The sequence below is a fragment of the Zea mays genome, chromosome 2 (assembly GCF_902167145.1).
Source record: "Zea mays cultivar B73 chromosome 2, Zm-B73-REFERENCE-NAM-5.0, whole genome shotgun sequence".
Classification (NCBI taxonomy): Eukaryota; Viridiplantae; Streptophyta; class Magnoliopsida; order Poales; family Poaceae; genus Zea; species Zea mays.
The window spans coordinates 224360109-224502169 of NC_050097.1; the positions used below are offsets into that span (position 1 = coordinate 224360109).

The 142061-nt window shown below is 45.8% G+C and overlaps 7 protein-coding genes and 2 pseudogenes across 21 annotated transcripts; 5 read left to right on the top strand and 4 right to left on the bottom strand.

Annotated features, from left to right (window-relative positions):
• The first annotated feature begins 38908 nt into the window (after window positions 1–38908).
• LOC100193477 (putative TCP-1/cpn60 chaperonin family protein) lies at window positions 38909–43490 on the top strand. The gene is made up of 15 exons (NM_001254862.2): window positions 38909–39171; window positions 39670–39733; window positions 39816–39951; window positions 40701–40852; window positions 40933–40980; window positions 41068–41160; window positions 41306–41412; window positions 41597–41711; window positions 41801–41887; window positions 42045–42249; window positions 42331–42425; window positions 42728–42796; window positions 42866–42973; window positions 43058–43176; window positions 43288–43490. Exons 1-15 carry the CDS (start codon window positions 39038–39040, stop codon window positions 43361–43363), a joined length of 1608 nt encoding a protein of 535 aa, NP_001241791.2. The 5' UTR covers window positions 38909–39037; the 3' UTR covers window positions 43364–43490.
• Window positions 43491–44266: 776 nt separating this feature from the next.
• On the top strand, window positions 44267–51791 carry LOC100280564 (uncharacterized). Of its 5 annotated transcripts, none has more exons than NM_001153483.1 (6): window positions 44267–44495; window positions 50135–50250; window positions 50718–50803; window positions 50980–51041; window positions 51172–51257; window positions 51435–51775. In NM_001153483.1, the coding sequence occupies exons 2-6, from the start codon at window positions 50170–50172 to the stop codon at window positions 51525–51527; spliced, it is 408 nt and encodes a 135-aa protein (NP_001146955.1). In that variant the 5' UTR covers window positions 44267–44495; window positions 50135–50169; the 3' UTR covers window positions 51528–51775. The 5 variants fall into 5 exon arrangements, with proteins under 5 accessions (NP_001146955.1, XP_020403281.1, XP_035820667.1 ...); XM_020547692.1 differs by having other exon boundaries at window positions 44268–44495; window positions 50158–50250; window positions 51435–51791; NM_001401312.1 differs by lacking the exon at window positions 44267–44495 and adding an exon at window positions 48127–49299 and having other exon boundaries at window positions 50158–50250.
• A 3724-nt stretch (window positions 51792–55515) lies between these two features.
• Window positions 55516–57213, top strand: LOC100217114 (uncharacterized). Its single transcript, NM_001143482.2, has 2 exons — window positions 55516–55669; window positions 56537–57213. The coding sequence occupies exons 1-2, from the start codon at window positions 55594–55596 to the stop codon at window positions 56908–56910; spliced, it is 450 nt and encodes a 149-aa protein (NP_001136954.1). The 5' UTR covers window positions 55516–55593; the 3' UTR covers window positions 56911–57213.
• Window positions 57214–57311: 98 nt separating this feature from the next.
• LOC103647948 (Calcineurin B-Like (CBL)-interacting protein kinase pseudogene) lies at window positions 57312–58174 on the bottom strand (annotated as a pseudogene). Its single transcript, XR_563140.4, has 3 exons — window positions 58074–58174; window positions 57909–57946; window positions 57312–57830 (listed from the first exon to the last, which is right to left on the bottom strand). The product of XR_563140.4 is annotated as a Calcineurin B-Like (CBL)-interacting protein kinase pseudogene (transcript).
• Window positions 58175–60609: 2435 nt separating this feature from the next.
• Window positions 60610–67542, bottom strand: LOC100193089 (uncharacterized). 2 transcript variants are annotated; one of them, NM_001358632.1, is made up of 17 exons: window positions 67388–67542; window positions 66577–66631; window positions 66251–66462; window positions 64542–64663; window positions 64303–64456; window positions 64039–64108; window positions 63792–63937; window positions 63664–63709; window positions 63534–63586; window positions 62614–62758; window positions 62114–62232; window positions 61961–62032; window positions 61778–61881; window positions 61629–61685; window positions 61256–61454; window positions 60995–61138; window positions 60610–60902 (listed from the first exon to the last, which is right to left on the bottom strand). In NM_001358632.1, the coding sequence occupies exons 3-17, from the start codon at window positions 66332–66334 to the stop codon at window positions 60783–60785; spliced, it is 1635 nt and encodes a 544-aa protein (NP_001345561.1). In that variant the 5' UTR covers window positions 66335–66462; window positions 66577–66631; window positions 67388–67542; the 3' UTR covers window positions 60610–60782. The 2 variants fall into 2 exon arrangements, with proteins under 2 accessions (NP_001345561.1, NP_001345560.1); NM_001358631.1 differs by lacking the exon at window positions 67388–67542 and adding an exon at window positions 66801–66982.
• Window positions 67543–68503: 961 nt separating this feature from the next.
• Window positions 68504–72125, bottom strand: LOC103647949 (RINT1-like protein MAG2L). Of its 4 annotated transcripts, XM_020548648.3 has the most exons (5): window positions 71795–72125; window positions 71555–71662; window positions 70911–71020; window positions 69958–70801; window positions 68504–69870 (listed from the first exon to the last, which is right to left on the bottom strand). In XM_020548648.3, the coding sequence occupies exons 1-5, from the start codon at window positions 72018–72020 to the stop codon at window positions 68840–68842; spliced, it is 2319 nt and encodes a 772-aa protein (XP_020404237.1). In that variant the 5' UTR covers window positions 72021–72125; the 3' UTR covers window positions 68504–68839. The 4 variants fall into 4 exon arrangements, 3 of the variants coding, with proteins under 3 accessions (XP_020404237.1, XP_035821418.1, XP_008670671.1); XR_004856494.1 differs by having other exon boundaries at window positions 68504–70801; window positions 70911–71006; window positions 71497–71662; window positions 71795–72091; XM_035965525.1 differs by having other exon boundaries at window positions 68504–70801.
• A 23477-nt stretch (window positions 72126–95602) lies between these two features.
• LOC100283271 (VQ motif family protein pseudogene) lies at window positions 95603–96565 on the bottom strand (annotated as a pseudogene). Its single transcript, NR_159709.1, has one exon. The product of NR_159709.1 is annotated as a VQ motif family protein pseudogene (transcript).
• A 1423-nt stretch (window positions 96566–97988) lies between these two features.
• LOC103647950 (WEB family protein At3g02930, chloroplastic) lies at window positions 97989–104108 on the top strand. Of its 5 annotated transcripts, XR_004856495.1 has the most exons (8): window positions 97989–98187; window positions 98697–99080; window positions 99814–100391; window positions 100486–101747; window positions 102028–102234; window positions 103043–103377; window positions 103501–103632; window positions 103802–104108. XR_004856495.1 is itself a non-coding variant. In XM_008672452.3 (7 exons), the coding sequence occupies exons 2-6, from the start codon at window positions 98758–98760 to the stop codon at window positions 103355–103357; spliced, it is 2685 nt and encodes an 894-aa protein (XP_008670674.1). In that variant the 5' UTR covers window positions 97989–98187; window positions 98697–98757; the 3' UTR covers window positions 103358–103377; window positions 103501–103961. The 5 variants fall into 5 exon arrangements, 4 of the variants coding, with proteins under 4 accessions (XP_008670674.1, XP_008670672.1, XP_035821419.1 ...); XM_008672452.3 differs by having other exon boundaries at window positions 103501–103961; XM_020548649.2 differs by having other exon boundaries at window positions 98175–98521; window positions 103501–103911.
• Window positions 104109–104203: 95 nt separating this feature from the next.
• Window positions 104204–106902, top strand: LOC103647951 (E3 ubiquitin-protein ligase EL5). Its single transcript, XM_008672453.4, has one exon. The coding sequence runs from the start codon at window positions 105845–105847 to the stop codon at window positions 106385–106387; it is 543 nt and encodes a 180-aa protein (XP_008670675.1). The 5' UTR covers window positions 104204–105844; the 3' UTR covers window positions 106388–106902.
• The last annotated feature ends 35159 nt before the right edge of the window (window positions 106903–142061 follow it).

Sequence of the window (142061 nt, forward strand, 5' to 3'; positions counted from 1 at the left end):
TCCTATCACCTAATGCATCAAGCAAGTGAGAAAGATTTTAAAAGTATCAAGGGAGGTGGCAAATGCACCGGGGCTTGCCTTCGTTTACAGGTGATTCGGGTTCGGATCCACAGATATCGAAGTAGAAACTATTCCCGGCCTGGGATTCCGAAGGTGGTGGTGTCCTGTCTTCGGGGACTTCTATCTCTTCTTCACGTTCTAATCATAACCATACATAAGTATAAGAATGGATGCCATGGGATGCTCATGAGGATGCAAAGATAGCATAAACTTATTATTTATGTCTTGAATACAACTTTCCTTCATGGAGTTCCGGGAACTTAGGGTTTCCGGAGTCGGTAAAGGAGTTCATAGGGCAGGGGGGTGTTTTGGGGTTTGGTGATCAAACAAGGTCCAAATCAATTCAAACTTTACCCAAGGTCTCTAAATAGTGTATAACACTCATATAAAAATTTTGGGCATTTTTGGAATTACCATTTGTTTTCTAAAAATCCATAACCAACATTTTTAACCACTTTAAATACCCTAAAATTTCTTACTTTCACTAAAAATCACAAACTTATTTTTACTAAATTCTAGGGAAAATAACAAGCCTAGGAAAATTAGTTTCACAATTTTAGCATTTTTCTACATTTTTTTACACATTTCTAAAGCTCTGCTGTAAAAGAAAAAGGAAAATGATTAAACAGAACTGGGCCGGATTCAGCCCAGGCGGCCCAGATCCACGCGGAATCGCGCGCGCGTCCGCGCCCGCGAGGCGAGTTTGCGCAGAGGCCCTCGGCGTTTTGGCTAACTGGAGATGGGTTCGGTTACTGTTTTTCTGAGTCACTGACGATTACAAAAAGACCCTCCGGTTTCTATCTATTCACGATTTGAAGTCCACGACGCCGTTCATGCGTGGCCGTGCTCCGGCGAGCATCTACGCCGGCCGATTAGGGCAACGACAGGGTCCTCCGAGCAGCGGGCACGAAATTAACACTACCCCGACCATTTTCCCCAACCTAATTGCACAAATAGTGAGCTATCAAGCTCTGTCCGCGCGAACCGAATGGGTGGCGGACAGTTGATCGTGTTCCCGGTGATTGGTGAGCTTGCAGTTCAAATTGGTGATTCAGAAAGCATCGTAGGCATGTGAGAAAGCTTAAACGAGGAAGCAGGGGACGGGAGCTGACCGGAGTTGGGCTGGCGACGGTGAGCTTGGTTTCACGGTGGCGGAAGCTTGAATTGGGGGAAACTCCGAATTCGAGCAGATGAGTGGATGATTGTGGCCGATTAGCGGTGGTTAGCTAGCGGACTACCCCACGGAGCTGGACACGGGCTCAATTTATAGGGAGGATGGGCGGTGGCCGCGAATTTGAACGAGACACACGGCGGTCGGAGGTGAAGAAGAAAGCACTGGCCGCGTGAGTTCGTGGCCAACGGCGTGGCAGTAACTCCGGTGAGCCACGGAGACTTCAGAGGAGGTCACGGCGACACGGTGAAAGAGTTGAGCCACGCGGCGCATGGCCGGGAGGCGGCGGTCACCGGCGAGGTAATCCACTCGGCCGCAAAGCGGGAGAGAGGGCCACGGGGTCACCGGAGAGATCGCCAGCGCACGAGCGGTGAAGATCTTTTCAAGGTGAGCAACACCCACACGGCCGCGGCACCAATCCCGGCAAAGAAGTCGCCGGCGGTGAGATCTTTTCTACGGCGGTCGATCTGATCCTCAACAGAGCACTGTTCCATGGAGAACACCAATGCAGAGCGACTGACAGAGCAAGTTCAAGCCACATTTTCTCTAAATTTTCCTTAGCAACTCATCCAAGGCTCTGCATCAAAGTTGTAGTGCTACATACCAGCTACAACTCGACTATAGGGATGAAACTTATTTGAGCACTGGATCAAGGTCTAATTCACACTCAAAGTCAACCCTGTTACACTGAAAAGCTGAGTTTCCGAATGAATCCAGCCTGACAGTCCAACTTAGGTTGAGATTTTCTTCAATTTTTCCTTAACAACAATGCCCACACCTTTAAGCAAAGTTGTTCTCCTATGTTAGGTCTTCAAACTTGTTGTGGTCACTTTGGGCAAATTCCCTATATTTTAAAAGATACAGGGCTCCAAAGTTGAACCAATGAAACTGAATTTTCAGACTTAGTATAGAACTCAATTGAGGTCCATTTTGCATTTAAGTCCAAAACTTAGGGTTTGGCTTTCAAGTCCACATATTTGTGAACCAATTGACTTAAAATACTTATTTGGCTTGGTTTTTGCACTTTAACCCAAAAGTGGGCTAATTTTGCACATAAGCCCCTAGGGTTTGGTTTTAGGGTTTTCCAGGGTTCCAATTAGGGTTTCTGGTATCTCAGGGGTATAAATGTGATTCAAATTTATTCTTAGGGTCATTTTATGACTTTTACCCTAAAGTCTTTAGGTTTTCTTAACTTGGGTTAAGTTTTACCCCTTTAACCACTATTTAGGGTTAAGTCCATTAATCGGGGTTTCATTTGCAAAAACATTAAAACAATACAACTTGTTTGAAATTTTTGCCTAGTGAATGCACTCTAGGTGTGTCAAACATATGCAATGCCAATGCTCATGATGCCATGCTCAAGTTTTAGTTATAGTAACACCAGGGGTGTTACATCCTTCCCCCCATAAAAGAATCTCGTCCCGAGATTAAAAGTCCTAGGGTAGGTAATGGTAAAGGAAACACATCACATTTTTATTTCCTTAATTTTGGTACAAGGCAGGGGTAATGTGGGGGTTACTTCTCTTATTACACAGCTATACAGACTTTACAATTTACAAGAGGCTAAAAAGCCTGGGAAATTCTTATTCAAGAAGTCTTGGGTTTCCCATGTAGCTTCATCTTCAGAATGCTGGTTCCACTGTATCTTATAAAACTTGAGAGTCTTTCTTCGGGTGATCCTATCCTTTTGATCCAGTACTCGAATAGGATGTTCCAAGTATGTTAAATCTGGTTCCAGGACAACATCAGTCACTTCAATGGTTCGATCAGGAACCCGAAGACACTTCTTCAGTTGTGACACGTGGAACACATTATGCACAGCAGACAATGTTTCGGGTAGTTGGAGTCGGTATGCCACTGGTCCACATTGCTCAAGTACCAGGAATGGGCCAATGTACCTGGGTGCAAGTTTCCCTTTAACCCCGAAACGCGATACACCTTTCATTGGTGAGACCTTCAGGTAAACATAGTCTCCTTCCAGGAAATATAAGGGCCTTCGCCGTTTGTCTGCATAACTCTTCTGACGAGCTTGTGCCTTTTTCATATTATAAATAATTTTCTGAACCTTTTCTTCGGCCTCCTTTACCATATCAGGCCTAAAGAAGTACCTTTCTCCAGGTTCAGACCAATTTAGCGGAGTTCGACACCGTCGCCCATATAAAGCTTCAAAAGGTGCCATCTTGATACTTTCTTGATAACTGTTATTGTATGAAAACTCCGCTAGGGGCAAACATTCATCCCATTTTGGTGAGAAGTCCAGGACACATGCCCGCAACATATCTTCAAGTATTTGGTTCACTCTCTCAGTCTGTCCACTGGTTTGAGGATGATAGGCCGAACTGTGGAGTAACTTAGTACCCAAGGATTTGTGAAGTGCTTCCCAAAACTTGGCTACAAATTGAGGTCCACGATCCGACACTATGGTCTTTGGAACACCATGCAGACTAAGAATACGAGCAATGTACAATTGGGCGTAGACAGTAACCGGGGAATTTGTCTTGACTGGCAGAAAGTGAGCAATCTTTGTAAGCCGATCAATTATAACCCAAATAGAGTCATACCCTTTTATCGTCCTGGGCAGTCCCACAATAAAGTCCATACTGATGTCTTCCCATTTCCATGTTGGGATTGGCAAAGATTGTAATGGACCAGCAGTTTTCATGTGTATGGCCTTGACACGTCTGCAAGTGTCACACTTAGCCACATAGCGTGCAATTTCGATTTTCATCTTCGTCCACCAATAATGTTGCTTTAAGTCTTGATACATCTTAGTGCTTCCGGGATGAATAGAATAGCGACTAAGATGTGCTTCATCCAGAATTTGCTGGCGGAGCTCTTCGTTCTTTGGCACTACTATGCGGTTTTTAAACCATATCACACCTTGATCGTCTTCCTTGAAACACTTGGCTACTCCAGCCTTTATCTTCTCTCGAATGTGCTTCATACCCAGATTATCCTTTTGAGCATCAATTATTCTTTGCAAAATGATTGACTCAAGCTTTAGCTGATTTAGAGTCCCTTGTTGGATTATTCCCAGGTTTAGCTTTTCCATTTCCTGACACAAAGTGTTCTCGGAGGTCTTCGCCATAAGACAGTGGCAGGAAGTCTTACGACTCAATGCATCTGCCACTACGTTGGCTTTGCCTGGGTGATAATGGATCTCCAGTTCATAGTCTTTAATGAGCTCAAGCCATCGTTTTTGCCTCATATTTAACTCTGACTGGGTGAAGATGTACTTCAAACTTTTATGATCTGTATATATGTGACAGATATTTCCCAGCAGATAGTGACGCCAAATCTTTAGGGCATGAACCACAGCAGCTAGCTCCAGATCATGAGTTGGATAGTGCTCCTCATGTCGGCGCAACTGCCTTGAAGCATACGCAATCACTCGGCCCTCTTGCATCAGTACACAGCCGAGCCCACTGCCAGATGCATCACAATATACGTCAAAAGGTTTAGTGATGTCCGGTTGAGCCAATACCGGAGCAGTGGTCAATAGTGTCTTCAATTGCTCAAAAGCTTCATTACACTTAGAAGACCAATTGAACTTAATGTCATTTTTCAACAAACTTGTGATTGGCTTCACAAGCTTAGAAAAATCTGGTATGAATCTGCGATAATACCCAGCTAGTCCAAGAAAACTCCGGACTTGGTGAACAGTTGTTGGGGGTTTCCACTCCAGAATATCTTTGACCTTGCTAGGATCTACCGCAATTCCTTTAGCCGATAACACGTGCCCCAAAAATTGAATTTCTTCCAGCCAGAACGCGCACTTACTGAACTTGGCATATAGCTGATGTTCCCTGAGGCGCGTCAACACAATCCGTAGATGCTGAGCATGGTCCTCTTCATTCTTAGAATATATCAAGATATCGTCGATGAAGACTACCACGAATTTGTCCAACTCGGGCATGAACACCGAGTTCATCAAATAGGTGAAATGGGCAGGAGCATTTGTGAGCCCGAAAGACATTACCAAGTATTCAAACAATCCATACCGCGTAGTAAACACGGTTTTCGGTATATCCTTGGGCCGAATACGGATTTGATGATAGCCCGACCTGAGATCAATTTTGGAAAATACCCTCGCCCCAGTCAGTTGATCAAATAAGATGTCGATCCTTGGAAGAGGGTACTTATTCTTGATGGTAACCTCATTTAGGGGTCGATAATCCACGCACATTCTCAAGGTTTGATCCTTCTTCTTAACAAAAATGGCGGGGCAACCCCACGGGGACGAGCTTGGCCGGATGAATCCCTTATTCAGTAAATCTTGCAATTGAATTTTCAGTTCCGCCAACTCATTAGGGGGCATGCGGTACGATCTTCGGGAGATGGGAGCCGTACCGGGCTTTAGCTCAATTACGAATTCTACATCTCTTTCAGGGGGCAGTCCAGGCAAATCTTCCGGAAATACATCTGGAAACTCACATACTACCGGAATGTTCTTGATCTCCGGTACAATGGCTTCATAGACTCTACCAAAAGTTTTGGCTGGATTGGTTGCGGGGAGAGTCAAAAGAATCTCTTCTTGGTTATAGCTCAACCTGACGGTTCTGAGTTCAGTGTTGAGAATTGCCTTGTGTTGGGTTAACCAATTCATACCCAAGATTACATCTATATCCTGGCCTTTCAGAACAATCATGTTAGCAGGAAAGTTCCGTCCGGCCATTGTTACTGGCACTCCATAGACCACTTCTCTAGTATAAATGTGTCCCCCAGGTGAATGAATTTTAAATCCCTCCTTTGATTCATGGTATGCAATATGATGTTGCTCCACAAACTTCTTGCTAATGAATGTATGTGAAGCACCAGAATCAAAAAGAATAATTGCTGGGTGACTGGCCACGGGAAACGTACCCATCATCACCGGCTCTCCTTCCGGTGTAGTAGCCACTTGAGTGTAATACACACGCCCTGTCTTCTTTGTATTCTTCCCCACAGCATTTCCTTTAGGCTGAGCTGATTTCCCAGATCCTTGCGAAGCATTAGATTGATTTTGCCTAGGATATGGGCAGTCTTTGATAAAATGTCCCGACTTGCCGCAATTAAAGCACCCAGTTGAAGAACTAGGCAAGGCAGGAAATCGAGTGCCTGGGGCACCCGGCTGGTTTGGGGTAGTGGGGGTATTTTTGGGGCGGATAATGATTGGCTGTTTGAAGGGGAATGAGGGTGGACGAGAAAAAGTGCGATTTTGGTTTGAAGGTCGAATCACAAACCGTGGTTTCTTCGCCTGGCCCTGATTAGGCCTCTCACCACCGAATCCCTTATTCTTCCCAGAATTTGTGTATTTGGCTTCAATAGATAAGGCCGTGCTGACAGCCTTTCCATACGTGAGATCTATGCATGTGGCCATTTTCCTTTGTAGCCGATCATTCAGTCCTCGCATAAAACAGTTCTTCTTCTTTAAATCCGTATTCACCTGGTCGATGGCATACTGCGACAGGTGATTAAATTTGTTGAGATATTGGTTGACGGTATCTCCACCTTGTTGTAACTTCATAAATTCCTCTTGTTTCATATGCAGCACTCCTTCGGGGATATAGTGTTCACGGAAGGCTGCTTTAAACTCATCCCAGGTGACTTGATGGTTGACAGGTTGGATAGCCACGAAGTTTCCCCACCAGGTACTGGCAGGACCACGGAGTTGTTGTGCGGCGAACAACGGCTTCTGCGTCTCTGAGCAACGGAGAAGACCAAACTTTTGTTCAATAACCCGAATCCACTCATCAGCTTCTAGGGGATCTTCAGCTTTGACGAATAGGGGTGGACGGGTTTCCGAGAAATCCAGATAGGTGGTCTCACGGGGGCCTTGCGGATAACCTCTTCCCGCCTGCTGCTGGAATTGTTGCTGACCCGCCATTTCCCTAAGGAAGCGGGTATTGTCTGCGGTGGCATTCACCAAGGCGGCGATCGCCTCGGCTAACGTGGGAGGAACTGGAGGTGGGTTTGGGGTAACATCCCGTCCCCCAGAAGTTCCTGCTGCGTCCTGTCCTCGAGTCCTGGTCGGCATCTGTGGCAAAAACATTTGAAGTAAACATAATGTGCCAGAGAAAACCTTCCATTTTACATTACTATAAAAAGTAATGATACAGACTCGATATTACATAACAGGATACAATACCCATTATACAAGAGTTCAACCTATTATACAACAGTACACCCTACAATACCCTACTCTACTTTTACTTCTATTACGCCATTATTCCTGCTTTCCATTTGTCTTGGCGGCCTCATCGTCAGGTGTGGGAGTCCAGACATCAACCAACCTCAAAGAAGGAGGGGGCTCAAAAAGGTCTAACTCCCCACCCAGCGCACGTCCCGCAACGTGAGATGGTCCGGCTTCCGCCTCAGCAGGTTGTGCAGGCTCACTTGGGTGTAATTGTGAGTATAATATATGGACTTCCTCGTGCAACGTATTGCAGTAAACCTGCAGGTCATCGACAGTCGAGCTAAGTTCTTTAATTCGGGCCTGAGCCCTTGCTTCCTTAGCACACATTAGCAAACGAGACTGCACGGCCCAGTCAAGTGCTAAGTCTCGATCAGCGAGTTGATCCTGCAAGTGTCGGATGTCCCTTCTCAGTTCGTTGATTCTATCTCCGTCAGCTACCCAAGCATCGGTCCTGTGTTGCAGCGCTGCTTGAAGTCGACTCACACGGGCTTCAAGATCTCCGATGGGGTCATTACTTCCACTGCTGCTGCTTTCATGTCGGGGAGCCAATTGATGCCGAGGCACCCCAATTGGTCCCGTAGACTTGCGTGCCGTTAGCCTGGTGCGTGGCGGCATCTTTTCTAAGGGGGAAAATGTTATTAGTATAGTGCTTAGCATGATGCATGTATAATTACAGAATCAACCTTAGTCGATTCAACCTTCTATACGTTGCACTCTTCCTATCTGGTCTTTAAGATAGACTCTTCAGAATACTTAGGTAAGAAGAGAAAAGAATTTTTAGGTAAGACTTTTGAAAATCCCTTTTGAAGATGCCTCATAATATCTGCAAAGAAGGGCTACGCTCCGATACCAGCTGTGACAGAACCTCCCAAGTAATTAGGCCCACCTACAGTTGTCCTTGTCCAACGGACATCAGACACCCTGTAGATGTTCCTAAGTCACTTGACAAGTTCGGTATCTTTCCTTACCTTACCAGGAATGTCTCACCCGTCTTGCAGACATTACAGAACATCGGAGATAAAGAAATGCGGAAGCGAATTACATAAACTTACATTTATTTCAAAAGCAAGCTTGAGTTATGTTATTACAGACCAGACTAAAAGTGAGTGCAGAGTAGTAATATTATACAAACCAGGGGAGGCACAAACTCCTCCCGATAAGCTATAAGTAGAAGATCCTAAGTGGAGGACCGAGTCCTCCCGCACTTCAGTCTTGTTTTTCTTCTTTTGGAATCACCTTGGCACAGAAGCAGCAAAAGTCTGTTACTTCCTCACCTAAAAACAACAAAGGGATAAACCCTGAGTATGGAATACTCAGCAAGTCTTACCCGACTAAAGAAAAGACTCTCAAGGGTATGCTGGTTATATGGGAGTCAAGGTAAGGCTTTTCAATATTCAAAGACTCTGTTTTGCAGAAATGCTTACTAAAGTGGATCCTTAAAATCCAATTTTATTTGTCAAGTTAGGTAAAATTATCTGCACTAGAGTTCTTTCTACCCTAGTTCAATCACTGGTCCTGTACTAGCCAATTTCTCAACAAAAACCCTTTATCTTTAGTGGAATGCTACGTGTAAGTCAGTGGCCAAGTCTCCATAACCGCGGAGGTACGGCGATCCGAATCGATTATACTCAGCTGAGGATCTCCAATCACACGACATATGTAGCACTTAACCCTTGCATATGTCAACCCGCCACCGGGGTTCTTAAGACCGGATCAGGTTCACGCAAACCGAGAGCACAGCTACACCACCGTCCAGCCTCTTGCCACGGAGGGTACACGCTACTCTCGCCACCACTCCACGCCCATTTCGTGTTATCTTATTCCGGCCTTAGTCTGCCCGAGGCAAGGCTTACCCATGACGAGGCATGTGACCAGTTAAAGGGTCCTCGGTCAGCAGGCCTACATCGACAAGGTCCTTAATCGACTCAGACGGAGACACTACACCGAGACTCTCTTCTCGTGCAAGTCACCCGCCCGGTCTCAGCTTAATCATTTAACCCAAAACTTGGTACCTGGCAGAGGTACATCTTTTCCGATGTTGAATCCATCACGGCCATGATGGATCCACCATCAAGTTTTATTTATGAAAATATCCCACCCACTTTTGCCACAACATCTTTTGTAAAAACAAAACCTTTTGTTTTTCTAAAGCAAAGCTAAGCATCAAAAAGCTTTTGTAAAACAGGTGATTAAGGAAGGTAATCAAATTCAAGGAAGGTAATGCAGGAATGGTTTTAGCAATCAACTCCTATCACCTAATGCATCAAGCAAGTGAGAAAGATTTTAAAAGTATCAAGGGAGGTGGCAAATGCACCGGGGCTTGCCTTTGTTTACAGGTGATTCGGGTTCGGATCCACAGATATCGAAGTAGAAACTATTCCCGGCCTAGGATTCCGAAGGTGGTGGTGTCCTGTCTTCGGGGACTTCTATCTCTTCTTCACGTTCTAATCATAACCATACATAAGTATAAGAATGGATGCCATGGGATGCTCATGAGGATGCAAAGATAGCATAAACTTATTATTTATGTCTTGAATACAACTTTCCTTCATGGAGTTCCGGGAACTTAGGGTTTCCGGAGTCGGTAAAGGAGTTCATAGGGCAGGGGGGGTGTTTTGGGGTTTGGTGATCAAACAAGGTCCAAATCAATTCAAACTTTACCCAAGGTCTCTAAATAGTGTATAACACTCATATAAAAATTTTGGGCATTTTTGGAATTACCATTTGTTTTCTAAAAATCCATAACCAACATTTTTAACCACTTTAAATACCCTAAAATTTCTTACTTTCACTAAAAATCACAAACTTATTTTTACTAAATTCTAGGGAAAATAACAAGCCTAGGAAAATTAGTTTCACAATTTTAGCATTTTTCTACATTTTTCTACACATTTCTAAAGCTCTGCTGTAAAAGAAAAAGGAAAATGATTAAACAGAACTGGGCCGGATTCAGCCCAGGCGGCCCAGATCCACGCGGAATCGCGCGCGCGTCCGCGCCCGCGGGGCGAGTTTGCGCAGAGGCCCTCGGCGTTTTGGCTAACTGGAGATGGGTTCGGTTACTGTTTTTCTGAGTCACTGACGATTACAAAAAGACCCTCCGGTTTCTATCTATTCACGATTTGAAGTCCACGACGCCGTTCATGCGTGGCCGTGCTCTGGCGAGCATCTACGCCGGCCAATTAGGGCAACGGCAGGGTCCTCTGAGCAGCGGGCACGAAATTAACACTACCCCGACCATTTTCCCCAACCTAATTGCACAAATAGTGAGCTATCAAGCTCTGTCCGCGCGAACCGAATGGGTGGCGGACAGTTGATCGTGTTCCCGGTGATTGGTGAGCTCACAGTTCAAATTGGTGATTCAGCAAGCATCGTAAGCATGTGAGAAAGCTTAAACGAGGAAGCAGGGGACGGGAGCTGACCGGAGTTGGGCTGGCGACGGTGAGCTTGGTTTCACGGTGGCGGAAGCTTGAATTGGGGGAAACTCCGAATTCGAGCAGATGAGTGGATGATTGTGGCCGATTAGCGGTGGTTAGCTAGCGGACTACCCCACGGAGCTGGACACGGGCTCAATTTATAGGGAGGATGGGCAGTGGCCGCGAATTTGAACGAGACACGCGGCGGTCGGAGGTGAAGAAGAAAGCACTGGTCGCGTGAGTTCGTGGCCAACGGCGTGGCAGTAACTCCGGTGAGCCACGGAGACTTCAGAGGAGGTCACGGCGACACGGTGAAAGAGTTGAGCCACGCGGCGCATGGCCGGGAGGCGGCGGTCACCGGCGAGGTAATCCACTCGGCCGCAAAGCGGGAGAGAGGGCCACGGGGTCACCGGAGAGATCGCCAGCGCACGGGCGGTGAAGATCTTTTCAAGGTGAGCAACACCCACACGGCCGCGGCACCAATCCCGGCAAAGAAGTCGCCGGCGGTGAGATCTTTTCTACGGCGGTCGATCTGATCCTCAACAGAGCACTGTTCCATGGAGAACACCAATGCAGAGCGACTGACAGAGCAAGTTCAAGCCACATTTTCTCTAAATTTTCCTTAGCAACTCATCCAAGGCTCTGCATCAAAGTTGTAGTGCTACATACCAGCTACAACTCGACTATAGGGATGAAACTTATTTGAGCACTGGATCAAGGTCTAATTCACACTCAAAGTCGACCCTGATACACTGAAAAGCTGAGTTTCCGAATGAATCCAGCCTGACAGTCCAACTTAGGTTGAGATTTTCTTCAATTTTTCCTTAACAACAATGCCCACACCTTCAAGCAAAGTTGTTCTCCTATGTTAGGTCTTCAAACTTGTTGTGGTCACTTTGGGCAAATTCCCTATATTTTAAAAGATACAGGGCTCCAAAGTTGAACCAATGAAACTGAATTTTCAGACTTAGTATAGAACTCAATTGAGGTCCATTTTGCATTTAAGTCCAAAACTTAGGGTTTGGCTTTCAAGTCCACATATTTGTGAACCAATTGACTTAAAATACTTATTTGGCTTGGTTTTTGCACTTTAACCCAAAAGTGGGCTAATTTTGCACATAAGCCCCTAGGGTTTGGTTTTAGGGTTTTCCAGGGTTCCAATTAGGGTTTCTGGTATCTCAGGGGTATAAATGTGATTCAAATTTATTCTTAGGGTCATTTTATGACTTTTACCCTAAAGTCTTTAGGTTTTCTTAACTTGGGTTAAGTTTTACCCCTTTAACCACTATTTAGGGTTAAGTCCATTAATCAGGGTTTCATTTGCAAAAACATTAAAACAATACAACTTGTTTGAAATTTTTGCCTAGTGAATGCACTCTAGGTGTGTCAAACATATGCAATGCCAATGCTCATGATGCCATGCTCAAGTTTTAGTTATAGTAACACCAGGGGTGTTACAACTATGCCCTGCTAACGGAGCAATCGGCTTAAGTCGGCAACGACTTAAGGCGGTGCAACATGCTCACGCCTACTTAACTCGGGGTGACCACTATGCCCTGCTAACGGAGCAATCGGCTTAAGTCGGCAACGACTTAAGGCGGTGCAACATGCTCACGCTTACTTAACTCGGGGTGACCACTATGCCCTGCTAACGGAGCAATCGGCTAAAGTCAGCAGCGACTTAAGCCGGTGCAACATGCTCACGGCTACGCAATTCAGGGTGATCACTACGCCCTATTAACAGAAGCAATCGACTTAAGTCAGCAGCGACTTAAGGCGATCTGACGTGATTGCAATTACTCATATAAGGATGACTTCTATATCCCACAAACAAATTTCAAAACCATCGCACATCATTTTACTACTGCAAATTTATGAACTGATGAATTCTGAAACAATATGAGAATAACAATATCGTCCAAGTACTGAAATGACGTCCTCTAACAAATGTCTGACCATGTTAACCGCGCGCTCAAAGCACGCAAAATATTTATCTATTTTGTGATATTTTTCTCAGGAGCAATCGATGAGGAAGGACGACTCGAGGAATTAGGGGCAGCATTCACGTCAGCCCTTATATCTTCGGGAACAACCACGCCGGGTCTCCTCATCAAGATTCGCCCCGCCCGAATAGCCTTGTCCATGGCTCTGTCGCGCTGGGTCCTGAGGGTAACGGAAGTTTCTTCAGCAACCTTGGCAGCCAGCCGAGCAGTTTCTAACTCCTGGGCGATGGATTTCTTGGAAGCTCGGAGTTCTTTGATGGTAGCGTCTTTCGCTGATATCAACTGCTTGAGCCGGGTCACCTCATCCGTGGATTCCTGCAGCTTACAGCGTTGGTTGTCTAACTCTTCCATGGTGAAGCGATGACTCCTCTCTAGGATAGTCAGCGAGTTGCTAGAATCACGATACAATCTGTCCAGACTGTCGCGAGAAGCAGCAAGGATACGTTTTTCTTCCTGCAAACAGAAGTCAACTCCCTCAAACATCAAGCAAGTAATAGGATCACGACAAGGCAAAGCACGGTTTCATAAGTCACCTTTTCAGAATTAAGCTGAGCATGAAGAGAAGAACTCAGTGCATTGGCGTCATCTAAGGCAGCGGAGACCTGAGCTAGTTCAGTCTGACTTTGAGAATACTTTCCTTCAAAGTCAGAGCACCGCTGGACCATTTCAGCCTGATCTCGAGAATGTTTTTCTTCAATAGTGGAAATCTACCGAGTCATACCTAGCAGGAGACAACCAAACAAAGGGGGTCAGAATGTAAAGCAGTTTAATAGAGAAGACAAAAGAGAAGCGAAAAGCACTAACCAGTGTTGGTCGCCTCCAATTCAGAGACACGATGTTGAAGTGACACTAGATTCCAACGTGCAAGAGACGAAGCTACTTCTGGGACAGAAGCACCCTGTAACCTCAGCTGGCTAGCCATCCCATCCACCAAAGCCTGATGAGGAGAACAGATGAGTGTAATGACAGCAGTTCACGCATTGTAAAAACCAAGCTAAAATACATCACAGTACCTGGAGGTTGGAAAAGAACGAAGGGATCTCCAAATCAGGAGAGATCAATTGATAACCGGGCGTAAGGCCACCACCCGAAGCAGCTTGCAACGAACCAGCAGGAATCAGCTCGGTGCCATCAACAGAGCCCAACACTCGGTCAGCGGGGACGCTACCCTCTAAAGCGACTCCCTGGTCCAAGGCTTGGGCTACCACCATACAGCCGGAGTGTGGAGGCGATCCCGCATGAACGTCCATGGAAGTACAAGAGGGAGACCCCACTCGGACATCCTCGGGGGCTGGGTCATAGTTCGCACTGCCCACTTGAGCCGGATCATCCCCGGCAGCACCCTCGGGGGCTGGGCAGTGGCTTGCACTTCCCACCCGAACCAAGTCATCCCCGACAACATTCTCGGGGGCTGGGCACGTGTCAACACCATCCTTGGGGTCCAAGTTCTCTGCGATAGCCACCTCTAAGGCTGATGGGCCCTTAGTTACTTCCATGGGACCAGGACGATCCAAGTCAGTCTCCCGACCCTTGAGATCGCGCTCTAAGGTCGACGAGGCACGGGATGACCTCAACCCAGCATCAAGCACATCAGCACAAACCTCCATCACACCATCATCTGCTGGCTCCGATAACAAATCCTCTGGAACCATATCCTCAAGAGTCTGATCAAAATTGGCCAGGGACAATTCTTGCAGACCAATGAGAGCAGACAAAGCAGGAGAAGGAACTCCACTACTTTCACCGCTAGCGATGAACTGCCGACTATTTTTCCGAGTCAAAGGAACTTCATCTTCTTCCTCATCGTCGTCCACATTAGCAACACAGGCAGCACCCCCATTGGGATCAGCAACAGATGGAGCACCCACATTGGGATTAGCAACAGATTGGGTACACCCATTGGGGTCAGCATCAGTAAATTCAGTCACAGGCACTTCTTCAGCAGCAGGAACCGAGGTACCAACGTCCCGATCCAAACTGGATACTCGCCGGAGGCGTCTCTTTTTCTTTTTCTGCTCATCAGCAGAAGGATCAAGTTGACTGGCTCGGCAAGGGCGCCTCGGGCGAGTACTGGCAGGCTTCTGAGTATCCAAAGTTGTATCAGCCTCTGGGAGGGGCGCCACTACCAATGCCCCAGCAGGAGCAGCATCAGAAGAGTCCTCAGCCAGCAAATCAAGCATAGCGCTTATCTCTGCATCACTAGGGTTCAGGGGCACCTCAAAATGGACCTGTCGTTCATCATCAGGAATCTCCCCAAGCGAGGCAACCAAGGCACTAACTTCTTCAGCAGAGGGCCGCACTCTAAGGCCCAAACTGCCATCAGTGACAGGAGGATTCGACACAAAAAGAGTGAAGGCTTGGGGAGGAGGCAAGTTCCAGGCTGAGAATGCCACTGGGGCACCAACATTTGACACTTTGCCTCTAAGGATCATCTCAAGTCGGTTCACCAAGTCCATAGAGGGAATTCTTCTGTTAGTAACCCGAGTTGAGTCGGCTAGGCCTCGATACAGATAAGCCGGGTATGCCCTGTCTTTCAACGGCTGAATATTCTTGAAGACAAAATCAGCAACCACAGCTTCAGCAGTCAGACCCCTTTCCTTCAGCAATCCAACTTCAGCCAGCAAAGCACCTACCTCAGCTACCTCCTGATCTGTGGGGGACTCGGTCCAGCTTGGGGTGCAAACATCCGGCTGTCTTCCCGACCGAGGGGGGAGAGAGTTTCCATAATTCTCAACTATGAACCACTCCAAACGCCATCCCTTGATACTGTCTTTGAGAGGGATTTCGAGATACTCAGTCTTCCTCCCGCGGCGCATCTCCAAGCTAGCACCCCCAACCAACTGATGTTGTCCCCCGGCCATCCCAGGGCAACAGTGATACAAGTACTTCCACAACCCGAAATGTGGCAGCACGCCAAGAAAGGCTTCGCATAAATGAACGAAAATGGAGATTTACAGGATAGAATTGGGATTCAGATGGGTCAAGTTAAGATGGTAGAAATCAAGGAGGCCGCGGAAAAAGGGAGAAATGGGAAGACCGAGGCCGCGGAGAAGGAAAGGAGCATAAATCACGGACTCATGGGTATCCTCAGTTGGGACAGTAACCCCATGGCAAATCCGCCAAGAACAGAGTTCCCTCGGAGGAAGAACCCCTTTGGACACGAGGTGGAGAAGTTCGGGCTCAGAGATGACGGACATGTGGTTACCTGCGAAAGGCAACTGGCTGTTGGGGTCGATTGGAGGAATCACCACGGCAGACGAACTCGAGGCCTTCCTCTTGGGCGCCATCTCGGTTCTACCGGCGAGCAGAGTGGGAGGCGAATTGCAGAGAGGATTCGGAAGCAAGAAAGCAAGAACTAGGGCACGGAAAGCAGAGGTGGCTAAAAGCGCAGCACTTGTGGGACATTCCCGAGCCAGATACCGTTTCAAAAAGCGCCCAGTCAGCACCCGGCGGTTATTTCCAAAACACCGGCGTGCCACATGATCACCCGGCAGTTATTTCCAGAACAGCGGTGCGCCACATCATCACTCGGCTATTATCCTCAAAGTGGCCCACGCAGCCCGCTATCACTCGGCGTTACCTCTAAAACGTTGACGTCGTCTTCAAGTCGCTCGGCGTTACCTCTAAAAACGCTGACGTCGCCCTCAGGTCACTCGGCGTTACTTCTAAAACGCTGACGTCGCCCTCCAGTCGCTCGTCGTTACCTCTAAAACGCTGACGTCGTCTTCAAATCGCTCGGCGTTACCTCTAAAACGCTGACGTCGCCCTCAGGTCACTCGGTGTTACTTCTAAAACGCTGACGTCGTCTTCAAGTCGCTCGGCGTTACCTCTAAAACGCTAACGTTGTCTTCAAGTCGCTCGGCGTTACCTCTAAAACGCTGACGTCGCCCTCAGGTCGCTCGGTGTTACCTCTAAAACGCTGACGTCGCCCTCAGGTCACTCGGCGCTACTCCTAAAACGCTGACGTCGTCTTCAAGTCGCTCGGCGTTATCTCTAAAACGCTGACGTCGCCCTCCAGTCACTCGGCGTTACCTCTAAAACGCTGACATCGTCTTCAAGTCACTCGGCAGCTACCTCTAAAAGCATTGATATGATGCCCGAGTTATTCACTTACTATTCCAAGGGAATCAACTTCACGAAAAAGGCAGGAAGATAAATGATTCAAGAACTTTGAGTTATGAATATCGAAGAGCAATCATCACAGAGAAGCTAACATCATTTCCTCATTAAAGGGAAGATATCATACTTACAAATCAACTCATTATGAGTTGATACTTCCCTATTACTACTACTACTACTACACTACACTATACTACTCTACATTACTAAATACTACTACATTATTCTAACTATACTATACTAACAACTAAAGGACCAGTGGCATCTAGCCACTGGCCCTGTTGCCGCCCCTGCTGCCGCCGCCGTCACCGTCCTTGATGCCGCTGCTACCGCCCCTGCCGCTGCCGTCACCGTCACCGCCGCCACCGCCTTCGTCGTCGTCGTCGTCGTCGCCGTCCTCGTCCTCGCCGCCACCGTCCGAGTCCTCCTCATCCGAGGAGTACTCCGACTCATCCGAGCCCTCGAGCCCGGAGCGCTCGACGGCCCGGATGTACGTCCAGACCTCCGCCGCGAGCCCCTAGGAGTTGTCTGAGTCGTCAGACGACTCACGCAGGGGGATGGGAGCCGGAGACCCCTCAGACTCAGAGGAGAACTCCTCCTCTGAGTACTCCGAGTCACCAAAATCCTCCGATGGAGGAGTTGGCTCACGCTTGCGCTTGTTGTTCTTACCCATGGTGGAAGCGAAAGGGAGAGAAGAAAAGCAAGCAACAGAGAATAGCAAGAGATGTGAAAAAGCCGGAGAGACAACGACATTATTTATAGAAGGAGAAGGCAACCGCTCACCTCCAACCGCGGTCACTGAACAGTCGCAAAGCATTCAATAAGCACTTCAACCCGTCTGAAGACACATCAGGCGGCTGACGCCGTTTCACGCAACACAACACCCATTGGGACTCCAGTCAACAGCGCGGAGGATATGATTACACCCGCCGTCACATCACATTACTACTCAGAAGCAGTCAGCTAAAACACTCAGCGTACCAAGCCGTCCCTTGCCCACACCCATTGGGGGGACGCCCAGGAATTATCAGTATATTTTTCAAAACGGTCACATCTGTGCAGGGCGTGCAGTGAATACCTCAAGACAAAAATGAGATATCAGTAAGGATCAAAGGAAAGCCAAATATAGCCAGTGAAGTACAAAATATGGCCGACAGAAGCGACGTGAAGACTAGATAGAGAGCGTCCATCAAATGTCCAATCAGTTGCAGAGAAAATAAATTACACCACCTAGCAAGATATGGATGGATTGCGAACTCGGCTGCAAAAGACAAAATACATGCTGACCTCTGAAGCATAATATTGATGACATAATGCTGACCTCCAAAGCATAATGCGGATGGCATCATGCCGATTTTTACAAGCAGAAAGGATAATCTTCAGCAAAAAGACACAAAAGGAAGACCTTCGAATGGATTATCCTCAAAAATCCACTTGAAGGTCGGGGGCTACACCCATTGGGTGCGCCTTTGGTGCACCCCATGGATCATCATTCCAAGCCAAGATAGTGCCGACTTCTAAGGCATGGGACAAGATTAAAGGCATGGTTGGCCCTCAACCAAAACGCAGGAGTAAAAATGGAAATAATTTCTGGTGAAGACCTTCGAGTAGATTATTTTCTAAAATCTACTCGAAGCTCGGGGGCTACACCCACCAATGAAGTTCAGGGTCCTACAAAACGAAATGCCGACCTCTAAGGCACAAGCACGAAACAAAGCTTCGGTTTACGAGTGATCAAAGCAGGAGGAGACAGTAAGAAGTCGTTTTCTTCAAATCGCCTGCAAGCTGGACCTGGGATCTTTGGGCTGATTACCTCTAAATTAACCCAAAGATCAGGGGCTTGTGGGGGACAGATATCCCCCGGGTCCACTAAAAGAGTAAAAGACCTCACGAAAGGCCCAAGGGCCCAATAAATCATAAGGTCATTCTTTCGTGGGCCTAGGGAGGGACAATCAGCAAAGCAGATCGACATGAGGCCGGATTGATGCCAGCCCGGACGGCCCACAACGTCGAGCGAGCGACCACAACAGAGATCCGACTTTCCCGCGCTGGAGCCCCCATGCAACGGAGCCCTGCGAGGATAGGTCGGCAGAACTACAGGGAGATAAACTCAAACAGTTCACTATCTTTTAGCTACACATTGTTATCATATCCACATGTATTGCCCCATGGTCGAGTATATAAGGCCTAGGGGGCACCCCTTCAGAACGATCGACCCTATTACTTAGCCACCCACCTCAACTCTCTGCATTCTCAATTCGGAGAGCTCCCTTGTAACCTCATTCACCAAGCATACCCACCAGGACGTAGGGTGTTACGCATCTCTAAGCGGCTCGAACCAGCAAACGTTGTCCACTGTCCCTCGTGCGTCTGGCACGAACCATTTTGCTACAGTCGTCGACACCGTCCTACTCCTAAAAACACCTCAAGGGGCAACCCCGGGTGTGCAGTCGGACCCAAAACACCGACACCCATAGACTAGAAAGAACGGTGAGAAACCCGTGGCTCGGCTTGGCGTCGTCCTCAGACTCCAGACCACCGAGGGTAGTTCCTTCATCCATCGCTTGCCGAACTTGTTGAGGTCGTTGTAGATCCTCGGTTTAAGTCCCTGCAGAAGCATACCGTTGGCACGCTCCACCTACCCATTTGTCATGGGGTGAGCCACGGCGGCCTAGTCCACACGGATGTGGTGGTCCTCGCAGAAGTCCAGGAACTTCTTCCCAGTGAACTGGGCGCCATTATCGGTGATGATGGAGTTCGGGACCCCAAAGCGATGGATGATGTTGGTGAAGAACGCCACCGCCTGCTCGGACCTGATGTTGGTTAGGGGTCGGACCTCGATCCACTTGGAGAATTTGTTGATGGCGACCAGCAGGTGCGAGAAGCCCCCGGGTGCCTTCTGCAAGGGACCGACGAGGTCCAGACCCCCACACAGCAAACAGCCAGGTGATGGGTATCGTCTGCAGGGCCTGAGCGGGCAGGTGCGTCTGTCTTGCGTAGAATTGACACCCTTGGCAGGAGCGTACAATCCTTGTGGCGTCGACCACTGCGGTCGGCCAGTAGAAGCCTTGTCGAAAGGCGTTCCAACGAGGGCTCGAGGTGCTGCGTGGTGACCGTAAGCCCTCGAGTGTATCTCTTGCAATAGCTCCTGTCCTTCGGTGATGGATATGCATCGTTGGAGAATGCCTGAGGGGCTGCGGTGGTAGAGCTCCTTTTCATCACCCAGTAAGACGAACGACTTGGCGCGCCACGCCAGTCGCCGAGCTTCGGCCTTGTCGAGGGGTAGCTCTCCTCGATGGAGATATTGCAGGTACGGGGTCTGCCAGTTTCGATTAGGCGTGACCCCATTTCGCTCTCCCTCGACGCGTAGTGCCTCACCCTCGGCGGTCGAGGATACCTCAGGCTGGGCCGAGGCCTCCTCGGGCTGGGCCGAGGCCTCCTCGAGCTCGGGTGTGTTGTCGGTCTTGACGGAGGGTTGATGCATGTCTCTGGAGAAGACGTCTGGGGGAACCGTTGTCCGCCCCGAGGCTATTTTAGCCAGCTCATCCGCAGTCTTGTTGTACCGTCGAGCGATGTGGTTGAGCTCGAGCCCGTAGAACTTGTCTTCCAGGCGCTGAACTTCGTCGCAGTAGGCCTCCATCTTCCAGTCGCGGTAGTGGGAGTTCTTCATGACTTGGTCAATGACAAGTTGCGAGTCGCCACGAGCGTCGAGGCGCCGAACCCCTAGCTCGATGGTGATGCACAACCCGTTAACCAGAGCCTCGTACTCGGCCACGTTGTTTGACACCGGGAAATGGAGGCGCAACACGTAGCGGAGGTGCTTCCCGAGGGGTGAGATGAAGAGCAGGCCCGCGCCGGCTCCTGTTTTCATCAGCGACCCATTGAAGTACATGGTCCAGAGTTCCGGTTGGATCGAAGCTGTTGGTAGCTGGGTGTCGACCCATTCAGCCACGAAGTCCGCCAAGACTTGGGACTTGATGGCCTTCTGAGGAGCGAACGAGATTGTCTCGCCCATGATCTCCACCGCCCACTTTGCTATCCTACCTGAGGCCTCTTGGCACTCGATGATCTCCCCCAGGGGGAAGGATGACACCACAGTCACCGGATGAGACTCGAAGTAGTGTCGCAACTTTCGCCGCGTCAGAATTACTGCGTACAGTAGCTTTTGAATTTGCGGGTAGCGAATCTTGGTCTCGGATAGTACTTCACTGATGAAGTAGACCGGCCTCTGGACGAGCAGTGCATGTCCTTCTTCTCGTCTCTCGACTACGATCGCGACGCTGACCACCTGAGTGGTTGCGGCTACGTAGATCAAGAGGGCTTCTCCTGCGGTGGGGGGCACCAAGATGGGCGCGTTTGTAAGGAGCGCCTTTAAGTTTCCGAGGGCTTCCTCGGCCTCGGGGGTCTAAGTGAAGCGCTCGGTCTTCCTCAAGAGGCGGTACAAGGGTAGGCCTTTTTCGTCGAGGCGCGAGATGAAGTGGCTCAGAGCCGCAAGGCATCCCATGACCCTTTGTACTCCTTTCAAGTCTTTGATAGGCCCCATGTTGGTGATGGCCGCGATTTTCTCCGGGTTGGCCTCGATGCCCCGCTCGGAGACGATGAACCCCAGGAGCATGCCTCGGGGGACTCCGAAGACACACTTCTCGGGATTGAGTTTCACGCCCTTCGCTCTCAGACACTTGAATGTCGTTTCAAGGTCAGAGAGGAGGTCGGAGGCTTTCCTCGTCTTGACTACGATGTCATCAACGTAAGCCACGATCGTTCGGCCGATGTGCTCTCCGGACACGTGGTTCATGCACCTTTGGTATGTCGCACCTGCATTCCTCAAACCAAATGGCATTGTAGTATAGCAGTACATGCCAAAAGGTGTGATGAAAGAAGTCGCGAGCTGGTCGGACTCTTTCATCTTGATTTGGTGATACCCTGAGTAGGTGTCGAGGAATGATAGGGTTTCGCACCCAGCAGTGGAGTCCACAATTTGATCGATGCGAGGCAGAGGGTAGGGAACCTTCGGACATGCTTTGTTTAGACTAGTGTAGTCTACACACATCCTCCATTTCCCACCTTTCTTTTTCACAAGCACAAGGTTGGCTAACCATTCAGGATGGAATACCTCTTTGATGAACCCTGCAGCCATCAGCTTGTGGATTTCCTCGCCTATGGCTCTACGCTTTTCTTTGTTGAAACAGCGCAGAGGCTGCTTCACGGGTCGGGCATCGGCTCGGATATCCAGTGAGTGCTCGGCGACATCCCTCGGTATGTCGGGCATGTCCGAGGGACTCCACGCGAACACCTCGGCGTTCGCATGGAGAAAGTCGACGAGCACTACTTCCTATTTGGGGTCGAGCTCGGAGTCGATCCGGACTTGCTTGCAGGTGTCATTGCTCGGGTCGAGAGGGACGGACTTAACCGCCTCTGCTGGCTTGAAGTTGCCGGCGTGGCGTTTTGCATCAGGCACCTCCTTGGAGAGGCACTCCAGGTCGGCGATGAGGGCCTCGGATTCGGCGAGGGCCTCAGCGTACTCCACGCACTCCACGTCGCATTCGTACATGTGTCGGTACGTGGATCCGACGGTGATGACCCCGTTGGGGCCCGACATCTTGAGCTTGAGGTAGGTATAGTTGGGGACGGCCATGAACTTGGCGTAGCACGGTCTCCCCAGCACCGCGTGGTAGGTTCCTCGGAACCCGACCACCTCGAACGTGAGGGTTTCTCTGCGGAAGTTGGAGAGAGTCCCGAAGCAGACGAGCAGATCGAGTCGTCCAAGGGGCTGGACGCGCTTCCTAGGGATGATCCCGTGAAAGGGCGCTGCATCAGCCCGGATCGTGGACAGATCGATTTCCAAGAGCCCGAGGGTCTCGACGTAGATGATGTTGAGGCTGCTGCCTCCGTCCATGAGGACCTTGGTGAGCCTGGTGTTGCCGATGACGGGGTCGACAACGAGCGGGTACTTTCCTGGGCTCGGCACGCAGTCGGGGTGGTCGCCTTGATCGAAGGTGATGGGCTTGTTGGACCAGTCTAGGTAGACTGGCGCCGCCACCTTCACCGAGCAGACCTCCCGGCGCTCCTGCTTGCGGTGCCAATCTGAGGCATTCGCCACTTGCCCACCGTAGATCATGAAACAGCCGTGGACCTCGGGGAACTCCTCTGCCTTGTCGCCCTCCTTCTTGTCGTTGTCTTGGCCTTTGCCACCTTCCACCGGGGGCCCGGCCTTATGGAAGTAGCGCCGAAGCATGACGCATTCCTCAAGGGTTTGCTTGACGGGGCCCTGGTGGTAGGGGCACGACTCCTTGAGCATCTTGTCGAACAGGTTGGCCCCTCCAGGAGGCTTCCGAAGGTTCTTGTGCTCGGTGGCAGCGACAAGATCTGCGTCGGCGGCGTCGCGCTTTGCTTGCGACTTCTTCTTGCCTTTCTTCTTCGTGCCGCGCTGGGCGGACGCCTCGGGGACGTCTTTCTGCTGGTGTCCCTAAGGCTGCTTGTCCTTCCAGAAGATGGCCTCGACCGCCTCCTAACCAGAGGCGAACTTGGTGGCGGTGTCTTGCGACCCAGTTTGCTCACCAGGTCGCGGCAAGTGGTGCCGGCGAGGAACGCCCCGATGACATCCGAGTCGGTGATGTTGGACAGCTCGGTGCGCTACTTCGAAAATCACCGGATGTACTCCCGCAGGGATTCCCCTGGCTGCTGGCGGCAGCTTCGGAGATCCCAAGAGTTCCCAGGGCGCACGTATGTGCCTTGGAAATTTCCGGCGAAGGCTTTGACCAGGTCATCCCAGTTGGAGATCTGCGCAGGAGGCAGATGCTCCAGCCAGGCTCGGGCGGCGTCAGAGAGGAACAGGGGGAGGTTGCGGATGATGAGGTTGTCATCGTCCGTTCCACCTAGTTGGCAGGCCAGCCGGTAGTCCGCAAGCCACAGTTCCGGCCTTGTTTCCCCCGAGTACTTGGTGATGGTAGTCGGGGCTCAGAACCGGGTCGGGAACGGTGCCCGTCGTATGGCCCGGTTGAAGGCTTACGGGCCAGGTGGTTCGGGCGAGGGGCTCCGATCCTCCTCGCTGTCGTAGCGTCCCCCACGCCTGGGGTGGTAGCCTCGACGCACCTTCTCGTCGAGGCGGGTTCGACGGTCGCGGCGGTGGTGCTCGTTGCCGAGGCGACCCGGGGCTGCAGGCGTCGCGTCCCGCGTGCGCCCGGTGTGGACCGAGGCTTCCCGCATGAATCGGGAAGTTGTTGCGCGATGCTCCGGGGGGCACCCTTGCCTTCAGGAGGCAGAGCTCTCGGCCCGTTGGACCGCGGCGTCCTCTAGGAGATTCTTGAGTTCTCCCTGGATACGCCGCCCCTCGGTGGTGGACGGCTCCGGCATCGCTCGGAGTAGTATTGCCGCTGCAGCCAGATTCTGGCCGACCCCGCTGGAGGCCGGGGGCAGCCCTGCCATGGCGTCGTCAGCAATACGGCGCCGGACGTCCCGGGCCTGATGACGCACTTCTCCGGCCAGTGCTCGGCCTGCCCACTCCTGCTCGATGTTTTGCCAGAGCTGCACAAGTTGCCCTGCTTTCTCGTCGAGCTTGGCCTGCATCTCGCGGATTTGCTCGAGTTGTGTGTCCTGACCCCCCGCAGGGACTGGGACCACAGCTAGCTCCCGCAGGATGTCAACGTGAGGCGCAGGCCTAGGGGTATCGTCATCCTCTGGCATACCAAGGTGGTTGCCTTCGTCGTGACCCCCTTGATCGACGTGGAAACATTCGCGACTTGGGCCACAACCCTCATCGTCAAGGCTGTGGCCATCATTGGAGCAATCGGAGAGGCAGTAGTCACATGCGGTCATGAAGTCTCGCATGGCACTGGGATTACCGAGCCCGGAGAAATCCCAACCAGAGTCGGGCTCGTCTTCTTCCTCGGACCTCGGGGGCCCGTAGGTCGAGACGACCGTCAGTCGGTCCCAGGTTGACCACATATGGTACCCCGGAAGGTTAGGATATGCCTTTATGAAAGCGCTCACCGAAGCGGGGTTGCTTGGTGGAACAAAGCTGAATCTAAAAGGCACAGGGTGGAAAACGAACGGTACCTCTCGATCGATGGGCGGTGACAAAGTCGCGTCGGGGACGGACTGCACCGTGATCTCAGGTACGAGGCTAACGCCCAGCAAGCCCTCCGCGAGTGTGCTGGCGTCATCTGTCCGCTTGCGGTTGGTGTGTTGCAGGGAAACGACGCTCGTCGTCGTCTCAGGCGCGAGGGCAACGCCCGACATGTCCCCCGCTGGGGTGCCAGCGTCGTCGACTCGCTCGACAGCCGACGAGATGTCGCCTCCTGCCTGGCCACGGTTGCCTAGCCTCCTCCTCCTGCGGCGAGGAAGACGGCAGGACAAACTCGGATGCTGCTCTTCCGCCACGGGGGGGGGAGACGTCGTCGAGTTCGCCGCCGCCTGGCGGGCTGAAGGCCGCCGTTGTCGCTATCGCGCTGCGGGGGAAGGAGTACCATGCCGTAGCTGCCGTCGAGGGACATGAACTTGAGACTCCCGAAACGGAGCAGCGTCCCGGGCTGAAGAGGTTGCTGGAGACTACCCATCCGGAGCTCAACGGGAAGTTGTTCGTCAACACGCAGCAGGCCCCTACCTGGCGTGCCAACTGTCGGCGTTTCGACCCCGGGGGGTCCCTGGACCGACGAGTAAAATTGTCGCTGCGTGTCCCAGCCCAGATGGGTTGGCGCGAGATGGAACACAAGGGGGGAAAAGACGTGGCTCGTGTTATCCTGCGCCAAGGGGGGATGCGCTTGTAGTAGGGGTTACAAGCGTTCGTGAGGGAGAGAGAGAGAGAGAGAGCCTGCTCGTCAGCCCGTCCTCCTGCGCGACCCTCTCGCATGAGGGCCCTGGACCTCCCTTTTATAGATGCAAGGAGAGGGTCCAGGTGTACAATGGGGGTGTAGCTATGGGCTAACGTGTTCGGCAGAGAGGTGCCTGAGCCCTGTGTACATGCCAATGTGGCTGTCGGAGAGGTGCTAGAGCCCTGTGTAAGCGATATCGTGGTCGTCGGAGGAGCGCCTGAGTCCTGTAGAAGCACAGCTGTCGGGGCTGCTGGGATGTTGCTGACGTCTCCTTGCTTCCGTAGGGGGCTGAGAACCACCGTCGTCATGGACGCACGCGGGGAGCCATCATTACTTGTTACCGGGGTGAGCCTGGATGGGACGCCGGTCTTGTTCCCCCATAGCCTAAGCTAGCTAGGGGTAGGGTAATGATGCATCCCCTGTGGCGCGGTCGGTCCAAGCCCAAGGTCGGGCGAGGCGGAGACCACCATCCGAGGCCGAGGCGGGGGCCGAGTGAAAGGGAATTAGGCTTACACCTTTTTCCTAATTAATTTTGGTGGTTGAATTGCCCAACACAAATAATTGGACTAACTAATTTGCTCTAGTCTATAAGGTTTACAGGTGCCAAAGGTTCACAATAAGCCAATAAAAAGACCAAGAAAGGGTTCAAACAAAGAGAGCAAAAGACAACCCAAAGGCACCCTGGTCAGGCGCACCGGACTGTCCGGTGTGCCACCGGACAGTGTCCGGTGCACCAGGGCACTCGACGCTGAACTTGCTACCTTCGGGAAAATTGGAGGCCGCTCCGCTATAATTCACCGGACTATCCAGTGAAGCACCGGACAGTGTCCGGTGTGCCAGCGGAGCAACGGCTACTTTGCGCGCAACGGTCGACTGCAACCGCATTCAATGCGCTACATTGCACGCCAGAGTCAGAGCACGCGCAGTTGGCGCACCGGACAGTCTACAGGACCTGTCTGGTGCACCACCGGACAGCCTAGAGGCCCCACCTGTCAGAGCTCCAACGGTCGAACCCCAACGGCCTACTGACGTGGCTGGCGCACCAGACTGTCCGGTGCGCCATGCGACAGCAGCCTTCCAACAGCCATATTTTGGTGGTTGGGGCTATAAATACCCCCAACCACCCCACATTCAATGGCATCCAAGTTTTCCACCTTCAACACATTACAAGAGCTATAACATTCAATTCTAGACACTCCAAAGAGATCAAATCCTCTCCCAAGTCCGGAATCACTCCAAATCAAATAGTGACTAGAGAGAGTGACATTTGTGTTCATTTGAGCTCTTGCGCTTGGATCGCTTCTTTTCTTTCTCATTCTTTCTTGTGATCAAAATCAATTGTAACCGAGGCAAGAGACACCAATTGTGTGGTGGTCCTTACGGGAACTTTGTGTTCCGTTTGATTGAGAAGAGAAGCTCACTCGGTCTAAGTGACCGTTTGAGAGAGGGAAAGGGTTGAAAGAGACCCGATCTTTGTGACCACTTCAACGGGGAGTAGGTTTGCAAGAACCGAACCTCGGTAAAACAAATCATCGTGTCTCGCTCTTTATTTGCTCACGATTTGTTTTGCGCCCTCTCTCTCTCGGACTCGTTTATATTTCTAACGCTAACCCGGCTTTTAGTTGTGCTTAAGTTTATAAATTTCAGATTCGTCCTATTCACCCCCCTCTATGCGACTTTTAATTGGTATCAGAACCCGGTGCTTCATTAGAGCCTAACCGCTCGAAGTGATGTCGGGAGCATCCGCCAAGAGGGAGTTCGGGACCGGCGAGAAGCCCGCCACAAGCCATGGGAAGGCTCCATCCGAGGAGTCCGCCAACAAGGTGAAGGGATCCCCTTCACACAACAAGTCGCGTCAGAGCGGTGACAAGAAGAAGAAGATGAGGAAGGTGGTCTACTACGAGACCGACTCTTCGTCGCCATCCACCTCCGGCTCCGACACGCCGTCCGTAACTTCTAAGCGCCATGAGCGCAAGAAGTTTAGTAAGATTCCTCTACGCTACCCTCGCATTTCTAAGCGTACTCCATTACTTTCCGTCCCATTAGGCAAACCACCTATGTTTGATGGTGAAGATTATAATATGTGGAGTGATAAAATGAGGCATCACCTAACCTCACTCCACACTAGCATTTGGGATGTTGTTGAGATTGGAGTACAGGTACCATCGCCGGGGGATGAAGACTATGATTCGGACGAGGTCGCCCAAATCCGACACTTCAACTCTCAAGCCACCACTATACTCCTCGCCTCTCTAAGTCGAGAGGAGTATAACAAGGTGCAAGGATTAAAGAGTGCCAAGGAGACTTGGGACGTACTCAAGACCGCGCACGAAGGAGACGAGGTGACCAAAATCACCAAGCGGGAAACGATCGAGGGGGAGCTCGGTCGCTTCCGGCTTCGCCAAGGGGAGGAGCCACAAGACATGTACAACCGCTTGAAGACCTTGGTGAACCAAGTGCGCAACCTCGGGAGCACCAAATGGGATGACCATGAGATGGTCAAGGTTATTCTAAGATCCCTCGTTTTTCTTAATCCTACGCAAGTTCAATTAATTCGAGGTAATCCTAGATATACAATAATGTCTCCCAAGGAAGTAATAGGAAACTTTGTGAGCTTTGAGTTGATGATCAAAGGCTCAAATAAAATCATTGAGCTAGATGGCCCCTCCACATCGGAAGCACAACCGGTCGCATTCAAGGCAACAGAGGAGAAAAAGAAGGAGTCTACATCAAGTAGACAACCCATCGACGCCTCTAAGCTCGACAATGAAGAGATGACTCTCATCATCAAGAGCTTCCGCCAAATCCTCAAGCAAAGGAGGGGGAAGGATTACAAGCCCCGCTCCAAGAAAGTTTGCTAGAAGTGTGGTAAGCCCGGTCATTTTATTGCAAAATGTCCACTATCTAGTGACAGTGACAGGGGCGACGACAAGAAGGGCAAGAGGAGAAAAAAGAAAAGGTACTGCAAGAAGAAGGGCGGCGATGCCCATGTGTGTCGCGAGTGGGACTCAGACGAGAGCTCCTCCGACTCCTCCTCCGACGAGGACGCCGCCAACATCACCGTCACAAAGGGACTCCTCTTCCCCAACGTCGGCCACAAGTGCCTCATGGCAAAGGACGGCAAAAGGAAGAAGGTAAAATCAAAATCCTCCACTAAATATGCTTTCTCTAGTGATGAAGATAATTCTAGTGAAAATGAGGAGGATAACTTGCGCATCCTTTTTGCCAACCTAAACATGCAACAAAAAGAAAAATAAAATGAATTAATTAGTGTTATTCATGAGAAGGATGAACTCTTGGACACCCAAGAGGACTTCCTAATTAAGGAAAATAAGAAGCATGTTAAGGTTAAAAATGCTTACGCTTTAGAAGTAGAAAAATGTGAAAAACTATCTAGTGAGCTAAGCACTTGCCATGATGTTATTACCAACCTTAGAAATGAGAATGCTAGTTTCATTGCTAAGGTTGATTCAAATGTTTGTGATGTTTCAATTCCCAATCTTAAAGACGATAATGTTAACCTACTTGCTAAGATTGAAGAATTAAATGTCTCTCTTGCTAGCCTTAAGACTGAAAATGAAAAATTAAATGCTAAAGCTAAAGAATTAGATGTTTGCAATGCCTCCATATCCGATCTTAGAGATAAGAATGACATTTTACGTGCTAAGATTGTTGAACTTAATTCTTGCAAAACCTCTACATCTACCATTGATCATGTTTCCATTTGCACTAGATGTAGAGATATTAATGTTGATGCTATTCATGATCACCTAGCCTTAATTAAGAAACAAAATAATCACATAGCTCAACTTAATGCCAAAATTAATGAGCATGACTTAGAAAATGAAAAATTTAAATTTGCTAGAAGCATGCTCTATAGTGGGAGACGCCCTGGCATCAAGGATGGCATTGACTTCCAAAAGGGAGACAATGTCAAACTTAATGTCCCTCCTAAAAGTTTGTCAAACTTTGTTAAGGGCAAGGCGCCCATGCCTCAGGATAACGAGGGTTACATTTTGTACCCTGCCGGTTATCCCGAGAGCAAAATTAGGAGAATTCATTCTAGGAAGTCTCACTCTAGCCCTAATCATGCTTTTATGTATAAAGGTGAGACATCTAGCTCTAGGCAAACAACCCATGCAAAATTGCCTAAGAAGAAAACTCCTACTGCATCAAATGATCATAACATTTCATTTAAAACTTCTGATGCATCTTATGTGCTAACCAACAAATCAGGCAAGGTAGTTGCCAAGTATGTTGGGGACAAACACAAGGGCACCAAGACTTGTGTTTGGGTACCCAAAGTTCTTGTATCTAATGCCAAAGGACCCAAAACCGTTTGGGTACCTAAAATCAAAAACTAAACTTGTTTTTGTAGGTTTATGCATCCGGGGGCTCAAGTTGGATCATCGATAGCGGGTGCACAAACCACATGACAGGGGAGAAGAAGATGCTCTCCTCCTACGAGAAAAACCAAGATCCCCAACGAGCTATCATATTCGGGGATGGAAATCAAGGTTTGGTCAAAAGATTGGGTAAAATTGTTATATCACCTGACCATTCCATTTCAAATATTTTTCTTGTAGATTCTTTAGATTACAACTTGCTTTCAGTTTCTCAATTATGCAAAATGGGCTACAACTATCTGTTTACGGATGTAGGTGTTACTGTCTTTAGAAGAAGTGATGATTCAATAGCATTTAAGGGAGTGTTAGAGGGTCAGCTATACTTAGTAGATTTTGATAGAGCTGAACTCGACACTTGCTTAATTGCTAAGACTAACATGGGCTGGCTCTGGCATCGCCGACTAGCACATGTTGGAATGAAGAATCTTCACAAGCTTCTAAAGGGAGAACACATTTTGGGACTAACAGATGTTCATTTTGAGAAAGACAGAATTTGTAGCGCATGTCAGGCAGGGAAACAAGTTGGTGTTCATCATCCACACAAGAATATCATGACAACTGACAGGCCACTCGAGCTCCTACACATGGACCTATTCGGCCTGATAGCTTATATAAGCATCGGCGGGAGTAAGTACTGTCTAGTTATTGTGGATGACTATTCTCGCTTCACTTGGGTGTTCTTTTTGCAGGAAAAATCTCATACCCAAGAAACCTTAAAGGGATTCTTGAGATGGGCTCAAAATGAGTTGGACTTAAGGATCAAGAAGATTAGAAGCAACAACGGGACGGAGTTCAAGAACTCTCAAATTAAAGGCTTCCTTGAGGAGGAGGGCATCAAGCATGAGTTCTCTTCTCCCTACAGGCCACAACAAAATGGTGTAGTGGAGAGGAAGAATTGAACTCTATTGGACATGGCAAGAACCATGCTTGATGAGTACAAGACTTCGGATCGGTTTTGGGCCGAGGCGGTCAACACCGCCTGCTACGCCATCAACCGGTTGTATCTACACTGAATCCTCAAGAAGACATCATACGAACTCCTAACCGGTAAAAAGCCAAATGTTTCATATTTTAGAGTCTTTGGTAGCAAATGTTTTATTCTTGTTAAAAGAGGTAGAAAGTCCAAATTTGCTCCTAAGGCTGTAGAAGGCTTTTTACTAGGATATGATTCAAACACAAGGGCATATAGAGTCTTTAACAAGTCCTCTAGACAAGTTGAAGTTTCTTGTGACATTGTGTTTGATGAGACTAACGGCTCTCAAGTAGAGCAAGTTGATCTTGATGAGATAGGTAATGAAGAGGCTCCATGCGTCGAGCTAAGGAACATGTCCATTGGGGATGTATGTCCTAAGGAATCCGAAGAGCCTCCAAATGCACAAGATCAACCATCTTCCTCAATGCAAGCATCTCCACCAACTCAAGATGAGGATGAGGCTCAAAATGATGAAGAAGAAGATCAAGGAATTGAGCCACCTCAAGAGGAGAGCAATGATCAAGGGGGAGATGTCCATGATCAAGATGAGGAAGATGAACAAGTTCCAAGACCGCCACACCCAAGAGTCCACCAAGCAATCCAACGAGATCACCCTGTGAACACCATCCTCGGCGATATTCAAAAGGGGGTAACTACTCGATCTCGTGTTGCTCATTTTTGTGAATATTACTCTTTTGTTTCCTCTATTGAGCCACACAGGGTAGAGGAAGCACTACAAAATTCGGATTGGGTGGTGGCGATGCAAGAGGAGCTCAACAACTTCACTAGGAACGAGGTATGGCATTTAGTTCCACGTCCTAACCACAATGTTGTAGGAACCAAGTGGGTCTTCCGCAACAAGCAAGATGAGCATGGTGTGGTGACAAGGAACAAAGCCCGACTTGTGGCCAAGGGATATTCACAAGTCGAAGGTTTGGATTTCGGTGAAACCTATGCACCCGTAGCTAGGCTAGAATCAATTCGCATTTTACTTGCCTATGCTACTCACCATGGCTTCAAGCTTTACCAAATGGACGTGAAGAGTGCCTTCCTCAATGGACCAATCAAAGAGGAGGTCTATGTTGAGCAACCTCCCGGCTTTGAAGATAGTGAGTACCCTAACCATGTTTACAAACTCTCTAAGGCGCTTTATGGGCTCAAGCAAGCCCCAAGAACATGGTATGAATGCCTAAGAGATTTCCTTATCACTAATGGCTTCAAAGTCGGAAAGGTCAATCCTACTCTATTTACTAAAACTCTTGCAAATGATTTGTTTGTATGCCAAATTTATGTTGATGATATTATATTTGGGTCTACTAACAAATCTACATGTGAGGAATTTAGTAGGATCATGACACAGAAATTCGAGATGTCGATGATGGGGGAGTTGAAGTACTTCTTAGGATTTCAAGTAAAGCAACTCCAAGAGGGCACCTTCATTAGCCAAACGAAGTATATTCAAGACAATCTAAACAAGTTTGGGATGAATGATGCCAAGCCCATCAAGACACCCATGGGAACCAATGGGCATCTCGACCTCGACACGGGAGGTAAATCCGTCGATCAAAAGGTATATTGGTCGATGATAGGCTCTTTACTCTATTTATGTGCATCTCGACCGGATATAATGCTTTCCGTATGCATATGTGCAAGATTCCAAGCCGGCCCTAAGGAAGCTCACCTTACGGCCGTAAAACGAATCTTGAGATATTTAGTTTATACTCCTAAGTTTGGGCTTTGGTACCCTCGGGGATCCACTTTTGATTTAACTGGTTATTCGGATGCCGATTGGGCGGGGTGCAAAATTAATAGAAAGAGCACATCAGGGACTTGCCAGTTCTTAGGAAGGTCTCTGGTGTCTTGGGCTTCAAAGAAGCAAAATTCCGTAGCTCTTTCTACCGCCGAAGCCGAGTATATTGCCGCAGGCCATTGTTGCGCACAATTACTTTGGATGAGGCAAACCCTTAGGGACTATAGTTACAAATTAACCAAAGTTCCTCTTCTATGTGATAATGAGGGTGCAATCCGCATGGCGGATAATCCCGTTGAGCATAGCCGCACTAAACACATAGCCATTCGGTATCACTTTCTAAGGGATCACCAACAAAAGGGAGATATCGAGATTGCATACATTAACACCAAGGAACAATTAGCCGATATCTTTACCAAGCCACTAGATGAACAAACATTTAACAAACTTAGGCATGAGCTAAATATTCTTGATTCTAGGATTTTCTTTTGATGTTTTGCACACATAGCTCATAAATATACCTTTGATCATGTCTCTTTTATATGCTATGACTAATGTGTTTTCAAGTGAATTTCAAAACGAAGTCATAGATTGAAAGGGATTTGGAGACTTCGGCGAAGACAAAGGCTTCCACTCCACTCCATCGAATCACTCATCCTTCGTCGTCGCTCCGAGCAACTCTCCAACCTAGGTATAATCTTCACTCATATTGTGTTCGCCAAAGGGGGAGAAATTAGTTAAAAGGGCTTATATTTCACTCAAGTATTCGTTTTTGGCGATTCATGCCAAAGGGAGAGAAAATATTTAAAGTATTAGCCCAAAGCAAAAGGACCGCACCACCACCAATTTTCAAAATTTGAAGTTAAGAAAAGGTTTTGAAATGATGATTTTTTTCAATTGGTATCCTATTTTTGATAGAATTTCAAATTGGTTCACCCTCTTCAAAAACTAACATCTAAAAGCCTCTTGAACACTAAGAGGAGGATTTTATTAAGGGGGAGTTTTGTTTAGTCAAAGGAAAAGCATTTGAAATAGGGGGAGAAAATTTCAAATCTTGAAAGTGCTTCGCAAAATCTTACTCATTTATCCTTTGACCATTTGCAAAAGGACTTTGAAAAGAATTTACAAAAGAATTTGCAAAAACAAAACATGTGGTGCAAGCGTGGTCCAAAATGTTAAAAATAAAGAAACAATCCATGCATATCTTATGAAATTATTTATTGGTTCAATTCTAAGCAACCTTTGCTCTTACATTATGCAAACTAGTTCAATTATGCACTTCTATACTTGCTTTGGTTTGTGTTGGCATCAATCACCAAAAAGGGGGAGATTGAAAGGGAATTAGGCTTACACCTTTTTCCTAATTGATTTTGGTGGTTGAATTGTCCAACACAAATAATTGGACTAACTAGTTTGCTCTAGTCTATAAGTTTTACAGGTGCCAAAGGTTCACAATAAGCCAATAAAAAGACCAAGAAAGGGTTCAAACAAAGAGAGCAAAAGACAACCCAAAGGCACCCTGGTTAGGCGCACCGGACAGTGTCTGGTGCACCCGGGCACTCAACGCTGAACTTGCTACCTTCGGGAAAATGGGAGGCCGCTCCGCTATAATTCACCGGACTGTCCGGTGAAGCACCAGACAGTGTTCGGCGTCACACCGGACTGTCCGGTGTGCCAGCGGAGCAACGGCTACTTCGCGCGCAACGGTCGACTGCAACCGCATTCAATGCGCTACAGTGCGCGCCAGAGTCAGAGCACGCGCAGTTGGCGCACCGGACAGCCCAGAGGCCCCACCTGTCAGAGCTCCAACGGTCGAACCCCAACGACCTGCTGACGTGGCTGGCGCACCGGACTGTCCGGTGCGCCATGGGACAGCAGCCTTCCAACGGCCATATTTTGGTGGTTGGGGCTATAAATACCCCAACCACCCCACATTCAATGGCATCCAAGTTTTCCACCTTCAACACATTACAAGAGCTATAACATTCAATTCTATAAATACCCCAACCACCCCACAGTCCAGGATCGCTTCTTTTCTTTCTCATTCTTTCTTGTGATCAAACTCAATTGTAACCGAGGCAAGAGACACCAATTGTGTGGTGGTCCTTGCTGGAACTTTGTGTTCCATTTGATTGAGAAGAGAAGCTCACTCGGTCTAAGTGACCGTTTGAGAGAGGGAAAGGGTTGAAAGAGACCCGGTCTTTGTGACCACCTCAACGGGGAGTAGGTTTGCAAGAACCGAACCTCGGTAAAACAAATCATCGTGTCTCGCTCTTTATTTGCTCACGATTTGTTTTGCGCCCTCTCTCTCTCGGACTCGTTTATATTTCTAACGCTAACCCGACTTATAGTTGTGCTTAAGTTTATAAATTTTAGATTCGCCCTATTCACCCCCTCTAGGCGACTTTCACCGAGCTCTGGGTCGGGCGAGGCGGAGATCTCCTCTCGAGGCTGAGGCCCAAGGTCGGACGAGGCGAAGCTTCCTGTTGTGCCTGAGGCTGGACTTAGCTGTTGTCAGCCTCACCCTGGCGGGTGGCACAACAGTCGGAGAGGGGCGAGCATCGCTGTTTTCCTGTCAGGTCGGTCAGTGGAAGGGCGAAGTGACTGCGGTCACTTTGACCTTGCCGACTGAGGCACGTGTGTCAGGATAAGGCGTCAGGCGATCCTCTCATTGAATGCGCCTGCGATACGGTTGGTTGGTGAGGCGATTTGGCCAAGGTTGCTTCACAACGAAGCCTGCCCGAGCTGGGCTTCGGGCGAGTCGAGGGTGCGCCCGTTGCTTGAGGAGGCCCTTGGGCGAGGCGTGAATACGCCTGGGACTACTGTTCCCGCTCGAGGCTAGGCTCGGGCGGGGCGAGATCGCGTCCCTTGAGCAGACGAAGCCTTGACCTGAATTGAGCCCATCAGTCTCTGCAGCTTGTGCTGACGATGATTACCGGCCGTGTTTAGGAGTGTTGGGGGTACCCCTAATTACGGTACCCGACAAATGGTCACTGGTGAATACTTGTGAAAACCCATCTCGGTGGAACGATCGCTAGCAAAGAAAAAACACAAAGCGCAACACCAAAGACCCTGGCGACATTTTATTAAACATATCTCTATTTTTACAAATCCTCTAGGAAAAAATTAATCATCTTCCTTTCTTCTCTAGGAAATTCGAAAAATGAGCGACCACAGGACAGGTCCTGCCAACGCCCTCTTGTCTTTAGAGCTCGCTGTGTCGCCGACTGACGGCATATCCGAGGCATACTGAACCCTGTTTGACCAAGTTCTCACCAAGAGGACGAGCGACGACCGAGGCATGGAGGACCCCGAGCTGGAACTTAATGGCCTCCGGTTCATAAATGTGACCGGAGATGAGCATCATCCAGGGAGTCCAGGTGGACATCTCCCTCGATTGCGAAACCCCAAGATGATCACACACGAGGTCGATGGCTGCAGACAGATTGGAGTGCTCAGCGTTAAGGTGAAAGCTCTCTTGTGGTTTTTGGTGGTTTGGATGATAACCTAATTAAAAGACTAACAGGTGTGTTAAGTGTTGGACAGATGCTTAGTGTAAAGCTGGTAAAGTTCAACACAAATGTTCAAGAGTGGTAGTCCAAAGGTTGAATTATTTATGAATAACAGACGTCACAAGAAAGATGGACACTACTTAAGTGAGGCTCAATGTGCGTAACTCGGAGACAACTGATCAAGCCAAAGATGGAAGCAAGAAGTGCTTTGAGGTGCCGAGTGCACAAGAGAAGGTGAAGGAGGCCGAGGAACCCAAAGCCAAGAGTGAAGGAGATGACTTGCTAAATCAAGGTTGGTCAAGTTGAGAAGAACTATGGTGCATCAAGGATCATCACCTAATAACGTTGTAAGTCATAAGGCTCAAGATCAAGCTCAAGATGAAAAACAAGGTCACTATAAAGTAGAGCTCTGGTTGAGGTGAAACGAAAAAAAAGATGGGACAAGATACGAAAAGAGGTAATCTTCTAGGACCGATTCAATTGAATTATACTCTAAAAGTAAAGTCACAGAAAAATCCTTCAAAAACTGAAGATGAATGGAGAAGAAAGAAGAGGAAAGCACACAAGTGTGCTGTTGTCTGATACCCACATGCACCATGCGTCATATACCCGCCCCTAGCCCACACACGCCCGTGAAAACGCGAGGGTCAGATCTGATACCACTTGTGACACCCCGTTCACTCCCAGACTGGTGATACATACTCATGTCAGCTCTCTGGGATCATATAGAGTGTGATTGGTTGTTGCGCCGTGGTAGTATGGTTTGTACGTGAGGAGCTAGACTCCTTGTGGACAGGCTACATTCGTACACAGGCTTTTGTTTGGTTGTTTGTATCGATACATTCAGGACGGATACGAAATCTGTTTGGTTGTCTGCATCAACAAGTGTATGAGAGAGTATAAATAACTTTAAATATTATATAGCATGAGTAGTCTAGTTTTGCTTATAAAAATCTTATAAACATAAATATAAAATTAGATCGGTGATTAAATCATTTAATTAGAAGATATAAAAACAAGTTAAATTAAAAAGCCATCCACTTGTAACACCCCGTTCACTCCCAGACTGGTGATACGTACTCATGTCAGCTCTGGGATCATATAGAGTGTGATTGGTTGTTGCACCGTGGTAGTATGGTTTGTACGTGAGGAGCTAGACTCCTTGTGGACAGGCTACATTCGTACATAGACTTTTGTTTGGTTGTTTGTATCGATACATTCAGGACGGATATGAAATCTGTTTGGTTGTCTGCATCAACAAGCGTATGAGAGAGTATAAATAAACTTTAAATATTACATAGCATGAGTAGTCTAGTTTTGCTTATAAAAATCTTATAAACATAAATATAAAATTAGTTCGGTGATTAAATCATTTAATTAGAAGATATAAAAACAAGTTAAATTAAAAAGCCATCTCGATTTCTATGCCACTGCGTGCGTCCACCCAGGACGTGCTCGCCCTTCGTCGTGTGCCCGCTTAGCCTGCATGGGACCTAAATTTGCATATGTGCAGGCGTGCAGCCTGTATGGGTGGAACAATGAACCAAACATCATGCGCTTTACTGTTCCACGAATGCGGTACAGCCGCGGAGCAGACATCTAATCACGCGTATATTGTCCCACAAACCAACACATGTTTTTGTGCGTACTTTGACCTCATTCGTACGCACTCGAGAAAACTTTTCGAACGATCACCTATCCTAAATTACTCCAAGACAAACACGCTTAACTTGGAGCTTCCTTCGAGATAGACATCCCACCTTATTAATATGAATATTCTATTAATTATATTAAGCCTTGGATCAGGATATCACCATTCAGTGAGGCTAAGATATCATATTATTTGATCTGTTGGATAAAGATTACATTACAAATCCATCTGATAGTTATTATGGGGTCCTCCGTATTTGGGGAGATCCAACTCCCCTTTATTTGAAGGAAGAATGATGACTTTTACTACTAAAAACAGAGGAGAACACTGGGGAACTAGTGGAGTAACAAAGTAACCCATTCTCAGTTTTGTGAGGATAAGTACGACGAGATAATGCAAAATACTCCCTTCATACACTAAAATAATATGTATATTTTTTCCTTAAAGTGAAACTTTTATCATTAATTTCTTTAAAAATATGAAATCGACAAATACAAATTGAGCATTATATTAAAGTATTTTAAATATAAGTTCAAGTATATAACATGCATACACTAAAAATATACCCACTCCAATTTTTTATTTACCGAGTTTTAGTTCAAAAATAAACTAATGAAAACAAATATCCAAGAACGAATATAATATATTTTTAATGAATTATTAGTTAAAATTTTAAAACGTTTACATTTCTAGAAACATGTCCGCCTTATTTTATAAGATGGAGAGAGTATTTGTTGGCTCATATCTCAAACCTGAAACAGCCCATGACACCAGCCCACTTTTTCGCGCAACCGAAGCTCTGGGCCTAGGCCCAACAGACCACGGCCCATCAACAAAGCGTCGTCTCGACATCTCCAGAAGAGAGAAGAGCAAATCACAACCCGCACTCGCCCAAAACCCTACTGCTCCCGCTCCGCTCCTGCTTGGTCGAGATCACTTCGCCGCCGCCGCTTTCGAGATCTCCGGGTGGAGCAAGCGAGCAAAGGCAGCAGCCATGTCGCTCCGCGTGCTGAACCCTAACGCCGAGGTGCTCAACAAGTCGGCAGCGCTGCACATGAACATCAACGCCGCCAAGGGCCTCCAGGACGTGCTCAAGACCAACCTCGGCCCCAAGGGCACCATCAAGATGTAACCTTCCTGTCCCTCCTCTTCCCTCTTCTCGCGCCGCCCCAGCTCGCGTAGCTCTTTAGTTTGTGCGTTATCGCCAGATCACCTTCTGCTAGATTTTCGATGGCCCGTAGGGTTTGATCCTATATTTTTTGTGCGGCACTATGGGTCTAGGTTTCGTGGTGGTGTAGTTGTTCACTTGTAGGTTTGAGAGGCATGGTCTCCCCTTTGTTTTCTGTTTCTCGTTTGGTTGGCTCCGCGTGATCTAATTCATGTATGAAATTGCGCGTGGCGATTTCTGCTTGGATCTCCATTTGGCAGTGTATTTGCTTATTTGTAACAAATTGGCCACTTGCTCGTTTCAGTTGTTCAGATTTATAGCGAAAAAGTAATCTGATTGCCTTAGGTTTTCCGATGAGATGTTGCACTTCTGGCAGTTACCTAATTGAATACAAAAGGTGCAAAATTTGTTATGGGCTGCTCATTAGAATTTGCTGGCGTTTGGTTTGTGCTGCTCAGGCTTGTGGGTGGAGCTGGTGACCTGAAGCTGACGAAGGATGGGAACACCCTCTTGAAGGAAATGGTATGACTTCATCTTTCACAGAAACATTCTATTGACATCCTGATGATTTATGTACTTGGTGGTGTTTTTTTTTAATTTGCAGCAAATTCAGAACCCAACTGCAATCATGATTGCGAGGACGGCTGTGGCACAGGATGACACAAGTGGTGATGGCACAACCTCCACTGTGCTATTTATCGGGGAGCTAATGAAGCAGTCTGAGCGGTGCATCGATGAAGGTATGTTGTTGGTTTGTTCTGGGAACTTGTCTAATCTTCTCTGGGTTGGTGTATTGATTTCATTTTGTGGTTTTTGAAACTTCTTTTACTGTGTTTGAGATATCATGTTGGCATTTAGGAAATTAATGTACAACCATATTTATACCTATATAAGGTGATTTTCCTAGTTACACTATACAATTATGTCAGGTGTAGCTGCCATTTGTTGGTAAGAATTTTTACTTGATGTTAACCTTTCTGGATATTATTTTACTGTAGATTGTGGTTTGGAGTTCCTGAATTGACGCGGCATTTTGTTCTAAGAACGGGTCTGCAGTTTGAATCTTTATCTTTATCTCATCAGATATAAAAGAAATATCCTTTCTGGGTGAAGCATTGCTAATGGTTTAGGGATATCACATGATTTATGTGATGATTCATGACACCCAATTAATATTATTTTGACGTTGTTTGAACTCAGATGGCAGTCAATTTCCATGTTTAAAGTTAGAGAGCAACACAAACACAATCTTGATTAAGCATTCTTTTTTTTTCTTGTAAACCTGAAGGTATGCTGGGAAGTTCTTGTGCAGCTCATTGTGTTTAGGGAACATGAGTAATATGTATACCAGGCTTACATGGATGTTATTACATTAGTTAGCAAAAAATAATATTCTAGAATGCCAAGGTTCTACTATCTTGTACTAGGAGAGCTGTCTTTTTGGATGAAGCCTTTCTTGAAATAAGCTATTTTCTATAATTGTTTGTAGGAACTCATCCAAGATTCTTGGTTGATGGTTTTGATGTTGCTAAGAGAGCGTGTCTTGATTTTCTCGATAAGTTCAAGACGCCAGTCGTTACTGGTGAAGAACCTGACAGAGATACCTTAAAAATGGTAGCAAGAACAACACTTAGGACAAAGGTACTACAGTCTTTCATCTGCCGTGTCATAAGAAATTTACCTGTGTGCCACATGTTTTACATGGACTCGCTTTGTTGCAGTTGTATGAAGGGTTGGCTGATCAGTTGACTGATATTGTTGTGAATGCAGTATGTTTGATTTCTCTTGTCGTTTTTCTGAGAAAAGTTTCTATACCTGTCCATTTTGAAGCATATTTGAATTTTCTGCTGTTATAGGTTCTGTGCATTCGCAAACCAGATGAACCAATTGATCTATTTATGGTGGAAATAATGCACATGCGCCACAAATTTGATGTTGACACCCGTCTGGTACATATTCTTTTTTTATACGACATTGTGCTAAATTTCATAGCCTTTTTAAAGAATGGCGTTGTGTTAACATAGCAATGTAACTTGATAATGGTATATAGAGGGATGTCATAACTTTTACAAATGTGCCATGCTATTCTTGTAGGTTGAGGGTCTGGTCCTGGACCACGGTTCTCGTCACCCTGACATGAAGCGCAGGGCAGAGAATTGTTACATCTTGACCTGCAATGTCTCATTAGAATATGAGAAAAGGTGCATACCAGTACATGATTGTTTTTTTACTGTTTTTGTCTTAGTATTGCTTAATTAGTTAAATTTCTTCTCTGCTTTGATACAAACTGTAATCAGTAAATTGGGTTCAAGATGCTTATATTTTTTTTCCTGTTTTTCACATAGTGTTGAAGCCAACTGATTTACTGACATGTATACTTCTCAGTGAAATCAATGCAGGATTTTTTTACTCAAACGCAGAACAAAGAGAGAAAATGGTTGCTGCAGAGAGACGCCAAGTTGATGAACGTGTCAAACAGATTATTGAATTGAAAAATAAGGTAATTTGTTCTCTGCTTTGTGCCCAGAGTCTAATTTTGCCATATGCTGTATTATAGTGGGTAAACTTCTTATGTTTCCTTGCATGCAGGTTTGTGCTGGAGGCGATAAAAACTTTGTGGTGATCAATCAGAAGGGCATTGACCCTCCATCTCTGGACCTCCTTGCTAGAGCGGGGGTAATCTATTCTCTACTTGGTGGTTACATGACCCAAATTTATTTTCAACCCTGAATGGATTTAGGTTTTGATTTTAGAACTTGTATCTTATGAAGTTAACAGTTGAAGTAGGCATTGACTGATCAAACCATGCTCTGAAACAATAATTTATGCTCAGATTATTGCTCTTCGAAGAGCAAAGAGGAGAAATATGGAGAGGCTTGTGCTAGCATGTGGTGGTGAAGCTGTCAATTCAGTTGATGAGTTGACTGAAGATTGTCTAGGCTGGGCTGGTCTTGTCTATGAGCATGTTCTTGGAGAAGAAAAGTACACATTTGTGGAGAATGTGAAAAATCCTCGCTCTTGTACTATACTGATTAAAGGTTGGTTTTTTCTTGAGAAACAACATCTCATTTCTGATACACTAATTGAGCTGTGAATTGAATACCGTTTGACATATTCAGGACCTAATGACCATACCATTGCACAAATCAAGGATGCTGTCCGTGATGGTCTAAGATCTGTTAAGAACACAGTTGAGGATGAAGCAGTTGTGCTGGTATGATCTGTAAACTTCTCTGTTGTGTGGAAGGTTTCAGGAATTAGGAAGAAGATTTTGTGGCTTTTGCTTTTTGTGTCCATTGTTGAGACCGACAAAAGGCACTAGTTTAGGGCTGGAGTTATTGGTAACTTAGTCAACCTTGTCCTTGTGTTCACAATAAGTTTGGTTAAACTTGAAGTCTTCTTAGTGTGAAGTCAATGTTTAGTGTCAACCTGCCTGGTTTCAGTTGAGCAGACAGCCATTGACTTGCACGAAAAGTATGCTCATCTTATCCTTTCCGTCTGATTTGGCAAGTGTAGGGTGCTGGTGCTTTTGAGGTTGCTGCAAAGAAGCATCTTATCGACAATGTGAAGAAAACCGTCAAAGGAGTATGTGCACTAAAAACATTGATAATGCCTTACATCAACCTGCTGCTAATACTGTAGTCTTGGCAACAGCGAGCACAACTTGGGGTGGAGGCGTTTGCGGAAGCTCTTCTTGTTATACCCAAGACTTTGGCTGAGAACTCTGGTTTAGATACTCAAGATGTGATTGTTTCTCTCCAGGTATGTGTGGGTGTATCACTTCGTTTGTATTATTAGTAGTTAACTCAGGGAAGTTATTGATCATTTTCCTTGTGCTTTCTTAAGAATGAGCATGACCGTGGATTAGTTGTGGGGTTGAACCATCACTCTGGGGATCCGATTGATCCCCAGATGGAAGGCATCTTCGACAACTACTCTGTGAAGCGCCAGATCATCAATTCTGGGTATGTGATGCAGCTGCCAGTTTGTGTTTCTATTGTTCTTGTAACTGTGCTTTCTAAAACATCATTGATGTGCAAAGCTAACGACGATTTTTTTGTTGGTCTTTGCTGTAGACCCATCATTGCATCCCAGTTGCTGCTTGTGGATGAAGTGATCAGGGCAGGCCGCAACATGAGGAAACCGACTTAGATTTTTGTCGCCACCTAGCCGAGACTTATTTGTTCTACCTTTTGTTTTGGTTTTGTGCCTAGTAGTGATCTGGATGATACGTTTGACTTGAGTTGGTCCCATTTCACGAAGCAGGTCGCATTCGCTTTTTTTTTTTGGGATTACTGCGTGCTTCCATTTTAACATGGGATTTTAGTTTTATCGATGGTTTTAACATCCTCCTATGAGGAAACAAAGCCTCTAGAGAGACGAGGTTGCCTTCCCGAAGTTAGTGCCACCAAACTTGCTGCATGGAACATGAAGAAGCAATGTTTATAACAATGTTATTATCAAGTAATCCGATGTGATGGATAAAATATTGGTACTGGCGTTTTTCCTCTTACCAACTGGCGAGCACCTACCATACATATGGGGCGTGTGTTTCCAAGTCTGAACTTCCTGGGCCACGGAATAGTCTTCATTGGCAGGCAGCAATCAATCGATAATCAATCTGTTTATTTATTGGTGACTATAATATGATGATGGTCCGTATTTAAAATTCAAATTTTAAATATCATATTTTTAAAACAACATTGTAGAAGTCTTATAGCTGGATTAAATATGCCACTCGAGGCAAACTAAGCACAAGCACCCCCCTGCTACGTATGCCACTGAAAGTCATAAAAATTTCAAATAAAATTCTGAGTCGTAAATGAGTTCATTCAAATACAAAAGTAGTCCACTATAACATTGCTGTAGGCCCCTTTAGTTTATCTCGAAATTTTAATTTGGAACGTAGGGGTATTCTCTTTTTTAAAACTATTGGTATCTTCGTTATTTTTTTATTTATAGTTCGCTAGCTTATTTTAAAATAAAACGTGATAAATAAAAAATACGGAATACCTTCTATGTTAAAATAAAAAAGTTCCCACCTAGACTCCCTCTGTAGTCTGTACTCACATCTTTCCCTCCCGTCGGCCAGCAGCCTTCCGGTTCAGGCCCCGTCGCATCTCTCCTCGTCGGCCAGCTGCAGGGCACCTAGCGCGTGGTCGGCGAGCGCGCGGGCGGGCGGCAGGGGGCGCCGCGGCGGCGAGCGCGCAGGCCCCCACTCACAGACGACTGGGCCGGCCTTCACTGCTACTTCGGCCCCTTCGTCGCCGACGAGAACCACCGCGTACGCCCTCCCCTTGTCTTCTTTTCCTTCTGCGCGAAACCGTGCGCCCAAACCCTGACTTACTATTCGTACTCGGATCTGAATCTAATTGCAAGTATATATGCATTCATGTATTATGTCTACTAACTTTGATTGCTTTGCAAAAATTATCGGGTGTACATCCATGTCCTTTACTGGGTTCGCCCCTGATCACCAATGGATCTTTTTTTGTTCAATTGGTTGAAGCCTAGTACAGATCTGTGATGAATTCCACAAATAAGCATGGCCACTTGTGATTTGTGAGTTCAACAAAGTGCTAAGCACTAAGCGAGCGCTCGATGGGTGAAAAAGCTTAAGCGCGATTAAGTGTTTTTGCAAATATCGTAAAAAAAATCCAATTATATACCTAAAAAGTGGGTTTTGAAGTGGTCTTCTTACAGCAACAATTCCTTGCCTCTTGTCCTCTTCCTTTCTCCACTGCAGTTGAACCTACACAAATAACGACAAAGCACTGGGTTTCTTGTTTCTTTGCATGAACAAGAACAAATTAACAGCAGTAACACTCAGCACAAATTAACAGCATCCAGAAATTAACAACAACAGCACACTGCACGAATGAACAGCAGCAGAAACCAAATTAACAACAACACTACATCATGCACGAGTTATGAGTGCATGACATAACATAGCATAGTTGATAGTTCATAACTGATACTCCCTCTGTTCTTTTTTATTTGTCACGTTTTAGTTTAAAAAAATTAACTAGCGAGCAACAAATATTCGAGAACGGAGGTAGTAATTCAAACTCAAACATGGGGGCAAATGAAATGTCTTAGTCATAGCAGCAACTAGCAGTACAGGACAACACACAGCAGGTAGCACAAGTGCACAACACAACCAAGCATGATATGACATGCAACCACACCACACAAATTGCCACAGCTCACAGCCTCAATTCTCAAAGGAACTTGCTCCAAGTATTTCATCTTCATCATCCTCATAATGAATATGTTCTTCCTCATAGTCAGGGTCATTGGTTTCAGATTCCCACTCCTCTTCATGTAGATCTCTATTCTCTAGGCCGGGTCCAGTCCCATCCTGGCTCCAAGTAAATATCATTTGATGTTCTCTTGAGAAGAAGCCCCGTGCCATCCTGATTCCCTTTTGAACCCACCCCAGAGGGAACAGCTGCAGGCATGGCCACTGACTCTGCCATCCTAGCAATACATGGAGAGAGGGGCACAAGAGCAGAGAAGATTAGAGTACTAGACATTTAGACCACCTCAATAGACAGTAAAGCAACACAATTGCACAAACACATATTCAATTTCAAGTTTTCAACAAAGCAGCAGACTGGCACTAGCAGGGTTGCACATAGCTATTAGCCTGAAGAGCAGAGAGCACATCACAACACAGCATAGTAGACAGTAGCATAGCACAAATGCACATGACTTGTAGGCTTAGAAGAGCAGTAGCAGACTAGCACTAGTAGTAGCAGTATCAGGTAGCATGCAGCAGTAGTGGGCAGAGCAACCGGATGACTGCAATAGCAGACCAGACCAGAACCCTAAACCCTAACCTTTGAGCACGGCATGGCAGCATTTTTGTTTTTCTTTCACTATCGTATTGTAGATGAATGACCTTCGTAAGACTCACCACTAGTAGGAACAAAGGAAACTTAATTGTAAAAGGCAATTTTTGTTGCTAGATTTGTTGTGCCAAACATGGGTGCAAAAGGAACTTTAGGTGTGAGATCCATCCACCGAGGTTAAATGGTTGAGGTATATGTATTAACAGCCTAACAGGGTACCAATGTAGAGCTTGCACTGGCTTTTTGCTAGGACCTTAGTTCAGCAAAGTCATAGGAGCAAGAAGACATGATTATAAAAACGAGGATTGATGGAAGTAGGATAATATTCATATATTTAAGCTGAAATGTTTAGGGTAGTAATTGAGGAAGATGCAATTGATTGTTTGATTTCATTTTTCTTCAGGGCAGTTTCAATCCTGTCGTTGTACCTTTCATATAATGGTGATTAATTGCAGGGACAAATCTAGGATTTATATGAAGGTTGTGCACAGTGTATGGTTAAAAATAGTTTGTTGCTAGCACAAGGATGTTTCACCACTGTGTATGTGCACCACCATAGATGATCCTAGTTTCACCCTTATCAGTTACCTTTTGTGTATTCCCTTGCGCCTGAGACCTTCGTATCACTAGTAAGTTCCATGAATGCCACAACATATGCTCAGTCTATCAGCCCCAGAAAATTCCTGCAACGAACACCATTTGCAAACTCACATAGATTTGAGGTTTTGGGTACTGTTAAAGGTTTTATATTCCATTCTGAGTGCAGATCACTTGATTAGCAGAACTATAAAATAGATGAGTGTGCCCCTCTTGGCAAGCATATCACAATTTCTACCAAGGTTTTCAAGTCGATAAGTCGAGTCAGAGTCGACAAGGTACCGACTTGGTGACTAGTCAATAAGTCAGTCGACTAGTCGACTTGCCAATATAGTGGTTGTTTTGCCTATATAATGGCTTCATATAGACAATATAGCATTTAAAAGAAAGAGCATGTTTTACCTCATTTGAAGCCTGAAATTGAACTAAACTGAAATAAACAACAAGTCTTACCTCATTTGAAGCCTCAAACTGAACCAAATCAGCTACATAAGTTATAAGTCATAAACTCATAAGTCATAACAGCCATATAGTTCAAATTGGAAAACAAATAGCAAGAAAATATAGTTCAAACTTGAAAGGAAATAAGCTCCATTAGATAGCTAAGCTGCTGCTGCAGCTAGATAGATACTAGATAGTAGATACTATAGGTGTACATTCGGGCCGCCCGGCCCGGCCCGGCCCAAGCCCGAAAAGGTCCGTATTGTTTGAATTTCGGGCCGGCCCGGCCCGTTTGAATTTCGGGCCGTGCCGAGCCGGCCCATGGGCCTCGCCCTCGGCCCACGGCCCGGCCCGTAATTGCTTAAACGTGCCGGGCTTATTTCGGGCGGCCCGAAATTATAAAAGCCCGAAATTCAATTTTTGGCCCGAAATTCAGTTTTTGGCCCGAAATTCACATTACGGCCCTAAATTCAACAAAATAATAAAACAATAAAAGATAAGACAAATAAATTTGAACAAAATCAAACTTAATATTTGTATTAATGTTACCACAGCTATGCAATGACTACCTCGTTTATAAATCATTTTGTTAGAAGAAAAAAGAGTATAATCAGCTCTATACAAAGTTCGTAAGTTCAGTTTATTGTCTAATGTTCATAACAAAAGTAAAATTACATCACACACTCTAATTCAAAGATACAAAAAAACATCTAACTAGTATTATCTCTAGCTTTGTGTTCTTTATCAAGTATATGAAAGTGTTGAATGAAGTGTGTTTTAATAAATATATGGGCCTTTTCGTGCCTCTATATGGGCCTTTTCGTGCCTGTCTTAAACGGGACGTGCTCGTGCCCGCCCATGGGCCGTGACCTCGGCCCAAACCCGACCCGATATAACGGGCCGTGCCGGCCCGACACTAAATTATTTCGGGCCGTGCCGTGCCTGGGCCGTGCTTTTTTTTCCGTGCTTCGGGCCGGCCCATCAGGCCCGGCCCAAATGTACACCTATAGTAGATACCCTAAATATCTCCCAAATCAAGATCATCCATTGCATTTTCTCCCAAAACAAGAAAAAATGTTGTGTAATGGGCCTTTGGGCTGAACTGGGGCACAAGTCGGCTGACTTGCCAGACCAAGTTGACGACTAGTCGACTGAGAATTTCCAGTCGTTGACAAGTCGCCCGACTTGCCAGAAAAGTCGAGTCGGCTCCCCAAGTCGAGCTCCCAGGACCGACTGGACGACTAGTCGCCGACTAGTCGACGACTTGAAAACAGGGATTTCTACCATCTCTGCAAATTGATATCATCCCACTAAACCATTTCTTTTTAACATAAGAAAACCTGAGTATTCCACACTTCTTGATACAAAAGTTTCTTGATCAAGAGCAGCACAGGGCTCACCCAAACTAAAACTCCATGACCTTGTAGAACTGAGATAACATAAAGTTGCAGCTAAAGGATAGAAAATCCTTAGCACAAGGTCATCAGGGCTTAATAATTCAGTAGTCTAGGTACGAGGGACAGAAGGTATGCTCACAGTTCCAAATAAGACTACTAATGGTGCAGAACTTCAGTTTGATAGTTTCTGTGTGTTGGGCCATCTAATAAGACTACCTTTGATGGACTCTAGTTTATGTGTCTTTGGTCATCTATAATCATTTGGTCATTACATGTTTTAAATGTATAATTCCATCCTTGTGGAGCTAGGATATTGGTAAGGATGTAAATGGTCGGTAAAATCCGGTAAATTTCCGGTACCGTTTACCATTTTTTTCCGGCCGTTTTCAGATTTATCGGGGTATACGGAAAACGGGACGGAAACGGGATATGTTTTTTCGGAAACGGTACGGTAAACGGTGAGACAAACTTACCGTCCGTTTTCGTATTTCTTGAGATACTCCGGTATATTCCCGTATTTTTCCCGGCCCACGTGTTACATTGCATCCACATTCCAACGGACCTGCCAATCAGCCATCAGCCCATCCCACGGCCATGACCCATGGGCCCATGTTGGCCACGCAAGGCACGCACGCATGAGACACAGGAGTACAGCCGTACAGGACACAGCCGCCGCCTGTTCGTGTTCCTTCCTGTGCGAGTCGGCGAACGGCGAGGCGTCTCCGGAGTCCGGACTGCGGCTGTGGACAGCGACTCTGTGACGGCGACTCGGCGAAGCCCCAAGCTGCCAAGCCCCCAGGTCCCCATCCATCTCTGTCTCTCTGGTCATCTCCTTCCCCTGGTCGATCTGCAGGCGCCAGCCGCCAGGCGCTCCATCGCCGGCCATCCATAAACTCGCCACGGCCACTGCCGCAACGGCCCAGTCAGGAGGGGCGGCAACAGGAACCGCGGCTCGCACGCATCGAAGCCGCTGCGGTCTGCGCTCTGCGGTGGTGGGCTCTGGCTCTAGCGCAGGGGCGTGGCCGCGTGGGGGACCTAATTTTAGCTATGTGTGTTTGGATCTGATAAACTACAACTAAAATGGCACATACTTACTACACTTACTACTGATTTTGTTGTACAGATTCATCTAAAATGGCACATACTTACTACACTTACTACTGATTTTATTGTGAAAGGACAGCAACAGCTCAAGGCAGACAAAGACCATGGCACAAATCTCACACTTGTCCAAACCTACAAGTATCATCAGGAAGATAGCTTGAAAAAATCGTGAATGAGACTTGTATGTGGCTGTGAATGAACAATTGTGTGATTAGGATTTGTTTATTGTGAGCTTTTCCGATTACAATTACCGTTTCCCGATCAATTCCGAGCTATTTTGCTCGGATTTATCCGTTTTCGATATACCGGAATTTACCGGTCGTTATCCGTTTCCGACTTTCCCGTTTACCGATTCCGGCCGAACAAAAAATTATGCGGGTGAAAACGGTGAGAGGTTTTTTCCGACCGTTACCGACCATTTTCACCCTTAGATATTGGGCTGTGTTAAAATTTTCTAATAACCGGTTTTTATGTTGAATGGCATTTCATCCTGACTATCTTTATTATTCTTTTCTTTGCAACATCTGAAGTTGTTCGGGGGAATTTTTTCTAGGTGCTGGTTGGAATGGCAAGTACAGCATGCTTTGTGATTGTCAGTAAGAATGACATCCCAATCTATGAGGCAGAAGTTGGATCTGCACCCAAAGTATGTACCTTGAACTTCATGTACTTCCTATATAATATGTTCAGATTACAATTAACTATCTGACTATATCTATAACATTGCACTTTTCTCCAAGACGTGCACCATTTCACTCTGTTGATATGGTAAAGAAACTCATATGCAAATACTCAATAGATTGACTTAGTCATGTTGGATCAGGCTCTCCATATCTGTCCCTACTCGTTAGTTTATGTTGGATCAGGCTTCTTATATCCATTCCTACCCAGCAAGAACTAAGATGTTTAATGGGATAATACTTCTCTAAAATTTCTTCTGTTGAGATTAAAACTGTGATGTGCCTCACAGTATACAGATATGTAAAATTGTAGTTTTAGTTTACTTTAGATGGCAGGGATTTTCTTTCTGCGTTTTGTTTTTTGAGCAGCATATCCATACTGAATTAATAAGGTCTATGCCTAATCTTACCATTTGTTAACTTGCTCTGGCAGAAAGAAGATTTGTCTTATCACCATCAGTTTATTCTGCATGCTGCATTAGATGTTGTTCAGGATCTAGCATGGACAACAAATGCAATGTGAGTATTTTATTAGTTTTGTGTTTTGTTCAGGACCTAGCATGGAGCTAGTTAGTTTTGCATTGGGCTGCGGGCGAAGAATGAAATCATATCCAAATGTTATTCTTCTAGCATTTTATGTACCGTTTACCTCACCTAGAAACTTTTGTTTGTTTACATTTTCTTTTCCTCCCCAGGTTCCTGAAGTCAGTTGATAGATTCAATGACCTTGTGGTGTCTGTTTATGTAACTGCTGGTCATATCCTTTACAAAGTGACGATGACAGTTCTTTTCTTGTTCCAAATGGCATTTGACTGTGCATCATTATGTTCGGTTTTCAAAGTTTGGTCATGGCAGTGCTATATTTTCTTTAACTGCAACTCTGGCACATACCAGATTCATGCTGCTTCATGACTCGCGTAGCGAGGATGGAATAAAAAGCTTTTTTCAAGAGGTCCATGAACTTTACATCAAGGTAAGACAATTACTGCTAATCTACAACCAGGAGACTTTCTAGAGCGCTAAGTGCTGGATCTTCACATGACGAACTCTGAAGCATGCATCAACTACATTCTAGTTTACAAACATGACCTACAGTTCTCTGCTTGGTTTCTATAATGATATACAGTAAGTTTGTTTTGCTGCCATGCAGATATTCCTCAACCCGCTTTACCTGCCCGGCTCTCGCATCACATCCTCTCATTTCGATACCAAGGTGAGGGCGCTCGCGAGGAGGTACCTGTAATACGGGCATATGCTGGGGTTTCATCGTAAAGCAGGCACGCCGATTTTTTTGTGCCATCATCATCTGATAACACATACGTCTAATTTTTCTTGGCGTTGGCTTTGTTATGACCGACCTATGGATCATTTTTTTTTTCGAGAACAAAATGACTTGTCTAATTTTTCTTGGCGTTGGCTTTGTTATGACCGACCTATGGATCATTTTTTTTTCGAGAACAAAATGACTTGGCGATAATGTTCAAACTTTAATTGATTGTGTCGTGCATCGCAGATGTCTTAATCTTTAGGCCATGTTCGTCTGATCCTAAAACCATAGGGATTGAGGGAGATTGGAAGAGATTGGAGAGGATTTTGATTTGTAGGGTTTTAATCCCTCTCAATCCCTATGGATTAGCACAAAACGAAGAGGGACTTAGGGTTTGTTCGGTTAGGAAGGAATCGACGGGGATTAAAGCCTTAAAATTGAATATAAAGAGATTTAGTCTCCTCAAACCCTCCCTTCAATCCACGTGTAAACAAATAAGGTCTTGTGCTCTGTTTGGATGTCGATATTGGAGGGCGTGGAATTGAATTGAGTTCAGCTACAAAACCAGCCATGGTATTGAAATGATCTGTAATTTTAATTCTATTTTGTGGAGTTTATAATTATATGGTCTAATTTCATCCAATACTGAGGAGTGATGCTCCGTATTGGGAGTGTGAGTTTCAAGTTATAGATCAATTCTAGGGAATTGAGTCTCTAAATAATTCTAAATCTCAATGCCACGTGTAAACAAATAATAAATTTTAATTTTTAATTCTTTGCTTCAATATCTACATCCAAACATGCTAATGAAATTGAAGGGAAAAGAAAGCCTCCTTGGGTTTTCTTATGAAGCATTCATGTGGACCAAAGGATGCTGCAGAACCTAATCCATTAACGTTTGCTGCCACCCAGCATTTGCTGCTCAGTTAGGCAGGCAGGACTCGAGGTGATTCGCTAGGAGCTGAAATTTCAAATTTCAATAAAGCAGAGGAACCATGTCAGATAGGCGGTAACTCGGGATAGGGTCCTCACGGTTCCCGGGCAATGGCGATGAAGAAAGAAATAACATGGGCCGAAAGATTTTGTTAGGCTGAGAAGAAATTGGATGTCATAGTTTCCGGCGAATTTTGGAAGAGGCACATCGTCCTCGACCATCCAACTCTACTTGATTCCCTCAGCTTTAAGGCTAGTTTGAGAGCAAGTGAATTATAGGAGATTAAGGCACTAAAATTATTTTCTTAAATGTATTGTTGACGGAGTTGTTACTAAAATGACCAACTTTAGTCTTTGTTTAAAATCTCTAAAGCTAATAGTTAGTCGGCTAACAATTTATTGGTAAATTATTAGGTAGGTTGAGCTAGCTAATGAATTAATTGTTAGCTGTCATTTATTTAACAACTAGTTAGAGTATTAATTGAGGATGTTTGAAACATCTACCACTAATTTTAGAAGCTAACTATTAGTTTCAGAGGTTTCAAACAAGGACCTTAGTTGCTTAGCCATAGAGTGATAGAATTCGCGGACGGACACACTTGGTTATCTCCAATAGCTTATTCATCTCTATACCCATATTCAAATTTTACTTTGCGGACAGTGCAATCTACAATGTAAAGCAGTGCAAAACAGTGTTTTAGGTGACTATATAGGTGAATTACTTGACACAGTCTTATATCTCTAATCGTGACAAATGATCTTATATACTATGATGATGCCCATGCAAATTAACTAGCAATTGATGCCACAAAAGAAAAGAAAAACTTACTTCCTACAAAATCTATGCAACTCGAACTAGCTTAATTTTAGTCACAATTATGTTTATAGACTTTTATGTGTACACCGTGTGCGACCTTTACTCCCGGTTCTAATATATAGAAATTAGTATTTTGTAGTAAATATTAGCACTTTTACATATTTTTTAGTCAAACATTAATATATTTGAGTTCTCATAAATTAAAGCGAGAATTGCATTTTTTATGAATGTAGAAAGCTTACTATCGTCGTGTTGCGATACCAAAGGTATCGGATAAGAGCATCTCCAACAACATGACCTATAAAAATGTCTTTTGATTTGAAAATGAGTAAATTTATATATTATAGAGCAGCCTACTACGGTGTAGTATTTAAGGCACTTGAGAGAGTGTTCTATAATTTTGGGACCGAATTTTATAAAATGAGGTACTGTTGGAGTAGCTTTTGCTGTGTAAAATCCTATATTACAATTTAAGGCAACAATTTAAGACATTGTTGGAAATGCTCTAAAAATAAAAAGAGACGGTTGTAGACCACATATTGCTAGACGATCAGACCATATATGCATATGTAGGATTTATAGAGATCCGGTTCCTCTAAGCGTAATATTCTATATCCTATTACAGTTAATGATTAGATGCAAGTGTGGATAAAGATTACATTGCTCAGGTGATGTTTGATCCAGTGAGGCAGTGAGTAAGGAGAGATTTAGCTACTAAGAGCATCTCCAAGAGATTAGCTGAATAGCTTGTCAAGTTAAATTTTAGCTACTTAATAACAAAATAGCTCTCCAACAGGCTAGCTATTTAACTTGACAAGCTATCCGGCTATCTAAATTGACTCTCTCATTAGCCAAATTTGACTAGCAAATCTCGCTAGCCAAGCTAACTTGCATGTTGGAGAGTCTGTTGAAATGAGATATTATATTTAGAGTTTAATTTTTATAGAGTGACAAATAAAGAGTCAAAAATAAAGAGTCTTTTAGAGATGCTCTAAAAAAGTGAAGTCCTCAGAGCTGAAGACTCCGCAAAAGCGTTTTTATGGCGCTATATACCTTCCTGCATGGACAATAGACCCCTACCTAAAGCAGATCTAATATACTCACATCTTATCACAATTATTGTACCGTACACGAAGCACGCCCCTCCATCCCTAAATGGACATATAAACTGTTATCTGGATTTTTTTTAGAAAAAAAACACAAAAAACACGTTAGCTGATTTCTTGATTCCTATTTTCAGTTATTTTCGTGCATTGTGCGTCACATACAAAGTGTGTAGATCTATTTCTTTTTTCGCTTCTCGTCAAACAATAAATCTAATAGACAGTTACACCACATGAGCCATGATAAACCGCTCCAAGCCTAACACGCTAGTAAGACACACGTAGCACAATGCTCCTACATAATATCAACCTCGTTAGCTAAAGGAGAACGCGCAACTGAACCATCTATAAAAAAGGGTCGGGCTCCTTTTCAATTCATTCATTTCTGGACCTTTTAATTAAGAAAAAGTGTAATATTTGTTCTTATCAATTTAATTAATATCTTATACATTGATCATATGTTTACTTTGATATTAAATTTATTTTTTATAGATATTAAATATGATTGTATGTCATCGCATCATATTGTCCTATACTAGTCTTTTAAGTAGTTTGACATCGACTTTCTTCGTGTGTGTACCTATGGCTTGTTCTGTTCGAATCTTTATCGGAGCACTCCTTGTATGCCATGTATAGAACTACACAAAGACATTGAATTTGGTGTAGACTTGATTTGATTTGGGTTGGGTTGAGAAGGGGAGATAGAATAGCCGAGAGGTAGTTTGGGAAAAAAATATTTGGATATTGTCGAAGACCCTTTGGCACGACTCTTTCGACAAGTTCATTGTAAAGTTCTACCAAACAGTCAAAAAGAAAAACAACTCATTGCTCTTCGAGAGTTAGAGCTGTTTTGTTTTATTGTTAGGAGCTAGAGCATTAAAACCGTAGCTTATACCAACTCTTCCAACGTTCTTCTCATACATCATTTAAAAAAATATAGGAGAATCTGTTTTGTAAAACGAATTATAAAACAAATCTCCTTCAAAAGATAAAGGAGCCGGAGGAGTCAGAGCTAAAACGATAAACCAGAGCCCGGCCTAAATGTGACGGCCGCTCTAGTGGAAGCGCGTATAAATTGGGGGAAGGAAAATTCCAGCGGACGAGCGCTCTAGCCGTTTTTCCTCGTCCTCGATCCAGCCCCTGCCGCTTCCAGCTCCGATCGATCTGATCCCTCCCCACCACCACGCCCATGGCGGACCAACTCACCGACGACCAGATCGCCGAGTTCAAGGAGGCCTTCAGCCTCTTCGACAAGGACGGGGATGGTACGGTTCGCTCTCCTCATACTCTCTTTCTCTCTCTCTCTCTCCGTGTTCCTTCGGATCTGTCCTCCGTGGGTGGAGATGCTCGGCGTACGTGGCTGCCTGTGTAGTGGCATTGCCGCCCGCAAGTCTGTTTAGACGGGGTAGATCCGATACATCCCGGATGTGGACGGAGTCCGCGGCGGGGCTCGATCGCGTCGCTGTCCTGTGCATTTCTCCCTACCAGTGGCGGAATCGGCGATGTGGACCTTAGGTTTATCTGCTCTTTGACCATTTCGCCACTGACAATCATGTTTGTTTGGATTGTTACGCTGTGAATCAATACGAGACGTGGCCAAGTGATTTTTTTTCTGGGAGCAGTGTAACCTTTGACCCAGTCTGGTCGTGGTCTGTGTAGCATGATGAAGTTGTAGCAGGCTGATTGCTACCAAAACATTTTCAATTCATTAGTCTTTTCATGCTCCAGGTTGACTGAAGTTAGAAGAGGTTAAAGATCGTGCTCAGTTTGTCCAAGTAATTTTCCTAGTAATTGTGCGATCCAGCTTCAACGTTGAACGACATGTTTCTTGTTCTACCTTGTTCCTGTGCAGTAGTTGACCCCCAAAAAGGAAAACTGGGACCGACTGCTATTGGGGAAACGGCACCCACACTGATTGGCTCAATTCCAGTGGCTATGCGTGCTCGGTCAAAACATGATGATTTACCACTTAGAAACTGCCCTGCTTTCCACATAGCATTTCAAACTTTTCGATTAAGATATTACCACCTTTTGACATCTGGGTTCTCCCTAACTTGCTGAATTATTTCTCTCTTCAGTCACTACTTTACCTAGTTATAATTACAGAAATGGTTGTGCCGTATCTTGTACAGGTTGCATCACGACCAAGGAGCTGGGAACTGTCATGCGTTCACTGGGGCAAAACCCTACAGAGGCTGAGCTCCAGGACATGATCAATGAGGTCGATGCCGATGGCAACGGCACCATCGATTTTCCAGAGTTTCTGAACCTTATGGCTCGCAAGATGAAGGACACCGACTCTGAGGAAGAGCTCAAGGAGGCCTTTCGTGTGTTTGACAAGGACCAGAACGGCTTCATCTCTGCCGCCGAGCTCCGCCATGTCATGACAAATCTTGGGGAGAAGCTAACTGATGAGGAGGTAGACGAGATGATCCGTGAGGCTGATGTCGATGGTGATGGCCAGATTAACTACGAGGAGTTTGTTAAGGTCATGATGGCCAAGTGAGCCACAGAAGCATAAGCTCAAGGCAGAGAGGATTGTGCATTGCATATTAGTCAAGATGCAATGCAACTCTTATTTCATCGACTTCCAGTGAAACATTCTGCTAGTTGTAGTTTTTGAAAGGCAATGCAGTTGCTGCTTTGTTCTTCCCTCCAGTGTGTTTTCAGAACTGTTGATTCATGTGAAACTGTAATGATTGCCCTCCCTGCTGTGTCTTGGTTGCAGTTGAAACCATATGTAGCTACATTCCCCCTCCCACCACCTCCACACATCAACTTCTGCTTCACCTTTTTTAGCATCAATGGATGGCCGGTTGTTTTTAATGCGATGATCTGCAGTTATCGTGGCAGAAGCTCTTTGTGCAAATTTATTCCAAACCGCCGATTTGTATTGTTGGATGCAACTGAAACAAATGGATTCAGACATCCAGTGCAAGGTGTTGTATTGTTGGAGGCAACATTGTCTTCCCGAAGTTTGACCGACTAATAACATACATTATATTCTGAACCTATGAATATATCAGCACCATATTCCAGTATTCACTACAGGAAACAGCCTTCTCATCTGTTTCATGTACCTCTTCATTCATTCCAGATCATCATTATCAGGTCTTAGGCGCTGAAAACAAGAGCTATGTACAGGGAAAACTAACAACATATCCCTCATCTCAGCCGCCCTCCCCACCACCACCACAATGAGTTCTGTAAGCTTAAAATTCTACAACTGTTTCATGGTGAGGAACTTCTGTCTTGGACTTAATCATCATGCTCCCGAACGACGTCCTTCAGCTCCATGGACAGAGTAAGATTTGTATACTGAATTATTGATTATTTGAACTGTTTGAGTAAAATTTGTACATTTTGAGTATCTCCCTTTGCCTTCTTCAGCTCAGCCACATTGAGAGATGGAGCCACTTGGAAAACCTAAACATGCAACAGGGTAATGTCTCAGTTATCTTTTATTTACCAAAAGTTATCTCACCGCTGGGTGTTCTCCCTTACCTCAGACCCCTTCCTGCTTTTGGGTTCTCCATTAGCATCTAGGAAAAACAAAACAAAAAAATGAGTTGTTGGTAGGAATCAATGATACAACAGTTTATGAATTTTCATTGATGAGAAAAGAATAAGGTCAAATGACAGAGGAACCAATGATAAAACAGTGCTTACAATGGTATGATATCATGGAGCTCTCCACCCATAACAAACTCCAGCACAATGGAGATAAATCCTTGTTTTGCTTCCCATCACCTGTTATAAAAGAAAGGAGCAAGAACAGTCCAAATTTCCAATCAGTGGCGGACGCAGGCGAAAGTTTAGGTGGGGGCTAACCCACTTGGGCTGCTGTCTAATTGTCCAATTTGGCTCTATGTACCTTGTAAATCTTTTCTATTTTATAGTATATATAAAAGGTAGGTACAATGGGTTTCAAAAATTGAGATGGGCCATGGCCCACTTTACCCACGTCTATTTTTACAATGGCAGATGCTCTTTGTGCCTAGTGCAAATTCATTCCAAACCGCACGTTCTTATTGTTGGTTTAAGATGCATGAATTCAAGATGCTCTTTGTGCTATGTAAAATGCAGTCTCGTCCTTTTTTTTTTGTGTAGGGTGAAAGCGACATGTACCCTTGGAGTGGTACGTACCAGCTGCTGCATGTCCAGGCCTTCTTAAGGCCAACTTTCTTGTGTTTGTCGAAACTTAGGCTGTGCTTGGGAGAGTTGAGCTCACATGGAGCAGGACAAAAGAACCAAGGTGCTGTGCCTGCATGGCTTCCGTACAAGCGGCGCTTTTCTGAAGAAGCAGATCAGCAAATGGCACCCTTCCATACTTCAGCAGTTTGAGATGGTTCTGTACTGGGATCAGTGTTAATTGGTTTGCTTCCTTCCCTTTTTTTATTCTTGAACTTTTACCTTTTTTTTTTCTTTCAGGTCTTCCCTGATGGCGTCTTCCCAGCTGGTGGAAAGTCGGAGATAGAGGGCATATTTCCACCGCCGTACTTCGAGTGGTACCAGTTCAATATGGTTAGTGCTTTAGATAGATGGAACCAAACTGAAATCAGCTCTTCTCATGGCATTCTGATACCTGAGTTATATTTCAGCTACAGTTTGGTCATCATCTATGCCTTATGCCAGAGATGAACACTCCTTTATTTTTATTTTTATTTTTTGGTTCCTGTGCCGAAACACGTCAGTGCTTGCATGTTTTTCACCACAGGAATTCACTGACTACACAAATCTGGACGAGTGCATTTCATATCTATGTGATTACATGGTGAAAAATGGCCCTTTTGATGGCCTGCTCGGATTCTCCCAGGTAAAAATGGAAATCATAAGTTACTTTTACTGAGTACATGTGAGTTGAATGTCCTACCTTTTCTGGAATTTGTTTTTTTTTCCTGAGTTTCTTCATTGTATGATAACATCTGCATGCAAACTAGAATTGTGGTCCAATCTTACATATGAAACGCAATGAACTTAAGTTTTTGAGCTGATGTAAACTTTAATTATTTTCTTAATTTCTCTGTCGAAGGTGCACGTCCGAGCACTTGCATAGGAAAGCCAGTAGAAACAGATTGGATTGTGACCTTTATTTTTTAATCAGATCTTTCAACCTGTGTTGAGCATAAAGTGGAGTCTTACAGCTTATGCATCCATTCCTCTTTTCAGGGCGCAACACTTTTGGCCCTTTTGGTAGGCTACCAAGCACAGGTAATTTTTACTCCTAAATTCTGCAATACTTGTGAACTAAATTGTAGAGATAGCACAAAGTAGCAACAAACAGAACACCTTTTACCATGTAATAAAGCTCTTGTCTTTAAAAGGGATAACTTGCAAAAGAAAAATAAACTCTTACAAGGTAGCAATAACTTGGAATTAAGTCGTGAGTTTTGAATACTACATAAACACCAGCAGCCAGCCCTTTTCTGACAGAACATCAAAACTGTAAATTTAACCATTTTAGTTAATTGCTGTAACTAAGCTGAGAAATTTAGGGCAAGGTGCTGAGTGATCATCCGCCAATTAAGTTCGTGGTCTCAATATCTGGGTGCAAGTTCAAGGACCCAAGCATCTGTGATGTCACTTACAAAGACCCGATCAAGGTGAAATCAGTGCACTTTATTGGAGAGAAGGACTGGCTCAAGGTACCTTCGGAGGAGCTGGCTTCTGCCTTTGATGAGCCTCTCATCATAAGGCATCCTCATGGCCACACTGTCCCTAGGCTTGGTTCGCACTCTTCCCAAATCTTTCTGTTCGATTTGCCTCCTTGGAATCAGCATATGATATAAACTGCTTGCTTTTCACTCAGTTTATGCATACTGCTTTCTCACTGATAATCTGATGTGTTCTTTCGCAGACGATGTGTCTGTGAAACAGCTTTCTGAATGGAGCTCGTGCATCCTGGAAGACCTTGAGACTGCAATCGTTCCTGAGGCCTTAGATTCGGGCAACCCATCTGATAAGGAAGCTATTAGTGCAGAATTCGCAGAAAACCTGGTGACTGCTTGAGGCTTGTCCACTTTCGTGGCATGGTTGGTTTGGTTGCATTTGAAACTTGTACCGTTTCTACTGAGTAGTGCGTGGAACTTGTTTGATCGCATGTGTATTTGCATTGGCAAAACAATAAAGCGCTATCTTCTGAATCAAATGGATTCAGACATCAAGTACAAAGTATTGTTGGATGCAACATTGACTGGGATTTGTTAGAATGTGAACTGTCCGCATTTCACTATCAGCTTAAACTTTTAGGTTGAACTTGTTGATACATACAATCCAATCCAATATGGTATCAAGGTCTCAATTTTGACCTCTGACCTGTCTCCTCTATCTTTGACCTCCTTTACGTACACCGCTGTCATGCTTCTTCAGTTGACAGTTTTACACGCTGTCATGCTTGCTCGGCTCCAGCAGCAGGTCAAACGAGGTGAGGGAGTACGGCCCCACGGAAGCGCCCATCTGCTGCCCCGCGTTCGCCATTGGGCTCGACACTGGCGCCACCTGCATGCATGCATGCACACACACACACAGTTATCTGTAATATATAACCCTGAACATGCACTGCCCACTGATTCAGTACGTCGTGCACCAACCTTCTCTGGCTGCTGGAAGGAGTTCTCGTCAAGCGGACTGCTGGACGTTAGAACCGTCTGCTTCGATCCAGACTTCTTGACGCCGGTGGCCAGTTCCACAACCGATATGTTCAGATCCACAGCTTGATTGCCGAAATTCACCACCTGCAAATGGATTGACAACAATTGTTTCTCTCTCTTTTTTTTTTCTTTGCAGCATCCATATCTGCTGGAGCTGATTGATCATGCGCGAAAAGAAGAAGAAGAACGTCAGTTAGTTACCTTTATCCTGAGGTAAGTGCTCTTGTCTTTAGCGTTCTGCCAAGTGATGGCAGACGCAACCAGCTGATCGTAGCTGGAGACCTGAATGGCTGTAGGATGGAGGGTGGCGCCGCTAGATTCCTTGAAGAAGTGTAGCATCCAATAGTTGGGACACCCATAGTGCTGCCCCGAGTTGAAGACGATGGCATCTGGGCTCCACCTGATTTCAAACGTTCTCTTTTCAGATTATGTGGGTTGTTGAAGCTCATAGCAGAAGTAAACAGATATGAAGTTAAAACGAGAAGAGGATACTGTTCGTGTTCAGTGGAAACTGAAAAGGGACTAGCATTGTGTCATGTCACTTAGGCACTCCCTCAAGGTGTTGTGTCCTTACCTGCGATCATTGTCATTTACAAAAAGGGGTGCACAGCTTGCCATCTCAACCACATCACTGCAGTAGAACAAACAAACAGTTATATCTGCAACATGCTTTAATTTTGGCAGAACTCTAAAATGAGGAAGAACGGGTACACTACAGCTAACCTGTTCCTTTCCAATCCAATGAGAAATGCAGCTTCTGCCAGTGCTGCTACCAGTGTTCCTTTGCCAGCATCATTTCCGGTCACAGCGTACTCGCTAACAATTGCCTGAACAGTCAAGGTATTTCTATGCATCAGTTTTGGCATAAATCAACACAGATATACAGAGAGCATCAGAAAAAAAAACCTTCGGTGCTCCACGTGGTGTGTTGTCAAACATACTAGCTTTTGAAAACATATTAGTCGAAGAGGTGTAGACCTGCAGCAAAAGATGATGTCTTTTTCAACCATAACTAAAACATTGCTCAAGCAAGCAAGGAACATAGCGTTGAGACATTACATGAACATCATAAAGATCGGCAGGGTTGGATGGCGAAATAGTTGGCCTATCACAACTTGATATAATGTTGATGTCTGGGTAGGCAGATTTAATCGCTGAGTAAAACTTTTGGTAATTTCCTATAAAATGAAAAACAAAAGAGCATGAGATTTTTCCTGTTTTATGCATAACAGAACATAAACAGCACACTGAATTGTCTCCTTAGACATATAACCTAATAAATGACTGAGTAGAAACTACACTGCTCATAATAGATACGACGATATGCATACAAAAATTGACATACAAGCACGCAAAAAAATGTGAGTTAATGTGTAATGCACTACAACTATAAATTAACGGTCCGCCATTTAAGTTCAGTGCTTCCATAAATGGAGTTCGAATTTGTTTGTTTCCTTCCTTTCAAAACACAATCTTCTGAACTCTGTTGTGTTGTAAGTCAGTTCTAGTTTAGAAACTAGAAATAAAGAGCGTACAGTGCAACTGAATGATTTGCCAACCTCTATAGTAGAGCATCCAACATTCTTGATTTCCTATTGAAACATAATCAAGCTTAAAGGGTTCTGGGTGTCCCATTGCTGCACGAACAGAACCCCAAGTTGTCTTAGGTCCTCCACTGGCAAACTCTATGCCATTAACAACATCCTGAAATCGTACAAGCATAAACAAATTGCAGGAAATGGCAGCAGTGTGCTGATAGAAGATGTTCTTAAGAAATTTGGACCAGCTTAAAGAGGAAGTACAAAAATATGTGGCTTTGGTACTGGATGTGAAAAAAATAGTATTATTGGTGTCAAAAGGGTGAATTCGAGAAGACATAAGTCACAGGACTCGCACATTTTCATCACCATGTCCAACTAAACCAGTACTAATTGGCCATCTCACTCAGTGCCATGTCCCATCAAAACAATGAAATGATGTTTTTGGTACCAAAACAATGAAATGATGTTTTTATGTAAATTCAACAAAACATCAATGGTTTTGCTAGAAAACACAGCTTCCACAAAAAAAAAAAGATTATGTGGTTCAGTTGTTAAAATTTGCGAGTTGTAAACTTTGTTAAAAAGAGTAACAAATTACATTTTGAGTTTTTTCTGTTTGTCTTTTGGCCACAGACCAATAGTTACCTGTTTAAAAAGATCATATCACCCTGTAAATACTGGATTGAACACATCATATGTGCTTGTAATTTATCGTTGTGGGGAAAGGTGTACTTGCAATGCTTTCACGATATGTTTAACTTAAGTTGACAAAATATAATGAATATGTGTGATTTCGATTGTCTAGTTAAACTAACAGAAATATTGTACAAAATGAATTAAATAAATTAAAACCAGGGATTTTTCTTGTTTGCGGACATATTTGCATATTGCATTCTTTTATCAAAGGAAGATTTGACTAAATAATATGCAAGAAATACCTTAACCAATGATGCAATTGTTTTAGTGGAAACTTCTTCATTAAGGCTTGCTCCTGGATTGTTAATAAGAATCCATTAACTTAAATCAAGTGATGGCAACATATCAAATATCTGCTGAGACTGAAGTTACCATCATTCACCACCCAAACTGGGGAAGCCCCAAGGTCTTCAGCCAACTATAATCAAGGCAAGTCGGTACCAAAGTATATATGAGTTTGATAAAATCTTAGGCCAGTACTGTATCAAATAGCAGTATACCTGAAGGAACTCAAAAAATCCAAGCCCATCATCAGTCCAGTATCCCCAGGCATCATTAAAGTGACCAGGTCTCTCCTCCCATGGTCCCACAGTCTCACTCCACCGAAATGCATTTCGTAGATAATTTCCCATGGCATAGTTGCCACCTAAAACATGGTAGGTACAGAATCTTACACATACCATTGCAATAGATACAGTGTTTAACTTGACTCCAGATATGATGTAAGAATAATCAAATATGATAAACCTGGAAACTTGAGAAACTGAGGCTCGAGATTGGCCAACATAGAAGCAAGATCTTTCCGAAAACCATGCCCCTAAAGACATGTGGTAATGAATAAAAGTCATAGTCAGACCATCCCTGGACAACTACATTCGAGTAAAATAAACTTTAACTGTATAGTTGGATCGGCAGCAATTAATTAATTAACATTTTAATCCAACCGGTCAGAATTAAGTGCCACTAGAAAATAGAGAAAGCAAAAAACAGAACTGGATGCTAGTAGTATACCATGTAAGTGTCCATTGGCATAACTGATACTTGATCAAGCCAAACTACCCCGCTTTTACTTGTTGTAAGTTGAAACCTTGAGTTGCTGTTATTTTGGTTGGATCTCAAATGAAATTCTACCTTTGTCCATTTTGCAAAGGTTTTCTTGCTACCTCTGAAAGTGAAACGATAAATCATGTAAACATTACGTGATAATATATGCATCCATTGATGCTAACATTAACAGCAGAATACATTACGTGATGGTATGAGCAGCGAGCTTTTGTAGCCCATCGGAGCTTGTCAAGGAAGCAGTCAAGGACAGTGCATCTGATGACCTAACATGCAGGCTCACCTTATAAACCTTCCCCTTTTCAATGTTCTGGGGACGAGACAGAAATGCATCACACATAGCAAGGTAGAAAAATGTAATTTCTTAGGACAGTATAATATCACATCAGTTCCCTAAGATTATACTCCATCCGTTTTTATAATAATTGACGTCTTAGACTCTCTCATGGAGACCAATGCAGAAGGCAAAAGACCAAAATACCCCTCAAAAAGTAGAGATAGAGATGTATTGGGAAAATAAAAAGGTGTATTGAAAGAAGGAAAAAAATGCATTGGGAGGTGAGGATGATAAGACGTAAAGAGGCTAATGGTGGTCATTGTATGGTGGCCTGGGGCAAGGTCACACGCCCAAAAGAGTTAGGGGGGCTTGGTATTTCTGATCTCCAATGCTTAAATAGGGCCCTTCGTGTTAAATGGATTTGGCTCCAAAAAACTGATTCTTCCAAACCTTGGACTGATTTGCCATTCCATTCAAACCGGTTCTTGGATAGCTTGTGCTCTTTGGCAATGGCCTCCATAGTGGGTGATGGGCAGTCCACTCTTTTTTGGCATGACAAATGGATCCTGGGTCAGAGGATTGCAGACTTGGCCCCTCATGTTTTTAGTTTGGTTCCTAAAAGACTGGTGAAGCGAAGGACAGTGGCTGATGCTCTGTGTAGCTCATCATGGATTGGGGATTTAAGGGGAGTGGTATCTTGGGAGGTCATTGCTGATTTCATTTTGCTGGCAGATGTTGTGGCTGATGTTGATCTTCAACCGGGAGTTCCAGATAAACATTATTGGAGGTTCTCTTCCAATGGTATCTATTCGGCCAAATCTGCTTATGAGATAATGTTCTGTGGTTCTACCTCCATGGCGGGCTTTGAAAGAGTGTGGAGCACCTGGGCGCCGCCGAAGTGTCAGTTTTTCCTCTGGTTGGTCCTACATAATAAATGTTGGACGGCTGACCGGCTCGCTAAGAGGGGTCTTCCCCATCCTAGTTCTTGCCCCTTATGTGACCAGGAAGGAGAGTCTATTCATCACTTGCTTGTCTCTTGTGTCCTCGCAAGGCAATTTTGGTATCTTCTTCTCCAACGTGTCGGCCTGTCCGCACTCTCCCCCGGGATGGAAGATATCAATTTTGAAGCTTGGTGGAGTAGATCGGCTGAGGTTACTCCTAAGGACCTTAGAGATGGCCTTAACTCTTTGGTGATTCTTGGGGCTTGGACTATCTGGAGACACCGTAATGACTGTGTTTTCAATGGTGCTCGGCCTTCTATAGCTAGATTGCTTACCTCAGCCAGTGATGAGTTCAATATGTGGTGTTTTGCGGGGGCCAAAGGCTTGACCCGTCTTTCGGACCTAGCTTTTGTGTTCAACCCCGGTTAGAAGGTGGTTATTACTAGTGTTGTTTGTGTGTGTTTGTGTGAGTGGTGTTTAGGTCATTGTAATTATCATCCTTCTTTTAATGCAATGATACGCAGCTCTCCTGCGTGTTCGAGAAAAAAAAGGTGAGGATGATAACTATTTTAGGACAAAATTTAAATCCTAAAGCGTGAACTAATTTGGGAAGGTGGGAGTAGGTTCAATGTGTGCATTTGCTCAAAAGCAAAATTATGAATGCATGGAAATGCCATACCATGCCCCAGTAGCCAGGATTATAGACCCCAACACCTCCCGATGGACAGGCATTAGTTTTTTTAGAACCACAAAGAACTTCCATCCGAAGTGCAACTGGGTTACGTTCAAAACATGATGTCCGATCAGTTCCAACAATGATACTTGATTCATCCCCAATGATCAGCCACGGATCAATATTCGAAGGTGTATTAGGCCCACCAGCCTCAAATCCTGGAGATAACTTTGTGAGAGCTTAAACGAATTAAGCAAAACTAAGGGAGAAGTGGAGAATCAAGTAACAGGTACAGGTGTACAAGCAAGTGAGTTGCTTTTTTTTCGCACTACCTCTGTTGCTTACGAGCTCTGACCACAACCCACCAGCTCCAGCATGGTTGATCTCCTATAGGTACAACCAAAAACTTAACCGAGTTACCCACAATCTTTTCTCAGGATAACCATCAGAGCATAGAAATCAAAAACAAAAATTGGTTTCAGAATTTGAACTGTTGATGTGCCAGCAGATGAACTGCTGCTTCTAACTGATAGCACAATTGTAATCTGACTCGCACCTCGAAAAAGATGCCAAACATCTTATCAGGGATCTTCCTAACGTTCTGCGGCGAGGCATCCACGCTCAGGTGGCCAGATGGGTTCTGCCCCTTCGCACGACGAGAAGACAATGCCCAGAACACAACAAGCAGTGCATGGAGCAAGGACACGCCACTGGCTCTCTGCACGCCCATTGTGTGAGCTACGACTACGAGTGAGGCCACGGCTCAAACTCAAAGAGGCATCACATATTTATATGGACAGTTGGACACACGCGCTACTCCTTTACGGAACTAACAATTTGCAGAGGAGGAGTTGCACGAGTGGAAGCAAAGCTAAGAAGATGATGACGGTGAGAAAGGAAGATAGGAACGGGCAGGGACGTCGTCACTCGTCAGATTCTGTTTGAATGAAGCTTTACTTCTCCGTTCACTCCCGCACCACATCGCGGGGAAGCAACAATGTGCAATCATTTTTCAGTTCCTCGATCAATCGCAAGAATACACATGCACATATATATTTTTATAAAAAACTATGACTACCAATGTCGCGGTGAAGCAAAGCTGCGAACTTTTTTTCCCGCTAGGGTTGAGCTGGGCTGGCTCACCAATGTCGTCAAACCGGAAGGAGTGGCGGCGCCAGTGGGGGTCAGCCACGACGCATCTAGGGCTCCGCCGTCCCCGCATGGAGGTCGCTGTCGTGCAGCGGCCGCCCCCGCCCCGCCGCGGCGTCAGTCGCTTCACGACTCGGGTTGGTGGCCGTGACTGCTAGCCAGCTGCTGTGTTGCTTCCCTTTATGCTCAAGCTTGTGCTCCGATATTGTCTACATAGAATTATTACGATACGATTAAGAACAGTAATAATTAGGCCCCGTTTCAATCTCACGGGATAAACTTTAGCTTCTTACTAAACTTTAGCTATATGAATTGAAGTGCTAAAGTTTAACTTCAATTACCACCATTAACTCTTTTGTTTAGATTACAAATGGCTAAAAGTAGCTAAAAAGCTGCTAAAGTTTATCTCACGAGATTGGAGGAACATGCCCTTAATCCGTTCTTATATTAAATATATGATATCGTTGATTTTTTTTAAAAAATTGGCCAATCATTTTATTCAATAAAATAATGAGTTAGTCATTTTTTATTTGTTTTATCAATTAAGTTAGTTTGTGTTTTACTTAAAATTTTATATTTTTTATAAGTATTTTGAATAAAATGAGTGGTCAAAGTTTTCGAAAAAAATTAACTATGTCATATATTTGTGAATGGAGGCAGTAGCAGCAATAACCTCTAAACCGAAAGCAACAGATGATCCATTCACGGCAATCTTAATCTGCACATAAAACCTCTGGCTACGATCCTTATCTCATACAACCTGTCTCCTCTATGCTGTTACTGAACAACGTGCAACAAAATCTAGCTCAGGGCTCAGCTAGCTAGCTAGCTCTTGGACTTGGAGTGGGGGCGTCCTGGTCGCCCGTACACCGGCGGCGGTGCAGGAGCAGGACTTTGGTTGTTGTGCCGCTGCAGCTGCTTGAGCTCCGGCAGGACGGCGTCGGGCATGGCAGTCGTGGCAAACAAATAAAAAAGACCAATTCCATAGTGAACATGATGTATGGTGGAGCTGGTAGGGAGTTTGGCTTTTATGGAGATAAAGACTTGTAAAATCACCTTGAGTTGACCATATGTACCAAACCTAAGGCAATCCAATTTGTGCAAGCTATGAGATGCGGGGAAATTTTTCATCGTTTGGATTAATTAGAAAGCACGAGGCATTCTGCACAAGGGCGACTACAAGTTAATCAAACAGCATGAACTGATTACATGGCAGCTTTGTGCTTGCAAGACGAAGTAAAACTCGGTGAACAGCCCTCTCCTAGATATCGCCTAAAGAATTCCAGGAAGTAACCAAGTAGGCAGCAGCTGTTGTTGCGTGCCATGTATGCCAATAGCGACGGCTCCTTGGTTAGTGGCACCTGTCTTTGTTGTGGCCTGGAATTGTTAATCTCCACATCGAGCTTCGCTGAAGGTCATTCTCAGCTACACTTTGTACGAACAAAATTACCCACTAAACTTCCTGCTGCTTAAGATCTTTGCAGCCTGGCTAGCATTTACATGGTGCAATCCTTCACGCTTTAGGCAATCGTCACTCTTCGTGTCATCCATTAGTGTTTCCAGCAAGCACTGTGCATCTGATTTTTTCATGGTTAACAACCTCAGGGATTCACTTAGAAAAGGGAGAAAAGCTTCAGGTCTTGAACAGAAGGGCCTAAAGATGTGGAGAAGTGCTTTTATATCAACTCTTAGCTGGGTGATTCCAGGATCAGAGAAACTTACTTCGGCCCATCGTATGCTGCTGTAGATGTAGTAGTCAAGGCCTTCCGCTATACTCCTCCACAGATCAAGGAAATCCTTGGAGTTAAGATATCGTTTCAACTTAGCGGTCCTGTCCATCAGAACATCTAGACTGGGAACAAAACCAGGAGACACTCCTGTGTTTTCTTCATCCAGGATCTCATCATCTAAGATGGTCTGTCCACTCCATGATCCAATGCTCTGAACATATTCCCAGGACAGATCTTCAAACTCAAGCAGAACCCAAGACAGTATCTGTTCCAGGTGATCGGTCCCTAATTTGACTAAAAAGCCGATTTCATCTGTATACAGAGATCCTTGAGGACCCATATCCAAGAAGGTAGTATCTTCATCCCATTCCCGAAGCACGTTTTCACAGTAACGAGCGGCGTTAATTGCACACGAAGTTTTTGACAAAGAATGATCCTCTAGTGCCGTGTTCGACAATTGCAATGCTTCACATCGTTCGCGCAATACAAGAAAAAAGCCATTCAGGAACCTAACCGAAGAGGATCTGTTATACTGGATCTGCATTCCCCTGTTTGGCAGAACACGGCCTCTTTCAACCATTGACAAAGCAGTTTTGGTAACAAATTCACACACCGGAGGAGCTTTGTAGTCTTCTCTTGTAGAGAGAAGAAACTTCGTTGAATTTTCCATGTGACCACGCTGGTCATGCTGACCACTACATGACCAACTTGTCTCATCTTCCATTTCAGATTTCAGCTTATCCTGTGCTGAACAAAGCTCAACATCAGCCCATATCTGAAGCCAGTCAGGGTGCTCAGCATATATTGAAAAGACAGACAAGGACCTAGACAGACCTTCAGAAAGTGATGTCATTTTCTGGATTCCTGAATCCGCTAGAAGCTGCATTCTTTTATCAAAAGAAATCATTACGTCATTTAAGTGCAACCAAGAGGAATCTACTTCAGGTTTTCCAACAGTAGCATGATCCTGATAAGAGCAGACAAGTGCCGGGAAAATTTGCCGCTCAAGGTATCCTACAAGAATTTTCACCATTCCAGTTACCCAAGATTCCTTGGCACTTAATCCTACTAGCCTTGCTTGATCAATCAAAGGCTGCAGTACATCATCCACTCCATCCATAAAATCTTTTGTTATCTTGTAAACAAGGGTGAAAATGAACTCCGGCTGTTCAGACCATTTGACAAAATGATATTCCATCCTTGAAGCAATAGGGTGAACTAATTCATCAATCGCCCAAAGCCCATTGTCGAAGCAAGCGGTCCTAGTGAAATACTTCAAATCTGCCAGGGCAGGAGTCACTTTTGCTGTCTGACACAGGCGTGATTCACGGTTCCCCTGCACATGTTGGAGAGCACACAGTGCTTGGAAGCTTTGAGAGTATCTCGCTTTATTTCCCTCATTCATCAAGACTAGAGGATTCGGAATTTGGGGGTACTTATCCTTCTCTGTGTCTGGTGAAGACAATGAAGGTGGCCATCCCAGTGATGCTAGTAGAGCCCGATAATCCGTGAGTGCTTGAGGCCTCAGAATGGAAAGAGTTTTGTCCACTCTAGAATCAACAGCCATGACAAGGTTGGCCCACTGTGGCCTACTAGTGCTGATCCGTACTAATTCTCGCTCAATATCCTTCACAGCGTCAACAGCATGGAGCAGCTTCCCTTGCTTCCATTCAGTTTCCTGCATTTGACAGTTGCAAACTAACTGCTGAGCCACACATATCAGCATGACATTTGATCAGCTGCATCTGCAGTAACAAATGAAGTGAAAGAAAGACAAAGGATCTTACATTCGATTTTCGAAGTATGGATGACAGTTTTGACTTTGGGGCCTGCCTAACAATGGAAAATGCAGCATCTTCCAGGTTGCCAACCAAAGATTCCAGCTGTAGAGTAGCTTCTGGAATGTCAGCATAGCAAAGTTACAGAAAGCACTATACATTCCTACACCATACCAAGCTTAGGGGTCTCAGAGAAGGGCATAGTAACAAACTATAGCAGCCAATAGGTCCCATCTCACAGCAAATAGCGAAGATGAGCAGATTTTGTTGTGGTGGGGGAATCAGACCAAAATTGAACTATGAGCTGAGCATGTCAACGGACTCAGTTACGATACTAACCTTCGTAAGTATCTTGGTCATAAACAAACCAACACAGAGGCTTGTACACTGAAAGGAACTATCACTACATAACTACATTTCCCAGTCATCTAGAAGGTTAGTGCTACAATGGATATTTAATTGCTAAATAAATGGGTGGACATAAAAAAAATGGATCACCATTCAGCAGATTATACTAAATCACGCAAGTCATCAAAAGCCACATCGTGCGCCAACAATGTAAGTTAACACAGACGCCAGAATAATACACTCATACCAGTCACGTTGTAATTGCCCATGCCACGTTCATATGAATGGGAGGAAAAGATGCTGACCCGCGTAGAGCCGGATGGTGTCGATCCGTTGGATCTCCCGCACGAGCGCCGGCAGGCCCACCGTCCTCACCGCCTCGGCGCCGTCGTCCTCCGCAACGAGGCGTCCCCCTAGGAAGCAACGAGGAAACCGAGCCGGATCAGCAGTGGCGTGCGGGGAGGGGACAGGCGCCGGGACGGACTAAAACCCCATCCAGCAGCTAGGGTTTACTACCGTTGAGGGGAGCGAGCGGGCGAGCGAACCTCGTGACCGGACGCGGAGGAGGTTTGCGCGGGCCTCAGAGTAGCGCGCGAGCCAGGACGCGGCCGCGGCACCGAGCCGCGCCTCGGCGCGGCGGAGCGAGGCGTCGAGCCCGTCGCACTCGCGGCGCAAGAGCTCCGCGAGCGCGGGCGCCGCCGCGAGGTCGTCGGGGGAGGCGAAGTGCGCGTCCAGGAAGCCCCGCACGCTCGGCGGCGGCGGCGGCGGCATGGGAGCGTCGGGAGAGGAGAGGGGGAGGCAGCCAGGTGAGCGCGTGGTTTGCCTTTGGCCTTTTGCGCGGTGGAAGTGGGACCGGACGACGAGAAAGACGACAACGTGCGTGCGTGGCCTTCCATTCCCCCGTCCTGGGTACGCTATGTCTCTGTCGCGTGGGACCCGCCGACGCGGGCCTGATAGAGAATATGTCTCTGGGCGGAAAACCCATAACAAATTAAGCCCGCTGGGCGATGCATCTCTTCATCAAGGCCCGGTACAAACAGATTACTACGGGCGGATGGACACCACGTCGAACTGACAATACATGCAGACGAGCATGCCAATCCCCGCCGGCGCCGCCCCACGATCGTTGTCTCCTCCGACAGAATGCGATTTTTTTTCTTCGATTGGAAATCAACGATATATTTCTTTTTCAGAAATTTTGAAAGAAAGAAAAGCAATCAGTACGGGCTTAGGTTAGTTTCAACTTTCAGAAGGTGTTGCGGACTATTAAATATCCAGTTTTTTTTACTTGTTGTTGTGAGTATCGTTTTGATAAAAAACATTCAAAATTAACATTATAGTAGTAGGAATTTGTCACTTTCTAGATCTATAAATCCTATAGAGTCCTTGATCTTCTTTTCATTTAACTAGGTACGTTCCCGTATGTTGCTACGGAAGTTATAAATTTACTAGGTATATGCCCGTGCGTTGCTACGGAACCAATATAATAAAATACATTTATATGCAAAAGCACTAAAGACCTGTTTGGTTGGGTTTATTTTGATCCGTAACTGTTCCCACCACAACCCAACATTGTAGGTACCAGATTTAGAAAAAGGGTGTCCCGTTCCATGGAATTGTTCTCTTCAAAACCACGTTGCAAGAATTGAGTTTTTTCCATGTTCACTCCCATAGCAGCAAACACAATAGCAAAGTTATCATCTTCACCACCCTGCAGGTAATAAAATCAGAACTAATGATTAAGCCTTATTTAGACATGTAAAGCATACATTAATACATAATCCTTCATATCAATGTTGACCTCACATGAAATAAAAAAATAAGTACATGTACATGTGTACCAAAAGAAACTGTAGCTTACTTGGTCACTGGCGATTGACAGAGCACATGTTAGCACAAATTTGAAGTGCCATGGCTGAGACATGAGACTTTGATCAGACAACAGGTTCAGTTCTTATAACTCACTTCTGCCAGCATTCGAATATGATCCTTGCTACCAGAGGATCAACTTCCTTGGGAATATCAAGTCGTCTATCCTGCAAACCAACTGCCCCCACAACCTGCATTGGATTCATCCCACTCCATGGCATTCTAAGCGTTGCCAGCTCCCATAATATGACACCAAAGCTGTAAACGTCGCACCTGCACAAAATTCAGGTAGTGGCAGCATCAAGATATGTTCTATAATATGACATCCCTTACAAACATGCACTTCACAATGAGTAGTGTAGAGCAGCATGCCAGGGACAGAAATTACTTACCAGCGATCCAAGTAGGCTTCAGGGATATTAGGGAATAAAACACATGCAAACTATGTGTTAGTTTTACATGTGTTCTTGGCATGAATACATGTTGAATCATTCTAAACGCTACATGAAAAAATATGTAAAACTGCCATTTTCTGTCAAATTGTTTACCGCCACAGGTTATCTCTGTTTTCAGTGGAACTACAGAGCCTGACACTAAAGTTCAACACTAACCAAGTGCTAAGATGGGCATGTCATCAGATTGGATATAATAGTAATGAGTAGAAGAAGCTTCTAGCTTCAATTGAGCATCTGCGTGCTGAAAGCTTATAATTTCAATTGGTTGGCACATCTAAACCTACAAAGCCAAGACCAATCCATCAACCATCAAGAAACACCTGCGTGCTTGGCCAACTGGCCACCAGCAGGTGCCGAATCAGTGTGAACCTTAGAATCTACAACAAACATGAACACCATCCCATTGCAAAAACCCTATACGTGAGATCAGATAGAAACAAAAAAGATGCTATGTGCTTATTGGCAAGAAACGAAAGTCACTACAGTATTTTATCTACAGATTGCAGCTGCAGCAGTACGAACAGCTGCAGTCACAATATTTTATCTCTACGGATTGCAGCAGTACGAACAGATGCAGCCACAGCTGCCCGACAATCCACAAAACCATAATGTAGTCAGGACAGGAATACTACTAAACCAAAAGTGTCGTGTATGATTCATGTCTAAACACAACTGCTTTTAGTTGATTCAGATAAGCAGCTGGACTAAAAAGCAGTTAAACGTCAATGTTATCTCCAAGGCTGAATCATACCTGTTCCAATGTGCCCCAGATTTAAGCTAAGCAAAGTTTCAGACGGGGGAAAGGAACTGTAGATCAATTATTCTCCTACAGTACAAAATATTAAAGCAGCCATTAGCTCCATTACCCAACTGTAGAGAAAGAAAGTGAATCAGTACTGGGAAATTACTTCGTTGCTCTTGTCAGACTTTCCATAAGGTTGGAAAATCCTAGCAAATGCCTTTCGCTCCTGATCTCTTCTGTCAGCAATCTGCGACAGCTTCCAAAGTTTCAGTAACAATCATATGAGCTCACAATGTCATTAAAAACTATGAAGATGTGTTCCAGAAAATGTTATTAACAACTTTTTCTTAAAAATGCTTTCAAATAATTATATTTTCGATAGTTTTAAATAAAAAATGCTTAGAAAAGTTTAAAGGAAAGAATGGAAGGAGTACAACATATGAACTATTGTCCCTAAACATACTAACTTCATGCTCTTACATGATATTAGCTATGGATCACATAAATTGAATAAGTTCAAAGGCTAAAACAGTAATGGCTGAGAGTGGGATGTGGTCTCATATTTGAAGCAGCTGACAAGTGACAAAGAGTAATATAATGTTGCTACTACACTGAAAAATAATTGAGTAGATGATGCATACTGAATATGTGTCGACAGTGGAAGTACAGAATGCCCAACGACGAAGGGGGAAGGGAGCTTGCGGACCTCGGCAAAGTGCAGGAAGGGAGCGAGAGGGGAACTGAATCGGACGCGGCACCATATATCTCCATAATCCAGCGCATTGAAGTCAAAGAAGTGGAGGTCGTGGAGCTGACCGAGGGGAACTGACTCGGACGCGGCAGCCTGCGAGAGTGGAGTTGAGATCGTGGAGCTGACCGAGGGGCGGACGCGGCAGCCTACGAGAGTGGAACTGAGGTCGTGGAGCTGACCGAGGGGCGGCCGAGGGGAACTGACAGTTGGGCGCTCCATCGTGCAGACGGAGGAAGAACCTGCTGCTGTCGCGCGACTATGGGCCGCCCAAACCTAGCTGGAGTATGGGCCGCACCAAAAAAGCAGCCCAAAACACCTGCACTACTGTGTTGTTGTATTATCTTGCAAAAACTTAGTACCATACTGGCTAGTAATGGAGACATGGAGCGGCTTATAAGCGTTGGCGCGGTGGCTGAACTGGTCAGTTTCAAATGGTGGCTGAACTGGTGGTCAGTTTCAACTCGCGCGAGCATAATAATTTTTGCTAGACACTTGTGGGGGCAGAACCAGAGTCATGGCAGAACAGGTCAAAGGTAGAACAAGTCAATGGCAGACTACTATTGCTTACTTAATAAGTAGTACAGATTTACCCATTGAATAGCAGGTACCCAACCATGAAACCAAGATGAAAAGTGTATGCACTCAAAAAACATTTGATCTTAAAGAGATCGCAATAGCAAAGTCAGGCAAGCAAAGATTTTTTACTGGAGAAAACATAGAAGGGAGAGAAAAGGATCTACGACCCATGCCGACGCCGCTTGAAAGGAGCGGAGAGGAAAGAGAGGGGTGGCGTCGCGGAGGTATGGGATAGATCTGCGTCGAGGCAAAGAGAGGGGTGACGCTGCAGAGGTATAGGATGGATCTGGATCTAGGCAGAGAGAAGGAGAGGTGACCTGTAGATCTCCACCAGCACCTTCTCGTGGTACTCCTTGAGCCACGCTGCCCGCGCGAAGGCCGCCACCATCCCGTGCTGCAGGAGAATCTGAAAAAACTATAACCTAATGAATAATAAATATAATCATATAAGTATTCCATAGAAAGTTTATACTCCAAGTGATAGACAGTAAATTAATACTTGAATTTAGACTACTCAAAGGTATAAAGATGAACTTGAGTACCATGTCAGTGGAAAACGAAAAAGGGCCGAAGGGCTGAAAATTTAATGCATAGTTCTATTTATGGCTTCGTAGTATGATATGTACCATCAAATTCAGTTATGATTTACTTTGCCATAGGTTTCAATGTAATTAAGAAGTAAATCTTAGAAAAACAATACAATTATAAATAACAGGACTGCTCAGGAACTAGATATAAAGTCTGGACGGATACATCCTGAGTGGTCAGGGAGTTGTAAACATACTCAGTTAAACAAGAACATCTCAAGATGTTTTGTGTTTTAGAACAGACAAGTACAGTAAGGCCCAAGTGCATTTTTATTGCAACAACAAACAAAAAGTATGTGGTACTGATGCTAGATATACTGCTTCTTATTATGCACGTGAGCATGCTTGCGGAGCGCGTTAACATCAGCAAAGGTTTTGCCGCAGTTCTCGTAGTTGCAGAGGAAGAGAATCCTAGCCTCTTGTCACAGATGCAAGAACTTAATATATCATACAACGAGAGTTGGGATTCAACTAAGGGAAGGGATAAAAAAGGGGGAGGGAGATTTAGTAGGAATCAGGCAGGTAGTACCTATGACCCACTTTAAGAGCGAGCATTTGCCGCCGAATGACACGAGATCCTGCAGGATCCTAGGGAACAAGCATAACCAAAATCAATGCAGTGCAAGCAATGGATTAGCGGATTAGCCCAGGTTAATTCCAGTCAGAAGAAGCAAAATTCTCTTCTTTCAGGAAGAGGGAGGGAAGCCAAGAACACACCATCGCTTGACCAACCGAGCGGCGGGGCGCGGCGGGCGACGACTGTGAGTGCGAGTGCTGTTGCAGGTAGTAGTACTTGTGCCCCCCCGATCAAGTGGCTGCCGCCGGGTACTCCATCGCCTCCCCTTCCCTTCTTGCCTATGCGTGCACGTTTGTATATCTGCCTCTCTTCCCTTCTCCCCGGGCTGCAGATCGAGCGTCGGTCTCAGGGATGGAGGAGAGGGAGCCCGAGCATTGGCTGGCGAGATCTCCACGAGCGACGATCTCGGTGATGGAGGAGAGGAAGCCCGAGAGTTGGCTGGCGAGATCTTAAGCTAGCCGCGACGCATGCGCCACTCGCCGCGGCGGCGCTTGCCCAGGCCATCCCTCGCACCTCCGACCTCCACGTCGGCGAGTAGTGGATGGTGTCGAGTGGGGTTTGGTGCATCGCGGGTGGGGTGGGGAAGGGGGTTGGGTTGCGCGATGTGCGCGTGATGCCTCACGAATGCGAGCATCGCGGCGGGGGTAACGGGGGTGGGGGGCACCGGGGCAGGGCCATCCCTCGCACCTCCAACCTCCGGGGCGGGGATCGGGCGGTGGGATCGCACGACTGGCGGCGGTGGGGGGATCGAGCGGCTGGTGGGTGAAATCGAACGGTTGAAATTGCAGAACAATGGAATGCACGGTTGAGGTTGCAGGATGGCAGAACGACAGAACGGCAGGAGGCAAACTACTATTACACTCTTAATAAGTAGTATAGATTTTATAGCGTGGACAACCAAACAATCAATTTTTCGCTTGCTACGCAAATTTCCCAAAGCAAACATACAAACTGGGATGGCCAAGCAACTTCAGGTAAAGCTCAACCATGAAAATCCTTATACTAAATTGACTTAAAAGGTACAATTGGGAAGCAGGGGTTGTAGAGCAAGAGTTATATTCTTTTTCAAATACCAATGTAATTGTTAGTAGTAAGAATAGTTTGTAGAAACAAACGTTAAATGATCAAAAACCAATTATATTAAAACAAACAACTCTATAGTCATCAGTTGCCATATGAGAACACAGATCAAAACATTAATATATCAGCCAATCAATAAACACATCAAGAAAATCATAGCATAAATAAGGTACCTTAATCCAAGTTGAGCAAACTCCCTTATGTACCCTTCTAGCGGGCGTTGTTTTGTGCACGAGCGGTCATGTGACATGAATCCATACTATTCACAAGACACCGATCAAATGTGTTTGCTTCAAAAAGGATACATGTTTGTGTTTGAAAAATGAAAACAAACCTTCTATTATGCAGCCAGCCTCAAGCACTTACCTACCAGATTATGACACAATGTATTTTATGTTCTACATGCAATTCATATTTAATACAAAAACCCCTTAACAGGTTATTACAAGTTAAAACAAAAACCCCTTAACTACGACCTTGGGGCACTGTGCTCCTGCTGCTACAGAAAATAAAGCCTTTTTCTGCTTGAGTCTGTGGACTACAAACGGATCAGAGAAACGACAGTCTTGTTGTCCACTTTATCTCTTTATTGCCATTTGACATTAATTAATGAAATAACATTTTCCTTCACCTAAATTATTTATTTTGTCTTAGTAAAACATCGCCTAATTTGTTTTTGGTATTTCTTTTTTGTCTTTTGTTATTTTTTTACTTAGCCCACTTGAATACCTTTACTAAACCATATTTGTGAAACCTAGTAATGGCACTAAAGACTTGGAAAAACTTACAGGCCGTGAGTGACATATGCCCTGCAACAGCAGGAGGTCCTCTACTCCTTTTCTCAAGCTTTGAAGATCTTTCTTTTGAGATCTTAAGGGTAGTCATGAATAAATCTATTTTATTAGGCTAATTCCTTCTCTCTCTCTTTCACTTATCTGTTCTTTTTATTAGAACTTATTAAATGTATTTTTTTGGTTGATATATAGGAAATCAAACTCATGTTCTACTGCCTATTTGGCATCAACATGGCTAAGTTCCAAGACTTAAACAACTTTATCGAAAGATAAATATACAATGTAGGAACATTGTTTGGATATTATTCGCCAGTCCCCTATTGTGCCCAGAAAAAAAGACCCATTAAAATATTCATCAAAGGACTTTGCTCATACTATTAATCTGTATTGTACATCTGACCACGATATCCACAAGAAATGCCAACGAAAAACAAATGGTCCTTTGATAGTATCAATGCCACTTGATTTTAACTAAGCACTGAAAAACTAAAAATAAGTTTTATTAAAAATATCTAAGCAAATTACCTCTCTTTGAAGTGCTTCATCAAGTTCCTGTTTCTCATCCAGAGTGATGTCCTTTGCAAAAAGTTGAGTTAAACACCTGCAAATTGAATTGTAAAGTATATAAGGCATCGAAAAGGCACATATAACATATGGTTCAACATGGCTCAAGAAATATATTGTTTTCTCTATTGATGTTGTTTCTTAAAAGGCAAACTACCACAAAAGCACACAAGGAAGACTTACACATTAAAAAAGGAAAAAGTGGACAAATAGACATCAGGTTTTCTATGAAAGTGGTATGCAAAATTCAGTGTGAACAAACTGCATTGCTCTGGTGCTTATATAGAAGTCAGGATGAGGGCAACACTTTGATTCTTGAGAGCATTAAATACCTCGAGAGAGGATTTCTTAAGCTGATGCATAAGCCTCTTTAGTGTCTCCTTGATGTCTAATTCAGTTGTTGCTGAGTTCTCATCCACAAAGTCACCATATACCTTATGTTCCTGATAACGGATTTAGAGATCAATGCCTCTTGCAGGGCGCTAGCTGCAACAGTTGCCGCGAGATATCTCCGTTCAAAAGCTTCATGAAATTTGGTAGAAATTATATTAGAAACTAAGGTCAAGTCAGCAGCACTAAAAGGAGACTGAGAGCCAATAAAATAAAACTACAATCGCTTACCTTGCCTATTTTTGAGAGTTTATCAGGAAGTGCGTCCAAAGGAATAACATCATCTACTACAAAGGAATATTCTCATAGCCTTAACACAATAAATCCAGACTTTCAATTATGTTTATATGCTAACATCTAAGATATAAGACTGCATATATAAATGATCATGGTTCTACTCGTTATTTGATATCTATACTGCTATTATTGCCATCATGGTATATGGCGATGGCAATTAAAATATCTCTGCTCAGTACCAATACAAATTCACATAACATAACTTAAAATACATTATATGGCGATGGCAATTAAGATGAGAATTTTACAAATACACATAACACAACTCCAAACCAATCAAGATGAGAATTTTACCAAGGAATATGTGGTGATGGCAATTATGAGTAGACGGGCAGACCTAATTGATCCCTTTTTCTCTGAAATGGGATAAGACTCATAAGAGGATGTCATAGTTGAGAATAAATAACAATATAGAATATAAAAATGTAACTACTACTAGACTCACAATAGTCCTGTAAAGAATAAATAAGTCGTCGATGCTATAGTCCTGCAAGGAATAAATCAAATTGGTTCTATCAAGGTAGTTGATCTCCTACTGAACTCAGAATGTGAAAACAAAAAGGGAGCATGACCTGCTTCTATACACTAAGTAGAGAAAACTATAGTTTGGCCTATTTTAAAAATCATGTGAAAATCCAAATTTGACTCTGATTGACATAAACCAGATGTCAGGACGACATTGGGGTGCAACATACCCACTCATCTGTTTGCCTTCTGAGTTGTTCCCAGTCTTAGGAGGAGGTGCATTTTCGACATATTCAAATTGGTAACTATGTGGTTTGCTCCTGGTTGTAGTATCTCAATCACCAATGATGTCAGGACGAGAGTTGGTTCTTCAGGCTTCTTCTCATAGAGGCTTTCATTTGGCTACAATGCAAAAATTGGATAGGAAATTACACTTTACTTAAACAAAAAATAAAACATGTTCATAGAGTTTTTTAATTAGCAGGTAAAAGTAAAATTAGAGAATTATAAAGCAAACTCCCTTTTGTCACATTATAAAATAGAAAAATAGAGGTCGTTACTTGACAAATGACAACTATATGTAGAGAAACAGGACAAAATGGTTGTGTGTTCTCCAGTCAATATATAAAACATAGCTTTGATGTAAGCTTTCGTGCACCAAGTCCACCAGTCTTATTTCTAGGCTTTTTAGCAACGATCGTCTTCTTTTTAATTACTTTTTTTTCTCTTAACACCTATGTCAGCTTCAGATCTGGAAATGCTACAATGCATTGTAGTAATAGTAATCTGCAATAGTGAATGATTGATTGATCACTTGCACATATTAGTAATATTAATCTGCTACACCCAGTGTGATTGATCACATGTTCATATGTACAAATACAATATATAATAAATATGATCATTTGAATGAAAATTCCAAATGTTGTTCTACCTGATGTAAATTTTTTGCTTCTCTCTTTTTTCAGTTTTATTTGCTTATAAATTATTTTGTGTGTTCTGGTATGCGTGCCACACTTGTTTGGATGCCACGTGATAGCAAACAAGAAGCCAAGCTAAAAAATGTGCATGCCATAGGTCTATTCTTATATTTTTCTTATATCACAAGGCTATAACTCAATGTTCAAATTTATATACCAATCCAGTGCTTTCAATTTCACTACTCATATATAGTTTACCAATTACACATATGACATGCTCTATTTGTTGTTTAGATGATAATTAATGCAGATTGCCAATTTGGACAGAACACATTCACATTGCAAGTTCTCAATGAGGTAGGTAACTAAAAAATTAAATGGACATTTATGTGCTTTGGCAGTTCCTAATGATGTAGATAAAATCAAATGGACATTCATGCAAACAAGCTGAAAATGGCGGCATAATACTCAACAACTTATTGCTTCTAGAAAATTATGGGAGGGAAACTACTTTCCAATATGTTGACCCTGGCATAGTTTCATGCTCACTGTACATAAAACCTTAATCCAAAGGATTGAACACAAGAAATAAATTTTAGAACGATTAGGCTCTAGACAAACACACGGGCATACTCTGAAGAAAGAATAAGCAAAATTATTCTACCTGGGTTTCCTTCACGATGTACCGTTCTACAAGAGTCTTCTTGTCTTCCTATGCCAGGAGCACATGTGTTACCTCGTGGTAATCACTAATCAGTCCGCTGGAACTTGGCATTCTGCTTGGAGTGACGGATCTTCTTCATGGTGTAGTCGACGAGCATCGAAAAGGCAAAAAGGGGAAAATCATCACAAAGGAGTTCAAAGAAACACAAAACAGAGCCCAGGTATGAGCATATGAAAATTCATTTAATTTGGCACATAGTGCAACCAATTCATTCTATTTAAACTTTTAGCTTATGGTAACGCTAACACATATCGGCTAGCAAAATACTGTCCACAAACAACAGGATGGTAGAAGCAAGTCGATCTGGGAAATGAAACCTTCTCACCTTTCGGTTCGTCTTGCAGCCCCTTCTCCTCCTTTGATGCGATTGCCACCGCCTCAGCTTCCTGATTCAAAGCTATCGTAATCTTCAATGTCTTCTCCTCAGATACATCTTCAGCGGGTCGGTCCGCCTCCACTGCCCCCGCGGCCTTGCGAGACATCGTCCTCCTCCGGGTGGCTGGGATCAGCGGTGCCACCTCGCCCATCTTACGAACGGCGATCCTCTTCGCTGTTGGGCGCACGCTGAATGTCGAAACCGGAGAAGGAATCGGGGCGGGCCTCAGAATCGCGGACATATCAATGTGAAACACTGAAACCATTTACAGAAAAAGAAGTGCTAGTCATAACCAATATCTAGTTTCATAGGTGCAATGAAGCTCCCAAAAAAACAAAGTGATAGAACAACAAGGTTTACTTAAGACCAAGTAAAACAACGGTAGCATATATGATGCTAGCGGTACTAAATTTTAATCAGACATTTTACTATCCAAGTATCAAAACATTGTATCTACACGCAACAAAAGGAAGGGCTAGACGACAACATACCCAGATGAGGCAATATTTGGGCTCGAACTTCTTGGAGTCGAGGTTGTCGTAGATGAGGCCAGAGCCAGTGGAACCGGCACGGAACTTGAAGACAAATATGGTGTTGCGGTCCTTCACCTTGTACATCTTGGCAAGCCTCTCCTTCAACTCCATCTACAAAAAGCGAACAAAAAGAACATCCCTGAGATCTAGGCCAAACGTTGGAGTAAAGATCTGAGACCGGGACGGCAGGACCGAGATCTCACCTTGGACACGTTGGCGTGGTCGAGGTGGATCACCTCAAGCACCTGCAAGATACAGGGAGGAGAGGCAGAGATTTGCAACTCAACGGTGTACCACCCCGGTTCTTGGAGGTGGTCGCACGACGTCGCGGGCGGCTAAGGCGAGGGGCCGTCACCGGGAGGGAGCGCGAGGGGGAGTTTGGACCCGCCGCACACCACAAACCATGCGCTGCCGGGCCATCGCCTCCACGACCGACCGCCTCAGATGGATCTCCCGTGTCGGGGATGACAGGCGGGTGGGGTGGAGAGAGGTGCGGCGGAGGCGGGTGGGGTGGAGAGAGGCGCGGCGGGTGGATCCCCGCGTGAGCGAATGTGACGGCGGTGTGTGGGTGTCGGTTGCTGAGAGTCGTGCGGAGGGTGGTGTGTGTGTGTGTGGACGACAACGGCGTTAGGAGGTGGGGTTAGGGACAGCGGACGCGAGAGGGGACAAATGGGCCTAACCAAATAACTCGGCCCACGCGGGCTACTGTCGCCGTGGTGCAAATAATATACCATACCGCCCAGCCAAATGTTGCAGTACCACCTTATAAACCTTCCATGTTTAAAAGAAGCAGTTGTGTTCATGTGCTCTTACTTGCTTGTGTTAACTTGTGGTGTTTTTTGCGCTGGCTCGTGGGCCTAGCTTGCGTTGAGGCTATCGCATGGGCTCGGTTGGCAGAACACACGGCTGGCAGAACATAGCCTCTGGCAGAACATGGCAGAGACAGACTACTATTGCTTACTTAATAAGTAGTAGAGATATAAAACATAGATATGGAATAACAAATATTATTATGATAGATACGAAACGACAAACATCATTATGATATGCAAAATTCGTGTGGTAAACTATCACCATGACTAATTGAAAGGGAATTAGGCTTACACCTAGTTCCTATATAATTTTGGTGGTCGAATTGCCCAACACAAATCTTTGGACTAACTTGTTTGCCCAAGTGTATAGTGTATACAGGTGTAAAAGGTTCACACTCAGCCAATAAAAAGACCAAGTTTTGGATTCAACAAAGGAGCAAAGGGGCAACCGAAGGCACCCCTGGTCTGGCGCACCGGACTGTCCGGTGTGCCACCGGACAGTGAACAGTACCTGTCCGGTGCACCAGGGGACTCAGACTCAAACTCGCCACCTTCGGGAATTTCCAAGGCGACTCGGCTATAATTCACCGGACTGTCCGGTGTACACCGGACAGTGTCCGGTGCGCCAAGGAAGGTCGGCCTCAGGAACTCGTCAGCCTCGGGTTCGCGCGGCAGCCGCTCCGCTAAAATTCACCGGACTGTCCGGTGTGCACCGGACTGTCCGGTGTGCCAGCGGAGCAACGGCTCCCTGCGGCGCCAACGGCTCCCTGCGGTGCATTTAATGCGCGCGCAACGCGCGCAGACGGCAGGCACGCCCATACCGGTGCACCGGACATCAAACAGTACCTGTCCGGTGTGCACCGGACACCCAGGCGGGCCCACAAGTCAGAAACTCCAACGGTCAGAATCCAACGGCAGTGATGACGTGGCAGGGGGCACCGGACTGTCCGGTGCGCCATCGAACAGACAGGTTCCCAACGGCCACATTTGGTGGTTGGGGCTATAAATACCCCAACCACCCCACCATTCATTGCATCCAAGTTTTTCCCACTTCTCAACTACTACAAGAGCTCTAGCATTCAATTCTAGACACACTAAAGAGATCAAATCCTCTCCAATTCCACACAAAGCCCTAGTGACTAGTGAGAGTGATTTGCCGTGTTCATTTGAGCTCTTGCGCTTGGATTGCTTCTTTTCTTTCTCACTTGTTCTTGAGATCACAACTCCATTGTAATCAAGGCAAGAGGCACCAATTGTGTGGTGGCCCTTGCGGGGAAGTTTTGTTCCCGGCTTTGATTTGAGAAGAGAAGCTCACTCGGTCCGAGGGACCGTTTGAGAGAGGGAAGGGTTGAAAGAGACCCGGCCTTTGTGGCCTCCTCAACGGGGAGTAGGTTTGCAAGAACCGAACCTCGGTAAAACAAATCTCCGTGTCTCACTCGCTTATTCGCTTGGGATTTGTTTTGCTCCCTCTCTCGCGGACTCGTTTATATTTCTAACGCTAACCCGGCTTGTAGTTGTGTTTATATTCGTAAATTTCAGTTTCGCCCTATTCACCCCCCCTCTAGGCGACTATCAATTGGTATCAGAGCCCGGTGCTTCATTAGAGCCTAACCGCTCGAAGTGATGTCGGGAGATCACGCCAAGAAGGAGATGGAGACCGGCGAAAAGCCCACTACAAGCCAAGGGAGCACTTCATCGGAAGAGTCCCACACCAAGAGGAAGGAGAAGAAGAAGGACTCCTCCAAACGGAAGGAGAAAAAGTCTTCCTCTTCTCACCACAAAGAGAAGAAGGAAAAATCTTCTTCTCACAAGCCGCATCGGAGAGGGGACAAGCACAAAAGAATGAGGAAGGTGGTCTACTACGAGACCGACACTTCATCAACATCAACCTCCGACTCCGACGCGCCCTCCGTCACTTCTAAGCGCCAAGAGCGCAAGAAGTATAGTAAGATTCCCCTACGCTACCCTCGCATTTCCAAACATACTCCTTTACTTTCCGTCCCATTAGGCAAACCACCAACTTTTGATGGTGAAGATTACGCTAGGTGGAGCGATTTAATGCGATTTCATCTAATCTCGCTCCACAAAAGTATATGGGATGTTGTTGAGTTTGGTGCACAGGTACCGTCGGTAGGGGATGAGAACTATGATGAGGATGAGGTGGCCCAAATCGAGCACTTCAACTCACAAGCAACGACAATACTCCTCGCCTCTCTAAGTAGAGAGGAGTATAACAAAGTACAAGGGTTGAAGAGCGCTAAGGAGATTTGGGATGTGCTCAAAACCGCGCACGAAGGAGATGAGCTCACCAAGATCACCAAGCGGGAAACGATCGAGGGGGAGCTCGGTCGGTTCCGGCTTCGCAAAGGAGAGGAGCCACAACACATGTACAACCGGCTCAAGACTTTGGTGAACCAAGTGCGCAACCTCGGGAGCAAGAAATGGGATGACCACGAAGTGGTAAATGTTATTTTAAGATCTCTCATTTTTCTTAATCCCACTCAAGTTCAATTGATTCGTGGTAATCCTAGATATACTAAAATGACCCCCGAGGAAGTTATCGGGCATTTTGTAAGTTTTGAGTGCATGATAGAAGGCTCGAGGAAAATCAACGAGCTTGGCGACCCATCCGAAGCCCAACCCGTTGCATTCAAGGCAACGGAGGAAAAGAAGGAGGAGTCTACACCAAGTAGACAACCAATAGACGTCTCCAAGCTCGACAATGAGGAAATGGCGCTCGTCATCAAGAGCTTCCGCCAAATCCTCAAGCAAAGGAGGGGGAAGGACTACAAGTCCCGCTCCAAGAAGGTTTGCTACAAGTGTGGTAAGCCCGGTCATTTTATTGCTAAATGTCCTATATCTAGTGACAGTGACCGAGGCGACGACAAGAAGGGGAGAAGAAAGGAGAAGAAAAGGTACTACAAGAAGAAGGGAGGCGATGCCCATGTTTGTCGGGAATGGGATTCCGACGAAAGCTCAAGCGACTCCTCCGACGACGAGGACGCCGCCAACATCGCCGTCACCAAGGGACTCCTCTTCCCCAACGTCGGCCACAAGTGCCTCATGGCAAAGGACGGCAAAAAGAAGAAGGTTAAATCCAACTCCTCCACTAAATATGAATCTTCTAGTGATGATAATGCTAGTGATGAGGAGGATAATTTGCATATTCTCTTTGCCAATCTTAACATGGAGCAAAAAGAAAAACTAAATGAATTGATTAGTGCTATTCATGAAAAGGATGACCTTTTGGACTCCCAAGAGGATTGTCTAATTAAAGAAAACAAGAAACATGTTAAGGTTAAAAAGGCTTATGCTCTAGAAGTAGAAAAATGTGAAAAATTGTCTAGTGAGCTAAGCACATGCCGTGAGATGATTGACAACCTTAGAAATGAAAATGCTATTTTAAATGCTAAGGTTGATTCACATGTTTGTAATGTTTCAATTCCCAATCTTAGAGATGATAATATTGACTTGCTTGCTAAGATTGATGAATTGAATGTTTCCCTTGCTAGCCTTAAATTAGAAAATGAAAATTTGATTGCAAAGGCTAAGGATTTTGATGTTTGCAATGCTACTATTTCCGACCTTAGAAATAAAAATGATATGTTACATGCTAAGGTTGTAGAATTAAAATCATGCAAACCCTCTACATCTATTGTTGAGCATGTATCTATTTGTACTAGATGTAGAGATATTGATGTTGATGCTATTCATGATCACATGATTTTAATTAAACAACAAAATGATCATATAGCAAAACTAGATGCTAAAATTGCCGAGCACAACTTAGAAAATGAGAAATTTAAATTTGCTCGTAGCATGCTTTATAATGGGAGACGCCCTGGCATTAAGGATGGCATTGGCTACCAAAGGGGAGACAATGTCAAACTTAGTGCCCCTCCTAAAAGATTGTCAAACTTTGTTAAGGGCAAGGCTCCTATGCCTCAAGATAACGAGGGTTACATTTTATACCCTGCCGGTTATCCTGAGAGCAAAATTAGGAAAGTTCATTCTAGGAAGTCTCACTCTGGCCCTAATCATGCTTTTATGTATAAGGGTGAGACATCTAGCTCTAGGCAATCAACCCGTGCTAAATTGCCTAGAAAGAAAATTCCTAATGCATCAAATGAACATAACATTTCATTCAAAACTTTTGATGCATCCTATGTTTTAACTAACAAATCCGGCAAAATAGTTGCCAAATATGTTGGGAGCAAACACAAGGGCTCCAAGACTTGTGTTTGGGTACCCAAAGTTCTTGTATCTAATGCCAAAGGACCCAAAACCATTTGGGTACCTAAAATCAAGAACTAATTTTATTTTGTAGGTTTATGCATCTGGGGGCACAAGTTGGATACTCGACAGCGGGTGCACAAACCACATGACAGGGGAGAAAAGGATGTTCTCCTCATATGAGAAAAACCAAGATCCCCAAAGAGCGATCACATTCGGGGATGGAAATCAAGGATTGGTCAAAGGTTTGGGTAAAATTGCTATATCCCCTGACCATTCCATTTCCAATGTTTTTCTTGTTGATTCTTTAGACTACAACTTGCTTTCTGTTTCCCAATTATGTCAAATGGGCTACAACTGTCTTTTTACTGATGCAGGTGTCACTGTCTTTAGAAGAAGTGATGATTCAATAGCATTTAAGGGTGTGTTAGAGGGTCAGCTATACTTAGTAGATTTTGATAGAGCTGAACTTGACACATGCTTAATTGCTAAGACTAACATGGGTTGGCTCTAGCACCGCCGACTAGCCCATGTTGGGATGAAGAATCTTCATAAGCTTCTAAAGGGAGAGCACATTTTAGGATTAACAAATGTTCATTTTGAGAAAGTCAGGATTTGTAGCGCATGCCAGGCAGGGAAGCAAGTTGGAGTCCATCATCCACACAAGAACATCATGACGACCGACAGGCCCCTTGAGCTGCTCCACATGGATCTATTCGGCCCGATTGCTTACATAAGCATCGGCGGGAGTAAGTATTGTCTTGTAATAGTGGATGATTATTCTCGCTTCACTTGGGTATTCTTTTTACAGGAAAAATCTCAAACCCAAGAGACCTTAAAGGGATTCTTGAGACGGGCTCAAAATGAGTTCGCCTTAAGGATCAAGAAAATAAGAAGCGACAACGGAACGGAGTTCAAGAACTCTCAAATTGAAGGGTTTCTTGAGGAGGAGGGCATCAAGCATGAGTTCTCTTCTCCCTACACGCCACAACAAAATGGTGTAGTGGAGAGGAAGAATCGAACTCTTTTGGACATGGCAAGAACCATGCTTGATGAATACAAGACTTCGGATCGGTTTTGGGCCGAAGCGGTCAACACCGCCTGCTACGCCATCAACCGATTGTATCTACACCGAATCCTCAAGAAGACATCATATGAACTCCTCACCGGTAAAAAGCCCAACATTTCATACTTTAGAGTTTTTGGTAGCAAATGCTTTATTCTTGTTAAAAGAGGTAGAAAATCTAAATTTGCTCCTAAAACTGTAGAAGGCTTTTTACTTGGTTATGACTCAAACACAAGGGCATATAGGGTCTTGAACAAGTCCACTGGACTAGTTGAAGTCTCATGTGACGTTGTGTTTGATGAAACTAACGGCTCTCAAGTAGAGCAAGTTGATCTTGATGAGATAAGTGAAGAACAGGCTCCATGCATAGCGCTAAGGAACATGTCCATTGGGGATGTGTGTCCTAAGGAATCCGAAGAGCCTCCAAAAGCACAAGATCAACCATCCTCCTCCACGCAAGCATCTCCACCAACTCAAAATGAGGATGAAGCTCAAATTGATGAAGAAGAAGATCAATCAAATGAGCCACCTCAAAATGACGGCATAGATCAAGGGGGAGATGCAAATGATCAAGACAAGGAGGATGAAGAGCAAAGGCCGCTACACCCAAGAGTCCACCAAGCAATCCAACGAGATCACCCCGTCGACACCATCCTCGGCGACATTCATAAGGGGGTAACCACTCGATCTCGTGTTGCACATTTTTGTGAACATTACTCTTTTGTTTCCTCTATTGAGCCACACAGGATAGAAGAAGCACTTCAAGATTCGGATTGGGTGGTGGCGATGCAAGAGGAGCTCAACAACTTCACTAGGAATGAGGTATGGCATTTAGTTCCACGTCCTAATCAAAATGTTGTAGGAACCAAATGGGTCTTCCGCAACAAGCAAGATGAGCATGGTGTGGTGACAAGGAACAAAGCTCGACTTGTGGCCAAGGGATACTCCCAAGTCGAAGGTTTGGATTTTGGTGAAACCTATGCACCCGTAGCTAGGCTTGAGTCAATTCGCATATTATTAGCCTATGCTACTTACCATGGCTTTAAGCTTTATCAAATGGACGTGAAAAGTGCCTTCCTCAATGGACCAATCAAGGAAGAGGTCTATGTTGAGCAACCTCCCGGCTTTGAAGACAGTAAGTACCCTAACCATGTCTATAGGCTCTCTAAGGCGCTTTATGGGCTCAAGCAAGCCCCAAGAGCATGGTATGAATGCCTTAGAGATTTCCTTATTGCTAATGGCTTCAAAGTCGGTAAAGCCGATCCTACACTCTTTACTAAAATTCTTGATAATGACTTATTTGTATGCCAAATTTATGTTGATGATATTATATTTGGGTCTACTAACGAGTCTACTTGTGAAGAGTTTAGTAGGATTATGACACAGAAATTCGAGATGTCTATGATGGGGGAGTTGAAGTATTTCTTAGGATTCCAAGTGAAGCAACTCCAAGAAGGCACCTTCATTAGCCAAACAAAGTACACTCAAGACATCCTAAGCAAGTTTGGAATGAAGGATGCCAAGCCCATCAAAACACCCATGGGAACTAATGGGCATCTCGACCTCGACACGGGAGTCATAGGTATATTGAAAGGGAATTGGAGTCTTCGGCGAAGACAAAGGCTTCCACTCCGTAACTTATCCTTCGCTATCACTCCAACCATCTCTCTATTCTTTGGGGGAGAAATGAGCATCAAAGAAAAGGACTTCGTCTTTGGTATAATCTTAACTCATTTACTTATGACCAAAGGGGAAGAAAATACTTCGGAGGCTCTAATGATTCCATTTTTGGCGATTCATGCCAAAAAGGGGGGAGAAATGAGCCCAAAGCAAAAGGACCGCACCACCACCAATTTCCAAAACTTCGTGTTTTCAAAGAATTTTATCATTTGGTATCCTATTGTGTTCAAAAGGGGGAGAAAGTAGTATTTCAAACTTATTTATCAAAACCCTCTTGAACACTAAGAGGTGGATCTTCTTTAGGGGGAGTTTTGTTTAGTCAAAGGAGAAGCATTTGAAACAGGGGGAGAAAATTTCAAATCTTGAGAATGCTTTGCAAATCTTATTCATTTACCTTTGACTATTTGCAAAAGAACTTTGAAAAGGATTTACAAAAGATTTTTGCAAAAACAAAACTCGTGGTGCAAACGTGGTCCAAAATGTTATATAAGAAAGAAACATTCCATGCATATCTTGTAAGTAGTTATATTGGCTCAATTCCAAGCAACCTTTACACTTACATCATGCAAACTAGTTCAATTATGCACTTCTATACTTGCTTTGGTTTGTGTTGGCATCAATCACCAAAAAGGGGGAGATTGAAAGGGAATTAGGCTTACACCTAGTTCCTATATAATTTTGGTGGTCGAATTGCCCAACACAAATCTTTGGACTAACTTGTTTGCCCAAGTGTATAGTGTATACAGGTGTAAAAGGTTCACACTCAGCCAATAAAAAGACCAAGTTTTGGATTCAACAAAGGAGCAAAGGGGCAACCGAAGGCACCCCTGGTCTGGCGCACCGGACTGTCCGGTGTGCCACCGGACAGTGAACAGTACCTGTCCGGTGCACCAGGGGACTCAGACTCAAACTCGCCACCTTCGGGAATTTCCAAGGCGACTCGGCTATAATTCACCGGACTGTCCGGTGTACACCGGACAGTGTCCGGTGCGCCAAGGAAGGTCGGCCTCAGGAACTCGTCAGCCTCGGGTTCGCGCGGCAGCCGCTCCGCTAAAATTCACCGGACTGTCCGGTGTGCACCGGACTGTCCGGTGTGCCAGCGGAGCAACGGCTCCCTGCGGCGCCAACGGCTCCCTGCGGTGCATTTAATGCGCGCGCAGCGTGCGCAGACGGCAGGCACGCCCATACCGGTGCACCGGACATCAAACAGTACCTGTCCGGTGTGCACCGGACACCCAGGCGGGCCCACAAGTCAGAAACTCCAACGGTCAGAATCCAACGGCAGTGATGACGTGGCAGGGGGCACCGGACTGTCCGGTGTGCACCGGACTGTCCGGTGTGCACCGGACTGTCCGGTGCGCCATCGAACAGACAGGTTCCCAACGGCCACATTTGGTGGTTGGGGCTATAAATACCCCAACCACCCCACCATTCATTGCATCCAAGTTTTTCCCACTTCTCAACTACTACAAGAGCTCTAGCATTCAATTCTAGACACACTAAAGAGATCAAATCCTCTCCAATTCCACACAAAGCCCTAGTGACTAGTGAGAGTGATTTGCCGTGTTCATTTGAGCTCTTGCGCTTGGATTGCTTCTTTTCTTTCTCACTTGTTCTTGAGATCACAACTCCATTGTAATCAAGGCAAGAGGCACCAATTGTGTGGTGGCCCTTGCGGGGAAGTTTTGTTCCCGGCTTTGATTTGAGAAGAGAAGCTCACTCGGTCCGAGGGACCGTTTGAGAGAGGGAAGGGTTGAAAGAGACCCGGCCTTTGTGGCCTCCTCAACGGGGAGTAGGTTTGCAAGAACCGAACCTCGGTAAAACAAATCTCCGTGTCTCACTCGCTTATTCGCTTGGGATTTGTTTTGCTCCCTCTCTCGCGGACTCGTTTATATTTCTAACGCTAACCCGGCTTGTAGTTGTGTTTATATTCGTAAATTTCAGTTTCGCCCTATTCACCCCCCTCTAGGCGACTATCACTAATATTAAACACTTGTTACGAATAACCTTAAACTTGTTTAGAGACAAAATCTTAGTGACAGAAGAAAACACGAAGCCAATACAATTCTATAAGTTCACGTTATAAGCAACCTCTTGTTCAGACTCGCCTAGATATAGAAGTAGCAAATAAACTATTCGGCAGCAACAACCTCAGGTTGGTCTCACCTCCCTCGACAGTACCGCATGAGTCTGAACAGAGTGGCACCCTCTTATTCGATAAGTACCACATGAGTGGCACCAAGAGGTTGAGATTTACGAGTGAAGGATGGTAACATGCAACCTAGCAAGCTGGATAATGTCAATAAAGAATGAAACCGAGGATGTCAGACCTAAAATAATTCCAGAGACTATAACTTGAATTATATGTCTCAGATAGCCTCCAACAAAAAACCAAAGGATAGAGTAAATTTGAACTGCATTAAGAGAAATCATGCCTAAGAGCTCTGCTAACTCTGTATTCAGCTTAAAACCTCCGGAACACCCCATCAAACTCACACAACTGGATCTCAAGATTGCTTCTGTCATGTGGTGGACGACAGGACGAGAGCAATAGTCCAAATACAAATAGTCTCTGTATTTAACAAGAATGCTGCTCCAAGGACAAAAGCCATCCGGAGTTCCACACTGATACTTGACCACAAAGCATGCTTCTGAATTGCAGCTTTGTGTGCATATTCAACATTCACAGTGTATGTGAAGCTGAAATTTAGAAAACACACAACAAACAGAAACCAAAGACCAACAATAATTACATGATCTTCCTAACAATTTGATTGAAATCTTTACGAGACTGCCATGGAACACATGCATACTAAGAAATAAAAAATCCATAAGCGTCCCTATATGCCAGATGCAATTGGGTTGCCATCCAAACATACTAATTCCACTATTGTCCTTGTACATTCTCTCTACCATGGCACCCACCACCCACCAATTAGAGCGATTAAGAAATAAACTTTTAAGGCAATCACCAGTCGCAGTTCCTCTACATGCTTAGACTCTCTCTAAATTTCGCACTTTAAAGGAATATTCCATGTCCTTTACTGAATCATCTATATCTTCTTTATCTCCAGCAGCGTCTTTAAAATTCAGTCCTCTGTATCTACAGTGTTAACAGAATACATAACTACCTTATTTATTCATTTTTCTTTGAACATTCAACTTGCATGCAACGTGCAACATTGTAATTGAAGAAATTATATTTTAACAATGATATTAATACAATTTGAACTATGTATGTAACACAAAAAATGTAATATTTTTTGAACTCATTGTCACGCATTTGAAAAATGATTTCTTTTTGCAATTTAGAACAGTGCACTTCGACGTCCGTGCCTAGAAAAAATATTCTTTGTTTTGCCGATATGGGTTAGTTGCAACTTCGATTAATTTAAACCGTACGTTAAATAGTGTACGTGGGCCCGACATGTGGGAAAGACAGGGACCGAAGTCTTCAACAATGACGCGGGAGGAGACCTGCTAGCGTATAGCGCACGCTCAGGGAGCCGCTACGTTTAAAGGACGAGAAGAGGCCGCCAAATTTTAATGGACACGATAGAGGACCTTGCTAGAGGCGTAGGGGCAAGCTCGGTCGTTAAATATACCGGACATGATTCTTAACAGAACCTTGTTGGAGAGAGCCTTATGCTGATATGTGCATTGCAGCCACCAAAAGGATCCAGACTGAGTGCCTCCACCTCTTTGCACAGATGATCTAGACCAAGAGCAGAAAAATACCTTGATTTCTTGACAGAGCACTTCAACTACCCAAAATGCCACAAAAATTCAGAATCAAACCAATTTCTGGCATGTGCTTATGGTGTGCTTGGTGCTCATGCTGCGCAGGTAGATGAAATCGTATATGTTATAGTTTATACACTGTCCTAATGCAGGAGGAGATATGGTGGCTTCTTGTTAATAGTTAATACATTAGTTTACAGAGAAGAAGTGGTTCAATCAATGTGTGTTTATAACATAAAGTTATCCAGTACACTCTCCGTTAACAAAGAGAAAAATAACAGTAACAAAATGATGCTGGGAGAGAAGGGTATGTGACCTCCATGAGATGGAGCACAATTTGATTTCATCGTTCTGGGCAATCACCTCTCGCATCTCCTAGCAGTAGAAAGGTAGGACTATGGGGGCACATGGTGGTCGGTGCCTCGCTACAGAACATCGTTGTCTCCTCACCCAGGTGCTCGTACAATGCTGTTGTCTCGTCCCCGCGCACGAACACGCCGGCCCACCGCGGGACCTCCATGTCACGTCGCACATCCACCACGGACGCCATCAACATCACGTAGCTCACCAGGCGCTGCAGCTCCCATTTGGCCCCGACTCTACTCATACACTAGCAGGTTCGCGGAGAGGGTGTGGTTCGTGTAGCTCTCCACGGCCAAGATCTCCAGCGGACCGAGATCTCCAGAGGTCCGAGATCTCCAGCAGTCGCTGGAGGAGAGGACGGCGGCTGCCACATCACCGGTGGCGGGGGAGGGGGTGGATCGCAAATTCCTGGGTGGTGGCTTGTTGTGCCACACAGGCGCCGTAGGGGGAGCGGACGGTGGCTGCCACATCACCGGTGTCGATGGGAGGATGGCGGATCTAGGAATCGCGAGCGCAGACTTGGATGGCGTGTGGATGATGGTCGTGGGGAGAGGGGGCATCGCGAGCGGGGCTAGGGGTGAGCATCGCGCCGCTAGGGTCGATACCGGGAGGATGGGCGTGGGGGTGGGGAGGCATCGGGGCAGGGGTTGGGTGGGGGCGACGATCTCGGACGAAGGCAGGTTGGGGGCGGAGGTATGGTAGTGCAGGGGTATACACTATTGTCTTAATAGATAGTAGAGATTCCTATAATACTCAAATTTTTAGAAAAACTTGTTAGAAAAAAGCTGAAACAAACATGACCCAACACCTTTGCAGCCACCGCTTGCGTCTCTGTTCTCACCGCAATCCATATGGATCGTAAGCAAGGTTCTATGGCTGATACAGTACAGCAGATACGCTAGCTAATCTGTGTCTGTCGGCTGCTCGATCCATCTTCTATTGTACAGTACACAGTAGCTAGATCAGCCGGACGTGCATCTACGGTGGTGGCGGGCATGCACATCACGCATGTATGAAACTCGGTACGGCAGGTCGGCAGCCGGCGACGTACGGCGCTCTGCTCGATCGTCACAGCATTCCCGCGCCGCTGCTGTTGGTCTCGTACATGACGTTCCAAGAGTCCAGCGTCGGGAAGCATGGCTGCTGCTGAAGGTCGAGGGGGTGGAGCTGGTGGCGACGAAGCGCCGACGCCTCGTCGTCGCCCGGCAGCAGCTGTGGGCTCCCGGCGGCGGCGGCGCCCAGCAGCGCGGCCGCCTGGACCTGGAGCGCCGTGACGTCCACCCCGGCCACGTCGCCGCCGTCCGCCTCCTGCGCGCCGGTGATCTGCTGCACCATGAGCCGGAAGTTGGCGGTGTCGGTGCTGATGTAGGTGGTGGTGGGCGCTCGCGACCGGCGCTTCCCCGCGCGCGCTCCCCTCGGCGCCAGCGCCAGCGCCTGGTGGTGGTTCTGGCGCACGGGGTGGAAGGAGGCGGCGTGCGGTGGCACCGGCACCGGCACCGGGGGGAGGTCGTTGTGGTGGGAGGAGGCGGAGGAGGAGTCTGGTGATATGATGGTGGTGGTGGTGGCGGCGACGGAGGAGGAGGAGGAGGAGGAGGAGGAGAAGTGGAGCGCCCGGGCGATGGCCGCGTCTGCGATGGAGGTCGCCAGCAGAGGCGCTAGGCAGGAGATGGCGTCCATGTTGTTGTTAGTGTTTCGATCTTGTGGTTGGTTGGATGGACCTTGGTTGTTAGGCTGAGAGGTGGGAGTTGATATAGGAGCGTGGCTACTGGCTAGCTAGCTAGAGGTACGTGGAAGGGAAACCGCGTTGGGGAGACTATAGTGGAGCTGGGGCTGGAGCTGGAGCCTCGGGTCAACGACTGCATGCATGCTCGGCGCGTCTTTTCTGCAGCAAGACAAAGGCATGCGGTGAGGTTGACTGCCAGAGCCAACTACTGTGGTAACGACCCGACCCGACCGTACGTCTCTGGGCAACGTAGGTGCAGCGAGACGACAGGCAGCAGGCATCACAACACCAGTTCACTTCACTTCAACGCCGGCCGGGAAGAGGTGAGCTGGGCGGGGGTTTTACCGGTGTCGCCGACGACGCTAGATATAACAATTAATAAACACAAGTCATATTCGCTGCCCTGACCTGGTCCTGCTCGTGCTCCTGCTGCCCCTGGAGCACAAGTCCACCAAACCTGCTGCGAGGAGCACATGCATGACGAGTTGACGACGGATCGCTGTGCACGAGGACAGACACAGACGACAAGTGAACAGCTTTGGCGCGTTGAAAAACAGAGGAACCCACCCACCGTACCAGGCAATTCAGCAGCAGCCAAACCACTAATAAAATGCCTTGCGCGGAACATCCCTATCCTATCCTATCCTCCTGCATAGTACTAGCAGGTCAATGCCTTGCGCTGGCGGCTGGGCCCATCTCCTCCTCCCTGCAGTCAGAAGCCAGGGCTAGCTAGTAGTAGACGGCTTTTGAATTTCAGATTCCAGCTCGATGTGTGTGCCCAGCTGCCATACTCTCATGCCCTCATGCATTATTATAGTATTAATTACTATTGCCATACTCCTTACTATACTAATAGTAATATATCAGTACGCCCGGCCGCAGCATGGATCGGAGGACGGCAAGCTTGGCAAACAGTCAGCATTATCATGTCATGGCTTTTGACTTTCTGTGTTCTGGCGGACCTGCCTGCCTGTCCGTTTCCCGGTGGTCAGGTCAGATCAGATCAGACCATTGTTTTTTAACAGCCAGAACCAGACAGAACTGCTTTCATGCATGCCCGGCTCCCCATCAGCTTGGCCAAATGCATGTCAGCGCGCGAGTTCAATTTCTACTCAATCCCACATTCCCACCCTTCTACCTTCGCCGGTTGCAACTCTTTATTTACATGGCAAAAAAGAAAGAAGAAACCTTCCTCCTTCCTATTCAGTCAGTGGTCCCATCATGCATTTGTGCAACCCATCCAGTTCTGGCGTTGAGATTCCGACTCAGAAAAACTATGAGGCCCAAAAAAAAACAAATTAAATGACGACGGCGGCCCATTCAAATTTAAACGGGCCGGCCCATTCCAGAATACGAAGCCCACCTGAACCCCGCTCCCCACGGGCCCACCAACCCCGCTTTCGCCGCTCCCATTTCAAAATGGACCGCTCCGCTTCCTTTCCTTTCTTACCAAAGCAAACCAGCAGAGCCAGCAGAGGGCCAGGGCAGCTAGTAGCTGTTAATCGCAATTAGTGCGCGCTAATCAAATGCTCATCTGTCCTCCCGACCGTTGCTACCCCATATCCCCCCCACACCGCCGGCTCCACTCCACTCCGATCGACTCGCCTGAGATTCTCGCAGGTTTGCGCTCCACCCTTCCTCCTCCTCTTCCACTCGATCCGGCAATCCAGTTATCTCCGGGGTTTAGTTTCGGTACGAGTTGCTGCGGAGAGGTTTCGGATTCCGCGTCAGGTTTCGGGCGATCGACGCGCTGCGGCGTGCAGGACCGGAAGGGCGTCCGTGGGTCGGCGGCGCCTCCGGGGTCGACAGGGAGAGTGCGGATTTCCGTTGGTTATTGATTCAGGGTCTTGGGTTTCGGGCCGATTCGGTGCCCCTGGGATCGAGGATTGGAGTGCTGTTGCCTTTTTCGGGTGCTCTGGTGGCCTTGCGTGTAGCCTGTTCGACTGATTTTTAGGTTGGGAGTTCAGTTCCTTGCCACCAAGGACACAAGCTGTTAATATTTTTGTTTACTTCCGTGATAGATTCGTGAACAAAGGATCTGCTATTCAGCTAAATGCAAATTACTACCTAATGTGTCTCATGCTTCATTCTGCTGACTCCTGACTGGCTTCAATATGCAACCCATGCAGGGACTAGTTTGTGGCGGAATCTCAAACCCAGGAACCTGTGAATCCTCGACACTTGTGAAACATGAGAAGGTTCTTTTTCTTCGGGTCCCCTGCTGCAAACGCTGGTGAGGGAGCCGGGCAACCGGTCAATGATAGCAGGACTGGACATAGAAAGACAGATGAGGGAAAGGACATCTCCACCGCGAGATTGTCGAGATCCAGAAGCCGTCGTCAGAAGCGGAATAAGGAGGAACCGGCTAACCCCAAACAACTCAGGAGGTCCATGTCCTTCTCATCCCCGGCCAGAAGCAGCTGTGTGGAGGAACGATGCTTTAGCTTCTCGGGTGATGTTCCGTGCTCTTTGTACGATGAATCTGATGCACCCCACCATGCCAAAGATGTCGCGTAAGTGGTCATATTACCTGATAAATTACTGTCCACACTACTTATGATACAAGTTGTTTACCATTGACTGAAATGATAGTATTGGCTATTGGCCAACGTGTTACCTGTTTGCCATTTGGTTCATGTTACTAGAATCTAGAAACGCGTCTACAAATAAGATATAAAATAGCAAATACACCGTGATATGGTATGTGAAACCAATGTCTATAGAAAATAGATGTTTTATGTTTTTTCGTTAGATAGATGACACCATGATGCAATGGAGATGATACAAGTAGTTCAGTTTAGATCCACCCTTGTTTAGTTCCTCTTTACCACTATTGTTTCCGTGGCCACTCTTTTTTTAGGGGTTTTAAGGCTTTATGGGTTTGTTTGGTTTAGCTTTTTTTCTGAGTAGCTTTTCTGAGAATCTGCCTGTGCCGTGGGGAGAATCTGGTTGTGGAGAGAATCTAAATATCGTGAGATTACGTGCAGAAGAAGATAAAAAGAATTCATAGGGTTTATGACGTAGAAAGTGACGTCGCAACGACTCGGACGATTCTGTGTTCACATTAATTTTGGACGGTTTTGACTAAAGTGATTCTCAAAGAAGTGGATTGAAAAGCTAGGTGTTTGGCAGTCCGCAACAACTTCTGGTAGATAGAAGCTGAAACAAACAGAGCCCATGTGTTGTAGCTCATTTTTTCAGCATGTCATTTGAAAAATGATTTTAACAGTATATCTTAACTTTCAGTCCCGACATGTGGTCTCCAGAAGGGAATCCGTTCTCTAGAGAATATGCAATAAGAACCCCGAAAGATCATTCTGCCATGGAAAATGATTCTCCTCGTTCAAAATACTGTTCTTGCTCAGCAGGGCACTCTCCTGTTAGCTCTCCTGTCGCTATACAGTGCAGATCAACAAGACTAGGCAATTTATTAAACAGGAACGAAGTACTAGATCGTTACATTGATAGAGGGCATGGAGATGCAATCGTAGATGAGAAACAGAAGCAGTGCGTACCTACGGTTTCTAATTTGGGAAGGCCACCTCGACCCCACTCTACAGTACCATCCATACCGAGACCATTCAAAGAGACAACGGAAAGCTACCCAGATGTGGACTTAAACGACGCCTTCCTTTGGCGACTTGCTCAAGAGGGTATAGGAGATACCCACAAGATTACAACTATGTGCAGTGCATCTAGACGCCACATAAACATGTCAGATGCTTCTGAAAGAGAAAGTGCAACAACTGTTGAAGATATTTATGAAGATTTGCAAGATGTGAGACTTCCAAATGTTATCTGCCCCTCCACTTGTCCTAACTCAGGTATGACCTCAAGTTGCTCTTATCATTGTACTGTCATGCTTTTTTGTGATGCTTCTCAATGTTTTTATGACGGTGACTTTTTTTTTTGCGCCAGCGGTAGAAGAAACTGATGACATGTTGCTTCAAAGAGTTAAGGAAGTTGAGTCAAGGTTTACTATTCCTTGTGGAGATGAATATGAATTTAGCATGCTCAGGTATAAATCATCAACCTCAAATGACATGTTTCAGTTGATCCAGCAATTGACTGAAGATAGGAAACAGTTAGCATATGAATTGTCTTCAGAGATCAAAGCACGTGTTACAGAAAGATTTGCTGCCAAAGAGCAATACAAACAATTAAAGAAAGAATTGGACAACAGAACTAGAAGGCTGGAGAAGGAGAAGAGTGAAGTACAAACTACACTGGAAGGAGAGATGGATAGAAGGTCAGATGATTGGTCTATCAGGCTATCAAGATTTCAATCTGAAGAAGAGAGACTACATGAACGGGTGAGAGAACTTGCAGAGCAGAATGTGTCATTTCAGAGAGAAGTTACTTCTCTTGGAGCAACTAAGGCTGAAGCTTTAATGAAAGCTGCGAGTTTGGAAACGCAAAATAGCAAACTAAATGACGATCTAGAGAAACTAAAAAATGAGCATGAGAAACTGCATTATTCCTCAACAGATTTGCAGGCTCGCTTTGCTGAGATTGTAGAGGAAAGGGACCACATCCGAGAATATTTGAAGGCCAAGGAGGGAGAGAACAAAGCATTGCACAAAGTAATTGCAAGACTACAAACAACATGTAATGAGCAGGAAAGAACAATCACAGGCATGAGACAAGGATGCATAGACGAATTAGGTAGGAAATTTGTTGAGTACAGCACCAATGATAAAACGAGAAAATTACAAATGGAACTTATTAGACTGACTGGGGTGGAGCAAAAGTTGAGAGGTGAAATTCGATCTTGTAATCTTGAAGTAAAATCTCTCAGACAAGAGAACATTGCACTCTTAAATCGTTTACAAGGTGCTGGAAATGGAGCAAGCTTCTCCTCGATTCGACTTGATCAGGAGCTTCAAGCTAGGGTGGACAACCTGCAAATGCAAGGCTTGTCACTACTTGATAAGATTAGCCAACTTTGTACCAAATTGCTGGATCTGATGAAACATAAGAGACATGAAAATGAATATTTGTGTGGCAATGATGTGTCAACATTCAGTGATTACATATTTGAGTACCAGAGCATCAAAGGAGGAATTGAAGGTCTGAAGCTAAGTTTGAAAGCAATAAATTCTATACTAGCTGAAAAGCAAAATGCTAAAGAAAAATCTGGTGAAATTGTAGCTGAAGGTAGTCCTTCCAAAGATCAAACGGTGAGTTACACATGGTAAAAAATTAACCTTTGTCATTTTAACTTTATTTTGTTATGTGGTTGTCGAGATAAAAATAAATTTCACAGTAAAGATTATCTAGAAGTAAGTTTTTGGATAGTTACATGTGCTTTGAAATGTGTTTTTATGAAAATTATACAGTAAGAGATTACGTCTGATGCTTTGTGAATATAGTCGAATTATGAAAAAAAAATGTTTCAACAAGTTTGAGTCCTTGAGCATATATTTATATCATCAGCAAATAACTTCCACTCTTATGTAGGATGATTTTGGACTCAAGCTGAAAGAAGAGGCTATGCTGAATAGAGTACTGAAGGAGGCAGTCTTGTCAAAAGAAGTTGCCATTGAACAATTGCAATCTGATCTGGCATCTTCACTTCGCATCCAAGACGTTATGAGAAACGAGATCCAGAGGGTTCAGGATGAGCTTTCTTGCATAACCCACAAAGCTAAGCAGTTGGAGCTTCAGGTATCATGTGTTCGTTACATATTTCATATCTATTCCCTAATAAACATGCAGTTCATCGTTTTTATCTGATCAAAGTAGGATTTTGTTAACGGTTTCTCTTTCATAATAAATTAATCTTAGCCTGTCTGGTGTTAGCCAATTGTAGTGGTCAAGTTGCAGTATGTCTCAAAATACTTAAAATTAGTTTTTTTTTCTGAGTGAGCTGGTCAACCGATACCACTCTCATTTCCTTTACCTATAAAATTATTAGAAATTCATAATGTTTGAATCAAGTTATTTGCTGCTTGTTTATCTGTAGCAAATCATTTTTATTATTTTGTGCATCTTGCCAATATTCTAGGAAAAATTTTGCCCAAGTGGAGATTAGGTCTACAATGCAAGTGTTCAGTTAGATATTCTTTTGAATGTTTCTGGAAAGTTGAGATAATGTGAGGTAGCATACAAAACAATGTATTGTTGTTGCAGAGGCTTACTGTCAGCAAACATTCATTATAGGGGGTCATCTTGGTGGTCGTATAAGAAACACTAGGAGAAAACGACATAAAGAAGTATTATACTGTCATGTTATTGTATATAAGTAGGCCATACAACTTCACTAGAAGTCCAGTCTGGAGACAGCAGTGGGTTGTCAGTGAATACTATGGTGTTTTAAAGACCAATCCATAATGCTGTGATCGTTATGGTATCAGCCCAAACGGCGTGCTTCTTCAGGATGGCAGATGATGTTTATATATGCTAGAACTAGAATGTAAGCTCTGTTTGCGGTATTTTCCTCAAGTGCTCCTGCTATGTTTGCTGCACTTAACAGGTATCCAAGAAGGATGAGTCAATCGATGAGATCCAACAGGATTTCCAGGAATCTGCAAAGGAGCTGGCTGCTCTTCGTGGAACACTGAAAACAGTGACGGAGGAGAGGGACCTGTCGTGGCAGGAGGCGAAGCAGCTGAGACGAAACATCAGCATCATGCAGGACGAGGTTGTATCGCTGAAGAAGAAGATCGAAGCCCTGGACGAAGACATACTTGTGAAGGAGGGGCAGATCACAATATTGCAGGACAGCATCGACAAGCCGTTCGACATCATCTGCAGCCCAAGATCGATGAGGGAGTTCGATATGGCGTGAAGACGGCTGCTGTTTTGTAGGTGAGTCGGTGGATGAAAAATCAAGTTATTGTAGAAGACCACACATTTCTTGGCTTATTACAGCCTGCTCTGCTGTTTTGAACTATGACTGATGCCACTTTTTGTGGCTTTGGGGATTGGAAGCGTATGCATGAAGGATTTTTTGCATCAAGGGCAAGATGCATGGAGTATAATGTGTTGGAAGTTGACAGTAGACCCAACAACACATTGCATTCTGGTCAATTGTTTCTGTCTGGTGGGACAGCACAAGCGAAGGTTTTCTCCCTCTCTCTCTCTCTCTCTCTCTCTCTCTCTCTCTCTCTCTCTCTCTCTCTCCTGCTTGGTTTATTTCTAGACAAGGACACGCTGAATGCGCCACGTGTGGTCTAAGTCTAAAGCTGTGTCATCGTATTTATTGCTTTGCTTTCTATTTTATCTTGTACAGTATACAAGTAGCTACCATTAGCTGCAGAAGATGCCTGCATCTCCAAGCGTCTTAACCGGCTCCTTGTATTGATTTGAGCTGTCGATTTCAGAAGCAAGTTGGACGTAACGAACCTAATTAACTTTTCTCATTCACTCTAGAGATTCTGAAGTGGCAACTACAACCCTTAGTTTTCTTCTTCAGTTACTCGGTCAGTGCAGAAAAAACAAGTTGGAGTATGACTGATAGTGGCCTAGTTGGCGACACGTACTCCGCTATCCTGATGTGCATTAGATAACCCACATAATTGGGGCTGGGTCAAAATTTACCGTACGTCTCTATTCATTTTGGTGATGTGGAAGGACGGGGATGGATGCGCATCTGAGTATTTAATATAAATAAATATATAAAAAGTATTATATAATGCAAATATGCAATAATACATATGACCTCATGTATGCGGAAACGCGAATAGTGTTGAATTACCAACTCCGATGCAAGTGGTAACCCAAGAAAAAAAAAGGCGCCTTCCAGAGTATCTCTTTGTTGACTGATCCAATGATAGCCCGCATAAGGAAAGAAGAGAAGAGGATGCCTATATAAGAATAGGAAAAGTCTATTGTATCTTCCTCGATTATCGTTAAAATTACCCTTTTCTTCCTCAACCATACAATGACCTCGACTATGGTAAAAATTAGCCTTTTCTTTAACCATAAAAAAAAATCGGATATATCTCTCCTTCGTCATCTCTCAACATCGCATATGACATCTGGGGCCGTTTTTTTATCGGTGGTTTTTGTAAGCTATACCAAGTAGCTTATAATACTAGTTTTTGTGTTTTGTTTTCTCAAAGTTGAGTAGTTGGATGGTTATGAGTCGCGAAAATTCATTTGGATTTTGCACACTACCGCATGTGTCCTTTCAGAGGTTAGATTTTTCGGTTATTTTAGGTAAGCTTGTTTGCTTTCAGCTTTAATTCTTACCTCTGACCGAGAACACGAAAGCGTAATAAATTCAAAGATGTCTGTAGAACGAAAAGGTCACTTTGACAACTACACCCCCTATTTGGAAGCAGGAATATATTGTAAAATAAAAAGCATTAATATAAATTATTAAAACTCTTATTTTAGAGGAGTTAAAGAATGAGAACTTGCTAAAATCCAGATGTTTAATTAAATTTCGGTATTTTTAACGATGGTGTATCTTATATTAATATTACGTTATACTTTTTATAGACATCAACTATAGTTTTTTTTTTCGGAAGTAAACAATTTCTTAGACAAAATTACGAAACCCTATAAAATCTTCTTTGTGTTAGCACAAAAATAAGTAAAAATACAATTATTTCTATGATTGGACAAAAATAAACTGTATATTATAACATAAATAGTAAGCCATACAAATAATTTTATTACTTGACAGCATCAGAGACTGCCTAAAACTATTTTAAAATTTACACACTTCAGAGGATTGCGATATCATAGTTATGTCAAAATATGCCTCGTAATGAATCCAGTACTAATATTTAGCCTTAAATTTGTTTATATATATTTAAACAAATTTGTGGTTGTTTGGCTCGTCGCTGGAAAGTAAGATTTATGTATATTTTGGACGGAGCGAGTAGTTATAGCCTTATAGGTTATGTTTGGTTCCTTTGGTTATTAGACTAAACGTTAAAGTATTTCATTTGGTTTGAGTAATTAAACCGGACTAAAGAATATTAATTGTTGTGAATAATGATTGTATTACTCCTATTAATTAGTGAATGTTTGCTACAATAAGAAAATAGAGAAGGTAAAAATCTTACTTTTGTTCTTTTTAGTCATCTCTTTGGTAATTAAAGAACTAAGTCACTCCACTATATTTAAGGTAACTAAAGAACTAAATTTTACTCACTTAACTATATTTACTTTTTAAGGACTAAATATAATTAAACTTTAGTCACTAAATTTTAATCTCCCAAACCAATAGACATAGTAGCGGCTACAGTACAGACTACAAGTAGTATATATGTTTGCTAGCTGGGCGGTGGCCCTTTCCTTCCATATCGTCCACCGGTAGACGATGGCGAGCCTGCAAGCAGCCCTGCTCCTTCTCCCGGCGTTCTCCGTCGTGGCTGTGGCGGCACGGTGGGTGTGCCGCGCGCTGGCGCGCTCCCATTTGGCGTGCCTCCCGTCCGGCAGCCCGTCGTTCCGGTACCTGGTCTCCTCCTCGCCGTCGTCGTCGTCCGTGGTGGACAAGGGCGGCGGCGAGCTGCCGGTGGCGCTTTATTCCCGGAGGACGAAGCGCCGCCGCTGCGTTGGCGAGGAGGAGGAGGAGGAACGGTGCGTGTTCTGCCTGAGCAGCATCGAGGAGGGGTCGGAGGTGAGGGAGCTCCGGTGCCGGCACCTCTTCCACCGCGCGTGCCTGGACCGCTGGGTCCGGGCGCGGCCGGCGGCGACGTGCCCGCTCTGCCGCGGGCGGCTCCTGACGTCGCTTCCGTGGGAGGTGGCGGGGTACTACCACGACGAAGAGGAAGAGGAGGAGGTGGAGATGGAGGAGGAGTCGGACATGATGCTGTTCATGGCGTGCGTGCACAGCCGCAGCAGCTGGCTGTGGCCGTCGTGATCATGCGGGCGTGCTGACCGATCGGACGTCGACTCGTCATGGAGGAGCTAGCTCTGTACCTTGTGGATCCCAGCAACCCGCATGCATGGCAGGCGCCGGCGAGACGACGCGACACGTACGTCTGTGGGCTGTGGCGCGTGCACGTTGGGGTCGTTTGCTCCGACGTGTGTCGAGGCCATGCCTGATGCCTGCCTCCTCCGTCCTCCCCTGCTCACTGTCGATCCATCTCAGCTAAGCTGTCACGTCGACCGGACCGGCCGGCCGGTTTTTCTACTGGACCCGGCCATAAAGTCGTGTACATGTACTACATGCATGTTTGCATAGCGTGTCATCTACATAGCGCGGCGCGGCGGCGGTGGAACAGAACAAGAATTGCCCACGCCGGAGAGAATACGGCGTTTCATCTTGTTGTTGAGGTGCCCATATTCATCGTGATCATTGTCTCCGTCTAAATCCTTGGCAGGTCGAATTCACTGGAGGCCATAAGTGATAGTAAAAAAGATGAACATTGCTACTATGCATTCTAGAATTAGGGCCATACAAAATACCGTGGCTCGTTAACTCGCTCGTTTCGATTTTATCACGAGCTAGATAACATCTTAGCTGGGTTATTAACGAGTCAGCTAACGAGGTCTCTATTTATGTTGGATGATCTAATAAGTAATGAACTATATTAATTTAGTGTTGAATAAATTGTGAGTATTATTACCCTTTTTCTAGTGTTAAATGAGTCTAGAATTAATTAGCAATTGATTATATTGTCGTATACATATATATTGTTTTTTCATGGTTTGCGAGCTAAACGAGTTAACTTAAGCTCATAAATGAGACGAGCCGAGCTAATTCTCCAACTCTGTTTCGTAATAAGTTGAATCGAACAAGCTTGAGCTCAATCAAGCTGACTCGATATCCAGCCATATCCATCGTAACCACAAGACAGGAGCGTTGAGAGTTGCCCCCTTTACCAAGAATTCACCTTGGATGCGGTGTTGCTCGAAATTATATTATCGACGATCCCTGGGCAGCAGAAGGCACCGAATCTTCGGCACAAGGATAGAGCAGCGGATGTTGTACGCGCACGAGCTGCGGGCAACCAGCATGAATTGATCTGTCCAGAACACTGGTGGCAGCGTGGGCCATTCCTTGTTAGAATTTTGGCCTATTTAACTTCGTTTATAGTTTGTCCAAATTGATTTAAGGAAGTCAAAATGGTATGTAAAGATGATAAGGAGGCTTTAGTCCCATGTCACTCATTTAGATAGGAGATAGCCAATTTATATGTGATGGTGCACTTTACTCTTCACATGAGACAACAAAGGGCTATGGAGACTACTTTGAACTTACCACATATACACTCACTTGTGTTTCACGTTTTTTTTTTCTAAATCTATCGTGTGACTTTTACCTTTTGTTTACCACACTCGTGACATATTCTAAACAATACTTTTTCCTTTTGTTTATTTGGTTACGCTTACTACACCTAGACCACCATATTTTTTTGTCTTTTATTTATTTGGCTATCGATTACCACACCTAGACTTCCACGTACCGGGAATAACGAGAGCACGTTACATACGTGAATTCCATGCGGTTGCACGTAGAGAGATTTCAGAGGACAATTACTAAAACTTAGCAGATCGAATCCAAAGACTATTCGGTGGACGCCGACCCTCTATATATCGGAGACGTCCGGCAGATGAGGGCCACATGGAAAAAGCAATTGACTTAACTTCTGCTCTAAGACACCGCTTTTTTTTGCTCTACCGTCCCTGCGTGAATCATGCAATAGATCAATGGAGTGTGGTATCTTCGATCGAACCGATGCCGGCGACCTAACGACCTGCACGGGTGGCGTGTGTCGTGCACTCGTATTCCTCATCATCTCTCGCAAGAAGTACCGTAAGTAAATCAACAATTCGTTTTTTGGTTAAGCGATGTTGATTTCTTGTTTAGATCTATTATTATTTTATTCCATATGCATTATTATTCGTGAATTGCTTAACATCTTCTTAGGTCTATCCTCATGTGAATTATCTGTTGCTATATCTGTGTTTTACCTTTTTCGCTGCATGATAAAATTAGTATTAGACCCTGTTAATTTTATAACATCACAGTCTGTATGTGCCAATTTGTGCGTCTGCACTCTAGATTATCTTTTAATTGCTTATTATGAAATGTTAGTTTCATAATAAATCAGACAGATGTATTAGCACTTTGTGGATCTCAAGTAAAAGAGGCCTGCTGTTGGAAGGTCAGGAAGAAGGTGGAGATTTTGAGTCAGACCATCAACGCGTATGTGTTTTAGCGATATTCAGTTTTTGTTCTGCTAGGTCACAGACTGTTTCTGATTCTGTTTTGGCAAACACAAATTTTTATCTATCTGGTATCATAATTTGGGTACCTATATTATGCCCCTAAACATGCTAAACACCTTATTACCGAAGAATCAAAAAACATGTTCCCCACGGTCAAGCAGGGTAGAATCACGATTCGCCCGAGACCCCGCTCAACGGACGCTCAAAACTACACCTCGCTCGAGCCCATCCTTGGGCGAAGGCAACGCCTGGGAGAATTCTTCGTCTCGCCCGAGGGCCCCTCTTCACGGAACGACAATTTCTGCCTCGCCCGAGCTTGTCTCGAACAGGAGGACAACCTCGAGCCCAACCTTAGCTAAAGGTCACGGGAACCGTGGAGATGTGCGCATGAAATGCGACAGTTCGGATATCTACCCCACGTGACACCGTAGTCAAACAGGGGACGATGGGACCGCGGTCCCATCTCCATTCATCGACTATGATGACGCACGCCCACGAATAACGGACACTACTCCCCATGTCGGCTACTATTCTCGAACAACTCCGGATGGGATGTGCGCGTGTCTGGGCACAACCTCACCCTCGGGAGAAAACTCTGCCTCGCCCGAGGACGACCTCTCCTCGAGAGAGAACTCCGCCTCGCCTGAGCTCAGCCTCGGCCAACTGCCCTGGCAGCAGCCACCAACTCCCGTGAATCCCGCAGGAGGCCACTCCGGCGACTGTTCTAACCACTCCCTACATGACTTGCATGCCCCGACGCAGATCTAACCAAGGCCTCAGGAGGAACCTCCGCCTCGCCCGAACATGGCCTCGGCCTAGATAACATCGACGAAAGGACGCCCGACACCACCAACCCCTCCGCAGAGACTGCTGTCAACGAGATGGCTACAGAAACTGCAGGACCAATGTCAAATCTACTTTACGCCATATAGAAGGAATTATGAAGCGTCCCGATCCTTTGGGACTCAAATGTGATACAATTACTAGTCCCAGGAGGCTAGTAACCACATTCATTTCTTTAAATAGTACAGAGTCTTTAATAATAGTTATTACAATACCAAAATGCAAGCTCTAGCGAGCCTGGAAGCATAGCACAGTGGAAGAAAATCTAACCCAAGCCACAGGCAGACTGGGTGCAGACACATCCCCTTCTAGTTGAACATAGCAGAAAGGAAGTCTTCAGTAGCTGAAAAACATAAATAAATGTGGGTGAATACATTATGTATTCTGTAAGCCCATCCCACCCGTAGAGAGAGACCTATATGGTACATGCTTGATATGGTAGAGTTGAAGTCACTCATTTATTTTTAGAGAAAGGCGATACTTTGATGTTTTACCCAAAAGAGAGGAGTAGCACATTTTCACACTCAACCACCACTGAGCTTCCCGCTCCCGTGGCATTGCTTTTATTTCCAAAAACACCCGCACACACCTTCCCTTTTCATGACGACAAAAACACTAATTGCCATACCACACCAGACTCGTCCATACCAGTGGCCACGGACTATTCGAATAGGTTTTCAAACTCTGCGCATAGGGGTACACTTTACCCACCAGTCCGGCTCTGCGATCTCACTGCCATGAGATCTGACACCGAAGCTCTTTCCTTCCTTGCACGTCCTTACCTTAATGATTATACCGGAAGGAACAAGGCCACCACCATGCCCAAACCGGACAAAACATTCCCCTTCCTTATCCTCCCGGTGCTCCCCAACCATCATAATCCTGGGGTTCGGACCGTGCAAGTTCAGATTGAGTGACTGCCCATACAATCTCGAGTGGTTGTACTCACTACAAGAAACTAATAAATGTTCGTGGGTAAAACTAAGAACGTGGGTACCGACGTTCTTACTTGAGTTAAGTTCATGGGTTATGTTAAGAACGTGGGTACCGACATTCTTAGTTTAAATTTGTGCGCCCTGGCTAAAACAGTCGAACTTAACGAGTTAGGAACGTGGGTACCCACATTCTCAAGTTAAGTTCATGGGCCATCTGGACACCGTCGAACTTAATCCAAAATACCTAAATGCCCTAACTCGCCCACGTGCGACTCTCTCTCTCTCATCGGCCTCATTCCCGCCCACCGCACCGCCGCAACAAAAAGCGCTGTCGCGCCACCGCCAGCAGGCCGCGCCGCTGCACCACCGCCCAAGGCCAGCCTCAGCTCGCCACCCCGTCGCCCTTTCTCCTCCTCTTTTTGCCAACTCCACCGCGTCGCTGCCCTACCCAATCTCATCGGCTTCGGCGCCGCCACCGCCCAGCTCGTCGCCGCACACAGCCCAAGCTCGGCCTCGGCTCGACGCCCCGCTGCCCAAGCTCGGCCTCGGCTCGCCAGCACCACCTTCGACGGTCTCCGTGAAGGTATAAGGTATTCTACTGCCATTTATTAGCATGAGCTTAATTTTGTCAACTAATTAAGGTCTTCTACTACTATTAACTAATCAGTAATTCGTACAGTATGGTTAAGGATGTTAGTTTATTAGTTAAAATTTGATGCCGATTTTTTGGGTAGTTGTTACAATTGATGCATAATTTCTTGTTTATTGTAGATTAATTGATGTTAGGTTCAATGTTTGGTTAAACAATTTTTATGTCTAGTGATTCTTCCTAATAGGGTTATTATACACAGTCTGGATTTACGTTTGTATGTTTAATGATGTTTATTTATACATTTTTTTATACATTGGGTTATTTACTTTTGGAAATGGATGACAATAGAAGAAGGGCGATGTATGATGGATTCAATAGCGTGACTCTAGGTCACTCAAAGGAATGGGTTAGGGTTGCAAAACAATTCGTGGATCTCGCATTTTCCGGTGGACCTCGTGTGGTGAAGTGTCCGTGTACCAAGTGTCGGAATTTTAAGTATGTGAGAAAGATCAAAGAACTGGAGCATCACCTTTGCAAGAATGGGTTTATGCCTAACTATCTTGTGTGGCACTCACATGGAGAAGTAGAGCAGAATATCACAGAGTCAGAAAGAATTGATGATGAGGAGGAGGATCGGATGGATGACTTGGTGGCTGATATTAGTAGAGAGTATCCAACATTGGCCTCGGAACAAGCTACACTAGAGGAAGTGCAGGAGTTTTATAAGCTTCTTCACGCGTCACAGGAAAAAGTGCATGACGACACCATTGTGACTGTGTTGCAGGTGGTTACACGTCTTATGGCAAAGAAGGCAAAGTATAACTTCTCGAATAATTGCTATAACGATATAATCAATCTGATTATTGATCTCATCCCATCGAACCATAAGATGCCAAATGACTTATACCAGTCTAAAAAGATTGTGTCCGGTCTTGGCATGAAGTATAAGAAGATTGATGTGTGCAAAGATAATTGCATGTTGTTCTGGAAGGAATATGAAGCGGCCACCTATTGTCAGAAATGCGATAAATCAAGATATGCGGAGGTACTAAAAGAGGATGGAGCTACTTTTGCTACAAAAGTGGTAGTTAAACAACTTCGATATATGCCCATCACTCTAAGGCTTAAACGTCTGTTTTTAACCCCAGAAACTGCGAAGCTAATGTTGTGGCATAAGGAAGGAGACCGTGAGAGCCAAGACCCAGACATTATGATGCATCCATCAGATGGCGATGCTTGGAAGGCTCTAGATCGTTTTGACCCAGAATTTGCAAGATACACTAGGAGTGTTCGTCTAGGCTTGTCCACTGATGGTTTCACTCCTTACGACAAGAGTTCCACTTCATACTCTTGTTGGCCGGTTTTCATCATGCCCTACAACCCCCCTCCCAACAAATGCATGAAAGAAGGGTTCATATTTCTTGCCCTTATTATTCCAGGGCCTAAACATCCTAGAAAGAAGATCAATGTATTCATGCAACCGTTGATTGAAGAGTTCAAAGAGCTATGGGTAGGGGTAAAGGCTTATGATGGTCATCAAAAACGTGAATTTACCTTACGTGTGGTATATTTGTGGTCAATTCATGATTTGCCTGCATATGGTATTTAGTTTGGCTGGTGTGTCCACGGTCGACTGTGTTGTCCCATATGCATGGGGGACACACAAGCATATCGATTGGAGCATGGTAAAAAGGTCTCATTCTTTGATTGTCATCGATGGTTTCTTCCATCCAATCACCCGTTTCAAAATGATACGAAGTCATTTAGAAGAGGCATAAAAGTTAAAGAGGGTCCACCAAAACGTTTAATGGGTGAAGATATCATGATACAATATCGTGCCCTTCAAAGGGCTGCAGAAGGTCATGAGTTTGAAGGCTATGGTCAAGATCACAAGTGGACTCATATTTCTTTTCTCTGGTAACTTCCGTATGCGAAGGTATTGATTTTACCACACAACATAGATTTGATGCACCAAGAGCGCAATGTTGTTGAAAGCATCATAAGTATGTGTCTAAACATTAAGGGTAAAACAAAAGACAACATCAATGCTAGGAAGGATTCAGCTAATATTTGCGATCGCCCTAGCCTTGAGGTCAAATTAAATTCTAATGGAAAGGAGAGGACACCACGAGCTCCATACCGTCTAAAGTCGGAAGAGCGAAAAGAAGTATTTCGATGGTTGAAAATGTTGAAGTTTCTAGACCGCTGTGCAGCTAACATAAAACGTACTATTAACCTTGACACTAATAAATTAAATGGGTTGAAGGCTCATGATTACCATATTTTGATGGAAAGACTTATGCCGGTAATGTTCCGTGGCTATTTGAAGCCTCCTCTATGGAATATGCTTGCTGAACTTAGTTACATATATAGACATATATGTGCTAAGCAGATCTCAAAGAAATTGATGATTCAATTTGAGAAACAAATTGCGGTACTTGTATGCAAGATGGAAAAAGTATTTCCGCCTGGATTTATGAATGTGATGCAACATTTGCTAGTGCACTTACCTTATGAAGCATTGGTAGGAGGACCAGTGCAGTTCCGATGGATGTTTAGTCAAGAAAGAGAATTGAAAAAACTTAGAGCTACTGTGCGGAACAAAGCAAGGGTTGGGGGGTGTATTGCAGAGGCCTTTGCAGCTAAAGAGATCACAATCTTCTCAAGTCAGTATTTATCACACACTAACAACGTGAATGCTCAGTCAACACAGTATCATACTAATGAAGAAGGTCCTTCGACCGACCTTAGTGTTTTTCTTTGGAAGGGGAAAGGGGTCGGGGCTTCTACTGCACATTATGTTGACATAAGAGAGCGTAATTTCACCATGCTCTACTTGTACACCAACATGAAGGAACTTGATCCATACTTTGAAATGTTTGATTCCATATATTTAGCTGGTCACAAACCTACACCAAAGGATCTGGATAATCTACATATGAAAGGGATGAACGGAGGTCCATGTTTCGTTGAATGGTTCCACGAGCATGTAATTATCTCTTTATAATTTTCCTTTGTGTACTTAGGTTGCACATACGACTTGCTATTTAACTATATCTTTTTTCTGCTCTATGTAGTGTAAGAAACTTGACTCTCTAGTCTCGGATGATTTGCGACAGATATCACATGATTAGTTGAAAGCAATAAAATATAGCCGCTATGATATTAATGGATATCATTTTCGAACTTCAAAATTAGAAACAATTCGCCCGCAGGCAGCCACGACAAACAGTGGAGTAGTAGCAACTGCCTCAAATGCAGACGGAGGCACTCATGACTATTATGGTGTTCTTCAAGACATAACTGAGTACACTCTTGGTGGGGCCAAAGAGTTCATGTCTGTGTTATTTTATTGTGAATGATTTGATCCTCAACAAACGCGAGAGGATGATTTTGGAATTGTGGAGGTAAAGCATGAATCACAATTTAAAGGCAGCGAGTATAGCAATGTTGTGCTTGCACATCAAGTAGAACAGGTGTACTATCTAACATATCCTCATGAAAACTTGAAGTCTTGTTGGGTTGTATACAAAATTAATCCTGAAGTCCATCCGTTACGATATGATTATTATAACACAAATAACGAAGATGATGATTCTGTTAATATTTATCAAGAAGAAGGCGACCAGTCAGAAAATAGAGAATTTACTATATCCGAGGATTTAGGGCTCAATGAAGTAGCTAGTATCGCCATAGATTTGATGGCAGAAGAACTAGGTCCTTCTAGGGCAAGGACTCGTAAGTCACAGAGAATTCTTGAAAAACAACAAAGACTTGAAACAATTGAGCAGCGCGTTGCTGAAGCAGATTCTGATGCCGATGATTTTAGAAAAGTATATATAATTAATTTCTTCTATATGCATTCCTATTTCAATCTTAATATGGACTCAATTATGAAATTTGTACAGATGATGAGGGTCATGGACAAGCTCAAAGGGAAGAAGCGCGGAGACTGTGGTGACTCCTCGAGATCACGGACGACTAGGGGTTCAGGTGGTGGGTGAAAGGGAAATAGTCTCAACATTTCCTATAATCGATTTTGGTGTTTGACGACCATCACAAACCTTGTGGACTAACTAGTTTGCCCAGTTGATCATTTCACAGGTGCATAAGTTCATCTACAACTATTCTAAATCGACTGTCTGGAATACCGTAGATTATTCCGGACAGTAGAAGCTTTTTTTGGAAAAACACCTAAGCACGGACTGTCCGGGCCCTTGCGGCGGACCGTCCGCGACACCGTTTTGACTTCGGCCAGGAACTTAAAATCATGGATAGTCCTACTAAACCACAGACTGTCCGACTATACAGTGCGGACCGTCCGACTATAATTCACGGACCGTCCGCATGTGAAGACTTGGTTCAGCTCGAAGGTGACAAGTTGATAAAAAGGAATTATAGAGCTGACGCGGACCGTCCTAGACCAAGGGCGGACCGTCCGCATGGTGTCACCGAGGTAGATAGCCGTTGATCTGTCAGAAGTGTCCGTTGAAGATGTCAGAATCGATCGTTGGAGGGTCGCGAACCATCCGGGCCCTAGCCGCGGACCGTCCGCCAGTGCAATTTCTGGCAGATGCGCCCCAACGGTTATATGGGTGGTTGAGGGCTATAAAAGCCTCCCCAACCAGCCCATTCACAAGCATTCATTGATCCATTTCATACACAAGAGTTGGGTATTCACTCCTATCTACTAGAGCAACACTTCTATACACATCAAAGCCTCACAAGTGCCACAAAAGAGAGATCAAGCAAGAAAGAGATACTCGTGTGCGTTTAGTGATAGTGCCTTGTGAGAATTATTGAGAGAAAGTGTGTGCTACCTCTTGTGATCATTTGAGCATGGAGTTTTGACTCCCATTCATTGTAAAGCTAGCAAGAGCCCCTTATCTTTGTGGTTGGCCTTGTGGAGACTTCGGTCTCTTGTTGACAAAGAAGAAGAAGAGCTCGCCGGTCTTGGTGATCGGTGGAGAGAGAGAAAGGGTTGAAAAAGACACGTCCTTAGTGGACTCCTCAACGAGGATTAGGTTCTCGAGAACCGAACCTCAGTAAAGCAAATCACCCATGTCTCTTGTGCTTATTGCTTTTGATTTGTTTGTTTTCTTCCTCTCTAAGTTCTCTTGCACTATTCCTTGCTAATATTATTTTGTGTTGCTTCAAGTTAAATTTTCATTTAGAGAAGCAACACCTTGCAAGAAAGAACTTGCGTTATTCCTCCTTTTACCTAAGCCCTCTTGCTCTATATTCATAAACTTATTAGTTGTATTGATTTGCTAATTCCGCATTCTTTGAAAGCAACACTCTTTACAAGCAAGGGACTTAGTTTTACACTTCGATAATTGTGCATCTTGTTCCAATTACTAATCAAGGGATCTAGTTTGCGTTTAGAGTTCTAATTTTTCAGGTTTCGCCTATTCACCCCCCTCTAGGTGACTTTCAATTGGTATCAGAGCTAGGCACTTCATATTGAGTATAACCACTCGAAGTGATGGCTCGAAGAAGATCCCAAAAGAACAAGAAGACACCTCCGAAGGAAAACAATGAGGTAACTCTTGAGATATTACTTTCCGATTGTTCTAATTATGCTTCATGGTCTACTAGAGTAGTAAATGCTTTTAGAACCATAGACTCACGATTGGAACAAATTTTAGATAAGAGTATTATACCTTCTAATTATGATAAGAAAAATGCTTCCGAGGAAGATCAAAGATGTATACGCTTAAACTACCTTGCTTTTGACATCCTAGGTAATTCTCTTAGCAAAGAAGATTATTATGCCTTCATAATTAGATATGATGAACATATTCATGATGCGCATGATATTTGGACTAGAATTAAAAGTAAATTTAAAGAGTCCAAACATATTAGTTCATATGACACTTCTACTTCCTTTAGTCCTTGTGAAACTAACCCTTTGAAGGAAAAAGAAGAAAATGAACGTTGGAAACCAAACGATGAATCCACGTCTCCAAAAGGTTTGTCTTCCCATTCCAATTCCCACACATGTTGTGTTGCTAATGAAAATAATAGTAGAAGCACAAATGAGGATGAGCAGGATGAAAGAAGCTTTACACAACTCTACGCTCATCTAAACCAAGAAGATAAGGCGATCATGCTCAAACTTCTAAAAAGAGCGAGAGAGCAAAGCGAAGCTCTTCACATGCTAGAAGATATTCTCTCCATAAAAATGCAATGCTTTGAAGAGTTGACTAAAGAACATAAGGAGCTAAAGTGCTCTCATGTTGATTTAGTCCAAATGTATGAATCTATTTCAATTGAGCAAGATAACTCCTTATTTTGTGTCGCTCAATTAGTAAATAGGAATGCCTTGCTTAAGGACCAAGTAGAAAGGCTAAAAATTGAAAATCTAGCCTTTCAAGAAAAACATGATATGCTTCTATGCTCTCATAAAAATCTTATGGATGATCATATCATGTTAAACATAGCTCATGAGGTTGTGATAGAAAACTTAAAATGCCAACAACCTCACTCTTGCACATGTATTCAAATTGAAACTATATTACCATATGCTAATGCTTGTTGCTCGTCAACAAGTAATTCCTCCTATGAGCTAGAATTTCTAGGAACAAAAGATAACACATGTCAAAAGCTCAAGGAAGAAAATGAGAGGCTAAGAACGAGCTTGACACAACTAAAAGGGAAGTGCACTACCCAACCTTTTCAAGATAACCGTGATTACATGGTGAAAAAGCTTGAGACGGGAACAACCGTGGCATGCACAAAATCCCTTGAAGAAAAAGACAAGGACTTGAGGATTGTCAAGAGGAAGGAATAAAAGAAGAAAATCAATACCTCTGCCAAAAGCCTCAATCATGCCTCCATGCAAGGTAACATCAAAGGTAATGATCAAGCCACACTTCACACTAAGAAAAGTAAGAAGTGTAGTGAATGCTTTGAAAAGGGACACTTGATTAGGTCATGTCCCTATATTAAAAATGGTTTGATTATTAACAAGGATGATAAACTTTGTTTTAAATGCTCAAAGAAGGGACACTTAGTTAATTCTTGTCCCCATTTGAAACAAAAAGGCATAGTTTTAGAAAAGAAAATATTTACTAACCATGTAGCGAGCAAGAAACGAGGAAAGAAGAAATATTCAAGGCATGAAGATCGCCTTTGTTACATATGCCGAAAGAAAGGACATCAATGTAAGGATTGTCCTATTGGTAACTATCTCGCTCCTAGCTTGTCAATTAATTCATATGAAACTAGGCAACCCAAAGCTGCAACTTGTGCTAGAAAGGTAATGAGTTTACCAAGTGCTAGGACAAAGCACATTTGGGTTCTTAGATCTTTGACGACTAACCTTGATGGACCCATCAAGAGATGGGGACCAAAATATGCATGACAAGCTTTGCAGGGGAATGAGATGATATGAAGCTTTGGATGTGCTTGAGAGGATCAATTCAATTCATATTAACTCAAGCTATCAATCTTACAATGATCTATATCTCTAAGATTGACCCAAAGTTATTTTGAGTTATTATATCTACTCATATCATCTCGAGCAGGACATTGAAGTTGTAGGAATTAAAGGATTATCCTATGTGGAAAAACCAAAGCCTACAACATGGAGGAAAGCCAAAAGATGGTAACACTTATATCTTTAAGTGCAAGTATCTTCAATTATCATTTCTCTTGTGTCTTGTGTAGTCACATAGAAAAAGGAAGCACTTAAAAATATTATCAAATTATGTCACCATTCTTTGGAGAAAGTTCCTCTCATATGGTAGATTGAATTTTCATCATTTCAATATTATGGCAATCTACATGCTTTAAATTATTGTAAGTACTATATGTCATGTTTTACCCTAATCATCCCATTTTTGCCATCGTCTAGACATAGAGACGTATTCCAAGTTCTTAAAAGAATAAGGTGTCATATAAGGAATTCAAATCCTTAGAACAGTTATAAAGGGAATATCTCTTTATGACTAGAATCATGAGACTAATGCTTTTGTCTAAGTAACCTAAGTAGTCTCACATATAGAGAATAAGTTTCTCTATGGAAATGTGTAATCTAACATAAAAAGAAAAATCAATCCAATGATTTACGTTGTATTCCTTCTTGCTTAAATTGGATATGATTCTTCTACATTCATCGGTCTCCATGTTATGAATTAGATTTGTTCCCATAATCTTAAATTGACTATGCTTGTTTTACGAGTTAAAATTGAGCATAACATCATCTATGGGATAATCTAGTTCATATTATAAAGTTTCCATGCTTTAGTAATCTACTTTTCATTCCTTCTCAAAATGATTACAAAAAGGGAAACTAGTGCTTGTGTTACTAATGACATATCTCTTGAGCATACTTATGAAAATACTGAAGAGAGTGAGTGCATGTTCAATTATTAAAAGACACAAGCCTCAAGGGTTGCTCTTCACCTAAAAGAAGAAAGGTAAAAGCAAAGGTATGGGAACTCATCTTCTTAATCAACAATAGTTCCCATCAAATTGATATTTGTTCTATATTATCATATTCCACCTATGAAAAGAATAGATTCCTTACTGGACTAAAATCAGCTAGAAGTGCATTCAATTCTGTTTTCATAAATGCATTAGTCCATTAGAATCTAATTCATGCCTTTGCTATACCTGTTCTCATATTGATATGCTTCTAAGTTATGTTAATAAATTCAATATGAAGAAGTAAAATTCCTATGATTCATTAGAAATGTTAAAAGGTGCATATTCCCCTTTTCTAATGATGTGCACTAATATTAAGGATTTTACTTCATGTCTGTGTGACTTGTGGATGATGAATTATTTATATCTCTTATCTAAAGAAATCATCATTTATCTCCCTTGTGCTGCTAATATCCCTTTTTGAGTATTTTTATAAGCTTGAAAAGAAAAGGGGACAACTACAAAGGGAGGACACTCAAATGAAAAAAAGACATCAAGAACAATAACACCTACTTAGACAGTAAGATCTTCAAATGGTCAATGGTGTGGTTGTAAGTATTCTAAACCTTTTGATTTTTGAAGAATACCAGGCATAAGTTGATTATTGGAAATACTACATGCCTTGATCAAGATGTTCATAGAATTCCCCTATTTTTCGTTAAAAGAGATGAGCATTCAAATTCTTGAGGCATACCTTTAGGGGGAGCTCCATTTCTATATCTTGATCATATTGAGACTAACATTTTGTCTTAGTAATCTCATAAAGTCTCAAGTATGAGAATAAGTTTCTCATGAAGTATGCTGCTTCAATTCAATCCAATTTGGTAAAGTAATATCACTTTTATCAAGGATTGTAGCTTTTATTGTTAAAGTAGCGTATTTACTGGATTCTCCTATTTTAAGCTTATTTGATATCCTTATGTTGTTCGTTTGATCGCATCTATTATTTGTTTGATCATTGAATAACTTCAATTGACACTTATGTCGCTTAGTGCCTCATATACTATCAATGAATGTCTCTCTTGACATGCACTAAGTTAAAAGGAGAATTCAGGATAAATTTATGCAATTTGTGATATACTTGATATATGATAGCTATAACTTAGAAAAGGATCACTAGTTGTAGAACTCTCTCTTGTGCAAAATATTTCCATACATTGTCTTGAATATAGGTTTTAAGTAACCAAGACTAAGGACAAAATACAATGAAGAGAGCATCTCTATGTGAAGGTACAAAAGGGTAAACTACTTCCTATCATTTACACATGTACCTAGATTTCCTTCTTATACGTATATTGCATATCTTTAAATTACAAGAGGAAGAAAAAGCATGTCTATGCATTATCTCTGCTTCATACCTAGTTTAAGCTCTCAAAAATTTCATTCCTGCATTAATGCATTTTTGTTAAAACTAGGTGAAGTAATTTAATTGTCAAAGAGCTTAAAGCTTAACCTTGTAACGAGGATAAGCTACCTTTGTTCCAAAGGTGGAGGTTCCTTAAAGTCTCTTTGAAATCTCAAGGGTAAATGCATCAAATATCTATAACATGCTTTCATAAGTGCATATTCTATCGTGAGCATCACACTTATATTATGACACAATGCACTTCACATTGTCTATGATATATATATGTTCTCATTAACCTCATTATGTGCATTTGGCATTTAAGGCCCAAATATGTATTACTCTCAATGCACATATTTAGGGGGAGCAATCTATATTATATAGAACAATGATAGAGCTCAATTGACATATCCTTTGATCATATCTCTTTCATTTGGTACACATACAAGGCTAAGACTAATGTGCTTCCACTCAACTCCATCGGTATTATTTACCCTTTGTCGGTATTCCACCATCTTTCCAATTGGTATAATCTTTCACTTATATTTCTTTTATCAATGGGGGAGAAAAGATAAAAAGGGCTCTCAAACATCTCCGTTTTGGCAATTAATGCCAAAGGGGGAGAAATATTAAGCCCAAAGCAAAAGGACCGCACCACCAACTTCAAAAACTTTCATATTTATGTTTGTCTTTTCAATTGGTATGATATTTTCAATTGGTATATTTAAAAGATGGAATTTCAAAACTAGTATCTAAGTATAAGTTCCAATTGAAACCCTCTTGAAGACTAAGAGGAGAATTTTATTCAGAGGGAGTTTTGTTTAGTCAAAGCAAAAGCATTTGAAACAGGGGAGAAATTTCAAAACTTGAAAATGCTTCTTACAATCTTATTCATATACCTTTGACTATTTGCAAAAGTCTTTGAAAAGAATTTCCAAAAGAAATTTGCAAAAACAAAACAAGTGGTCCAAAATGTTAAATATATCAAATCAAACTTATATGCTTAGAAATGCTTTCATTTCAAAACAACTTATGCACATCTGTCAAAATGCAAACTAGTTACATTTCTACACTTTGTATTTGCTTTGGTTTGTGTTGGCATCAATCACCAAAAAGGGGGAGATTGAAAGGGAAATAGTCTCAACATTTCCTATAATCAATTTGGTGTTTGACAACCATCACAAACCTTGTGGACTAACTAGTTTGCCCAGTTGATCATTTCATAGGTGCATAAGTTCATCTACAACTTTTCTAAATCGACTGTCTGGAATACCGTAGATTATTCTGGACAGGAGAAGCTTTTTTGGAAAAACACCTAAACACGAACCGTCCGGGCCCTTGCGGCAGACCGTCCGCGACACCGTTTCGACTTCGGCCAGGAACTGAAAATCGTGGATAGTCCGACTAAACCGCGGACTGTCCGACTATACAGTGCGGACCGTCCAGCTATAATTCATGGACCATCTGCATGTGAAGACCTGGTTCAGCCCGAAGGTGACAAGTTGAGCAAAAGGAATTATAGAGCTGGCGAGGACTGTCCGGGACCAAGGGCGGACCGTCCGCATGGTGTCACCGAGGCAGATAGCCGTTGATCTAGCCGTTGATCTATCAGAAGTATCCGTTGAAGATGTTAGAATCGTCCGTTGAAGGGTTGCGGACCGTCCGGGCCCTAGCCGCGGACCGTCCGCCAGTGCAATTTCTGGCAGATGCGCCCAACGGCTATATGGGTGGTTGAGGGCTATAAAAGCCACCCCAACCAGCCCATCCACAAGCATTCATTGATCCATTTTATACACAAGAGTTGGGTATTCACTCCTATCTACTAGAGCAACACTTCTATACACATCAAAGCCTCACAAGTGCCACAAAAGATAGATCAAGCAAGAAAGAGATACTCGTGTGCGTTTAGTGATAGTGCCTTGTGAGAATTATTGAGAGAAAGTGTGTGCTACCTCTTGTGATCATTTGAGCGTGGAGTTTTGACTCCCATTCATTGTAAAGCTAGCAAGAGCCCCTTATCTTTGTGGTTAGCCTTGCGGAGACTTCGGTCTCTTGTTGACAAAGAAGAAGAAGAGCTCGCTGGTCTTAGTGATCGGTGGAGAAAGGGAAAGGGTTGAAAAAGACCCGTCCTTAGTGGACTCCTCAACGGGGATTAGGTTCTCGAGAACCGAACCTCGGTAAAACAAATCACCCGTGTCTCTTGTGCTTATTGCTTTTGATTTGTTTGTTTTCTTCCTCTCTAAGTTCTCTTGCACTATTCCTTGCTAATTTTATTTTGTGTTGCTTCAAGTTAAATTCTCATTTAGAGAAGCAACACCTTGCAAGAAAGAACTTGTGTTATTCCTCCTTTTACCTAAGCCCTCTTGCTCTATATTCATAAACTTATTAGTTGTATTGATTTGCTAATTCCGCATTCTTTGAAAGCAACACTCTTTATAAGCAAGGGACTTAGTTTTACACTCCGATAATTGTGCATCTTGTTCCAATTACTAATCAAGGGATCTAGTTTGTGTTTAGAGTTCTAATTTTTCAGGTTTCGCCTATTCACCCCCTCTAAGCGACTTTCAGCGGGGATACATCCTCTATGTTGTTCCAGGTATTTAATTTATTTTCTTCTCTTCTACGTATGTAATAGTATTATCACCTTATTTTCGAGTACTTGATATATCTCATTGTTGATTATGTTTGTAGGGCTCCAAGCATCAAGGCAACGACTAGAGTAGCTCCTTGGTTGCATGGAGGAGCAGGGGCGCGAAGTGGCAGGCCATAGTGCACCTGGGCAAGAGCGCAAGGTGGCAGACCACCTTGCACTTGAGCAGGAGCGTGAGGCGATAGGCTCAAGTGGACCTATGCTAGAGCAGGACCACAATGCACTTAACTTGAGCAAGAGCACGAGGCGGCAGACCACAATGCACCTAGGCAGGAGGACGAGCTGGCAGGCCAAGGTTCACCGATGCGTGATGATGACGACTATGGGGAGGACTACGATGGAGAGGCCGATGGAGAGGCCGATGACGAGGTTGTTACAACACAGGCAACGAACTTCGGGTATTTTTATTTTAACGATGAGTTCTATTTTTTGTTGGATTGATATTATTACCAGTGCACAATTTACAATTTTGTAGATTTCGGCGATCCCTTAGAGTTCCACCAACACAACCCTTGGACCAACGTAGGGTATAAACCCTGCAGGAGAGAGGAGCTGGGTGGAGGTGGCATGGAGTGGCAAAGGTCACCGGACACCAGTTAACACAGTGTTGGGATCTATAGCTCGTTTTCACTATCTAGGGGTGGTACAATTCAACGGGGCAGAGATAGGGGCATATCACTGGGCTCACTGGGCCCTCAAACCATATGGACCCGACCGTACTCACCAAGACGCAGTGTGGTCATCGTTTTGGGTGAGTTTATTATGTCTTTTAATTTTACTTACCATGGGCATCTATAAATGAATTTAATTGCTTCTTCATTATGCAGGAACAATTTAGATTGGACGAAACAGCGAACGAAGAACATGCAAAACGTGTATTCCATAATGCCGCTAGAAAAGTTATAAATGGTTCAATGCCAGATGCACGGGTCAAAGCTGTTACCGTGTACTTCAAGAAAGTGAAGGGTCAAAGAATGACCAACAAGCAGGCGTGTGAAATCCACTTGACACCTGAGGAGTACAAACAAAGTGAAGTGGACTGGCTCAATGCTCATCCTGAAGCTTGGGTCAAGCTCTACGAGTACTGGGCCTCATATGAGTACAAAGCAATTTCAGATAGAAATCATTTGAACCAGAAGAGCAAACTGGGCCTCCATCGATTTGGAGCAGATGGATTTATTGCGAAATCACAACGAATGGTATGACGAGCTAAGTAACATTTAGTATTTTCCCTATGACAAATTTGTATATTTCATTATGTCTCTTACTATAGGAGGCTCGTGATGGTGTTGAATCCTGATTCATTGACGTTTACATGGAGGAACACCGAGGTCCAGATCCAGAGCATCCATAAACTTTATGTGACGACAGCGCGACAGAAAAGTTGGTAGGTGTAAATAATAACTATCTATTCTTAATTAATTTATGACTCATTTTTATAATTAGCATAAATTGTTTTGTAGACTCATTATGCTTAGGAGGTTAGGAGGAAAGCAGGAGACGAGGGTCTAGATTGGAGGGAGGCACCTTTCGATCCGGAAGCAACATATGTTGTTGGTGGTGGGCTACCATATGAGAGGTATGATAAGATCAAAGCTGTGATAAATAAAAACTATTGGTTGATAACTTGTGATGTTTCTAGGTTGGGGATCTGTGATGGGGTTGTGAGTCGCGATAGCTTTGGTCGTCGGTCTATTTCCTCAGTGGGGAGTAGATCTCGAACTTCAACTTCAAGGGAATCAGAGGTTGATGAGCAACTAAGGCAACAACAACAACAAGTTCAACAACTATCTCAACAAGTTTAGATGATGCAGGGAATGCTGATGCAGGTAATAATTTTAGTAATCCACCATTCATTCGATTTTCATATATGGTTGCATTGCAAAAACTCAAGCTTATTGTATTTGCAGATGTATAGTGCTCTGATGTGATCTCAAATGGGACCCCAGTTCATCCATCCGTCACAATCTGGACATACCCCAAACACCAACGATACACAGGTATATTTACTTTAATTTACAATTATAATCATGCATCATTTTATTTGGTTATAGGGTTCTGAGATCGGATAAGGAAACCCACAGATGGACATGCAGTGGTCGATGCCCCCCTAGAGGACAGAATCCTCCTCCTCCACAACCAGGTATGGGATTTTGGCTGCCACCACCATGGGGATATCCTACACATCCAATGGGGCCTTGGGGACGCCCCCCATGGCCAACTTCCATCACCAGCAGTATGTTCCTGATTCATGTTGCTTGCTACTTGTTCACGCTGCAACAAATTGGCCTTCTTTTTTTGGGACTACTCCACTGCTGCTTGTTTCTTGTGATGGCAACACTTTAGGCTAGGACAGATATTTATCATGCTTTCCTATATCTTGGTGTACATGTCATTTAATGCCGGCATTTTGTGATCTTCTTGGACTACTCCACTGCTGCTTGTTTCTTGTGATGGCAACACTTTAGGCTGGGACAGATGTTTATCATGATTTCCTATATATTGGTGTACATGTCATTTAATGCCGGTATTTTGTGATCTTCTTGGAAGCTACATTTTGTGTTTATCATGCTTTCCTATATCTTCGTGTACATGTGATTTAATGCCAACATTTTGTGATCTTCTTGGAAGCCACATTTTGTGTTTATCATGCTTTCCTATATCTTTGTGTACATGTGATTTAATGTAAGTTGTATATTTATGAGAATTTTGGTTTATTTTGTAGGATTCCGGCTCTCATCAAGTGACTCCTCCCCTCACAATGACTTTGTGGACAGATGTTTCAATTCTAGTGGTGGAGCTACGAACAACAATCTGATGTCCTGATCGAGAGCGATGGAGCTAGTGTTTGAACTTGTGAATTAAAAATGTGCACTATGGATGTGCACTTATGTGAATTTGTGAACTTATGTATTTGGACTTGTGTGAATTTGTGATATGAATTTATATCCATGTGTTTGAAATCTGTATTGTATGTGATATTCTGTGTTGCATGTGATATTATGTTTGTCTAACTTTTCATTTCAGTAAATTTTATTTTTTTCCTGGAAAAGGGTTAACCCACGAACTTAACATTAAGTTCGTGGGTACCATCGAACTTAATGTACAGTCCATGTAGGCCCACGCAGGCCAAATACGTTCGTCGGCCACGTGGCCCCGGCGAACTTAAGTTTAAGTACGTGGGTACCGTCGAACTTATGGGAACAAATTCGACGGCCCCCGTCAAACTTAAAAATGCACGAACTTAAGATTAAGTTCGACGGCACCCACGTACTTAATGTTAAGTTCGATGGTACCCACGTTCGTAAGGTTAAGTTCGTTGGGGCCGTCGAACTTACTTTTCTAAGTTCGTCCAAAAATTGTCGTCGGCTATATTCGTCGGTAAACCGACGAACTTAATGTAAGTTCGTTGGCTTATTACATTAAGTTCGATGGTTTGCCACCCACGTTTTTTAACTAGTTTCCTATAGTGACTTGTCATGAGTATATGTAGTGAAGGATGACAAATCGGTCCTTAAACGAGAGGACAATCCTTCATGCTCACACCTAACCCGGCTGAGCCAACACCTTAGGCCCTCCCCTAAACTAGGGAGTCCCTGATCATCCAACTCAGTTGGTGATAAGGGTGAATACCCTTCATCATATGCTTTTTGCAAACATTTCTCTTTTAGAAAAAACCATTGCCCCAACCCACATTTTTGTACCCAAAAGGTATTCTTCAATGCAGGCTATCACTCGACTCACAATGCATAGAACCCATCCCATATCCTAGCTTAGGTAGTGGTAGAAAGAGTAGGTAATTTATGCATCAAGGGTTTAATGGACTTGCCTTCGTTGAAGCTCTCTTGGCACGAAAGCTCTATTTCCGGGAGGTCGAGCTCCTGCCCTTCTTCCAGATCTATGTTTTCCAGAGGGTCGGACCCCTCTTCGCCTTGCAAAAACAGGCAATAAACAGTACATCAAGCATTGTTCGCTAATAAAGTGTGTCAAGTTCCTAAGCATTATTATTTGTGACTTAGAGAATATTTGGAATATTTTTGGTGCATAAAATATCAACATGTGTGTATGTCGGTACCCTGAATCAGGGGTACCCCTTACTTCAGTATGAAGGCACGGTGCTCGTGCGACAATCTCTAGCCACGCGGTGAACAGCACCGACCCCACCGCGTGGACGGCACCAGGGGCGCCACGTGGCCAGAAAAGATGATATATCCCAGGATGCAATCAGTTGGACCGGACCTCCACGAGGAAGCACCGGACCCCTGTACGCACAGCCTGGACCCCCGACCCCGAATACGGTCCGGGACTCCCAAGTAAGCGTACCGGGTCCCTTGGATGGGGTTCGGATCCCTCCGAGTAAGGTCCGGGCCACCCATAATGAGGTCTCGGGACAGAGGATACCCTGGCTAAGCAGAGGTCCGGTACTGACGCGTGTCCAGGCTTTATCCTGTGCGCTTGCGCTCCCCGCTCAGGCGGAGACCCGATGCTGCCACGTGGCTTGCTGCCCGTGACGTAAGCCAGTGGTCGGAGCCTAACGTAAGGCCTCTGGGCCACGCGGTCTCTGCATTTATTGCGGAGAGGACGCGCCACCTGTCCACCCTGCTGACAGGCGATGTGCCACCTCAGCATTTATTGTGACCTGTCCACTCAGCTGGCAGGCGGCGTCCAGGCCATCCTGCAGGCGGCGTGCCTGTCCAGTCCATTGCCAAACAATACACTTGTGCTGCAAGGTGCACTGTGTCCATCATCACTTATGCGTGGCCAGGGAAGCTTCCCCTGCATGCCAATACCACACATATCGCGGATGTCAGGGTGCAAGAAGATTGCTCCAGCAACTCCAAGTATTACATCCATTATATTCCTGGGCCCACATGTCGGGGCCCAGTACCCTTGTACGCGCCCCTTGAGCTATAAAAGGGGAGGCATGCAACGTTACAGGGGGGACACTTGCACCCAACTTAGACTTAGACTCTCAGCTCTCAAGCTTTCACAGCAATCCAACACACAGTGGAGTAGGGTGTTTCGCTCCGGCGGTCCGAACCACTCTAAATCCTCGCGTGTTCCTGAGTTCATCATTCATCTACCAACAGGCAAAACGCTTAAGCCCCTCCTCATCTTAGGATTTAAGGCGGGTGCACTCCGCCACCCGGCCGGAGAATTCCCTCTCCGGCATTTGGCGCGCCAGGTAGGGGGCTTGGCATTAGGTTTTTGCTTGTTTTCTCGCTCAGCATGATGGTGCAAATCGTTGAGCATCGCGCCGAGACTTCGGTGGATTTCGTGGTGGAGGAAGAAGCCGCTTCTTCCACGCCATAGGTTCCCAACCACCCTGTGCCGGGCACTGCTGCTATGCACGCTGCACGGCAGCATACAACCGCGCAGACATCCCGGACTCCATCGAGGACGGCGCCGGGAGCATTGTCTGCAGCCAGGGTGTTGCTGCGTCACGCTCCAAGCTCCACGACCTCACCGGGGGGCATGAAGCAATGGCGGGACGACGTCGACCGACTGCTCGGCATGGCGCATTCCACCTCGACCAGGTCCAAGCCTCGGTCATCCCAGCGCCAACATGAGGCGACGACGTCTGTGCGCTCACCCTCAGTAAGGGGCGTGCAGACCGATGACCTCCGGGCAGAGCTCAACCGCAGGCGTGCGGGAGAGGACGCCCGGATCTCTTTAGAGAGGGCGCGCGAGTGCCGACAAAACATCGAGGGTCGCAACCTCGATCAAGACTTCACTGCGGTAGCACCACAGGCCCCAATGGGCACCCGGTCCCAAGCAGGTGTCCCCTTGGTTGGCATGGGCTGTGCCGCTCTCGTGGATCATCTCCGCGCGGCGTCATGGCCATCCAAGTTCCGGCCGCACCTGCCGGAAAAGTACGACGGTATGTCAAACCCGTCGGAATTCCTGCAGGTGTACGTCACCGCTATCTCAGTAGTGGGTGGAAACACTGCTGTGATGGCGACATATTTTCATGTCGCCTTGTCTGGGCCTGCCCGGACTTGGCTCATGAACCTCGCCCCAGGGTCAATCTACTCCTGGGAAGAGCTCTGCGCGCGGTTCGTTGTGAACTTCGCCAGCGCTTACCAGCAACACGCTATAGAGGCCCACCTCCACGCAGTGAGGCAGGAGCCGGGGAGACTCTCCGGACGTTCATCTCTCGCTTCACCAAGGTGCGAGGTACTATACCTCGCGTTTCCAATGCTTCCATCATCACGGCCTTCTGCCAGGGAGTACGTGATGAGAAAATGTTGGAGAAGTTGGCCACGCATGACGTGGAGATTGTCTCCACACTCTTCGCTCTGGCCGACAAGTGTGCCAGAGCCACCGAGGGCCGTGCATGGCACTCGGCCCCGCAGACCGGGGTTACCCAGACGGGTGGCTCGGGTACCATCCCCCGGGACGGTAAAAAGAAAAAGAAGAAGGACCGCGACCACCAGAAGTCACGGTCCACCGCTCTAGTCGTCGCAGTTGCGACTGGGGGCCGGGGCAACCAGAACAAACGCCCACAGCCGCTGAGGGGTAATAGTGGCTCATGCCTTGTGCACCCCAACGGTCGCCATAGCGCCGCAGAGTGTCGCGAGATCATCGACCTCGTGAAACGTGTCAGTGAGCGGCGCGAGCAGCCTTCCAAGGACCGCTCCCCACCTCGTCGCTGACTTGGCAAGGAAAGGGTCGACGACGGCGAGGTGGCCGCGGCTGAACGGGACCTCGGGTATCAGTCACCCGAGGGAACCTGAAGGATGTCTTCGCCGAAGACTCCTATTCCAGTGGCGACAACTAGATGGACCCCCGGAGGGACCCCGTACTCCTCGGTCTATGGGGCCGAAGCCTACCTTCCCCCGGAAACCGCCTCCCCACGGGTCCAGGCTTCTGACAAATCCATGCAGAAATGGCTACAACACGAGGACGAGGACTCCGTCATCAAACACAGATGGGAACCCAGGGTCGGGACCTAGTCCTACGGCAAGTACCAAACCAAGAAGGGCTTCACAACTCTCCCCCAGCTAGGAAGGACCCTTCAAGGTGACGGGAATACGCCGACCCGGGGGTGACTATCTTGCTACGACTGAAGGAGTACCTCTTCCTGACCACTAGAGCATCTCTGTAAGTTCTATCCATAGGAGCAAGTCTAAGATGTCGAATTTTTCTCCCTTTTGTAACTAGGTAACGCATACGTGTACGCCAGCCCGGTGAGGTCTGCCCTCATAAGCCCGGCCTGTTGGTCTGCACCCATGCATGATAGGTTATAGAGAAAAGATTTACCCCCTTAGATGTGCCTCTATGATAGTTTTATCCTACTGCTCCATGGTCTTACCTTGCAGTTTTCCGGATGTTATTTTATCTAACCCACCCAAGCAGTTCCCATCCCATCAGACATGATGACATTCGAATTGAACAGCCAGGCTTGAAGTTTAGGACCTCTCTGCGAAAGCAGGAGGGCCCGACAGCCTGGGGGTCGGTTCTAAAGAACGGGAGCCCATTCCATGGGGTGGTCCGGAGCCTGTGTGGCAGCTTACCCTGGTTTTGTACCTGAAGGCCTGCACACTCCACCACCCCGTGACGGGTACCCTAGTATTTGGAGCTATAAGTCATGTGGGTCCGGCAACCTGGGGTTCGGAACTAGAGAATGAACACTTGTCTCCTAGGGTGGTCCGGAGCCATGTAGCCGCTCAGCCTGGTCCCATACCGTGGGCCTGCACGCTCCACCACTCTATGACGGGTGTCCTAGTATCTAGAACCACCATCCAGGGGGTCCGGACGCACAACTTGGCTTCCCAGACTAGACCCTACATGTCCCGAGCATGTATCAAAGGATGGCTAGTGTCAGATGGCGAGTCCTGCGGGTGTACTGCTAATGCTCCCTAGCCAAAGCTGTGTGCAGGCCCAGGTCCCAGTCAAGGCTACCTCCTGGGGGCCATTACCAACTCTTTCTTTGGTATGCTGGTCTGCAGCCTTGACAAATCGAGCCTACATCCCAGGGGGGCAGGTACCAAGGAGGAATCGGTTACACCACACACAATAGGAACAAGTGGTACACAGATAAGTGCTAATACTGCTTGATAAATAGTACTCAAAAGTACCTTACAAAAAGCAAAAGTATTACATCTGCCTTCAAGCGGACTCCTAGCTCCATCTCTACTCTACAGGTATGAACTACCTCCACACCAGTAGGGTCGCGTGGGTAGCTAGCTCTAAGCGGCTCGCCAGCGGCGGCGACCACCTCTGCACCGATGGCTCGCTAGCGGCGGCGGCCACCTCTGCTCCAAGCAGCCTCACCAGCAGCGGCGACCACCTCTGCACTGGCGGCTAGCCAGCGACGGTGGCCACCTCAGTGCATGCGCCATGGCGAAGAGGCCCTTGCCCCCGTCCTCCTATGATGGTGAGGACAAGACCATCCAAGCCATGGAGCTGGAAGCGCGACGGCAGACGGCGCATGCGGTCTGGCCGGTGCCGCGTAGCCGAAGTTCGCCTCCAACCTTCACAAGGCTGGTGATCATCCTTTTCCTCCGATTGCTGGAGGAAGAGGCGGGTCACCAGCTCATGTGAAAGACGGAGCCGCAGCCCAGCTCGCTCCCCACCACTGCAAGGCTGATGAATATCCTTAAAGCCAAGCACCGGTGGAAGAGCGCCGCCCCCACGGGGTCGTGCACCTCCAGCAGAGGAAAGGCAAGATCGGTGGCACCAACCCACTGGGGAGGTTGAAGACAAAAAGAGCACGAACTCTCTAGTGGCAAGTTCACCGGGGAGGATGGCGCCGACGCAAATCCTTCCGCCGAACGCCGGCGCATCCCATCCAAGTAGGCGGTACACCATGTCAAGCACCCACTCAGTCTGGGCATGCTCGAGATGTGTTGGGGCGAAGGCGACGACGCCACCCTTCGCTCGATGCCTTCGCCGTTATCGCTGCACCAATGGAGACAAGACAACGGGCAGGCCCACCCTTCGTCCCATACATCACCGGACGAAGACCTGTGACGAGGTCGTCCCATCTTGCGACCTCGTCCAGCATGGAGGCCCACGTATGATCCGGCCCATTGTAACAGGCCCTGCGTGGCCGCTGCGTATTACGGGCCTAATTTGTAAGGGCATCTCTGTAATTACGGTCTGTAACCCCGCTTTATGGGAATATTCCGGGAATAACCTAGGTGTCTGAGGGCACATGCGTCCTTAACACAGGACGCCGGGCGCTCAGATACCTATAAATACCCCCGCACAGTGCCCTTGAGAGGCTAGATTAACAGAGCTATTGCCATCTCGTGCGAGAGCCCTGTTTACGTCACTACACACCCCCGTTGGATCCCCTTGCACCAGAGAGCAAGTTCCAGCATTTGACGCCCACCGTTCGTGCTACGAAAAAACCACCCGCGATGGCACCCAAGAAATCTAGCGCGAAGGCTGACGAGGCTGCGAAGGCAGCGCTGCTGGCCGCAAAAAAGGGCAAGGCCCTCGCCCTCACCCACTCCACCCACCAAGAGGCTACTGAAGATGACGTTCTCCGCACCTGCGAAGACGACACTCTCCGCACCTATGACCCCGAAGGACAAATCGTACCTCCCCCAGGCTTCGCCCCCCGGAGAGCGCGGACCTCACCGAGGACGGCGAGATCCTCGGCGTCTCCGCGGAAGAACAGCTACAGCTGCGTGTCCTGCGCATCAAGAACCGCAATCTCCAGAGGCAAAAAGAGATACTGGAGGCCAAGCGCCAGCGTGTGTCTGCACTAGCCAAGGTGCGGCAAATGATACGCGACGAAGAGCAGAAGGCCCAGGACCTCGAGCGGGAGATTGCGCTGATGCAGCGCGAAGGCCACCTCGGCCTGCAGCACGGGCCACCCCTACAACATCGCGCACAACTGGAAGACATACGCAAAGGCCACCTCGGCCTGCAACACGGGTCACCCCTGCAGCAGCGCGCGCAAATGGAAAACCTACACTTCCCCCAGCGCGACCACGCCTTCCCACACGCCGCGCCATTCCAAGGGGTCAATTACCTCGACGAGCGAAGTCCCCTGGCGCCACACCTGCAAGTGACACCCTGGCCTGCCAACTTCCGGGCAGGGACCTATCCCAAGTACAACGGCAGCACTGACCCAGCACAGTACATCATGAGTTATCAGGTCGCCGTTGCATCTGCCGGAGGGGACGACGCCACGATGGCCAAGTCTTTCATCATCGCCCTCGAAGGCCCAGCTCTCACCTGGTTCACCAGGTTGCCCCCGCTGTCCATTGACTCCTGGAGAAGCCTCCGGGACAAATTCCTACTTAACTTCCAAGGGTACCGCCCAGACACCGACGCCTTCGCCGAACTCTCACTCTGCAAGCAGCTGGAAAAAGAGACTCTGCGGGAGTATTACCGCAAGTTTCTAACACTCAAGTCACAGCTGCCCTCAGTCGATGACCAGATCGCCATCCACTACGCCATCAGTGGCCTTCGCGCCGGCGTCCTTTACAGCCATTGCATCAGAGATCCACCCAAGAACCTCCAGGAATTATATCAGCTATTTGAAAAATATGCCAAATCCGAAGAGCTCCACCAGCGCAAGGTTGAGTCTCAGAGGAAACCCAAAGACGCTCCACAGTCCAGCCGCACGTGGACGAGGACTCCGCAGCCAGACTCCGGTCGAGTCGGCCGCAATCAGCAGCAGGTGCACAACATCGCCAACCAGCACCCCGCTGGTGACGCCCCTCGCCGCCAGGAATATCCCCCCTAGGGCCGCGGAAATGGGACTCGCGGTAGGGGTCGGGGGCGTGCGCAGCCGCCGCGCCGATTCTACTGTCTTTTTCATGGCGAAGACTGCGCCCACCAAACCAAAGACTGCCCAGAGACGAAGGCCACCAGAGATAGGATGGCACGGGCGCAGCCAGCCGACAACCCTAGAGTTGTCGCACACACTTATCAGCAACCCCCTCCACCATACATCCACGACCCCGCCCCGCATCCACCGCACCACGCACACCAACACCACCAGGAAGTACAAATCGTACCTCCCCCACCACCACCTCCACACCAGCAACAACAAAACATCCCTCACCCCCACACCCCAAAACAAGAAGACTTCGCCGATGAGCCGTATCGCGGAGTCATTCATATGATCACTGGGGGGTCCAGCACCGACTTCGACACAAAGAGGCAAAAGCGGGACCACTACCGCAGCATCAACCACGTCGCCATCACCGGCCCGGTCGTGCAGACAAAGTGGTCCCACGTACCGCTAACCTTCGACGCACGGGACGTCGACCTGCGTAGCACCCCCCACATCGACGCCATGGTTATCAACTGCAGCGTGGCAGGCTGGGACCTGCACAAAGTCCTAGTCGACAATGGCAGTCAAGCAGACATCATTTTCCTCCATGCCTTCGACCGCATGGGTATAAGCCACAGCCTGCTCAAGCCTTCAGACAACCCGTTGTATGGCTTCGGCGGCAAGGGCACTTTTCCTGTCGGCAAAATAGAACTGCCTCTCTCCTTCGGTGTAGCACCCAATGCCCGAAGTGAGCAAATAACCTTTGACATTGTCGATATGGTGTATCCGTACAATGCAATCATGGGCCGGGGCTCTATCAACAAGTTTGAGGCAGTCATTCACGGACTGTACCTGTGCATGAAGATACCAGGTCCGTTAGGCGCCATCACGGTCTACGGCAATCAGCAGACTGCGCGCAACATAGAGCGGGACTTCGTCCCCGGGCAAAGGAATGTGCGCTGCCTCATGGCCCAGCGCGAGGTCCCTGCGTCCGATAGCCCAACCGACAAAGAACACGACAAGGCACAGTTGCAGAGCAACGACGGGACCAAGACTGTTCCCCTAGACCAGGCCACGCCCAAGCAGACAGTCACCATCAGCGAAGACCTCACTTCACTTGAAGAGGAGAAACTCCTCTGCTGCTTGTCCAAGAACAAAGACGTCTTCGCCTGGTCAGCCCTCGACCTGGTCGGGGTCAGCCGATCCATAATTGAGCACAGCTTGGGAATCGACCCTTCGGTGAGACCGAAGAAACAGCGGCTCCGCAAAATGTCCGACGAGAAGACAGAAGCCGCCAAGGCCGAAGTACATCACCTCCTGGAAGCCAAATTTATCGAGCCAGTGGCTTACCCCACGTGGCTCTCCAACGTTGTGATGGTGCAGAAAAAGAGCGGCAAGTGGCGAATGTGCATCGACTTCACCAGTCTCAACAAGGCCTGCCCAAAGGACAACTTCCCGCTGCCTCGGATCGACAAAATAGTCGATAGCGCAGCCGGATGCGAAGTCATGTCACTCCTTGACTGCTTCTCTGGTTACCATCAAATATATATGAAGGAAGAAGACAAGGCTAGCACCAGCTTTATAACACCCTTCGGCACATATTGCTTCATCAGAATGCCGGAGGGACTCAAGAACGTCGGGTCCACCTTCTCCCGGCTTACCAAAACAGTGCTCGAGGGGCAAGTTGGCAGAAATATATTCACATATGTGGACGACATCGTCATTGCCAGCAGGAGCAAGGAGGACCATCTCGCTGACCTCGCTGAGACATTCGCGAACATGCGAGACGCACGACTTCGCCTGAACCCCGACAAGTGCGTCTTCGACGTTCGCCAGGGGAAAATATTGGGCTACCTGGTATCACGCCGCGGATTCGAGGCCAACCCAACCAAAATTCAGGCCATCATCAACATGACGCCTCCGCAGTCCGCCATAGATGTCCAGCGCCTGACGGGCAGGTTGGCCGCCCTCAACAGATTCATCTCCAAGTCCGCTGAGCGAAGTCTCCCCTTCCTCAAAACTCTCCGCGGCGCAAAAGACTTCGCTTGGGGACTAGAGCAGGCAGTGGCCTTCGCCTCATTAAAACAGTACCTGTCGGAGTTGGCAGTCCTTACAAGCCCCGACTCTTCGCTACCCCTGTTGCTCTATGTTGCGGCTTCGCCGCATGCAGTCAGCGCGGCACTGGTGCAGGAGCAGACAATTGAGGGCGTGATCAGGCAGTGCCCAATTTATTACGTCTCCGAAGTGCTAACACCATCCAAATGTAACATGACGGAACTGGAGAAGATTGCCTATGCAGTTGTTATGTCTTCGCACAAATTGCGCCATTATTTTGAAGCATTCAAGGTCCGGGTCACCTCAGACAGGGGACTAGGTGAATTGTTCAGAAACCCGGAGGCATCGGTCAGGATTGCCAAGTGGGCGACCGAACTCTCCGGCTACCACATCAATTTCGAGCCCAGGACGGCCATGAAATCACAAGTTCTGGCAGACTTCGTCGTCGACTGGACTGGGCCAATAACACAGCCGGACCCGTCCGCAGAGAAGGTTTGGACAATCCACTGCGACGACGCATGGTGCCATGCGGGGGCAGGCGCCGCGGCAGTCATCACCTCACCTGCCGGGGTCAAGCATCGATACGCGGCACGCCTCAGCTTCGCTCTAGAATGTGACAGATGCACAAACAACATAGCAGAATACGAAGCAGTCATCCTCGGCCTCCGCAAGCTGAGGGCCCTTGGTGTCACCACCTGCGTCATCAAAACAGACTACAAGGTAGTTGCCGGCCAAGTCGAGAAAGACTATGCAGCAAAGGACCCCGCACTTATGCAATACCTCGCGGCCATCCGAAGTCTCGAGAGACAATTCAAGGGATTCACCTTGCAGCATGTGGACCGAGCCAAGAATGAAGAAGCCGACGCATTGGCCAAGGCTGCCGCCAGAGGCGAATCCCTGCCCTCCGACGTGTTCTACCATGTTATCGGCACGCCAGCCGTCCGGAGCCCCGAAGGGCTCCAAATAACCAATGACAGCGAGGGCCACCGCATAGTCAACCTTATTATGACCGAAGACTGGAGGGCTCCAATAGCCCTGTTCCTACAGGGGTACTACCACCCAACCGACATCAACGAGGCCAAGCGCCTCAAACATCGAAGCCGGGACTACGCACTGATTGAGGGCCAACTCTACATGAAGGGGGTCAGTCAGCCAATGCTTAAATGTGTCATCGAGACCGAAGGCGTCCAAATCCTGCGCGAAGTCCATAGTGGTACTTGCGGATCTCACGTAGGACCAAGGGCCCTAGCCGCAAAGGTGATCCGCCAAGGTTTCTACTGGCCCACAATGATCTGCGCCGCAAATCGGGTCACAAGGTCCTGCGAAGCCTGCCAGAAGTTTTCCCCTCGATCAGGCAACCCCTCGCAATTCACAAAGCTGATCGCCCACACATGGCCTCTCCAGCGCTGGGGCCTGGACATCGTCGGACCCCTGCCCACAGCTCAGGGAAACCTCAAGTTCACCTTCGTCGATGTCGAGTACTTTACCAAATGGATCAAGGCGAGGGCTGTTTCCACAATCACATCAAAAACTGCACAGAAATTCTTTTGGCAAAACATTGTTTGCCGCTTCGGAGTACCGTCCGAACTAACAGTTGACAACGACAAGCAATTTGACAGCCAATACTTCAAAGATTTTTGCTTCTCCATTGGCACCAAGCTTGCCTTCGCCTCAGTATATCACCTGCAGTCCAACGGAGTTGTGGAACGCGCCAATGGAAAAAATTTCACAGCTGTCAAAAAGATGCTCCTCGACGAAAAAAGGGCAGGTGGGCCGATTTGTTACCCGAGGTGGTCTGGGCGCTAAACACGACTGAGTGCAGGGCGACCGGGTTCACCCCTTTCCGCCTTCTATATGGATCGGAGGCCATGACCCCATAAGAAATAAAACATGGGTCCCCGCGAACAGTTTCTTCAGTTGTCCCCGACGTGGATGAACCCACTTCGAAGGATCTCCTCGATGGAGACCGAGTCTTCGCTCTACAGGCTCTAAATAAATACCAAGCCCAGACAAAAGCATGGCGCGACCACGCAGTCATCCCGAGGGAATTCAGCGAAGGGGACCTCGTACTCGTCCGAACAGCTTGGACAGAGTCCAGGGGCAAGCTGGAGCCCAAGTGGGAGGGCCCTTTCATTGTCAAGACGAAGGCCTCCCCCAACGCATACAGGCTCGCAACACCAAACGGCGAAGACCTGGAGCACTCCTGGAACATCGATAATCTCCGCAAATTTTTTGTTTGACTCATCAGGGCCGGTTCGCCCTTGTAATTCGCAAAAACAATTTTATTCTGGCCTGCACTCTTTTCCTCCCGGGGGGTGAGGTTTTTAACGAGGCGGAGTCATGTAATATACAAGTGAAAAATCCCCTGCAAAAACCCACGTCGAAAAAAAGACCGCGCCGATGGTCTTCGACATTCGACCAATACAAAGTCACCGCGAGGTCCAGCGCTAGCCACCCTCGCGTGCGATAACTCCGCGCAAAAGTCGCCTAAGGGTGCAGCCGGACTAGCACAACAAGTGCGAAAAAACGAAGTCTTCCGTGAAGACTATCCGTAAAATGAAGTCTTTCGCGAAGACTATCCGTGCAGAAGTCGCCTAAGGGTGCAGCCGGACTAGCACAACAAGTGCGAAAAAACGAAGTCTTCCGCGAAGACTATCCGTGCAGAAGTCGCCTAAGGGTGCAGCCGGACTAGCACAACAAGTGCGAAAAAACGAAGTCTTCCGCGAAGACTATCCGTGCAGAAGTCGCCTAAGGGTGCAACCGGACTAGCACAACAAGTGCGAAAAATCGAAGTCTTTCGCGAAGACTATCCGTGCAGAAGTCGTCTAAGGGTGCAGCCGGACGAAGCCTAACAAGTGCAAAAACGACTACACCAATCTGTCCGCGCAAAGACCGACTACATGCGCACCGGACCAACATAACAAATACACCAGACCAAGTACGCAATGCCTTCGTAAGCATAGCCGAATGTGCGAAGGCACACAACCTCATCATACAAGCCATTACATATGTACAAGCGAGGGCATCACAATTTACATCGGCTCAACCTTTGGAATAATTCCCATCTCCCTATAATTAAATAGCATTATCCTCAGCTCCTCACCCGCGAAAAGACTTCGCAGCTCCCCCTCACCTGAACTCACAGCGGCCGGCAAGGACAACAGTTCCTGCTGGCCAGCCCTACTCACGCGAAGCCGACCGCCGTCCGCCTCACTCACTCTACGCTTCGCAACCGCCCTTCGCCGCCTACGCCCAGCACTCGGACCAGGCACAACTTCAGCATCCGCAGCATGCGGCGAAGCCTCCGCCGCTACCACATCTAAGGCCGCAAAATAGTCCAAGTCCTCATCCGACGACTCTTCGGTCCACTCAACCGAGCTCCCAGAGTCACCAAAATCAGAAAACTTAGATGCAGACTCATCCGATTTATTCCCATCATCCACGGTCGAAGCCGCCAAAAAATTAGCAGTAGCGGTTGCGTGCGCAGGCCCAAAATCTTGAACCTGCGCAGCAACCAAGGTTCAGCAACATATCCAAAATTCCCTAACTACCCACACCCACTAAGCCACCTGCGAAGACCCAGCCATCGCGGGATCCTCCGCTGCCGGCTCCGCCGCCATCTTCACAAAATCCTCAGCCCTCGGCGCGGCAGTTGGCGACGGGCCTCTGCCGGCCGCAGTGGTTGCGGGAGCATCGGGAACGCCTTCGACGGTTTCCGGGGGCAGCTCCAGGGCGGTCTCGGACGCAGCCACCACCAGGTTCGACTCCGAGCCAGGCTGCGCGCTGTTCAATGGCCCGAAGTCATCCACCCTCTCGCCACACGCCGCCTGAGACATAGCACACAGATTCAGCAAACCCACATATAACCCACATTCAACAAACACCAAACAAAAGCCAAACATTACCTGACCCCTCGCCGTCTCGGCCCGCTCCCTGACCACCTCCCGACCGTGGGGGCCCCACATCCGGTCGTAGAGGGCTCCCGCGGATTCCTTCACCACAGGGTCCTCAACCTTGTAAATATCGCGCTCGAAATACTCATCAGCTTGGTCGAAGACCTCATAGTGCTGGCACCCTTCGCGAGAGAGCGCGTTCATCGCCCCCTCGCAAGTGACCAGGGAGGCATAGGACATAAACCCCTCCACGATGGCGGGGAGCGCCAACAACTCCTCCTGTATCCACTTGAGACAGCGAAGTCTGGGCTCTCGGTCCGGCACTTCAAAGTCAGCGGTCCGCGCGCCCAGCTCATGGTATGAATCCATAAGCTGTTTGCGTGTCCGCTCAGCCTCCGAGCGCGTCGAAGCCTCGGCCCTCTCCACACGGGTCTGCAGAGTGTTGAGCCGCCCCTCCAACTCCTCGGCGCGCTGCCTGGCAAGACTACCCTCCACCCGCGCCAAATTGGCCTCCGCCTGCGCAGACTGCGCCTTGGCGAGGGCCTCATTAGCCTCCTTCTTTTCCTCCGCCAGTTGGCGCCGAAGGTCAGTCCGCTCACCCTCCAGTGCGGCCACCTTATCCGCCAGCTTGCGGCACTTGCTGTCGGCGGCCGACTTTTCCCGGACGGCGTCAGCATGTTGCGTCCGAAGTCTCTCGACTTCGGCAGACACAACTGCTGTAAGGGCCCCCGACGCCGCGTGGTCTGCGAAGTCAGCCGCCTACAAGACACACATAAGACCATAGCCCCAACGAAGCCGACAAAAAACCGAAGTCTAGCTCAACGTACCTGACTTAATGCCTCCTTCAGCTCCTTCAGCCAGCGGGACACAGCACCCGCCTCGTCCCTGACGGCAGTGAGTGCCGGAATCTCGCCACCGGCACTAAGAGCACTGCCCTTCGCCCTAGGCACCACGGTAGCCGCCGCGGTCGCCACGGCAGGCGGAACAACAACAAGTTGGCCTTCGTCCGACCCTGCGATGTATCAACAGATTAAAAAAAACTCGAGCCAACGACTTACCAACAAGATAATCTTCCACACTAATGTCGGTGGCGAAGTCGGCGACGCGCTTGCCCGGCGGCGGCAACTCTCGGGCCGCCTTCGCAGCCTCCGGCACCCTGCTGGACACAGGGGCGGCCTTCACAGACTTGGAACCACCGGTGGCAGCCGCCTTCGCAGCCTCCGGTGCCCTGCTGGATGCAGGAGCGGCCGACTTCGCCGCCAGCGGCGGCTGGCTTCCGCCGAGGGCAGCAACCTTCGCAGTCCCCCGCGGCCTCTTCGGCCTGGCCTCATGAAGCCTGACGACCGCCTGGCGCTTCTGCGCAGCTCCCTGACGATCCTTGTCCATCACTGCCGACACAACAACAACAATATTCCGCCCGTAAGGAAACACTCTCCAATCACGAACCATGTGAGATGTAAAAAAGTCTTCGCCGGCCGCGCGGGGGATAGGAACATTCTTAGGCAACCAACCCCCGGTAACCCTCAGCATCCGCGCCGAAGACTCCCGGAGCTCGGGCGAAGACATCCTTCCCCCCGGGGCCGCGCATGTCCTCATCAATTCCCTAGCAAAACCATCAGAAACCCCCAGTCCTCCCATAGCAATACCTAGTTTCCTCTTCTTAGAGGATGGGGCGGCCACCGGCGCGGGGTCGTCTCCGGTCTCTACCACCGGCTTCTTCCCGCGACGATCCACATCGTCTTGGCCGGGATAACCGCCATACGGCAAACAGTTCAACTCGAAAACCCTGTTCAAGCGGTCATTAGACCCGCGAATATCCCAGCTACGCTGGCCCTCTGTCTTCGGCACGTACCGACCGACGATCCGCACCGCCCC

What these genes read in the sequence shown, in the direction of transcription:
- LOC100193477 (NM_001254862.2), top strand. Translation starts at nt 39,038, where the DNA reads ATGTCGCTCCGCGTGCTGAACCCTAACGCCGAGGTGCTCAACAAGTCG. An exon ending in TGAGCGGTGCATCGATGAAG is followed by an intron (nt 39,952 to 40,700) that starts GTATGTTGTTGG and finishes AATTGTTTGTAG; the next exon opens with GAACTCATCCAAGATTCTTG. An exon ending in GAACAACACTTAGGACAAAG is followed by an intron (nt 40,853 to 40,932) that starts GTACTACAGTCT and finishes GCTTTGTTGCAG; the next exon opens with TTGTATGAAGGGTTGGCTGA.
- LOC100280564 (NM_001401312.1), top strand. Translation starts at nt 49,102, where the DNA reads ATGGGCCCATGTTGGCCACGCAAGGCACGCACGCATGAGACACAGGAG. An exon ending in CCAAGCTGCCAAGCCCCCAG is followed by an intron (nt 49,300 to 50,157) that starts GTCCCCATCCAT and finishes AATTTTTTCTAG; the next exon opens with GTGCTGGTTGGAATGGCAAG. An exon ending in AAGTTGGATCTGCACCCAAA is followed by an intron (nt 50,251 to 50,717) that starts GTATGTACCTTG and finishes TTGCTCTGGCAG; the next exon opens with AAAGAAGATTTGTCTTATCA.
- LOC100217114 (NM_001143482.2), top strand. Translation starts at nt 55,594, where the DNA reads ATGGCGGACCAACTCACCGACGACCAGATCGCCGAGTTCAAGGAGGCC. An exon ending in CTTCGACAAGGACGGGGATG is followed by an intron (nt 55,670 to 56,536) that starts GTACGGTTCGCT and finishes TATCTTGTACAG; the next exon opens with GTTGCATCACGACCAAGGAG.
- LOC100193089 (NM_001358631.1), bottom strand. Translation starts at nt 66,974, where the DNA reads ATGGGCGTGCAGAGAGCCAGTGGCGTGTCCTTGCTCCATGCACTGCTT. An exon ending in AGAGCTCGTAAGCAACAGAG is followed by an intron (nt 66,463 to 66,576) that starts GTAGTGCGAAAA and finishes AGTTATCTCCAG; the next exon opens with GATTTGAGGCTGGTGGGCCT. An exon ending in CTCGCTGCTCATACCATCAC is followed by an intron (nt 64,457 to 64,541) that starts GTAATGTATTCT and finishes TTTCACTTTCAG; the next exon opens with AGGTAGCAAGAAAACCTTTG.
- LOC103647949 (XM_035965525.1), bottom strand. Translation starts at nt 72,020, where the DNA reads ATGCCGCCGCCGCCGCCGCCGAGCGTGCGGGGCTTCCTGGACGCGCAC. An exon ending in CCTCCGCGTCCGGTCACGAG is followed by an intron (nt 71,663 to 71,794) that starts GTTCGCTCGCCC and finishes GTTGCTTCCTAG; the next exon opens with GGGGACGCCTCGTTGCGGAG. An exon ending in CCATACTTCGAAAATCGAAT is followed by an intron (nt 70,802 to 70,910) that starts GTAAGATCCTTT and finishes TGTCAAATGCAG; the next exon opens with GAAACTGAATGGAAGCAAGG.
- LOC103647950 (XM_008672452.3), top strand. Translation starts at nt 98,758, where the DNA reads ATGAGAAGGTTCTTTTTCTTCGGGTCCCCTGCTGCAAACGCTGGTGAG. An exon ending in CACCATGCCAAAGATGTCGC is followed by an intron (nt 99,081 to 99,813) that starts GTAAGTGGTCAT and finishes CTTAACTTTCAG; the next exon opens with TCCCGACATGTGGTCTCCAG. An exon ending in CTCCACTTGTCCTAACTCAG is followed by an intron (nt 100,392 to 100,485) that starts GTATGACCTCAA and finishes TTTTTGCGCCAG; the next exon opens with CGGTAGAAGAAACTGATGAC.
- LOC103647951 (XM_008672453.4), top strand. Translation starts at nt 105,845, where the DNA reads ATGGCGAGCCTGCAAGCAGCCCTGCTCCTTCTCCCGGCGTTCTCCGTC.